This window comes from Nyctibius grandis, chromosome 2, assembly GCF_013368605.1.
Source record: "Nyctibius grandis isolate bNycGra1 chromosome 2, bNycGra1.pri, whole genome shotgun sequence".
In the NCBI taxonomy this organism is placed as follows: Eukaryota; Metazoa; Chordata; class Aves; order Nyctibiiformes; family Nyctibiidae; genus Nyctibius; species Nyctibius grandis.
The window spans coordinates 16,670,780-16,814,456 of record NC_090659.1 but is presented as its reverse complement, the minus strand read 5'-3'; the positions used below and the strand labels follow the sequence as shown (position 1 = coordinate 16,814,456).

General features: G+C 41.5%; 5 protein-coding genes across 14 annotated transcripts in view; 3 read left to right on the top strand and 2 right to left on the bottom strand.

Moving 5' to 3' along the window:
* The window catches only part of APP (amyloid beta precursor protein), a 222,271-nt gene extending 219,929 nt beyond the window's left edge, over positions 1 to 2,342 (top strand). For all 5 annotated transcript variants that reach the window (XM_068417788.1, XM_068417780.1, XM_068417764.1 and 2 more), the window contains one exon: positions 1,099 to 2,342. In XM_068417788.1, coding sequence (XP_068273889.1) covers positions 1,099 to 1,200 — 102 coding nt within the window. In that variant the 3' untranslated portion in view covers positions 1,201 to 2,342. The remainder of the gene's footprint in view (positions 1 to 1,098) is intronic.
* A 34,227-nt stretch (positions 2,343 to 36,569) lies between these two features.
* GABPA (GA binding protein transcription factor subunit alpha) lies at positions 36,570 to 67,421 on the bottom strand. 3 transcript variants are annotated; one of them, XM_068425349.1, is made up of 10 exons: positions 67,234 to 67,421; positions 63,349 to 63,446; positions 61,581 to 61,725; positions 60,629 to 60,713; positions 54,092 to 54,337; positions 46,553 to 46,747; positions 45,695 to 45,751; positions 44,546 to 44,686; positions 42,975 to 43,167; positions 36,570 to 39,332 (listed from the first exon to the last, which is right to left on the bottom strand). In XM_068425349.1, exons 2-10 carry the CDS (start codon positions 63,423 to 63,425, stop codon positions 39,104 to 39,106), a joined length of 1,368 nt encoding a protein of 455 aa, XP_068281450.1. In that variant the 5' UTR covers positions 63,426 to 63,446; positions 67,234 to 67,421; the 3' UTR covers positions 36,570 to 39,103. The 3 variants fall into 3 exon arrangements, with proteins under 3 accessions (XP_068281450.1, XP_068281451.1, XP_068281452.1); XM_068425350.1 differs by lacking the exon at positions 67,234 to 67,421 and adding an exon at positions 66,563 to 66,830; XM_068425351.1 differs by lacking the exon at positions 46,553 to 46,747.
* Positions 67,422 to 67,542: 121 nt separating this feature from the next.
* On the top strand, positions 67,543 to 72,211 carry ATP5PF (ATP synthase peripheral stalk subunit F6). 3 transcript variants are annotated; one of them, XM_068421746.1, is made up of 4 exons: positions 67,543 to 67,789; positions 68,322 to 68,510; positions 69,723 to 69,847; positions 72,088 to 72,211. In XM_068421746.1, exons 2-4 carry the CDS (start codon positions 68,341 to 68,343, stop codon positions 72,114 to 72,116), a joined length of 324 nt encoding a protein of 107 aa, XP_068277847.1. In that variant the 5' UTR covers positions 67,543 to 67,789; positions 68,322 to 68,340; the 3' UTR covers positions 72,117 to 72,211. The 3 variants fall into 3 exon arrangements, with proteins under 3 accessions (XP_068277847.1, XP_068277856.1, XP_068277864.1); XM_068421755.1 differs by lacking the exon at positions 67,543 to 67,789 and adding an exon at positions 67,798 to 67,959; XM_068421763.1 differs by lacking the exon at positions 67,543 to 67,789 and adding an exon at positions 67,798 to 67,964.
* A 395-nt stretch (positions 72,212 to 72,606) lies between these two features.
* Positions 72,607 to 110,775, bottom strand: JAM2 (junctional adhesion molecule 2). 2 transcript variants are annotated; one of them, XM_068421734.1, is made up of 10 exons: positions 110,659 to 110,775; positions 87,290 to 87,355; positions 82,780 to 82,893; positions 81,421 to 81,573; positions 79,450 to 79,655; positions 77,930 to 78,032; positions 76,126 to 76,233; positions 75,393 to 75,408; positions 74,451 to 74,484; positions 72,607 to 73,340 (listed from the first exon to the last, which is right to left on the bottom strand). In XM_068421734.1, the coding sequence occupies exons 1-10, from the start codon at positions 110,711 to 110,713 to the stop codon at positions 73,308 to 73,310; spliced, it is 888 nt and encodes a 295-aa protein (XP_068277835.1). In that variant the 5' UTR covers positions 110,714 to 110,775; the 3' UTR covers positions 72,607 to 73,307. The 2 variants fall into 2 exon arrangements, with proteins under 2 accessions (XP_068277835.1, XP_068277825.1); XM_068421724.1 differs by lacking the exon at positions 72,607 to 73,340 and having other exon boundaries at positions 74,345 to 74,484.
* Positions 110,776 to 118,214: 7,439 nt separating this feature from the next.
* MRPL39 (mitochondrial ribosomal protein L39) lies at positions 118,215 to 128,951 on the top strand. Its single transcript, XM_068425462.1, has 10 exons — positions 118,215 to 118,289; positions 118,770 to 118,976; positions 119,327 to 119,466; positions 119,959 to 120,058; positions 121,365 to 121,432; positions 122,506 to 122,618; positions 125,193 to 125,258; positions 126,477 to 126,630; positions 127,528 to 127,575; positions 128,815 to 128,951. The coding sequence occupies exons 1-10, from the start codon at positions 118,247 to 118,249 to the stop codon at positions 128,899 to 128,901; spliced, it is 1,026 nt and encodes a 341-aa protein (XP_068281563.1). The 5' UTR covers positions 118,215 to 118,246; the 3' UTR covers positions 128,902 to 128,951.
* The last annotated feature ends 14,726 nt before the right edge of the window (positions 128,952 to 143,677 follow it).

Sequence of the window (143,677 nt, the reverse complement as noted above, 5' to 3'; positions counted from 1 at the left end):
GTCTTGACTGAGCTGTCTTTATTGCCAGTCTTCCAAGTAATCAAGAGAGGTCAATTTTTGTTAAGTAGAAATGCTTAAACCAGTGCAGACACATCAAGCTTTTTGTCACTAAACTGAACCAAACTCGACCTTGGAGCCAGAGAAGTTCTGTTTCCATGCATGCAATGGGGTTTTTTGCTCACCTTGTGCCTGGCTACTCTGGCATTTCATTTTTTCCAATTAATTTTTCTTGGTCTTGAGACCGCAGCACCTGCAACAGATCTGAGAGCGTAATGTAGACAGAAGGCAGCCTCGAGCCACTTCCTTCAACTTTTTAGTGAGCTTTTTCTTTTCGAGATCCAGTTGATCCCAAATATAGATACCGATGTATATCCTAGGCAGAAAAAAAAGTAATAATGGGGGACTAGCGGGGAGATGCAAAATATATCCCCTTCTTTTGTTTGTGGAGTTGCGTGCTTCCTGAGCCAGACAACAAAAGCCAAAGCTGGTACTGCTGAGTTTGGTCAGCTGGTTTTGAAGTCCTGCAGCAAAAAAAAATGAGTTGCAGAATTGTTACTGTTGCCTCATTTTCTCCTGCGTATTACTCTGTCCAAAAAGCGAACCACGACTGTCCAAGCTGGAAGAGCCGTCTCTTGCAGATTGCTCTTGAAAGCTGTTTGCTGGCTTCTCGTGTATTGCTGAATTCAGTGCCATCTGTTGATTTTGTTCACAAGGCCACTCTCAGCCCTGCGTAACTTGAAGAGTTTTCAGAGACAGTTGTCTCTTCAAACGAAGTGAGAGCCTCCAGGTCCTAGATTTAATACTCTGTTTAGTGGAGAAGTATCCCTATCGCTTCCCAGCCACCTTTATTTTAGACTCTTACAAGATTTGGTCTGAGCTTAGGACCTAGCTTACTTTCCCCATTCTGTTAAAAAAAAAAAAAGAGAGGGGGGCAGGGAGGAACCTGCCAAACAAAGTGTCTTGTGTTTCAGAGGATGCTTTCTGCCTGAATGCACAGCAGAGGGTACAAAGTATGTTGGACGGCTGTAAAGCGGGGAAACGTGGGGTATGCTGTGAATTAAGCAAGAATCTGACCCTGGTTGTTCCTTCTCACGACAGGTGGATGCTGCAGTGACACCAGAGGAGCGCCACCTTTCCAAGATGCAGCAAAATGGCTACGAAAATCCCACCTACAAGTTCTTTGAACAGATGCAGAACTAGGACACCACAGCAGCCTCATGAGTTGGACAGCAGAATGATTGCTTCACTGCCCATCGGTGTTCAGTTATAATGTGGAAAGAAAGAAAAACACTCTGTTTTATTATTTACTCATTCTCGCCTTTTGACAGCTGTGCTGTAACACAAGTAGATGCCTGAACTTGAATTAATAAAATCAGTAATGTATTTTCTCTCTCTTTCTCTTTACATTTCAGTCTTTACACTACATTATTAATGAATGTTTTTTGTGTACTGTAAAGAGGTTAGCTGTATTTAACTAGTGCATGGATAGATTCTCTTTCCCAATTATTTATCATGTAGCTCCTTCGCCAGTTGTATATTATTCTTGTGATTTGTGACAAAAATTAAGTCCTAATTGAAATATGCTTTTAAGAATTGATGGGGGATGCTTTCTGTGTCTGTGGGGTTTAGCTGCTTCTCTTTGCTGAGCATTTTTTTCTGATCACTATGCATTTTAAAGTAAAACAACATTTTTTAAAAAGTATTCCAGATGGGTTATTAAAATTCTTTTCCTCTGCAGCTGCATTTTATTGTACAGGTTGTTGCTCCTGCTGTATTAGTGACGTAGAAATCATGGGAATACACATTCGTTTCTTTGTGCCTGTTTTATGTGCACACTTTAGGCATTGAAAGGTAAACTTTATTTTCTTTTCCATGTATCTTTTTGATCTTAAAAAATATTAAAAAGAATCCCTGTTAATTGTGAGCACTTCTGGGGGGGAAAAGTGCCTGCTGGTCGAAAATTTACAGGGATCCTCTGCAGGATGATTGTACAGAACCATTGCTTAGGAATTGATAGCTTTCTACACTGTGTTACATAAATAAATTAAGAAAAAAATGTTTGGGCAAGAGTTTTCTTTGGAGTCAGAAAACAAAGATTTCTGAAAGCCACTTAAACAGAAAACATGGCTGTTCACACTGAGGGTTGGGAAGGGATTTTACTACAAGGATCACAGCACTCGCAGTCAGACCAGAGCAGAAGGAAGGTGGCAGCGAGAGGGGGTGGGGAGTGAGGGGCGCCAACTTTAGCACACCTGCCCCTCTAAGACATCATCTTTTTTTCTTTTCCTTTCTTTCAGTTTGTATAATAGTGTTTTAATGTAAATAAATACATTCCTCGAGGAGCCCTGTTGTGGTGGTGTGTTTCTGTGCTGACCAGCTGCCCTTGCTCGGGCAGAGGAGTGCGGTGTGAATGACTACCCTCCCACCTCCCCATCTGTCCCCAGGAGTGACTTGCCAGCAAGCTCTTCTCTCGCCACCGCTGCTCCGCTGCTGTCGGCGTCCTGGCGAGATCAATGCCCCGCAACGTGCCTCATTGGTGAACGCAAGGAGGAGCCTCCCAGACTGCAACACCATCCAGCACAGTACTGTGGCATGATAGTGGGTGCCCAGGAAGGGTAAACCAGCACCACCAGTAATTTTCTCCTAAAAGCTGCAGGAAGAGGGCAAAGCCGTTGGTGAGCTTGTGGTACATAAACCCCAACCTGGCACCTTCTGCCCATTGCCGGCTGGAAGCCAGCCTGAGAGCTTCCTTCAGCTCCTGGCCCTCCCAGGGCACGCCTGTGGCATAGGGAAAGCTCAGTGACCCACGCCACAGGGCTCAGCTGCCGAGAAAGGCAAGACTGCGGTGGGTGAGTGGACCTGGTGATCTTCAAGACGGCCTCTGTACCCAGCTCACACACAGCAAGGACCCCCCAGATTAAGCCTGGAGAGCAGTTGATGGAGCTACAAGCTGGGTTATGGAGTAAAACTGGAGGTGCATGTTGCATGAAAAAGCAAGCTAGTTATTGTTTCTCCACAGCAAAGGGGTTAGATAAAGCAGCACTGAGGAAGGAGCTAGGAGTAGAATAAAGACAGCAAGATCTATCCAGGGAAAGCTGCTTGTTAACTTGGTTTGCCTGCAAGCCACGGCAACCTCTTCTCCAGCATTGCCTGCAGCTTTTGCCTGCACAGTGAGATGAAGCGTGGCTGCAGCACAGCTGCAGAGCTCCGGTGGTGGGTAAGTCACTCCGGACAAGTCACTCCAGACCTCAACTAAGAGAAGACTACAGTTTCCAGCCCTGTTGCACTGACTCGTCCTTCCCCATCCATGACCTTCCACAAAACCCACCTGCTCGTCTGATTTGCCTGCTGGCCCAGGACACAGCTGTGCTGGCCAGCTGACCAGGAGCTATGTTCATTCAGCGAGGGGACAGCTGGGGCAGGTAGTTTCACAAGCCACCTGTGAGGATGCAGGATGATGAAGAGGCACCTGCTACTCTGAACCAGTAGCAGGAAAAACTGCAGAGCTTCCTGCTGCCTGTCACCAACCAGGTGTTCATTGCCTTTGCTCTCCCATCACCACTCTATCAAGGGAATTGAGCACAAGAGATCAGAGCCCTGGAAATGGCTGGTGTTATTTGCAGGACCTGGACTGCCAGTGTTTATAAAGAACTTGCAGAATGTCCCCAGAGGATTTACCATCTCCAGTTTTAAAGCTGGACTGTTCAGGCCAGAATAATGGGTGATGGTGAGCAAAGGCCTTCAGGCCCCAAATTGCTCCAAAAAAATTTTTAGTTCTTTCTTTTACAAATATTTAGGGTTAGGCTTGTGTCTGTTTGTGTAGGTCTTGTTATATAGGTCACACATACCCCCTAGAAAGGAATACATGAGACTCTCTTCTGTGCGCATGTCCAGTATCATAGAAAAAGGTCCCACTTTGGGGGGAAGGCAGGACATAATTCAATTTAGCGCGGTCTCGTTAAAGGAGCATTATCAAAATTCCTTTTAGGAGGAGCTGGAGTAATCCGTAAGATACAGAGGGCCGCTGGCCTTTACAGCAAACCCCATTTATAATACCATAATCCCATGCAATCCCAGTTATAGAAAAATGCAATTGCTATGAACAGTAATTCCCAGACAGTCAAGCTTCCTGATGAGGGTTTATTTGTCCGGTGAGACACTGGTGCTGCTCTTGGTACTTGTGGACGAAATGTTAATCAGTCAGTTTTATGTACTGATTAAGTGATCAGTTTTTACGATTCCCTCCACGCAGGCACGCTCCTGAGAGAGAGGCAACAGATGCACACAGTGACATGCACGTAAAGCACGGGGAGAACAAAGTTCCTGATTCAAGAGGAACACTCCCACGGCTGCTGCAACCCCGAAAGCTGCCTAGCAATTTGTCACTGTTTCCAGGTAATAGCAGCAGCCTCCTGCCCATCTCTAGCCATGCAAGCTCCTTATTGTGGAAAGATTGTATTAGGAGTGAATAAAAACAGTTTGACAGGCTCATGAAGTAGAAAAGCTCACAGAGGATGGTAGCTAAGCACCCCACTTCCAAGTGCAGGATTGATTGGGCATCATCCACTTCAGCAATAAACCAAGCGGGGTGGTTGCATATAGCTATGGGCTGGAAACAAAATTCCATTCCCAGCCCCAAGGAAATTACTCTTGGGGGGTGGGAGGGAATAAATAAAATTTTAAAATCCCTGGCTCTTGAGTTGATACATTTAACGGGAAAAATTTTCTAGCTTGCGTCATTTTGACAGAATGGGGTTAGGGAGCACTTACACGGCAGGTCCATGAGCAGAGCTGGTGAGGGTGGTCCCTGGCAAGGGAGAGCGGTGCCGGGCCGGGGTGAGGGCCAGCCCCAACCTCCTCAGACGCTCACACACCTGCTAGCTTTTGAAGATGCTGGCAATCCCACTCTTGGTTAGTTTGCACAGACCCACTCAGATTAATGAGTACCAGACGCAAGGTGAAGGTTCAGATGTTATCAGGCACATACTAGAGGAGCCACCCTAAAAGACATGCATATATGTGCCATGCTCTGCATTCAGTACCTGCCTCTTGTTAATTTGTTTCTCCAGCTACGAGGTGGTCTAGCAAAGAGCAAACCGAGGCCTGGTGTTGCCCTTACAGGGAACAGCTCGCAGTGGCTGTATTTTCCATTAGATCTGTCATGATCCTCGCACAGCTCTGAAGTCTCTGTCCTCATTATATCTGCACTTACCAAAGCAACTTTAGGGCCATCGCTCTGTGGCCAAATGGCTCATTTCTATTTTTTAAACTAATGGATTTTGTGGGCAGTGGATAAGCTGCTGTTAAAATGCCTGCAAGCAGCAAGATTGAAAATATCCTAATGACATATGAGGACAGATTACAAATAATGCTATGTGCAGCGTCCTGGTTGTGTTCCTCTGCAATTTTTCCACTACTTGAAAATGAGGGACTTGATTTGATCAGGCCAGGATGGCTCTTCTCTCTTGCTGCTTCCCGATAATTCTCTCTCCCACCTTCCTAGAAGCAAGCACTAAATCTTCCCTGCAACTTTCTACAGTCCTGGGAAATTTATTTGGCTGACTATTCAGAAAAATCTTTCTAAGGTTCCAAATATAAGTACTGGGATTTATATAGAGGTAATAAAATATTCTGGCTTTAATGGGATTCTTAGTTAAAGTTGAATTTGGACACTGAATTAGAGAACGAGTCTCCCTAACTGGTGCCTCCTGTGTTTGTTTGTAACCCAGTTTCTCTAAGGTAGCTCAATGGAGAAAAGCATCCCCACTTGTTTCAGATAGGATATCACCTAGATCAAAAAGCAGACATTACTCTCTTTAAATGCTGCTAAGAAATACATTTTTTAAAAAGAGAGGGAGAAAATTAGCTGGCACAGGTTAGACACCCCTCAGCAGGGCTTACCAGCACCTGCAGGAAGCAGGTCCTTGAAATAGCTGTGACGCTGCTGCTGGTCCAAAACGGGACGTGGTAATTACGGCTATTTTGAGTCCCTGACCACCACACCGAGTCTAACTATGCCTAAGCGCTACTTCAGGCTATAGCTCTGGGGAGCATTTCAAGTGTGGGATCTTTTTTCCATTTAATTAGGATGAGGGCTGGGGAGAAACGGACAAAATCCCATTTAACCCCTATGCTGCTTCTCTAAAAAAGGGTTTATGGAAAAAGCTCTGCACCCCTCCAGCCCCTGCACCGAGACAGGAGCAAACCCGAGCTGCAGCCAGCAGTGGTCTCTGCCAGGTTGGCAGGAGGGAACCGAGCTCCAACAATGTAATTTCATTTCTAGAGCCCCTTGAAAAAAAAATTTAAAAGCCTAGAATAAATAAATACGTAAGCAGCTGGTTTTATTTTCCTCTAACAGCCTTGCCCCTCAACCTGCTTTGGAAAAAAAAAAAAGGTGGTGGGGAGGAAGAGGTCTATTTTCATGATTTCTTTATGCAAAGAAGGCGGCTGGCCCCTGGGGAGGAGGGCGGGGGCCAGACCCCTGAGGTTGGTGCAGGTCGGCCCCGGGGCAGCAGCTCCCTGAGGCCCTCGGCCTGGTGGCTCTGGCACGTGGCTGGCACAGTTGCTTGTCACCGTGTTACAGTGGCACCCGGCTAGGGTGAAGCTGCAAGGCCAGGGCACCCCTCTGAGGGCTGCCCAAGGGAGCGTGCTGCGTCTCGGCCTGCCATGCGCCTGTGCCTGCCCACACCAGCCATGGTGAGTACGCTGCTCCTTCGCCGAGTCTTAACGGCCCAGGGGCACGGCTGTGGGTGTCTGTAATACTCAGGCAACATGGGGATGCACCAACATTTTAGGCTGGGAGGGATCAGCCCGATAATGACAAGTTTGATGTTACAAAATCATATCAGCAGTAGCGAGGACTGGGAGCCTACTCCATGCCTTACACGTGTGCTGCCCAGTGACCGGCTGGAGGGACTGCGCGTATTGGCACTGCAAGGGCCGGCTCTGGGGAGCTGAACCACGGCCAGACTGGTGTTAGCGCCTGGGGAGCTATTATGAAGCCCCTGGTCTGCTGCCAGTGCTCTCTGACCCACCACTACAAAAGATGATCATCACCTGCCTTGCAGGTATGATCATTAGAAACCCCTTATTTGCAGCAGAATAACGTCTCCCCAGAGCTGAGATAAACAACGAGCAATGAAAGACTGAGCTGCAATTAGCCCAGTCTATTTAAAATATCATTTGTACCCATTATTTATACAGAGTGCTGTAATATGGTTTGTCTTGTGTTTTTCTGGCACAGAAAACCTGCATTGCCAAAGCATTTGGCTGGTTTTGGCAATAGGGCTGCTAGGAAACATTCTATGAAAATCTGTGGGCTGGCAAAATTCAGTAGCCAAGAGTTTAGCAGTCAACAGCCTGTGTTTTGCAAAGCCTGAATTTTACATGGTTGCTATAAAAAAAGTGTATAAAAACTAGATATAGAGAATGAAACTCTCTATTCAATGCCCCAGCATAGGTGTTATCCTTAAAAGCCCCCACAAATGAAGGGGAGGTCAGGAGGAGCAAGCCGATGACAGGCAGCAAAGAAGAGCTGCCTTCCCTCCAGGAGGGCTGGCCAAGCCTCCCTCTGCTGCTTGCCAAGGACAGCCCTAAAGCCGCAGTTCTGGCCTGGTCCAGAGAGGGTGTGTTGTGGTCTAACCCCAGCTGGCAACTAAGCCCCACACAGCAGCTCGCTCACTCCCCCCCACCTCCCCGCCCTGTTGGATGGGGTATGGGATGTCCGATGACAGGTAAAAGTGCAAAAACTCATGGGTTGTAATAAAGACAGTTTAATAGGTAAAGCAGAAGCCGCACGTACAAGCAAAGCAAAATAAGGAGTGCAGTCACTACTTCCCATCGGCAGGCAGGTGTTCAGCCATCTCCAGGAAAGCAGGGCTCCATCATATGTAACGGTTACTTGGGAAGACAAACGCCATCACTCTGAACGTCCTTTCCCTTCCTTCTTCTTCCCCCAGCTTTATATGCTGAGCATGACATCATATGGTATGGAATATCCCTTTGGTCAGTTGGAGTCAGCTGTCCCGGCTGTGTCCCTCCCAACTTCTTGTGTACCCCCAGCCTACTTGCTGGAGGGCTGGTGTGAGAAGCAGAAAAGGCCTTGACTCTGTGTAAGCACTGCTCAGCAATAATGAAAACATCTCTGCATTATCCACACTGTTTCCAGCACAAATCCAAAACATAGCCCCATACCAGCTACTATGAAGAGAATTAACTCTCTCCCAGCCAAAACAAGCACAGAGTGTCAGGGTATCCTCTATCAAGTCTATCGACACTGGGGCACACTAAAAGTTCATGTGCCTACAGAGAGTGGAGCAACTCTCAGCCTCTTCTGAGAGAAGAAAACACCTGGAGCCACAAAAATATTTCATCCATGATCCCAATCCCAGTTACGATCTATAGTTTATCCAGAAAACAACAAACACCCCTACCCTGACCCTCTTCAATGCATGATCAGTGCCCTAAGCAGGGACCAGAGGACACCTTCCAAAGGGTGCAGGACCCACCAATGGAGGCTCAAAGTAGAAAGAGAAAAGTCTGATTTGCACTGCATAGTACTGGCATGACCAAAGCTCTCCTAAGCCAACCCAGAGGAGAACAGAAAGAATAAGGAATAGCAGAAACATGCAAATGGATGTACAGTGTCAGAGCAAAGGTCCACCTAAGCCCAGCATCCTGCTTCCCATGGTGACCTAAAATGGAAGGCTGGGGAAGGGTGTAAGAGATTCCTGTATAACCAATGTGTTCTCCCCCAAGACATCTCACTTTGTCAGGACTCCTTGAAAGGTACTAGTGACTGAGTGTATGGTAGCTGGTGCAAACCTTGAAGAACATTTAACATCCACAACACCTGGTCCAGATAGGCACGTCTAGAACATGGGAGTGCAAGGTGGGGCTTTGATGGGATGCAGGCATATAGGCCCTCTTTATAATAGAAACACCACAGTGGAGTGTGTCTAGCCAAGATAACTGCTGCTGCCTTTGGCCTATATTGACGTTTTAATGCAGAATCACATTTGTGACACAGAATCATGAGAATAGAACCCAGTGCTTTTAGGCAAGTGACATGCCTGAGAATAAACTCTCTTTTAACTTGGCTGAACACATATCAGTCCCACCAAAGCACTGAACTGTCATTCTGAGCATGACTTTGATCAAATAATATAATGCTTAAACATAATGGTTAAACAACATAATGCAAATCAGAATGATAATGTTGCGGGTTCCTCAGAACTCCCACCTTCTTTAGCCTTCTGGCAATATTAAGGAATCAGGATTCTGTATGATTCTAGTTGAAGTTGCTACTGAGCTCATGGTTAAGCTAAACAATATAAATGCAGACTGAAGGTGGCTTCAGCTTTCAAAGCTGAACTCCAGACATAAAAGTAGTCTCAGTACTCTGGCAGGTGGGTAAATGGCATTTTGGACTTCTCTCTGTAATGCCACGTTAAAAAAGTGTGTGCAAGCAGAAATCCATTGGATGTCTGACTGTCACAGTAACAATAGACCAGCCTATATACACTGAGCCTCAGATACTGGTCGAGGGAATGGGCTCGAGTTCAGCAAGCTTCCACACCTCACTCACCCATATTGCCACCCCAAGATAAATTCTGTTGGCCTGTGAGTCCCTTCTGCCCTTGAGCAAAGCCACATGAGTCCCATTCTGGGAAGATGCCTGTGATTTCACACCACTTCTCCTGGGACAGAAGAGGTACGAGGAGGCGATGAGACCAGGCAGTGCCCACCCCTCCCCACCACACTGCAGGTAGATGTGCCAAGGAAGCCAGGGTTTTCCTTCCTGTCTTTCCTGAAGTGTGGGCTCAGCCCCATGCCCACCTACCAACTTGGGTCCATCCAATGTACTGTAATGAAGAGATACAGCTCTTCATGACTTCAGAGTATGACGAGTTAGTTTGTCTCATCATAGTTTCTATTTCCTAGTGATAAGCCCAGCAACAGGAGCCTTCCTGAGTGTATGGGACACAAGAGGGCTCAAGTCCTCAGCTGCAGAGGTTTCAAACATGCTTTTCCCATTTATCCCAACAGAGCAGCCTGCCTACTCAGTGAGATTGCTGTTCAGCACTGGGAGGAGGCTCTTCTGCTCCCCTTGTGCTATCTTATAGCATCAAGTTCACTGAGCCTGGCAGAAAAAAGAGCCTAAGGAGGTTCCTGTAAGGTAGTCATGAGGGTTTGGGTTTTTTTCATCCAGATGGGGGAAGTTGTGGAGTTCTGAGCTAAAAATCAGCTTAATATAAAATAAATGGGGCAAAAACCTCAACTGTATTTTACAAGCAGAAGATCAAACCTTGCACAGTTTCTGGAAGGAGGAGACATACAAACCTACTTTCTGGGGAGGATTTATTGCCCTACTTTAAGAGGAAGCAGAGACAAAGCTCTGAAGCCCTGAGGATATGGAATAAACAGCCACATCCTCTGTTTTTCTTACTGGTTTGCTCTAGAGGGCTTTCCAATCATTATCCTGACTGTAAGACCTCATCTGAGGCTTGGGAACCAAGCACGTTAAAAAAAAGAAAAACCCTCAGCTTTTATGTACATCAGTCTTCTATTGATCTGTCTAAAATCATGAGCCCTGGCATATGGCTTTGAGAGCCATATGTGAGATCTGTAACAGGTTTGGTTGAAAGAAGGAGCATTCTGCAGCGTTAGCAGTCCTATGCATTCAAAACGTGCTTGAGCAATGCAAGATCCTGAGACTTGAATATATTACACACTCTTAGCTGCCTCCCAATTTCAGGACCTTGAAGGTACGCTCATATCTCACTTCCAAGCGCTCAACTGCGGTCACATGGACTACAGCCTGCTTGTGATGCTGTGGTCAAAGCACGAGGTGAGATACTTGTGAGATTAGTCCAGTCCATCATCAGCCCAAATGAAATCCCTAATGCTGCTGAGACTGACACAGAGTGAAAGATCATATTGCCCTTTTGTGATTATAAAATTGCTCTTATTAAAAAAAAAAAAACCCACACATTTCCATAGCATGCTTGTGAAAGCAAGCAATTTTGTGTCAGAAATCTTACCAAGTTAGCATACCTAAAATACATGCTTGTTCAAAATGCAATGCCTGTATGCAGGCAAGACACCAAGAGTCAGGGTTTTAGACTCAGAAGTGAGCATGAAGATTCACTTTTTCCCCAGTAAACTCTCTCTCTTAGCCCAATATTATGCAAAAACACGAACACAGCTAACATCTAATCAAACAATTTCTCTTGCTGGCTGGGAAGGAAGACAGAAAAATGCTACTATTATTTCTATTTCGAAATAATTGGGAGCTCTTTGAGATCTGCAGCTCTGTAGCTTTATAAAATACACAAGATTCTCATTAACATAGACTTTTGCATTTAAAAGTTCAAATTTAAATACACAACTCAGGAAATGTTGTAAGTCAGTCAAAGGCCATGGTAAAAATAGACCTCTACCACACAGTCAGCTACATTAAGAATACACACTTCTAAATGCAGCTCTGTGAACCTACAACTATAATAAACACTAAATATTCGCACAGTGTAGGCAAGTCAGTGTTAGCTGAATGGCATTTTAAATGGCTCCATATGCTTTTGACTAAACTATTTTGTAAATGTACACAATAAAGCCCTCAACATTTTTTTACTGCATAACGTTTCCTTCAGTTTTATAGTGCTGCAGACTATTACACAACTCAAGAACAAACTCTGTCTCCATTAACACAAAACCGTGGATTTGTTTATAAGTCTGCTCTGACTATTTTCCTCCAACCTGGCTGCAGACTGCATAAACTGTAAAGCCTTCAAAAGTGTCTTTTTTTAATCTGCTTTGATGGCGTTTAGCTGAAGGAAACTCTGGTCCAAAATCCATGCATCTTCAATAATAAATAATTAGACCTCAATAAGCACTGTTAGCCTTTTCTTCTCTGTGAACAAAGGTCTTAATTAGTTTAAAAGCAGGCAAGGTATTGTCTCTGTAAACATGTAACATTTTTCACTCGGTATTGCTTCTAGCTGGGGAGCATTCAGCTCAGGAGTTCATGAACGTGGGGAGCACATAGCTCTTGATATTGCAAAAGAAATGCAAGTTCTTCCAGGGTTGAATTAGACAGAGCTGTTCAAGCAACTGGAAAAGAGAGCAGGGGAAGCATGAAATATAAAAGCTGTTCTGCAGGAAATGCATGCTGAGACACACAGGAAACTTCGTGCTGCTGCTGCTTTTGATGAAGAGAAAGCTGGTGTGACATCTGGCTCAGTCTACCTTAGCAATTAATGCAGTGTAATAAGTGTGGATCTGCTGATCAAAGCATTTGGTCCTGAGGCGTCTCACATCCCGATTACGACCCAAATTCAAGGTGCTTATTTCAGAGTATCTATAATCCAGCCTCCAGGGCTAAACAACTCGTCTGCACGTACAGTCTGGCACTTTCAGAAGCCGAGTGACCCCCACCAAACCCTGCCTCCCTCACTTGCCACCCCTCCTAGAAAGTACCACGCTGTCTTTTGGTCTGTCTCCTGTTAATGCATCACTGTACACACATCATCTCCCTTTTAAGGCTTAGTGCCAGAAAAACTCTATTCCTGTCCTTCCTAGTGCTGCTTCTGAGTGGCACCACAAAGTTGGCTTCTCTATCCACCTCCCTGCTCTTGTTTGGACAGTGTGACCTGCAAGGGTCTGCAGGCTGGGGGTGGGAGCCTAACCCTGTGGCAGTGCTGGGAGAACACCTGGTGTCTGTTGTCTTGGACTGTTTTTTCCCAAAGGATGAGGAGGGCAGGATTTCCTTTTGAGTGGCTGTCATGCTTGGACTCCCCTGCCCGAGTCTGACCAGGGTTTTGGGGACACATGGGGCCACATCACCCTTAGGGTGCCTGGCAAACATCCAGCTTCTGGATGTGAGTGGCCACAGTCAAGTCCATCAGCTGTGAGTGGATTCCACCTCACTATGCCTGGGATCAGAAGTGAAGCTACTGCCCTGGGGCATCTCACCATGCAAGTCCTGCCAGTCAGCCATTACCCAGTCTGGGATGGGCAAGACTGCCAGGGTGAGGTGGTGCTTAGGGTCTGTGAGACAGACTTTGAGCAGTGCAAGTGGGAGAGGCTGCCAAAATAATGCAACCCTCCAGGACTTCAATCCCCTTGGGAGCCAGCATTGTGGGGGTTGTTGGCTGCGCTTGCCTTCCCATCCTGAGCTTGGTTCAGGGAGACTCTGACTGCACTGACTGCCAAGGCTGCCTAGTCATACATGGATCCTTGTGGGCCCTCACAATATATTTATGGACATCTCTGCGGAAGAACTCACATCACCCATGACATCTGCTTCCAGCCTCAGATTCAGCAACTTTGCTGGTATCTTTCTTTTCAAGCCCTCACCACATCCATGGTAGAAGTCGAATGGTTGCTTCTTGCCAGAAGGAGAGCCCCATGCGACTGACGGGGTGCCAGTCCTCCCATGGCATCCAGCACATGGAGCTAATGGCTGTCATTGAGGAGGGCCACAAACACCCTGGTCACCAGGAGTGGATTGCAGGAGGAGGATGGGGAATGTGCTTCATCACTGAGGCTTTTGTCATTGCAGTAAATGCAATGTCAATACAAAAAGACTCCTAATGTTTCTCTCTGTCATTTTTCTCCATTTCCTCAGAGAAAGTTTATTCTTGCTTTCCTACATCCTCCTCTAAGATTTGCCAACTCCACTGTCTCACTCCTGAGTAACACTTCATCTACAAGCATGGGGCAAGCACAGTTACTTGGATTACCCTTTCCCTGGCCTTCTGTGATTTGGGCCCTTACATCTCCATCAGGCACTGGTGCACTTTTGAAACAGACCTTTGTACTGGTTTGGACTAGGACAGACCTTTCAGTTAAGTTTCTTTTAAGTGACTGTACTTTCTGAAGTGGACCACATGCGTCTGTTGCCATGGGAACTAGGGTCTCTGTTGGGTCTCTGTTCCACAAAGGAAAGGACTGTAATCGCACCTGCAGGTAGAAGTGGACAGGACAGGTGATCCAAACCTGACCAGTGGGGTATTCCATCCCACCCACATCATGCTCTCTTCCTCTGTGGCCGACATCCTGGGAGCACCCTGCCCGTGCTCCTGCTTTCGCTCCTGAATCCAGTTCCCGCCTGCTGCCGCATCTGGTTTGGGACCCCCCAGCGCCTGCCCTGCAGCATCAGTGGTGACGTGGTCGTCATCAGGGGAAGCTCAGTAGCAGTTTTGTGTATAGTTCATTATTTATTATGCACTTTCTTTTCATTGTTATTGTTTATTAAAACCATTTTAACTTTCCAACCCATAAGTCTCTCTCCCTTTTCTCTTTTCCTTTTCCCCTCTGGTGAAGGAGAAGGTTAATAGAGAGTGTCTGTCGTCCACTTAACAGCCTGCCCAGCCTTAAACAACGACAGCCTTCCAGGTTCATGTCCTCTGAAAGGATCTGTCCTACATACACCAAAACTCCTCTGAGAAACAAACATGCCAGTGGGGGGAATGGAGGCTCTCAGGGGGTATGTTTCAAACCCCGACATGACGGTTCTTAACTGAACCAGTAGAGTCAACACAGTTTCTCTTTTTCAGGTGTGAGACACAGTCAGTCTTTCCTGTCTTCCCCTCCTCTCCCTTGTCACCCCTTCCTTCCCACTCAGTAAGAAATGTTAGCACTACACTCAAAATGCCAAGTGATTTTTCAGCTAATTCCCATCTTGAATCTGGAACAAGCTAAAAGTAGTTGAACATAAGTCAGCTCAGCAGAAATATAGATTTGCTTTTGCCTGCAAACAATTACAGGTTTTTTTACCTTTTGGACTGCCCTGAGTTTGCTCATGATAACTCCTTTCCCCATCTAACAAGCATACGGGGCCAACCTTTGAATTCACCAGACACACCACCAAAAAGCAAAAGCTGCATTAGGTCTTTTTACTGCTATCCTGGCCATATGAGCCCAGGCTATGCAGTCTGTCAATGCTGTAATGCTTTACACTATGTATTACAGGCAGTGGAGTCAAGCAAATGACTCATCTCAACCCAAAATTTACACATTTGGTTATAGGAATTATGTGCTGAACTAGATAACCATTGAATGAAATGAGAGGAGACAGCCAGCATGGTAGGATGGGGGGTTGTAGTTGTTACAAACACCTCCCATGGCAGTGCAAATTATAAAAATCCTAGTCAAGGAACTATAACCCTGGCCTGAACTGAAGAAAATCATCTCTGTCCGGACCCTGGGTTCCTCTTGCTTCCTTTTACCATCTACAGTGTAAGCATCTGCTTCTAAGTGGCTTCTCCATTGACCATCATGGGTCTTAGGGACCCCCTTTGTAAGTGTTACCCACAGCTACGTGACAGAGATTTAAAATGAGGCAGGACAAAGTGGAGTAATTAAGGATGCTAACTGAAGGGGTCACTAGCTCTACAACAAGGACTCTGGTTCAAAACTGGGAGCAAGAGTACCAGAGTGAAGTAACTAGCAAAACCAGAAGCTGTGTAAAGCAATGATAAATGTATTATGCATTCACCGGTTGGCCAAAAAGGAACCCCAGTAGGTAAACTTACTGACAGGGGGGTCCAGTTCCAGGGTAGAAAAAAGCAGGAATTCTTACAGGCACCAGTTTAAGCCTTTTGCTCAAAAGACCTGGACAGTGAGGACATTTTTTAAAGCCTTTGATGACTGCCTCAGAAAGCTTCACTCGACAATAAATGTTTATTGGTGCAAAGCTGCAACATTTTCCTCTTCTCTATTCTGACTGTAAGACAGCACCTTCACCTCTATGCCTATGAATGATTAATTAGACAGCTGGTGTGTGGATGCTGCTTGTCACACTGGAGGAGAAACGGCAGCACACAAGGTTCGAGGTGTGAGTTAGGAGGCCAGCCGTCCTACGCTCGCTCTGTGGGCAAGGAGACAGAGCTTCTGGGGTGAGTCAGGGAAGGCAGACTCGAGTGGCCTGCCCTGTTCAGGGCTGAGTGCCACAGAGGAGGTTAGATCCGAAACTTTCCCAGGCTGGCAGAGTCTCTGTGCTGGCTATCTGAAGGCACGGTGTGTCACAGGCTCTGGCTCGCCCAGAAATAACTCGGTCATAACTGAACAGCAGCTGCATTTTAGAAACGCAGCGAGAGACGTACCAGCTTTTGCAGAATAAGTGCGAAGTGGTGTAAAGGTATAAAATGTCAAGGCAAGAGGAAGGGACAATCAAAACAAAAACTGAGGGTTCAGGCTGACTGTCAGTGTGCTGCTGGAAGTGCCAGTAAAGGTCTTCCTCCTTCCCAGGGGACCCTGATTGTAGCTTTGTAGAGAGAAACAGAAGTGAAGAAATCACGGGGACTGACTTGCGGTTCCGACAACATCCCAGTTAGCTGATGATCCACAACAATTTTGTCTTGTACTACAAAATGATTTTGCCTGCTGGTACCTGCCCTCGAATCAGCCACGAGAAAATCGTGCAACCGACAGTGTGCTGTGTAAGTGGGGAGAGAGAGATGGGGAAAAGTTTTTGTTTCATTCAAGCAGATCAAAACACAGCTGGAAAATGTCTACCTAAAACATCCACATTCTGCTGCCCAGTTCATTAGAGGAAGAGTTTCAGACTAATGCACCGTTACTCAACATTAATATGGAACTAAACTAGAAATAGTCACATGTGACAACTTATGGAAACCTCAGAAAGGAGACAGACAAAAAAAATGTGGTGATTTGCACAAATTAAGATATCAGCATTTCAGGATCCTATTTTTAACCTCTTAAAAAATGCGTTTACACATCCCACACATTAGCTACATAATCTCTTCCTAACACTAACAAGCCAACAACCTTCTCCATCATATGGAATATAAAGAGCTCATCATCTGCTTGGAAAAAGCAAAGAAAACATCATTTGGAGAGGCCTTGTTGGGGGGGGGTGACCCAAGGTTTACCAAGTCGTGATGCTGGATGCAGAACTGTTATCCACCACCTCGCGCACAGCCAGAGTTTGAGGGCACCTGCTGAACCTCAGGAGCCATCAGTCCCAGACAGGGAAAAGCGAACGCATCTTTATGCCACAGGCAGACAGCTTGCACTCACTGCCTCAGTATCTCGAGGGGGCGGACAGGATCATCAGGTCCAAAAAGAAGCTAGAAAAAATTCATCAACAAGAAGTCCATAAATAAATACCAAAGGGACTGGGTGAGGATGTACCCTCTAAAACAGCCCAAATACAGTGCCTGGAAACGTGGGGAGAGCGAGCAGGAAGGACTGCCACTGGTAGCCGGGCTCACATGCTTACCTTAAATGGCATCTCCTGCTGGCACTCTGAGAGTTAAGATGCTGGGTGGCTGAGATGGCCCATTACTCTGATTCAGGAGGGCATTTGTCATGTTACAAATAACCTCAAGGAAAAAAAAAAAAGCCCTTCCATGTGACTGCAGAAAGCGAGAGAGGCAAAGAGGGGTGTTTACACTCCTGGGAGCTTCGACAGCGCTGGCCACCTCAGGAGCTGCTTAATTACACCGTTAAGCCCGTTTACCCCTGGGGCTCTCTGCACACAGCTGGCACTGGAGGAGCACTGGGGGTAATATTTCAGATGGACTGACAGCAGAGATCACTGGCAGGGTCATTTTGCTGCTCTCTTCTCCTGCTCTATGTGCATTAGAAAATTAATACGAAAATTTAAATTATGGCAATTCTGGAGCAGGAATGGGCATTGAAACAGAGAATAACACCGCAGTGCTGACAGGGAATAAATGCTGACCAGGGAGAGGTTAGGGGTATGCATGGTCAGTGTTCCCTTCACGAATCAAATCTAAATCAAGCAGTGCGGGGAGTGAGGGCAGTACAGGAGCATACCTAACACTGCCACAGGGGAGCAATGCCTGGGACATTGCTGAGCTAACGGTTTGCTTTTCCCCTCTATGCAGATCCAGTCCATGCCACGCTGTCTTGGTCCGTCACTGCAGCAGCCAGGATGTGTATCACTGAGGACGGTGATACAGAGCCGGAGAGGAGGACTGGTGAGCTGCCGTGGCCTGGATCACCTGGCCACCACACAGTGGCAAGGACGGCTGATCTCTGTCAGCTCTGAGGTGGATGGGTGCAAGGTGAAGATCTCAGGGAGGGAGCAAGCAAGCTTGTACCACTCAGTAGCACCAAAGGTTAGGGGCCAGCTGCTGAACACAGCCACTGCAGATGCGTTTTGTGATGCTACGGCTTAGATCACAGATTAACAAACCTGTCTTCAAGTAGCCATTAGGGATATGGCAGGACAGACCTTGTTTCTTTGCTTGCACCCCTCCTGTTGAGCACCTACCTGTGTGATGTGGCCACCTATACTGTCACTTCTGATTCATGCCTGTGTTTGTGTGCGTACTTGCTCTCTCCCTACCAAAAAGTGCCTTCTCACATGTAAGGGCCTTTGAATGTGGGGTTGCCTTTTTCACAGAATCACAGAATGTTAGGGATTGGAAGGGACCTCAAAAGATCATCTAGTCCAATCCCCCTGCCGGGGCAGGATTGCCTAGACCATATCACACAGGAACGCGTCCAGGCGGGTTTTGAATGTCTCCAGAGAAGGAGACTCCACAACCTCTCTGGGCAGCCTGTTCCAGTGTTCAGTTACCCTCACTGTAAAGAAGTTTTTCCTCATATTTATGTGGAACCTCCTGTGTTCCAGCTTGCATGCGTTGCCCCTTGTCCTGTCAGTGGATGTCACTGAGAAGAGCCTGGGTCCATCCTCATGACACTTGCCCTTTATACATTTATAAACATTAATGAGATCACCCCTCAGTCTCCTCTTCTCTAAGCTAAAGAGACCCAGCTCCCTCAGCCTCTCCTCATAAGGGAGATGTTCCACTCCCTTAATCATCTTCGTGGCTCTGCGCTGGACTCTCTCTAGCAGTTCCCTGTCCTTCTTGAACTGAGGGGCCCAGAACTGGACACAATATTCCAGATGCGGCCTCACCAGGGCAGAGTAGAGGGGGAGGAGAACCTCTCTTGACCTACTAACCACGCCCCTTCTAATACATCCCATCATTTCACACCATCTTTAAAGTACTGTGGCATTCAAATCCCAGTTAGGACCTCCATGCTCTAATAGGATTTGTAGCCATCAGGACTAAGGCAGCTTTACAAAAAGAATATGAAGAGAAAAACTTGCTCTTTTTGATAGCCACAGGTCTCTGTGCTGGTGCTACCTAAAGGGAGTGGGATGCTACACCTGCAGTTACCAGGCAACAACCAGGAGTTATCTTCTCTTTTGGGCTTTAGCCAGTGGACTTGTCAGCTCAGGCTTTCTGGCTCTGAGAGGAGATGGGGAAGCTGGAAGCCTCAGGGAAGGAGCAGTAGGCTCAAGAAGCCTGCAGATGATGAATTCCTCACTAGTCTCAGATTTCTCTCACTTTCTTGACTCCACAAGAAGACATTAGCTCATCCATCATTAAGGATGCTGGAGCTGTGGGCTCAGACACCGCTGCACTAGTCAGAATTGGGCATTGAAACAGGATTGTCAGACTAGCTGAAATATTCTCTCTCTCTGGAAAAAAAACAATTAATATCTGATCATTACTGAGAAACTCACTTTGAAATCCTGTAACCAAATCCTGTGACTTAACACAATAGATTCCTTGTGAGCTTTTCTGGGAGGAAGGTGGCAGAAGCTAAGCTGAGCTGTTCTCCCCTCTCCTTCACCCTGCACTTTCTCCTCCACGCTGGGCATGCAGCCAGCACCCACTCCTACCCTGCTTACAGGGAGAGCCCAGCCTCCCCTCGGGTTTAATTTGTTTGTCTTTTGTGGCTTTTATGATGCTGAAATAAAATCCTGAAAAAAAAAGTGAAAGCTATCATTAGTGTAATGCTGGAATGAAGCAATTAAGTGTGTGCAAAAAAAAAAGGGAAGGGAAGGAAAGGAACAAAAAAGTCAACTTAGCCTTACACCCTGTCTCCGGAGAGCGTCAGTGCCTCTGCTCGCCTTGCCAGGAACAGCCCGTGCTGTGAGGACACACATCAGGGCATTTAGCAAGGTGCTGGTGCTGTACAGTCTCTCTACTTCAAACTAGGGTCCGTCCACTCCTTCTGCCCAGCCCCTGGATGTGTGAGCTTCTCCAGTGGGCAGGTGGCTGCCTGTGCATTTACAGTTCCATCTCACAGGGAGACAGAGCCCCTGCTGCGATCGTCTGGGAGAGGCAGGCGACATTCCTGCATGCCTTTTCTCTCAGCACCTTTCATAACTCTCCCTTATGAATTGCTTCATCAGCAGTGGGTAGTCAGTGTTATAAAAACCCTCCACACCTGGGGCAGGGAAGGAGGAGGCAAATGACAGAATATCGTGTCCTACGTGGGAGGTGCAGCTCTGCCATCTCTGCTTGTGCAAGAACCACGGTTTGCTATGACCAGTTAAAAACATCATGGTAGCTCCTATGCTTTTTTGAAAGAAGGTCCTCCAGAGCAGTACATAGCCTTGCAGGCTCTGCCTCAGGCTGCCCCACGGCTGCCTTCAAGCCAGCCTCTGTGGGCATGGCTCACCCAAACTCACATGCCTGGACAGCTGGGGGTTGCAGGCTCTCGTGGGCTCTGGTGATCACAACTTTGCTATGCCCGATACCTTGACAGCCAGATTGGAATAGGAGAGGCAGGCTGCTCGTTTTGGAGGGCAGTCCCCGGGCTGCCCTTAACAGAAAGAACTGGCACAGTAGGTTAGTCTTCATGTATCGTGCGGTAAGGGGAGATCTGGGGTCAGGTGAACATTACTGCCTCTGTTACAGCTCTAGGCAAGGTACCCGGGTGCACTAGCAACACCCAGGCTGCATCACACCATCTGAGCCATCCTTACAAGGAGCCTACAGGAACCTCTGCCTGCAAAAAAATGTCAAGGGGAATTTCCTCTCCACAGGGCAAGGATGTTTTCCCTCTCTTGTGTCTTCTCTGCAGGACCGCCCGTGGCAGGCGGGGTGGCTGGTGGTGTGTACCTGTCACCCTGCTACTGTCATCTGTAGGGGGGATAGTGCAGTACCCTCAAGCAAAGAGACCCCCTTAACATGGTTTAGTTACAGTTTTTAGAAAAAGGACTTGCGTAGCAATAAGCTCAGGCTGTTGCCCCAGGAGCAGCGGGTGAAGAAAGGCAGCACATCAAGGAAAACGTGTGGGTTGCAATGCATGATAACTTTCACTGATCCCAGCATCAGGATGACTCACTGTGAGGTGGTATGAGGACAGACCTGCAGAGGGCTAATAAATCTGTTAGGCAAGCAGGGAGCACCTGAAAATTGAGTTTTCACTGAACTGCTTAGGAGAGACAACATACTTCCAGGGATCGCTTGCAAAAAAACAGAGACACAGAGGAGCAACCACTGCTGGCAGCTGTTACCAGCAGAAGCTGTGTGCCCTCCCAGGCAGCCATGGCATGGGCTGCCCAGGCAGGGAGTAGCAATTTATGGGCTGGGTGAAAAGGAGCAGCGACCCTTTTGTTCCTCAAAGGCCTGTGTGTGTGCTCCTTCCTGGCAAGTGGTTGCCAAGAGTGCTACCAAACTGGCTGACCCTCCAAAGAACTGATAGGTCCACCAAAAAAAATAAGGCGGGGGGGGATGTGGTGGGTTGACCTTGGCTGTCTGTCAGACACCCACCTGGCCACTCTCTCATTCCCCTCCTCAATGGGACAGGGGGACAAAATAAGATGAAAAAGCTCATGGTACAAGATAAAGACAGGGAGATCACTTACGGTCATAGGCAAACATTAATTTAATTTATCGCCAATTAAAATACAGTTGGGTGGTGCGAAACAAAGACAAAAATTAAAACACCTTCCCCTTACCCCCTTTTCTTCCCAGGCTCAACTTCATTCCTTCAAACCGAACTCCTCTGTCTTCTCTCCCAACCCTGAGTGGTGCAGGGGGATTTTGGGGAATGGGGGTTGTGGTCAGTCCTTAACAGCTCCTCTCTGTCGCTCCTTCCTCTGCATGCTCTTCCCCTGCTCCAGCATGGGCTCTCCATGGGCTGCAGTCCTTCAGGAAATATCCACCTTCTCCAGCACAGGGTCCTCCATGGTTGCAATGTGGATATCTGCTCCATCTTGGTCTCTCCAGGGGATCCCTGCTCAGGTGCCTGAAGCACTTTCTCCCGCTCCTCCTCCTCTCACCTCAGCACTCACAGGGCTGCCCAGCTCCCTGGGCACAGCAGACACACACCCCCTCCAAGGGGTGCACCCTGGGCTCACTGGGAGAATGGCCCAAGGGGTGGTGGCACAGGCAGTGGCTTGCTTTGTTTTACATTGCACTTCCCGATTTCATCCCAATCTTCTGGGATGTTTCCCTGTGCAATACCCCCTCCTTTGTCCTGGCAGTGTTTCCTGGGGCAGTGAAAACATTTCAAAGATCAGTCCAAAACAAGTTTTTTGGGATGGCTACCAGCACCCCCACCATGGTGCAGATGCCCTCCCTATCAGCCATCTCCATCACCCTGTCCCCAGGAGTCAGCTCTTCTACAGCTACGATGCTCACACTGATGCTGGGTTTCTCCAGCTTTAGCTGATGAGCTCTGGAGTCAAATAGTATCACAAGATTTACTGAAGCAGCTGGCTTTGGCTATACCAGATTTACACCTCTCTGTCTGCTTTTTGGGGTGTAAACCAGGGTGTGTGTTTGTACCCCACAGAGCACCCCTCACCGGAGAGCCGTCAGAGAATGTGGGAGACCAGCGGGCAGGACACCCAGTACGAACCAGCGCCGGCAGCATCCGCTCTGCGTGTGTGACCGCCCATGGGGGGAGGCTTTCAGGAGCAGCAAAAATAGGCGCAGGGCGATGCTGAGGCTGAACGGCTGTGGGTTATCACCCAGCACCTAACGGAGGGGTGCGCCTTGGCGTGACATAGGCTGCTGAGCCTCCTCCAGCGTGGGGAACGGTGTTAGCGAGGGGCCCAGAGCAAAATTTGGCTTTAGTGGGATTTTATCGTTTGAGAAATGGTTGACCCCAGTGACAGCTGAAGGGACGGGCAGAGAGGAGGGTGTGCGGCTGCAAGGGCTGCTTACAGGGACGGAGCCTGAGGTACCGCCTGACTGCTGCCCCTGATACTGAGTGATGCACGTTATTTACCTGGGGTTATTTACCCCAGGGAGGTGGCAAAAGTTATAATGGAGTTGAAAATAAGGCTCAGCAGACTGAGTGAAGGCCTGGGGGAGGCAGGGAAGCTGGTTTCTAGGCCTATGTAAGTACTGTTTCTAATCTTCTTTCCATGATCATAAGACATTAAAACAACACAGAAAAAAATATTTTTTTTCTTGCCATGGCAGAATGTGGTGACATAAAATTCAGGCCCACTGGTTGTGCCTTTGCAGCCAAAGGGATGTATTTATGCAGAGTGGAAAGAAAATAAATCCCTTGAAATAAGCTTCAGAAAATGCCTCCTTGGTAATCCATCCGTCACTTCTAATAAGCTGGTGATGCAGTATCAGGTGTTGTCACCCTCTGGAAAAAAAAGTATTCCTTCAGCCAAGCGTAACACTGGGGGAGAAAGTGAATTTTCCTGAGCTGCATTGGAGAAGGAAGGCCCAGACTCCAGACCCTGCACCCCAGGACTTCCTTCTGGCTATGTTATGCATATGTTTCAAATACATCCCAACCTGCTCAGACATGGGGCAAACCTCCCCCCTGCATCATGCTGAGCTCTCATCCCATGGTCAGGTATCACATCTCTTCGTATCATCTGCTTTCTGCTTAGATCAGATACCACCGTTCCCACTGAATCTGCAAGGACCAGGATTTTCCTCTTGCCCTCTAGACAACGAGATTCAGTGTTGCCCAGGTTGTGAGAGCTTTGAGCTGCCTCTTCATTTTGCATCAGCAATGTCCTTTCCACCCTGGCTGCTGCAGAATGGGTTAAGAGACAGGAGGGATGAGCCCAAGATAGTTTCCCCTCTTTGGCAATGACTCACATGGGTGGGAGATGTCTTTTTCTCTATTGAGAAGTCTGGATGAAGGTTTTTCAGGCAAAGTATTTCCATTTTTGGAAAACAAAAAAAAAAGTCTGTCCCACAGAGATGTCAGTGGGAAAGATGGGCAAGCCCCAACCCATGTATTTTCTTCAGAGAAAAAAATTTCTGTTAGCAAAAACCTAAATCTGACAGAGAGCTCCTCCAGCGTTGATGCTGACATGGAAAAGTTTCTTCTTTCCTTTTTGGTCATGTCCTTTTATCCTCTAAATCAGAAAAATGGGGTATAGGATATCTCTTGCTCTCTAAAGGCCTGAATAAATTCAACCAGACAGATGTATAATGAGGTTTATTTAACAGACCCTTTTACACTTCAGATGTTTCCATAGACAAGCGTGCATGTGGAATCCATCCGTTTCACAGGAAGCCCATAATACCCACTTGAATTTAAAATACACACTCAAGGAAAAATTGCACCGTATCTTAATAACTGCAGGGGACTTTGGAGGTCACGGACACGGGGAGACAAGTGGATGTATTAGCATTAGGCATTAATTCCCTTTTGTAATGTCTAGCAGTGCATGGCAGTCCTTGACCTGTCACAGTGAGGCATTGATTTTCCGAACTTGAGTGGGCCTTTTCTGGCCAGGAACCAGCAGTTGTAACAAACTGTATTGCAGTTTTATTAATCATCAAACAAACACCCACTGGAAACTGCTGTTTTCACTAACAACTTGCTAATACCTTTGGTCAAATCCCATGCATAGTGCTAGCAGGGGTTTAAATGGCAATTCAAAGTTCAAGCCAAGGCTCGTTTGTGCACTACCAGGTGTAGCTGCCAAGTTTCACACCAGAGTGAGGAAAAGAGAGAAAAGAAATAGCCAGAACAAGTTAAGTCATCCATGAATTGCTTTGATTGAGAGGTTCGTGATGGCATCCCCTTATTTACAAAACCATTGATTTTATTTCTTTGATGCCAGCAATGAAAGACAGATATGAAAAAGCACTCCTGACATCTTCCATATGTCCACGTGCCTTCCAGTGTGGCTGGGTGATACGTGTGAACAATTCCTTCTAGCAGCACACAGCTTTCGCAGCGCTCCCAGTCACAAAAGCAGCATCCACATCGCCCAGATGCCTGGTGCCTCCTTGGACTGAGGGTCACGTCATCCATTTGTCTTGGTGCTGCCTGAAAACCTGCTCTGTTTGCAGCCTGTAGAAATGTTCCCCAGCCACACATTTCCAGGCTGCTGCCTGAGACCATTGCAGGGCTCTTTTATTTCAGTCGGGGGAAATGCTTTTAGGAGTAATCTATCTATCTGGCAACCTGTATTTATTGTCCTGCTTTCGCATGATTTACACAGTCTTTTCAGCATGATTCAGTTGATGCTCAGTTAATCTTGGTTACAAACCTTTATATCTAAACCATTTGCATCTTTCTTTTCAGTAATATAAACAAATTTCAAACCAGGTGTAGCAGCATAATAAGTATTATTACATGGACAGGTCGTGTGTGTAGGAGAATATTTCATTATGTCTTTAGCTTCTCTATACACTTCAGGCAAAAGATGAAAGGATCAGGCTATCCCAATGTCCTTTAAGAGGTATCAGGAGCAAAGATTTTGCTGAGCAGCCCCTAGTCAGGCACATGGCAGCAGGTTGCTAAGACAAAATATTTGGCTTTCTCTTTTTAGTATATGCAGGCAATGGTCTTGGAAGGCTCAGAAAGGCTTTGGGGGCTTGCTGACTTTTGCCCATGCATCGAGCTTGTCAGAAATAATAGACTTCTGGAAAAACAGGATAACCTTGACTGGATATTGCCTCCTATTTTAGGGTTGAGTAGAGTTGTGATTTATACCTGCACATCACCACATGCAAAAAAACACCTGAACCCGAAAGGTATCACAAGGATCTATTAGCTCCCTGTGACTACGAGCCCAGCATTTCACACTACTTTGCTGCCTTAGTGGCTGCCTCTACCCAGTCAGAGTTGAAGGGGAATAAGCTTCACCTTGACAGAAGCAGCTTGAACCTACCAATGCTGTGAGGACTTGTTCGAGTATCAGTTTTTCTGCACCATGCTGCCTTCACGCACGGCCTCAGTCTGTCAGTGTTGCTTGACATTGGAGCCTGGAGCAGACTGCTGACACGATCCGAACAGAAAGCAGCAGTGTAAGTAATGCACACAGTCATCTGCTCAGGTTTGTTGGCTTTGCTTGGCTCGAGAGAAAGGATTCTTGAAAATCCACGATGTGGTGTCTTGGGGTTCAGTGTGATTGCAGGCACCAGTAGGAAGCCTCTGAAGATTAAAAACACCATAGTTTTAACAGAATAGAAGACTAATCTGGTGGTTGAAGGAAGGGGGGGACCTTCTATATCCTTAAACTGTAATGGTTACAAAATGTGAGACTCCTGTGTCTCTAAATTACTGCTTACTGAGGCACTTCGGTGAATCAATCTCTGCAAATAGCTATCCCATTTTAACTTCTCTTTAGGCATCTACTAACCCAGCCTCCTGCTCCGACTCTGAGTACAAGAAGTGGCTGCCACTGGCTACTGAATTATAGGCTCTAGCATCATCATAGTGACATTTCATAACAACAAAAATTAGCCTGGGTTTAACATGGAAAATAAAAAGGAGAAAGCATCTGAGGGGAGAAGGATGTTTTTTCCTTCCATGCGACAGCATGGCACCCCCTAAGACAACATGAGCAGCACTCAGTGCTAACACACCCAGACGAGCCCCCTACCACTTCTCGTAAAACTAGAGGCGAGAAGGATCCCCTCTGATTGTCCAGCAATATCACTAGGCCAGCTATTGGAGCCCGAGTGTAATTTTAGCAGCTGCTGGCGTTCGGGGAGATGTGGGCAGTTGTATATCACGCATGCTAATGACAAATAACGGTGTTGGCTGACCCTTCACTTCTCTTTACAAATCACAGTTCCAGTTAACTGATAAAGGAAGGATTTAGTGATCAGGGCTAGGAGGTGAGAGCACCTCACAGCATCAGCCCTGTGCCAGCTCTTGGCAGCTGGTCCCAAGGATGTTGCTGCCAGTGGCAAACCCAGGCTGAGCAGGGCCTGGCCCTTGTCACATGCAGGTATACGCTTCTATGCCCATGCGAGCTTCTCCACTGAGTCCATACAACAGCTCATGGGGACACATCATTAACAGGACCGCAGAACTGATCCACCTGAAAAATAACCCTAAGAAAACATAGTTATTTTAAATAATGTATCTATTCTATGCAAATATCAGGTATACATAATCATACATTATGTCATATATAATTGCTCTATACATTTTCATAAATGTAAATTTAGATTATTTATGACATCTGCCCAAACATCAAAACTTGACATTTTTAAGCTGGATGAGTTTGTTGCTGTGGTTTACCTTCCTGTGAAGCATGGTGTTTTTAACAAAATCATATTTCACAAAGCCTCTGCCATGCACTGTTGCTAGTTCTGATCGGCCTCTTTTACCTTTCCATCTAGAACTCCAGGTTGGATCCTGTCGCCTCAAGATCCCACAGCCCACAGGCTGTAGCCAGGACACATCGCTTATTTAATGCAGCAAGTACAAAATCCAGGTGGCGACAAGGACGGCCACCCAAATGATTACCCATTTCAACCAGCAGTTCCTCCTCAGCAGCAACACCCCTACACACACCCCAAAAAAAAAGGCTGCCGGAGGTTGAAGGGCTGCGCCCATGTGCTTTGCAAGGGCTTCGCCTTGCCCAGGAAAAGAGGTGCAGCCAGCGGAGCTGCTGGCCAGCCAGGCCAGGGCGTCTCTTCTGCTGTGCAACCTGCAGCCCCAGAGTGACCCCCCTGCTTCCCATTCCTCGGTGCTAAACCACCAAGTTGTGCGACAGCGTAATGGAAATGATTTTTTAATAAAAAAGGCCCTGCTTTTGAAGCTGGAGTTAAAAAGATCATAAATCTTTAGAAACAGCTCATTAGGAAGCTGGAATTAAGCACAAGTGAGTAGGAATTTTAAAGATGACATTCTAATTTTTTAATTCAAATTATTGATACTGAAATCTTCTATTAATTTCCCTATAATTTGTATATGCACTTAAGGGAACATATACCCTCCATCCATCTTCTCAGGCCATCTTACCAGCAAGAGACTGAGAGAACAACCCAAGGTTAGTAGAGAGAAAGTTGCAGCAACACCCACTGTCGCAGGGAAATCTGAATGCCTCTCCAGCAAATACATCGGAGCAGAGTTTTGTACTGCAGGAGGCACGCAGACCCTATAGCTTCACACCTCCCTGCTCTCCCCACATTACTTCAGTTGAAGTGCTTCAAGCACACCACTGAAAATGTCAGAGAACAAATCAATACCATCGAGAGGAGAGTGTTGCTGATGCACCACCGCATCACGTGTGACCAGAGGGACAGCACTCCCGTCTGCAGTGGTTTTGCTGGCATGAATGTTGCTGCCTGACACTTTCGCCCTAGGGAAGAGAGAAGTGTTGGGATTTTAATCTTACTTCAGCTCACCATCCTCACTCTAATTCAGCTCCAAGATCAGAAACCAAGACAAACCATCTCCAGGGTGTGTCAGAGCAGACAACCAAACTGTTTAGAAAGGACAGGAGTAATTTTCGTATACTGGAAAAAAGCCTGAGTTGAAAATAATAATTTTCAGCTGATTCATTGCATCTGCTACCTGCTGCCCCAGAAGACGTCTTGCCTGCAGTGAGGAAGGCAAAAGCTCTCTGCCCACAGCCAGCAGCTGCAGGTGGTGAGGAGGAGGAGGAGGAGGAGGAGGAGGGACATGCATCCACCCAGGGAGGTGCAACCTAACCAGGCAGCTTCAGAATGGCTAAGGTGCAGCAGCAGCAAATGGGAAGATTTCTGATGGACTTTGTGACAAAATGCTGTGAAGCAGCATTAAAAAAAAAATCCAATAAAAACAAATGAGTGGTTTGTACCTTTCAGTGCAGTTCTGCCAGACTGCCTGCAAATTCAGACCAGGGGCCCTGAGAGTGCTTTGTCACCGTGGTCCCCACCTCCTTGATGCTTTGTAGGCACCCAGTTAAGTAATTAACCAACACAAACATCTTTCTCACAGGAAAAGAAAAAGAGGCTGTCTTCAACAGAACTTCGCTATGTGACATGGTCTTATTTTGGTAACATAAGAGAGTTTTGACAGCAGTTATGGAAGATGAAGAGGGTTTTTTTTCCCCCTTTTCTAATATCCTACTACTTGCCATTACTTGGCAATCTTCTGTTATGTTATGCTTACTTCAGGTGCTAAGCCTACCCATTTTAATGACTTCCTTGCTTTTGACTTTATAAATAATTTTCACTTGCTTTCCAGGTTTTTTTATGCTCCTTTGTGCATTTGCACGTTGTCTTCTTCGATTTTTCTAGGCTTTGTTCTGGTGTGAAATAGAACCAAGTTACACACAAAGCCTTGGAGCATAATCATCGTTACCTCTTTTCTGCGTTTAATTTTCCCCACACCCTTGACAGCATTATTCATGTGTTTCTTGGCTGGCAATGGCGTACTTGTGGTACAAACGCCTGATGACCCTACTGAGCTCTGGGGAACAAGAAACTTCTCCCACCGAGCTGCAAATACCCACAGCAATCACATGCCACCCCTTTCTATGTCTCGCAGGAAGGACATGGGCTACCAGGCTTCTGGGCGATGTCCTCCACCCAGCCCCAGCCCGTGGGGGCCAGGATGAAGCAGATGCCTCTGCCACGTGGCAGCGTGAGCCAGGGGCCAGCACTGGCAGAGCCCCGGGGGTGGCAGGTGGCCACGGTCAGTGGTCCTGTCACCTTGGAAATGCCCCACGCCATTTCTGCTGGCCCAGCCACAGCAGCCGAGCGGCACTGAGGGGCTCACTGACCGCTGGTGCCCACGCTGAGCCTTTAGCTCCGCCATACGTGTTAATACATCTCCTTCCTAAGCCCCCAGGAAGAGTGTCCTCTCTGTTCAGGATCATCATCAGGTTTTATAAAGAGTGCTGCTTTTCTGTCTGGCATGCTCGAATTCATTGTCAGAGTGACATCAGCTGGGAAAAGCTGGTACTGGAGCAGAACATTATTTTAAAGAAGTTTCTTCCCACCCAAAAGCAAGTTCCCCCCATGCTGCACAGAAGAATACCTCAGTTCTTCTGAAATCCAAAAATCCCGGGCAATTTATAACTTTCCATAATCTGAAAGCAACTAATTACCTCCCTCTTCAGGAGCATTACCCATATTAATATCAAATGAAGTTGTACTTTAATTATTCATTTTAACTGTAAATTCTTCATACATGAAATGAGCAAGAGAAAACTGGAGCGTGACAGTGCAGCCAGCCTTGTTGAAGGACAGAGTTGATTGCAGTGGGGTTTTCTCTTTCAGTCATACAGGAATGAAGCTTCAGCATCATCTTCTTCTCCAGCTCTCTTCAGCTGGAGGTGACAATTACACTGAAGGGCTGGCTGCTTGATATAACTTTTTTTTTTGGTCCTCCTGGTGGTAGTAATTGCATTTTAATGTTATATTAAGACCACAGGCTTCTCATTAAAAGGCAAGGCAGTTGCAACACAGTACTCAGTGATTCAACGCATGTTTATAATAATTTCTTCTTCTGGCTGGCAACACATATTGCACAAGAACCTAATGTGTTTCATATGATCTGGGTATAAATTAGGACTATATTTTTTTCTGAAAGTTATCAACAATTGCTGTAAAGTACCTTGGACAATTCTGGCATACACAGATGAGCAGGAAATATATCGAGATTTGTTTCTTTGGCAAGAAAGCATAGATACTTTATTTCTGAATATGTGATAGGTGAGCTTGGAGAAATCCTTCTCAAAGAGGAAGATAGGTAAGGAAATCATCAGAGACTCAGATCAGCATGGAAAAAAAGGTTTCTTTTTCTCGGGGTAGGAGACTAATGTTTATGGAATTTTTTCAGCCAAAAATCTCCGTAGGTGGGTGCAGCTGAGCTCATCTTTTGGGAAAAGAAGCTGTATGAGCTCTTACTCAGTGATAGCTGTGATGTTTGCTGCTCTCAAATCTATTATTGATTTGCTGAACCACCGCAGCCTTGACAGCAGGGCTTCTGACTAGGATTTTGTTTAGTGACTGAAGTTTTGTAGTTCCAGCAAGTGACAGGCATTTTTCACTGTCTAAGCTAAGCCTTGCAAAGGGAAATTGCCCCTTTTTAATATAGAAAACTGATTGCCCTGAAGGTCACAGGAAAAAAACCTTTCTAGACATAAACTAATTTAAGAGACAATGGAAATATCCCATGAAAACCAGTCTGCATACAGCATGTCTTTTAGGAGAGGAGGAAAAGCTGAGCTTCCCAGGAGGACATCACACCTGGGCTTGTTTTGGCACCCGTGCCCTTTGGTAAAAAGGCAAGTGCTGAGCGAGCATGCTCCCTGGGACCACTGTCAGGGGAAAGGAGTGTTTTTGCCTTTAGTTCTTCCATTTCACTGAAGAGTTTCCAAGGTGATATAAGGAAAGGGAAGGAGCAAATAGCTCCAGTAATTCCCAAATTATTATGAAATTCAGATTGAGTTGGTATGAAGTTTGCAAGTTTCTCTGCAGCGAAGCGCATCTGGCCGAAGTTTACTTTTGCTGCTGGTTGAAATAAAATTGTGATCAGTAGCTCAAGCAATAGAAAACTGCAGGAAAAGTTGAGAGCATTACAGCACGCTTCTCTCTAGCAAGAGCTCCTCTACAATCACAAGGCCAAATACAGTTTAAAAAAAATGAAACACAAGCTGCCCCGTATGTAGAGGCTTCAGGATCGAAGTCTTTAAATGGGTCATTTAAAAATGCATCCTTGAATAATGCTGTAATATAACAGTCTGTTGGAAGTTGTCTGCTCCCCAGGATCACCGCTCACTGGACATATCTGTTAGCTGGTGTTGAAAATAATTCTGCATAGGACGCCCAAAGTTTGATCAGAGCAACCCAGAAACCCAGATAACGAGAGAAGAAATGTTTCTAGGTGTACACTGTTGAAAATGAAAGAGGAAAACTGCATTTATCTGTTTACTCTTCCTGACCCAAGGGGATAATCAATGCCAGTTGCTTTGGTCAGCAGCTAGTGAGGAGATAATCAAGAACTACCTTAGCACCATCTGTTTTAGTTACAGAGGCTCTCTGAGGTACTGAGCCAACAGGAGACAGTCCCTTGGCGTACAGTACCGGGCTGCTCCCAGCCAGCAAGCAGCAGCTGCGGCTCTCACTGCGTTTTTCTGAGCTGCTTCAGCTGAGTCAAGAGTTTCTTTGCTTCCCTGCATTTTTGTTTTTCAGTGATGGCTCTTGCCCTCCCCTCTGGCTTGCCTGCACCTTCAGCCAACATCAGTGCTCTACCCACATTTATAGTCAGTCTATTAAATAGCATGTCCAGCCTCACAGCTGACATTTCTGAGCAGCTTTGCACCTCTAACGAAGAAGTTATTATTTCTTCCCTCAGTTTGTTCTTTTCAGCCAGGTCTGTCTTAAAAATAAAAAAATAGAAGTACTCATCTGTTTCAGCTTTATCTGCTGCATGGTGAAGTCCAAAGGGCGCAATACTATCTGGCCAAGCAAACCTAGGGGGATCCCCACCTAGCCTATATATATATGTTTATAAACTGGCACAGCACTTTTCTGTCAGGATGTGTTCAGTCCCTCAACACAAGCTGGTTTTCCTCCAGTCCTGAGCAAAGCCCCTTTGATTACCCCAGCAGAGTGTCCAGGCAAAGGCTGTCTGTCCTCTTTGTACCTGCCAGCCTGGTCTAGCTCACCTTCTGGTCCAGGGAAAAACTCATCTCTATTGCCACCTGTCTGGTTTTATAAACTTTTTACAACTGTTTTCAGAGAGCAGTAGTGCTGTTTTCAGTTTAGTGTCACAAATCAGCTATCGGTATGGTACTGCGCTCTAGCTGGTTACCGGCCATCCTCATAGAACCATCATCTTTTTGACAAAATATTTCAGGAGCAACAATGAAGGTAATGAAAAACTGCTGAAACCTGTTTTCCAAAGTAATAGAGTCCTTTCCATCCCAACATACACATGCCCATCGCAGCTCTCTCCTTTTTTTTTCCTGCCTCTCCAGTTGAGCAAAATTGAGCTAGCAGACAGCCCACAAAAGCATATTGTTGATTGCAAAAAGGCTGAATTATGCTTTATTTTCCTGCCCAGGCACACCAGTTTGAGCATGATCGATCGCACTTACTCAGCTCTTCAGTTTCACAGAACTCATGAACATTTATTGTTTGTAATTCCTTAGATGTAACTGGCCTGTGGGTTGAAAAGTTGGTAGAGCAGGAAAGACAGACACATCTCCATAAAAAACCCTCTACAGTAAAAGTATTCCTCAGCTGAAATTTTTTTCCTCTTCGTTCTTATAGAGCTCACTTTAGGCCTGGTGAATTATTCTCGAGGACAAGTTCAAGCTCAAGCTCCTGTTACAGCTTCTAGTTACTTGTTGGGTACAGTTCAGGTCATCTTACTAATTTATGGTTGTTAGCCAAACTGCTTCCCCATCAGAGACTCCAGTTACGCAGTGAGTTTCGCATCCTCACTGACGGTCTCTAACCTCCCTTCGCTGGCCTCAACTGGGAAATCAAAGTCCTGAGGTGGGTATTATGGATTCCTGCATGGGGCAGTTTCTGTGAAGCCCAACACGTTGGCCTGCCTTAGGAGGCAAGGGAGCACGCTTCACTTTGGGAATAATGCCACTTAGTTTCTGGACTAAAACATCGCTTTTGTGGGAGAAAAAAAGTAGTATTAATGCCTTTTCAGTCCTAACACTGAAGTTTAAAGAACTGCACCCTGCAGGTGTCTTTCCCCCAAGTTAATCTCATTAAATCTCATCTCCTGCATTCTCACTCTTCCAGACTCATTTTTTCCGTGCACGCTGTTTGCAGCTTTCACTCTTACAAGATTTTTTAAAAACATATTGGTTTCTCATTGTCTTCTGCAGATGAAGCCTTTTGCAAACGCAGTTCCTATGAAGCGGACACTCCTGCAGAGTCCTTGAAAATGAGAATATTGAAAATCCTAAACTTACTGGGATGAAGGGGGAAGCAGCTAATTAACATTTTTTCATCCCAAAATACCTTTCCCTAGGTGGAATTTCAAATACACGAATCTTCTAATTTCTAAGAAGCAGTTTGTTTAGTGCCATCCATATTTATATCCATAATTGATATAAATTATATCTATAATAATAGAATACAGATATAATTTTTATAATTTGCTTTTTGTCTACTGAGATGGGAGTATTCTACTTTGATTAGTGAATTCTGACGTGTAGCCCACATAGGACTAGAAATGCTCTATGTATCTACATCTCAAATGTAGTCCACATAGGACTTCTAAATGCTCATTTCTTCCATTTAGGTTACAAGGACAGGTTGCAAAGGCAAGAAAAAAAATGTGACTTAAGATATCGGATCTATTATGGACAACGGGGTTTTTTAATACTAAAGACCCCCAGCTCATTTAGATCATTAGTAGCAAATACCTGAAGCAATTCAACAGACAAAATTAAATGTTTCCACAAGTTTTCATACTCACCAAAGTCGTGCTACACTAAACAAGCCTTTTTCCTGCTCTTTCTGAACAACCATTTCAATGCTGGCAACTTGAAAATGACTATAATGTGAAACTTTATTACTATCTGCTGCCCAGCAGTTGTTTTATAAGTCAAGAGCTGTTGGGCAATTAAAAACTAACGCAATGCAGGTAGTTTCAGCTGTTTCTGGTAACATGAGACAACTATTTACGTGAGGATTTCTACTGTTTCTGATACAGAGTTATCTCCTATTTTAAATTGCCTTTATTTTTATTAAAGAACTGCATAAGTAAGTTGCTTACAATTATGATCAACAATTAATTACCTTTGGATCCTTTCTTTCCCATCATAGCCAGTTACAGTGACAGCACCTACAAAAAGAACCTACTTAGATGTTGTGTGTCACAAACCACAAACACAACAACCAATTCCTCTGTTTTTCCAGGTGAATGAGAACTGTTCCATAGGTTCCATATTCCACGGGTTACTGATACACCTTCTGATAGCACTGCCATTAGCACTATTTAATTTCAGTTTCCAGAAGACTAGTTCCATGAGTAAAGAACAATTTTAATTAAAGGCAGACACTCAATATTACTTTCTCCGTCCTCAGCATTTTTTAACCTTAGTTTCAAATTATTAATGGCTAAGATGTCAATATTCTAAAATTACAAGAAGATAAAATTTCAGTTTCGTGCCTGATTAGATGCTGTGGGCTCTAATCCTGAAATACTGACGCAAAATGTAATTGAGTAATAATATATCCAATGTATTGGGTGCCATGTTACAACTCCCAAAACCAGTCAGTCATTCCTCTCCTATAATTATTAAGTAGTCTTCTGTATAGTATCATCCATATTGTTTTCCAAAAGAAAAAAATTACCAATTTGATACCCATTATTTGGTATCAAACCAAATCTGGTATCAGAACTTCTACAATATACCAAAACCACAACCTTTAAGAACATATATGATTTTGAAAAACAAAAAAACCACCAGTCTAGTCAGTAAAAATACTCCCCCTAGACCCGTGTGAATGGATCTTACATCATGCTGCTTTAAAAAAAAATAAATTCCCATAAACCTATGTCGATGGACCTTCCATCATCCTTCTTTCACTATCAGGCAAAGGAGCCCCATCTCAGCTTATTTCACTTACGACTGGCAATTGAAGGCTGTTAGCTTGTAATTCCCTGTATTGTTCCAATAAAAATTTCAGTCTGAGAATGGGAATCCCAAAACAAACTCTCACTGGCATAAAGATACTCATTACTATAAACACGAACAAAAGGTCCTCAATTATACTGAACATTTATGTGTACTTTAAACGAAGGCCAACAAATTACCGAAATGTTCTAAAAAACTATTTTCAGTCCATTACACACTGTTGCTGCTGAGCTAAACATAAACATTTTGAAATCAAGTGATCTGTTAGGTTTCAAGATGACAAAATATTTCAGTCTTGAATTTAGCAGTCCAGATGGAGGAGTTCAGAAGTATAATGAGAATATTTCTATTGAGACATGATTTAAAAATAAGGTAATAACAGTATAATCAGAATTTTATCTTCTTTTTAACAAGGACAGTGCTAACAATTGAGTTAGCGGGCCACATGAAGTCAGTGGGCCTATTTGCAAGAACGAAACAAAGTCCAAAGATTACAGATCAACATGAACCCTTGCAGTTTAAACACTCCTAAAAGCATAAAACTAACTATTTTACATGGCTCCACTTTGTCCTACTGGTAAGTTTCCTTCATGATTTTTATCAAAGCACTGTTTTGAGACTTAAAATTAAGATCTTAAAGAAAGCTGTTACAGTAATGAAGGACGCCGAGTTCCAGTTTAAAAGTAGAAACACGTAACCAAATATTGAGTCAAAGATGATGAGTCTTCAGAAAATAAGACAGCCTGCCTTCTTCCTGTAACGAGCTTAAGAGTAATGAGAATAAAGTGCATGCATCCATCTTTAAACTGGTTGCACCTGAACGACTTTACAAACGGATTTCTGAAAAATTAAGAAGTCAACAGGCATTAGCTGTATAGCATTTTTATTTTACTATATCGACATTTTATGCACAAATATTTTTTCAGAGTAAAAATAGAAAATAATTGTTTCATGTAAAATTACCAAAAAAAATGCAAAACACAATAGATAATTATTAGCAGAGTATAAGTGTCTTTATTTAAAGAGTAAAAAGTATGCAAAAAAAACTTTCATTGTACAAAAAATTGGGAATATTCTTTCTATGTTTTCCTTCTGGCAGCAACAGAACAACCTTTCACAATATACTCTACATCTTTTATTTTATTGAAGACACAGGTTTCTCCCTCAACTACAGAGAATGTGACAGTGATTTTATACTGTTTGAAAGATTCCTTCTTTACTAATTACACCATGGCGGAAAAGCAGATGATCCCCCAACAAAGAACCCAAAGGACTATCAAACCTACTGAAAAGCTGCAAAATAATAGTCGGATGTATTTACAAAGCAAGTGTGATATCAGAAGTTTCCCCTAGAGGGCTTATCATATAACAAGAATACTCACGGGGATAAAGTATTGATATTACATTTCAATTTTGCTCCTCCCACAGTCCAGTTTGATCTAGAAAGCTGGTATTTTAAGCTTCTCTTCTTTTTATACCTATTTTAACTAAAAAGGCTTCTCATGAACGCTGCTAAATAAAACTAGTGACTTGTATTGGACACTTCTGTTTAGTAACTTAGTGGCGTTATACACACAGTTGCTGCCACCCAACTATCAGCTTCATCTTACTCTGCGTAAGCAAAGCCTCATCTATTTGCATGAGTCACCTCAAACACTTGCCAACTGGTGGAATCATACTACTGCAACACTAATAAATGGATTGGTGGTTGACCTCTTGTGACAGATGCATTCACGTATTTTGCTCAAGGCTTAACATTTTTTTAAAAACAAAATAAAACCAGCATGCTCAGTAGATGGAGCGCTTTAAGAGATCAAGAATGAAAACAATATTATTAAGAGTTATTGAAAGAATATGGCAAAAACCCATTATAAACCTGGTGATGATACAAAAAGTAGGCTATAATGACATGCAAGGTTTCTAGTTAAGCAAAAAACTATCTGCAGATGAACATCCACCTATAAACAAAAAGCTTTGTCCTCAACGCATCTTTAAAATAAACATGAGTCTTCTGTGTTCTTTGCCCTCTGCCTGCAAGTATGACCATTCCTTTTCAGATCAACAGGCCAGCGCTCTCACTACTCAGTATAAACATATTTTATGTTTAGAACTTTTGATTTAAGGTTTAAGCTCAATCCCTCACAGAATTAAAGGTTTTCCCTTATACATTTGTATTTTAATTGCTAAGTGTTACCAGAGGGGGTTTCTCTCATATAAAGCTGGAAAATAGGCATGGTGACATAATGTTTATACTGTTTAATAACATGAATGGGCAAAAGCAAACCCAACATCGCACCATTTTCAGTCATCAAAAGAAATAGTCTAATAGGCATCAGTACAGAAGCTCAAAAGTTGCAGCCTACTTTTTACTGCACATGTAAGTTTGCATGAAGTACTCTCCGTAGCTCAGAATTCAGGATACAATCCAACTACTTCTGTTCATCATCCAGACTTCAAATTGCACCTGGCTCTGCAGCATGCATTTGGCTTATGAAGCTTCAAAAACATCACTTGAAGTTCAGAAAGAAATTAATTTTAAATAAAAAATTACACATCTTTGTATTTTAAAACATGTCAGACTGTACAACAATTTGGAAATCAAACTTCAGTTCTCTGTAAAACTATTTTCAACTTGCATTTTGTTTCTAAACAGGGACTACTGACTGTAATTAACTTAGGTCTTCAGTCACTAAGGTTGACTACTGTGCAGGTGTAAGCACCTTGCAGATCAGAGCATTAAAATCCCCACCAAAACAAACTACGCTTTGGGTGAGGGCTATTTTTTTCAAGTTTTCAAATCACCTGATGGGGAGTGGTAGTGGGGGAAGAAGTCTGTCTTCGCTTTTTGCCAAATGGCTAGCGTTAACAATGTCTTTCAAAACAGGTAAGTACTTGCCCTCGTATATGCATATTATCTACATATTACAATGAAATACTCATAATTGGCTTTTCACCTAAGCCAGATCTAAACCTGGATCTCCTTCTTCAGCACTGATCTTCAGTTTGGTCTAGTCTTAGTTTCCTTTGCTTATAAATACAGAAGCTATTTTAAGAACCTGATGCTTTGTAACGTTTAATGTGTCTTTCGGCTCTGCTTGATTAAATGAGAATAATGAACACGTTTAATTTTGAAAGCATCAAATGCCATTTGGTAGTTCAGCAGAGAACAAAAGAATGGAAAGGATCAAGTTCAGACAACCGATCACCCTGTTTGCGCTGCAAAAATTACTTTGTACAGCTGTGGACACAGAGCACCGACCAGTTCAACCTTTCTCACCCATTTGAGATCACATACCATAGAGGCCCTGACTCAAAGCTGCAGAAGTTGTGGTGATCCCTTAACTTACACTGAAATATATGCTGTTAAAAGATCCAAATTTATGCGAGTCCCAGTTCTTTGTAGAAAATCATGCACTATATTGTACTGCCAAGAAACAAAAGCTTTCAATTCTGATAAAGGTAAGAGCAGCAACCGCTCCGGTTATAGAGGAAAGGCCTTGGGCTCCCACTTTCCGGTCCTAGCGCTTAATTATCTTTCTCTGTTTGCAGGGATGCTGTAGCTAGTGCCACTGCCGTAACTGGCTGTGCAATGCCATGGAGCTGCATCTTGGCTAGTTTCTTCTGCTCACATTCTGTGACCAACCGATTCAACTCTGCTGCACTGTATCCAATAAGAGTTTTCAAGTCGCAGACAAATTTGTACACAAACCTCTTGCCTTGCACTTTGCAGATCATGTCTCCATCATAGTAATACCTGTAAAAAGAAAAGAAAAAAAATCAATATAAGTTTTCAGCATCCATAATTTTGATACACATCAGTCATTTACTTAAGGTCACTCAGAGGCCAAAATATGACTTTTTCTCATCATGATTCTCATACAATTTCATACACCAAGGGAAGAGGGTTGAAAGTTGTCCCTGCACCTTGTTACATTAACGAGAAACAAAACACAGTAATTACTTTATAAGATGTAGGAAGCACTAGTTCAGAAATGAAGGTCTCTGAGCAGTTTAAAAACACCTTGGGGAACCGGGGGTGTAAGTTTTATGTAGTGCTTTGCCTTAATAAGAAAATGTTGTCTTCCCTTTCATTATTGCCCTTTGCTTTCTTCACTTGTCTCTGCTTCTCTGAGGGAAAAAAAATTCATGTTGGAAACAGTTTGAAAATCAGTATTGTGGTTTCTATGCCACCAAAGCAGCCATTCTCTCCCTAGTGTTTTCAAAGATGGAGGTAAAACTATAAAAACATCCTTTGTCCTTTTTTTTTTTTTGGTATAGTTCATATGCTGGCAAATCTACATCCTCTGCCTTTATTTACAGCTAAAAGCGACTTCTCTAACTATGAATACTTCACACATTGTGTCACAGAAGAGTTATCAGACTCAGCAGAAATGCAGTAAAGGTAACAAAGTCTGTATGACCTACTGTACTCCAGACACATTATAAATCTTCAGGTAAGACCAACAGAACAGAAGTCAGAATTTTACAGTTTTGTTGCTGTTCTTGTCTCATTGCAGACATTAATAGAATGCATGTTACATTTCTCACTAAGAAAACTCAAGTGGCTGGGACATAACTTGGACTTGATGAGCTTAATAAGCTTGTGATAAATTTTGAAAAAAAAAAAAAAAAAAAGAGAAAAGAAAAAAACCCAAACAAACAAAACCAAACAACCAAAAAAACCCCTAACAAAACAAAACACACCATTTTATTTTCTCCAAATCATCACCCAAATGTAGTACAAAACAGCCAGATTTCTTGACTCTCCAAAACTCAGTCCTCTGAGTGACATGCTTATAAAGCAATGATAATTCTCATTCACCAGCAAAATTAAGTCAATTAGAAGACTAACTTTTGTCTCCTAGCTCTAATGGAAAAAGTGTACAGGAAATTAACTATTTTTCTTCAAGTCTCACTCCCCTACTGGATTATTAAACAGATGCTGATTTTAGAAAATTTGCCAAGGTGTATGTAACAAAAAAAGCTGCTCTTCCCTTTTTCACCCTGTCCTAGTTTCTATACTGCCTGGTTTTCCTCCAGCTGGGTAGAAGATCTAGTGCATTTCCCAATAATATCATCATAATTTTCCATATTAATCAACAATTGACACAGTAATTTCAGTGCATTAGTAAACAAAACATATTGCCATTTTTGTTTTAATAAAACTTTAGCTTGACAACAGTGTTTATCTTGGGAGCAGTAAGAGTCATTAAATATCCCTTCAGACATTCAAGTGTCAGAAAAGATGTCAATATTGATGCAGCTGCCAAAATGGCAACATTGAGGAATGTGCTTTCTGTAATTCTGTGACTAAAATATAAATGCAAAACTTCCCTAACAGTGATTTATGCAAATTACTGTGCAGACATCTGTTTAATATCCCAGTGATAAGAACATTATTCTAAAGTTCTTCAGCTGCCTTTGAGATCTTCTGCAGAGTTTGTTGACAAAACCAAAAAAACACTAGCATCATTTACATCTTTTTGATGTTCCAGAAAGTTTTTACCTACACCTTCAGTACACAAATGCATAGATTCACAAAACAGGTTGGAAATATGGGAACAGTATTGCAACAATACAGGCTGGGGAGCAGCTCTATTGGAAAGGCCCTGCTTTGGGCAGGAGGTTGGACCAGAGACCTCCTGAGGCCCTTCCCACCTGAGGGCTTCTGTGATCCTACAAAAAAATCAGTAGCATTCTAATTTAATGTATAAATAATGCAAGAACAGCTGCACAAGACCAGACAAAAGATCTATCTAGAACAGGATACAGACTCTAGCAGACCAAAAGAGGACACACCTAAGGAAAAGCATGAAAGTAGAGCAAGCACATAACAATGCTCTTCCCTGCTTTCAGTAATCTGGGGCTCAGGAGCTTCTAGAAGTTGCACCTTTCCATACTTAATACCCTTCAAAACATTTCTTTTTTATTAATTTGTCCACTTTCCTCTCAAACTCATAAAAATAATTCTGGCATCCACAATACTGTGCCTAAAGAAGTTACAAGACAAACGAAAGGGTATAGTTAAGATGTGTATCTGCTGCCTGCCAGTTTCTTCTGATGCCTCCTGTTCGTGTAAATGAGATACTGAGCAGTCATTCTTTACTGATTCTGTGCCATTCATGGCCTTCTAGACTTTAATCTCCCCCAGTGAAAGTACTCATTCAGCATTATGCATATTGATGTTACTTCACTCCTCCCTAAAAGACTAAAGAAAGCCAGTATATGGTGACTTACCATCATTTCTCATAGAGGTACTTTTTAAATAGAATTTGACTTTTTTTTAAAACAGTGCTAGATGAGTTTACTTCCTTTTAGAAAAATAATCTAGCCAAAAGTGGAAAAGCTGAAAAGTAAATCTTAGATCTCAGACTTTGACCAATGTGCAACTTCACTTAAGAGATCTTAAAACTGCTTAAATATTTGCAGCATTAGGCAATAAACACCTTTCTTGAAAACTAATCAAAAGAAATATATTTAACCATAACAGAATAAGAAATTAGAAGTTCAGTCTTAATGATTTCAGAGAACTTGATGAATCTTCAAATGATACCAGAGGCTCAATGAATCAGGGAAAAAAGAGGTCTAAAATTCAGGTACTTGCATTCTTCCCCCTCCTCAAGCGCATCACCTACAGTGATTCAATAATACAAGTCCCTTTTACCAATGTCAAACTACAAAATCATGATGGAATGAAGACAGCCTGAAATGCTTCCACTTCTTCAGATGATAAAAGTTCACTATGTTGGAATCCCAACTGCTGAAACTCACCTGTCAACTGTATTTTTAAATTTAACATCCCTACCGTAAGAACACTGGAATGGATCAATGAATATTTGAACTTAGAAAAAGTTTTGTTACATACAGAAAAAATTGTTACATACAGAAAAGTACTAACAATTACATAACTACAGGAAAGCATCGCTTTATACCATAACAAGAGCAAGAGGAACATGAACAAGTAAACTGTAAAACAGAAAAATAAGTCAATAATTCAGAGTATTGCCATATTTCTGTATCCTTCACCAATAAGGAATATTGTTTGGCACATTACTGAAAGCATAAATGCTGAAGATACATCAAAAAGAAATATATTTCTGAAAGTGAGCTACCCAAATTAGCTATCATGCCAGGGTTCAATAATCTTGAAAAAAGAAAATATATTTTGCAATATTCAAGAAATTAGTGTACTTGTTTCTTTTTTTTTTTTTTAAAGAAAAAACCCCAACAAATACCTTACCCCTGAGACTAGTATGATCTGATGGTAAGGAGTAGCTTCAGAAGATGTTTATCTCTTTTCTAAAAAAGCTGCAAGTCTTGCATTATTATAGTCAAAAATAAAGTAGGCAAGTGAAGAAAATCACTTCATACCTGATCAGTTTCTAGAGTTTCTTACCTCAAGGCCCGACTAAGCTTCTCATAGTTCATCGTGGGCTTGTTTTTGCGCTGTCCCCATTTTTGTGCAACCAGTTCAGGTTGATTCAGTTTAAACTCTCCTTCATCACCAACCCAAGAAATACAGTCCCGAGCATCTTTGTCAGTGAGAAGTTCTAATAAAAACTGCCACAGCTGGATCTGGCCATTGTTTCCTGTTGAAATAGGGATAACAAGATCCTTTTCAAGTAGTCCTTTTTACATTCTCCTTATAGCTAAAAAATTTCAACCAACATATTAAAGCAGACCAACACAGAATATATGATGGAAGGAAAACTTGCACTTAATTAATTTATTCTAATTATCCTTGTGTAAGCATTTTCCAGTGAAGTCATCAGTATTCATCCCTTAAAAAAGAAACTCATGAATACAGAAAAAAAAAAAAAAATCACTATTTCTCATAAATCTGTCCCTAGAACTTAAGAAAAAATAATTATATGACACTACACATAGTCATTCAGACACACTATCTATCCCTGAAACAGAACAGATTTAGCAAAAGCTGCTTATTCCTCTCCAGGCACATACACATATATATTTACATATGTAACAGAAGTTGTTTTTTCAAAAAATAGCTTAGTCTCCAATTTTCAACATTAAATATTAGAAATAAAAAACAAAACACCAAACTTCAGCTAACATCAATATAATGTCTGTCATGTCCAATCATTAAGATTTCTTTTTAACTCAAGTATCTGCAGTTAAATTTGTAAATTCTTGAGGAGATACAGATAGCAGATCTAATGCCTAAAGGGAGAAACAGAGTATTCCCCACTGATGTTAGCTGATAAAATCTTGGACCAAGAACCCTGAATGACATCATAATAGACTTCTATGGAGAGTTTAAAACAAATAAAAATTCAAGGGGAGGGAGAGTAAAGGATTTAACAGAAAAATTCACAACAGTGGAGAGAACCAAAGCAAAACTGACAGCAAGAAAAAATAAGATAAAGAAATTAAGATGACTTAATAATAATCAAAGTGTAGGTACAAATAACAGTAACTCCAAAAATAAATTGCAGATTTAGTGTGCAGTTTTCCAGAAGGTGCATTCATTTAACAAAACAAGAAATTTGAAACTTACTAAATTCTAAAGTCATCAAACTCAGCGGGGAGGAGGAGGGGAACAAGTAGAGCAAGTAGTAGCTAGGCTAGGATTCTACAACATAAGAGTTTATTTTCTCCCCTTTCTACAAATGTAAAGTAGAAAGAAGTTAAAAGTTTGAATAAATGCTATGTGCAGTGGTTTGAGAGGGCAGACTGTCAAGTGATAGGAAGAGAAACAAATTTATGCATTTTATTTACTGCAGGATTCAAAAGCTGCGGCACCATGTTAACATAGTGCCTGTGTGCGCTAACCAACCTGCCAGGTCTGCATGTTCTTGTGATACATTTTGTAACTACTGTCCCTTTCATACCACGTGAACTTCCACAAACCTCATATTTAGAGTGACAAAGATGTGTTCTACAAAACTGTAATTCAAATTAATGAGTGTTTACTGCATTTGCATTTAAAAATAACAGAGACAATACCTGTTCTGTTCCCAGGGGAACTTCTATCTTCCCCAGAGATCCTTGGAGCTCTCTGTACTTTAGCTGCCTTTGCACTGCTGTTTATTACTTTAATGGTGGTTGGGGTAGCAGGCTGTACAGATGCTGGAATAATCTGCACAGCTGTAAAGCAGAAAACATTGCAGAACATCAATTATAAATTGCTGGCACAGAAATAGGCATATATTATTTATTACCTGTATTATCATAACATCTAGGAGCTAGTTTTTTCCTTTGCTAAAAAGACACACTGTATAAGTCACAGTGCTAAGAATAATGTAAAGACTTTTTACCTCTTACAGTGGAAATTGTGGTTTTAGACTCGTATTAGAGATGCCACATTACAGATAAAACATCAGCTTTAGTTTACTATCATGTGTACGTGTTTCCATAAAAAAAACAACCCCTCTCATGCCTTTGTTTTCATCTCTGTGCTGTTCCCGTATGATGTACCCCAATGCACTTTTCTCTACAGTCACTGTACAACCCTCCATACCTGCTATTCAAACAGCAATTAAATACCCTTCTATTGCAATGGTGTAAGAGGATGCAAATGCCCCACTCTAGGTGGCTTTAACTAGACACAAACCCAGGACGTAATACACGGTCTATCTATTTAACATATGAGCTGCTTATAAGTCTCATTAAAATGAATCCGTTTTCAGAATTGATGACACTGCTTCAGCTGGAAGAATGAGTTTCAAATAACTAGAAAGTTACTTCCATGTATTTTTTCTAGTATTGGTTTCTAAGCAAGTCCTCTCTTCCACATTCCCTTTCAGTTTTTAGAAATGCAATATATATGCAATATATAACCTAAAAAAACAGAACAACTCAACGCCCCAAATATGTATCCTAGACAGCTTATTTCAAGAGAGTGGAAAACCTACCATCCAAAATGAAGGTTAGGAACTTTCATAGTTCAAGTCATACACCATCTTTCAGCCAATAACAAAATACTGAGAAACCCAACATTTTGAAGTTTAAAATATGCCCTCCTCCCCTCACAGAGGAAAACTACTCTCTCAAGTGATTTTCTAAACGTTGTACTTTTATAGCACTGAACCAAAGTCCAGTGCTAAACCTGCAAACAGTTAATTGTGTGAATTAACTGCTGGCAGAAGTACTTACGCTGATCAATAGTAACAGTTGCTATTTCTCCAGAGTGTTCTTGGCTAGCCAACACATCTGCAAATTAGGAAAAAAAAAAAGTAAGTTTTTATTTAACCCACAAATTTCAAGTCACCTGAAGATCATATTTCATAGTGGAAAAAAGTCAAAATTTGGTATCAGTTTGCAAGAGACATGCATAGCTCATGGTCTTACGAGTAGAGACATTGAACATCTGTCATTCAATTTTTAGAAATAAGGATGTCCACGGTGAATGACAAGGTATCTTATGCATTCTCCATCGCTTAAAACCTTTAGCTATATCATATAAATGAAGATTGAAATGGTTTTTAGTCTGCCAAGTTACATCCAAGCAAGGTAAATCTGAAACGCATATACACATTATTGTATTATACACACACAATGCACCGCTTATTGGTTGCGTTGTGTACAATCTAAGGATTTCATTGCCTATGCTTAATAATCTTCGCTTCTATGTGACACAGAGATGTACATTAAATAACTCACAATCAATATTTAATTATAAAATGGTCAAATTCAGGAGATGTACAAGCTAAAAATCTTTATTAAAGCAAAGGAGGAATCATCATTCACTACTTCCTCCCTATTCGTTATGAAGGTTGATGAAAGACAGGCAAAGAGTGTTTAGTATGCAGACATGTTCCATAACAGCAGACACTCACTAACACCTCCTGTTATCCTGTATTGATGCCGGCATTTTTACTGCCAATATTAAATAGAGGAAAAACAACTGCTCACAATTGGCTTCATCTTTAGAGAATGGGAAAAAATAAAAACAAAAAAGAGAGAAGGGTGGAGAGGGAATAAGTAAATCAGTTACAGAAGAATCTCCCATACACTTTCGAAGAAGCTCCAAGTGGCTCCAGAGGATTTCTCCCCGCGGGACGCGCTGGAAGAAGTCTTCTTGACTGAGGCTGCAGAGCTCCCGCCCAGGAATGCTGAGAGCATTGAGGTCAATGTCAGTCATGCTGAACTCCTTCATCACCCACACCACCCAGTGGAGCACCTGGTCTGTCGACCACTGCACTGGGTCTGGGAAAAAAGAGACACAAAGCTGCAATTCATCCCATTATATACTGCCAGGTTCCTCCTCACTGATGACAGAGAATCACAGAATGGTTAAGGGTTGGAAGGGACCTCTGGAGATCATCTAGTCCAACCCCTGCCAAAGCAGGTTCCCCTAGAGCATGTTCCACAGGGTTGCGTCCAGGCGGGTTTTGAATATCTCCAGAGAAGGAGACTCTACAGCCTCCCTGGGCAGCCTGTTCCAGTGCTCTGCCACCCTCAAAGTAAAGAAGTTCCTCCTCATATTCAGATGGAACTTCCCATGTTTCAGCTTGTGCCTATTGCCTCTTGTCCTGTCACTGGGCACCACTGAGAACAGTCTGGTCCCCTCCTCTTGACACCCACCCCTAAGGTATTTGTAAGTGTTGATAAGATCCCCTCTCAGTCTTCTCTTCTCCAAGCTGAACAGACCCAGCTCTCTCAGCCTCTCCTCATAAGAGAGGTGCTCCAGTCCTCTGATCATCTTTGTAGCCCTTCACTGTACTCTCTCCAGTAATTCCTTATCTTTCTTGAACTGGGGGGCCCAGAACTGCACACAGTACTCCAGATGTGGCCTCACCAGGGCCGTGTAGAGGGGCAGGATAACCTCCGTTGACCTGTTGGCCACACTATTCCTAATGCACACCAGGATACCATTGGCCTTCCTGGCCACAAGGGCACACTGCTGGCTCATGGTGAAATTTTGTCCACCAGAACACCCAGGTCCTTCTCTGCAGAGCTGCTCTCCAGTAGATCAGCCCCCAGCCTGTACCTGTGCATGGGGTTATTCCTCCCAAGGTGCAGGACTCTACACTTGCCTTTGTTGAACTTTATGAGGTTCCTCTCCACCCAGCTCTCCAGCCTGTCCAGGTCTTGCTGAATGGCAGCACAGCCTTCTGGTGTATCAGCCACCCCTCTCAGTTTTGTGTCATCAGCAAATTTGCTGAGTGTACACTCTGTTCCTTCATCCAGGTCATTGACGAATAAGTTAAACAGGACCGGGCCCAGTACTGATGCCTGGGGAACACCACTAGCCACAGGCCTCCAACTAGACTCAGCACCACTGATCACAACCCTCTGGGCTCAGTTCAGCCAGTTCTCGATCCACCTCACTGTCCACTCATCTAAGCCACACTTCTTGAGCTTTCCTATGAGGATGTTATGGGAGACAGTGTCAAAAGCCTTGCTGAAGTCAAGGTAGACAACATCCACAGCTCTCCCCTCATCTACTCAGTTGGTCATGTCATCATAGAAGGCTATCAGATTGGTCAAGCATGATTTCACCTTGGTGAATCCATGTCGACTGCTTCTGATGACCTTCTCCACATGCTTAGAGATGGCATCCAGAATGAGCTGCTCCATCACCTTTCCAGGGATGGAGGTGAGGCTGACCGGCCTGTAGTTGCCTGGGTCCTCCTTCTTACCCTTTTTAAAGACTGGAGTGACATTGGCCTTCCTCCAGTTCAGGAACATCTCCTGTTCTTTGTGACCTTTCAAAGATGATAGAGAGTGGCTGGGCAATAATATCTGCCAGTTTCCTCAACACTCGTGGGTGCATCCCATCAGGGCCCATAGATTTGTGGGTGTCCAGTTTGTCTAAGTGATCTCTAACTTGATCCTCCTCAACCAAAGGAAAGTCTTCCTTTCTCCAGACTTTCTCTTGTACCTCCAGGGTCTGGGATTCTTGAGGGCTGGCCTTAGTAGTAAAGACTGTGGCAAAGAAGGCATTCAGTAACTCCGCCTTCTCTGCATCCTCTATCACCAGGGCACCTTCCTCATTCAGCAACAGGCCCACTTTTTCGCTGGTCTTCCTTTTGCTGCTGATGTACTTGAAGAAGCCCTTCTTGTTGTCTTTGATGTCCCTTGCCAGATTTAATTCCAAGCGGGCCTTGGCCTTGCTTGTCGCCTCCCTGCATACTCTGACAACCTTCCTGTATTCCTCCCAAGCAGCCTGTCCCTTTTTCCACATTCTGTAGATTTCCTTCTTCCATTTCAGTTTTGTCAGAAGCTCTTTGCTCATCCATGCAGGTCTCCTGCCCCCTTTGCTTGATTTCTTACTCATAGGGATGCAGCAATCTTGAGTGATGTTTGAATACTGACCAGCTCTCATGGATCCCCCTGCCCTCTAGAGCCCTAACCCATGGGATACCCCCAAGGAGGTCCTTGAAGAGGCCAAAGTCAGCTCTCCTGAAGTCCAGGGATGTGGTCCTACTTATTGCCCTGCTTCCTCCACGCAGAATCCTGAACTCCACCATCTCCTGATCGCTACAACCCAGGCTACCCCCAACTTTCACATCTCCAACCAGACCTTCGTTATTTGTTAACACAAGGTCTAGCAGAGCACCTCTCCACATTGCCTCCTCCACCACCTGTGTCAAAAAGTTATCGTCAACGCTCCATAGGAACTTCCTGGACTGTGGGTGCCTAGCTATGTTGTCTTTCCAGCAGATATTGGGGTGATTGAAGTCTCCCATGAGAACTAGGGCCTGCGATCACGAGGCTACTTCCAGCTGTCTGTAGAAGGCCTCATCTACCTTCCTCTTCCTGACCAGGTGACCTGCAGTAAACCCCCACAACAGTGTCACCCGTGTTAGCCTGCCCCTTAATTCTTACCCATAGGCTCTCTACTCGTTCTTCATCCTTCCCTAGGCTCAGCTCGAGAGCTAGTCCTTACTGTAACTGACGACAAGAATGAAATACAAGTCTCTACTGATGCACAGCATTCAAACAAGCATAACCCAGAGTTCATTTTTTTGTATGACCTTTTCTAAAGGCCTTTTAAAAAACTCTGTTTGGGGGTTTCTTGTTATCTAATTATTTATTTTTTAAAAAGGTCCTGCTTCTAGGCCAGTCAGTGCTGCTGTTCAGTTAAAGTTCAATGATGGTTATGTTTTCAATTATATAATAACTTCCATAAAAATAAATACATAACATTAAGAAGTGTAGTTACCATGACCAAATCTGACTGCATGGAAAGTTGACTCCTCTTAAAGTGCTGATGGAGTGATGTGGCTTGGTAGGGAGACAGAAAGGGCAAAAAAGGGATTTTCTTTAGCAAAAGCTTTTATATCAGAACTATGCTTGACATTTCTCAAACACAGAAAATAATTATTTTTCTTTTTCCATAGGTCTTCAGTTTCAAAAACAGAGTAGCCTCTCTCACACTAGGATGCTCTTCCTCAAATATGTTGATCTGCATGTGATTATGATGAAATATTACATTCTAAACTCATTCACATTATCCCAGTTTCTAAACTATTTAAAATCACCATCGTACTGGGTTTGGCTGAAATTGAGTTAATTTTCTTTATAGCAGCCCATATGGTCCTGTGTTTTAGGCTGGTGACCAAAACTGTTGGTAACACAATGATGTTTTTGCTACTGCTGAGCAGGGCTTGCACGGGTCAAGGTGCGACTGACTAAAGCGCTAGGAGTAGAACATGACTCCCCTACAATGGAAGAAGGCTCACAGGGGATGGACAAGGGTGACGTGCCCATGCAGCTCAGAGAGTAAGGCAAAGCAGCTTACTTTATCTCAACAAAAAGGAGGTGAAGGGAGGCCTTGGTTTTAGACAAACAGCTATCAACAGCTGAGTGGATCAACTGGTAGTGTAAACATCTCCCTGAATCAGCCAAAACAGCATGGGGGGAGTGAATACATTGCTCAGCCCAACACAGAGTACACAAACTAGACAATTAGCAAAAGAATTTCAGAGAGCAATGGGCTTGGGCTGGTTTCAACCCACGTATTCCTTCCCAGCAACCAGGGACACCCAATATCACAATGGTGAGTGTACATAGAGACTGGTAATGGGAATCACACTGGTATTGTGATTGAACAGTGTATTACAATTGCTGTATTTTTCTAAGTATAACTTACCTTTGTATTGTGTTTTTAGTATCATTTGTCTCACTCTGCTAAATCAGAAATCCCATGTAACACCAACCACCTTCAAGTAAGTTTGATATTAAACACTAAACCCTTTACGCACGGAATATCTAAAAGAACCTGGTCAGATAGTATTGGACTCCAACACAAGGCCTCCTCTGTTTCTTACTTGGCCACCCCAACGAGGAGGCTGGGGGTGCACAAGAAACTGGGAGGGGACACAGCCATGGCAGCTGACCCCAACTAACAGAAGAGATATTCCATACCATACAACACCATCATCATCAATAAAACCCAGGGACAGTTTTTCCAAAGTAGACATTGCATGGACACCGGCTGGGCATCAGTCTGCTGGAGGTGAGTGACTGCTTTTGCATCACTTTTTTTTTTTCTCCTTCCTTTCTCTCTTTTTTTTCTTTCCCTTCACTTATTAAATTGTCTTTATGTTGACCTATGATTTTTTTTTAAAAAAACTCACTCTGGCCCTTTTGATTCTTTTCCCCATGCCTCTGGAGGGGAAGTGAGCAAGTGACTGGGTGGAGGCTCACCTGCCAGCTGGGGTGTCAACCCATCACACAGGGGTGCTAATAAACATGTACTATTGTTTTAATTTTTTAATCTATATATGTATAAGTGTAATATACCACATCTAGAAAGATCACATTAAATAAACCATTAAACGAAGATTTGATACAATAGGACCCCATGCATGCCTGTATTTGAATCAAACAAGTCACAGCATCAAGGTTTGAGACACTTGTTTGACATTTCAAAAAAACATCATATGCACATAATTTAAGTGCCAGTGCCAAACACACAAAGTACAGACAACTCACACAGCAGAGTTGTGGTATAGAAATGGTAATAAATAATCAATGTCGAGTCACATATCTTGATCAATGTCACATATCTTGATATGTGCAATACATGATTTGTTGACTCGACATTTTAACATAACAAGTCTGTTGTTTCAAGCAGTATTAGGGTGAACAAGCTAGAAAGAAGACGGGTAAATCTAAGTCTCACCTTCAAAACTTTGTTAACGTTGTACGCAATATACTAAAACATGTCAACAAGTAAGAACTGGAAATGGAAACTAAAACACGGATATTTACTTTCACTGTCTCAAGGGCAAAAAACAGAAGTAGAACAATTATGTATTTTTAAATTACAATACCCCCAACAGATGTCACCTTGACAGGTTTTAAGAATTAAAGAAAGCAAAGCTTTCTAAGTCTATAAATATTATCTAGGAGCCACAAATTCCATTCTGCTTAGTAAAGGACAGTAACATTACATCATTTTTTCACTGATGCTACCTAAAACCATGCAATGTAATCCTTTGGAAAAAGCCATACCAAAAGGGTTTTGGTCTTCAGAACGTTATCAGCAGTGAATTTTCATCAAAAAGCTGGTAGTTTGTTCTCATTGACAGAACATAATCTGCAAGGTAACATGAATCATTACTTTCTCTAAGCAGTTCCATGGTTTCCATGCTTTCTGCTGCTCCCTTTTCTGGCTTTATTTCTCATAACAATTAATATTTTCCTTCTTCCTAGGGATCTTTGCAATGGTACCAAATTTTTTTATTCTATTAGCAGAAATACCTTTAACAGCTAAGAATTTGTAATCTCTAGTAAAACCCACCAAAACATAACACAAAGGGAAAGGCACAACATTTTAAATACCTGCTAAAAGCTAATTTTCCATTTGCAGCAAAACAGAGAAGCCTATAAGGACGTATGGATGAAGATACTGAACCACTGCCTTTCTGGATAATAATTATTTACTGACTGAACTTGACTTTTAATATCACCACACCCTGCCATTTGAAAAGATTCAGGGAATAATTTCAGATTAATAATTTCAGAGAACTTCACAGAACCAAGTCTCACAACTCTTTGGAGGAAACTGGCCTCTTTTTCTATTTTTTAAGACGCACATTTATTAAGGTGGGGGAGGCTTTTGGGGGGACTACATAAGAACCTTAAGAACATTCCTCATTCTCAGAAACTTCCGACTGTATCGTAACGTAGAACTTTGTGGTACCTCATTTCAATCCAAGTCCCTGCTACATTAACTCAGATAACATTTAAAATTTTACTCTTTCTAGGAAGGCAGTTTAGCACATTTTTCTGATATCAACAGAACCCTATTATTCTTAGTACAGAGATCTCTGCCATAATGAACTAGTATGATTTTCCTGGAAAATCTGCACTCCCACGACACAAAAGACATTAAAGTCACAGTTGTGGGTTATAGGACTTCCTTAAGCAGCAACACTATTAAAGTTTATTAATGACATTATTCAACATAACAACATGGTGTTAAGTAATTTTCTTCTTATATTAATGGGACAGCATTCTGAAAAATATCAGTCTGCTCCTGATAATACTTCACATTTTTTTCAAACATTCTGTGTCAAATCCCTGATTATCAACAGACATAGCATGATGACAGCTATTTTGGAAGTGCTTGCCAATGACAGCAACAAAAAGGCATGAAAAAGCCATTGATTTAGTCATCAAAAATACGTTCAAAATATCAGCAAGCTACATGTCCTGCAAAGACTGGTGACTTCACTGGAATTTTTAAACACTTCCAAATATCCCACTTGCCAAATATATTCCAGTTTTGCAAGTCTGCTTAGATAGTACAGCTTTATGTGCTGAACATGCCTTGACAGTACATTTCTGCAAGTCACAACAAGCAACTCAGCTGGATAATCTCCTGAACATGGCGTAGGTCTAAAAACCACAGTTTCAGCTCAATCCTGAGCAGGGATTCAGAGATGCTTTTTCAAAGCTAACAATAAGTTAGCAGCTTGCTAAGTATCAACGTTAATTCAAAAGAGATGATGATCTACCAGAATACTTATATTCAGTTCTGAATCATCTCGTTCCACTAGGTTGAAGACAAGTATGGCGTGCCATGTAAAATCTGATTTTACACCATATTCAATATCCCACAACCTATGAACAGAATCAACCAGGTTGGAAGAGACCTCACGGATCATCGAGTCCAATTTGTTTGAGTATCTTTAGAGGCAACCCCCACCAAGTACTGAGTCTAGTTCAAATTCAGACACACATGAACAAGAGCTTTATCACTAACATACACATTTTTAAGGAGGGGAGGAAGAAGAAAACCGCTTTCTAAAAACTGCAATGACAAGAAGATTATGGAGCAAAAAGCACTATATTAATAAAACTATTACAAGCATTGATTCTACTTCTCTTTAGCCTTCTCTTATGCAGATATTTGCATTCTACTTACCCATACCATAAGCAGACTTCTCTGAGGTACCAGAGCACTTTAATTATATAACCAAAATTAATTATCATTTATGAAAAAACACCAATCCCCCAAACGAACAAAAGAAGCCAGCCCCCCCCGAACGCACGCACACACACACACACACACACAGAATCACGTATTATTACCATAGGGTATTCCAAGGCGCTCCTGCTCCTTTCGGTAGCCTTCCAACGCTGCAGCCCATCGTGTCACTTGTTCAGAGGTTTCATCTGAAATTGTTGTAATATGCTTTGTTCCATCCAAGGTTATCACTTGAGCTTCCTCCACAAGGTGAGCTTCAGCCTCTGCATGATGAGCATCTGGATCAATAACTACCTCCACAGTCTCCACAGGCTTCACAATTTCAAGGATGTTTAACTTGGGCTCTATCCCTAGGTACAGAAAGAACAAACACAAAACTTAAAGACAGCAGCACAAATATGACAAAAACATTGTTTTAAAGCTTTCTGATTAATAGGTGTTAGCATATTTAGGAAACAAGCATGACACAAAAGCATCATCAAATTTCTGCAAGTGTCCTAAATTAGAATGACATCCTCTATTACACAGTATGTACTTTAGTAAGGTGAATACAAAGCTGTCCCTCTTTCCTCCCCCAGTATTACAGCTTCCTGTTCTATTTAGGTGATCCATTTCACATATCTTGAACGGAATGTTCAGCATGTGGGCATAAAGAACAAATATTTTGGTCTGTAAGAAATATACCAAACCAAAGGAGAAAAAAAACAACCCCCCAAAAAAACAGAACAAGCATCCACCTCTTTCCCCCAACCAAGAGGCATTTTTTTCAGCCTTCACAATATTTCCCTGATATCTCTGGGGTCTACACACAGGAATCAACATTTTCTTTCAGTACCCTGCAAGAGGTATTGTGTTCAACAGCAAGTTAAAAGAAAACTAGAAAATTCTTCATGTTTTAAGCTTCATCAGCTATTCACGTTTTGGTTTTATGTCTATCATTTAAGCTATTAGATCATGGAGTTGGAAGATATGTCTGTATCTATTCTGCAGCACTAAAGAACACATTCACTAATGCTACTAATGTTTTGTATCACCACCTTCTCTGTCGTCTTCTGAGAAGGTATTTTGTCCAACTAGTGCTTCACCAAATTTCTGACACTATATAGAGGATTTTTCTTCCCATTATAATATGCTAAACAGAAAAAAAATTCTTTCAATTTTTGTGACATATAATTTCCATTATAATAACAACTAACAACTACACTTCTTTAAGAGATTTTTATCAAACATTTGCACATTAAAAAAAAATAAATCTGTAAAATTCCATTTTATTATGACTTGGAAAACCTTGACTAGGGTTAGGTAGTTGACAGGAGGATTCACAGAACATCACGTGGCCAGAATAACTTCAGTATCTTGTGCCATAAGGTACTGCTTTGTGTCCCTCCCATCTAATGTATACTAAAGCTCAGTGTAAGATGGTAGGTTCCGCAGGTGACGGTCTTAAAAGCTAAAACTACAATCCATTCACAGTTTATAAGGGAAAACAAATGGAATACTTACCTGTAGTACAAGTAAGAACAAACCAAGTCTTTTTCAGACAAGTACTCCTCTAGACTTTAAAAGGAATTCAGCTTGAGAAGAATATTAGAAAGGGAACACTACAAAGACCGTAGTACAACATGCAGCAATATGAAATTAAGGAAGCGAAAATAGATGTAGACAACCAGTAAGAGGCTGATTAGATGAAGCAGCAAACATGAAGAAAAAGCAAACAAGTACCTTACTTAGGAGAGTGTTTTACCTAGGCCATCTAAGATTAACATGCACAGCACAGGCCTGTTTTAAAGTCAGATACAAATGTGTCTCTGTTTAGCCCGCATCTGGGGCTAAACTATAACCAGCTGTTCTATCACCCAATGACCCCTCCCCAGCCTGAAGGGGAATCTGGAAAAGGAAGGAGACCGTGGGTTTAAATGGAAACAGATTTAATAAAATAAAACCCCCCTAATATTAGTACTAATGCTGATATAGAATACACAGAGTTATACTCAGCCCATGTAGTGGTCACGAGCTGTGCACTCCCAGCAGTGAATGCCAGATGTCGAACACTGTGTGATGGTCACAACAAACGGGAGAGCCAAGCCTTGGGAGCAGAATGACAGGCGAGACCCTCCAGGGATGGTGACCATTGAGAAGAGAGGGCTGTCCCCAGAAAACTTTCCAATTTATAGTGAACGTGACGTTATGGTATGGGATACTTCCGTCGGCCAGCCTGGGTCAGCTGCCCTGGCTTTCACTCCTCATAGCTTAAGCACCTGGCTAACTCAAACTCCTAAGGGCCCTGATCACCATGGAAGCCTGCATACCATGGCTGGCCGCAAATTAAAACAAAGTGTCTTATCAACTTTGTTCCCATCACATTGGGTGCTGCAGTCCTCTCAAAAATGCAGCTTTTCTGAACAGAAAATTGATTCTATGATTCCACCCCAGGAAAACCAGGACAAAAATGTAAGGGAAAACACTAAGGGTTAAGATTCAATTTTTGATCTTCAAAAAAGAAAGTAAAGAAAAAAGCTTCTAGAGAGGAACAGTTCACTAGTGCTCAACAAAATAATTAACTGTCTGTCAAGTAACTACATGTCAAAAGAACTGTGAATTTACTGCTTTTTCCATAATGCAAACATGGAGATCAAAGTGATGAGTCTCTGTAGAGGAATCAGCTTACAATCAAAAGTACAGTCTGCCACCTAACCTATTGCAACGTCAGATCAACATTAATTCACTGGGTTTGTCTGCATCTCTTCTCACATCTCTCCCTTCACCTACTGCCTAAGAAAACAGATGTCCGGTCTTCCTTGGACAGCATGTAAGTTGTGGAACATAATGTGACAATGTCACACACCCCAGAAGTATAAACTGGTACAAAAAGTACAAAAATTCAAGGACATTAGCTATCAAGACATGTCCAGACATTGCCAGTACAAGCCCCTTCACTGCTAATTGTCTGAAGCTAGAGAATATACTAGGGTTAAGACTGACCTACAGGCAACCCGGGTTTTTTTCCTTGAAATGTCTAGTATTAACCACAGCCAGAGCAGGGCATTAGTCAAACTGCACATTTAATCTAATCAATATGTTTCATTACACTTATGAATTGTTCCTTTACATACCAAAAATAATAAAAGCCTAGTTATTGCAAAAAACAGTTTAGAAACCACAGCCAAATGAGGAGTTACACACTTAAAACAGGACTCGGACTTCAGCTACCTAAATCCAAAGAACCTTTTGTGCTTAACCACCACTTAGTCCCAAAATTTGTGTAAGTATCTACAGTACAGCTACATACACATGCTCAGAAATTCTCAAAGCAGCTAGACACTAACCTCTTACGTCAGTCAAGCATTTAAAAAGTAGGTGGAACAGCATCTGTTCGCGAAAATGTTAATCTTGCAGGTGTGCTTTGGGTGCGCATAAACAGAGAGAACTGAGCTCAACACAAACAGCAGCTACAGACACTTCCATTCACAAACACGGCCTTGACTTGTTTAAGGGGTATGTGAACGACTTGAATGGCAGGTTAACTGGACTACCTGTTCATATACTTTGCAAACAACAAGAAACAGAAAGCAAAACTACATTGTCCACCTCCATAATACAGGTTTCTCTCCTCCTATTGCTCAAACCAATGACTGTCAGAGATCGCTGCTCTCATTCTAGCCCTTTCAATCTAGTATCTCTGTCTCCCACAGTTCATCTGAAAAAGTGTGCCAAGTACTTCCATTCAAGCTTGCCTCTACTCTGTTGATTAAGGAAGTAGAAAAAGCAAGAAAAGATTCCTTCAGGTGACAGACTGCCAGCCAGATCTTCCACCTCTGAAGTTTTTCCAAAAAAGATTTCAACATATGCCATACACCCAGCACTGGAATTTACAACCTGAAAGTCCATCTTCTCTCCCTGGCTACCCGTTTCTTTTCTTTTTTAAAAAAAAAAAAAAAAGAAAAAAAATGTAAGCAACTAAAGATAGGGTCAGAATCCATTTGATCATATTTCAAGAAAAAAACCCCACATCTATCAACCTCAACAGCTTAAGGATGGCAAAATGTTAATCTGATATCTATAGTCAGACAGGCAGGAGAAAGCCTTGATCAGATAAAACTTGTGTCTGGATTAAAAAAAAGACCAAAATATTTGCTATTGAGCTCTTCAAAATTAAAGCTTTTTTTAAAATTCTCTGACATACGATGGGATCTCCACAGACTTGCAAGAGGCTTAGTTCAGAGGAGTATAGAACAGGGCTGCACTCAAAATTGCTGTCCTCACAATGGCAGGAAAACCATGTACATTTCCATCCTTCAAACCAGAAGAAAGGAGCTAAGGCAAGGTGCAGTGACAGAATGGTCTTTCTAGTAAAAAGAATAAACAGCACTGATATCTTAATATAAGTTACAGCAGATAAAATATCTTTGTATTAAATGCTGTAAAAGAACTACAATGGACTATATTTCAGCTGGTGTTTATTCCTTTGAATTTACAGATGACTAATCAAAATTTGATAGAACACCTGAACTGACATAACAGCCTGTCTCTTAAGAAATAAGAGAGCCCAGTGCATCACAAGGATTAGCATCACTGATTACAGCTACCTGAATTCTATATATTATACAAGTTGGGGAAAAAATAAAAATAATTAAATCTAGAATCTTTCTATACCTCATCCATACAAGAAAAATATGCGGATGACATAAGAAGCTGGTTTTTTCCCCTCTGTCTCAAAGGGACACTGCAGTCAGAGTAATAAGTCCATTGCCCTGTTAGTGATGCAAGTATCTTCCTTTTATTATTTATATCCATGCTGTTTATTTTCTGGTATTCTGTCCTGCCATATTTTACTTGCCTTCAACATAAAGATTTCTTATGAGTTGCTTAAGTGTCAAGTATCATGGCCTGAAAAACAACACGGAGGATTGTTCTGAAGTTATACAAAAGTACTTAATACTCAGGTGTTTCTTTTAAGGAGAGAGATAGAGAAGGAAGAAAAAAAAAAAGGCAGCTCCCCATGCTATATGGGCATGCACCTCAGTTTTACGTTAAAGAAGAAAAAAACCCAAACAACAGAGGAAGAAAATGGAAGATAATAGTGAAGATATTTATCACCTGCATCCTTTTGAAAATGGAAGTCTGAGCACTGCCTACTACAAGTTACTGGGCACGAATTAAGAGCAGTTATTCTAGTTCTGTGAAGGATATTTCTACTCTGTTTTTAAAACCAGAAAGGTAGTTCAATCCCTATTACGTGCAGGGAACTGAGGATTCAACCTAGCACTAGTCATCTGACGCTCAGCATTAAATGCAAACCATCAGTCTTACTTAACACTGTTAATACAAAACAGAAAGGCTTTCTTCTGTCTCATCTACACCCACAAGAAAACAAAACATGCTCCCCAAATTTTGCTAATCTGCTTTGCTGACTGCCACCACTCACTGAAGACAACGTCTAACATCACAACCTCATAAGATGGGTTGTTTACAACAGACATATCAAAAGGGCATCAAACCTATCAATTTTAAATGAATATTAATCACAAAAAATGGATTTCCCCTGTTATAGTCCAATTACATCATCACAATTCATCAGACAGGGTTTTCTAATTTTCTTTTATTCTTTTTTTTGTGTGTGTGTAGGTGTTACTATAAGGCAAGCCTGTCTTTTGTAAGATTAATGGAACACTAAAGAAGTTCCAGTAGCAGCAGCTGTAGCAACACCAGCACAGGCTGAAAGAACTGTGACTTACCCCAGTGTTTTTAAGTGAGCTATCAGTCAAACGTAAGACCAGTTCACTTTATCAAAACTGCAAGATCGAAATGTCTCTTGCCAGTCACCTTTTCAGAAATGCAGACAAATCAAAGACAAGCATTCTTGATCTGAAGCACACACAAACTCTGAGCCTGGAGAATACAGTGGAGTGCACTATATACCTCACAGTTTGCAAAAGGTTATGTTTAATAAATACTGACACAACTCAAAACAGATAATCGAAGATTCTCCACCACAGTAGCAACTTGTTGTCACTGCTTGTTTGAAAATATGGCAACAAACATCTGTTGCTGTTCCCACAGCCCAACATGAACGTCCACTCATCCAAAGAAAACAGACAATACATAGTGATGCCAGCCTTTCACATCAATATTCAGTTAGCTACATATACTCTCATACTCTAATTGTTCATGAAGCACACAAGTTCGCTCACCTCAAAACGATGAAACTGTCATCTACCTAGACAAAAATCTTTTGCCTGCTTAGATACTTGGTCTGGTATGAGTAACAACTCATCCTTAATGAAAGCCTCATACTGTAACTGTCACTATTTGACCCAGGCTTGTCTGGGTTTTGTGGGATTTTTTTGTGTTTTGGGGGGGTTTTTTTTGGGTTGTGTTTTGTTTTTGTTTTTTTTTTTTACTTAGAAATTGATATGAAGTTACTATAAAAAACTTTTCAAATGGCATCAGTCCATGACTTAATTTATCTTAATTACTACTACTTATAACCACAGTACACAATGAGAGAGACATTCTGAAGCTATGTGACCATTCAGTGATTTTCTCAATTTTACAGCTAGAAACAGTAGGGGATTAGGTTTGCTCATAAGCACTCCTACAATATTAATTTGTTTGTACAGCAAACAAACATAACTGCTTACCTTGCCTAGATATTACTTGCACACTGAGTTGCACTGTTCCATCTGTTTTCACTCCTTGATCAAAAAGGCTTCGATCTGGGTCCAGCTTGATAAAAGCAAAGAAAATTAAAAACATGTATTAGTCTCACAGTTATAAGAAACTGATTCTCCTTTAAACTTTAGAAACACTTAGTGTCTGCAGCAAATTTTTTGACGAAACGTGCAAATATTTTTAGTACTGTGTAGTCACAGTACATGACAGAAAGAGTTTGATCAAATTTAAAACTTGCTACTCTGTTCTGTTTAAGGTAGTTTCACTTACAGGGACATTTTTTAACCTAAGAAAAAGCAATGCAATACCTGGGAGCACCTTCACTTTATGAAAAGTATCTACAGTTGCTTTTCTTAGCTTTTAACACATAAAAATTCTTGACTTTAAAGCAGTATTCTCCCTGTTGTTTCTGGAGAAGACACAGATATCTGATTATAACTACAAATAAAACATGCAGATAAACACAATGCGAACCAGTTATACTAACATGTGGTGATGCCTGTAAAAACAGAGTGGGGGTGGAACTTCTTGAGTAATGTTTTGCTACCTATGGACCTGAATAGTATAAAAACCTTCTCGCTTTGTTCAGATTCAAAACAAGATTAGACTCACGGAAGTTCATGCAGCCACAAATGATGTGGGCTACCTCAAGGGAAGACAGTATTGTCATTGCCCTCATTCTTCTTTCACTTGCAAGGTGGTAATTTTTTGCTTTCTTACCTTCACCCCAGGAACCTCAAAAATATTTTCATTTTATTCACACTGAATTAGTGTGTGCATATTAAACGGTCTGATGATAATGAACTCGACATAAAATTAAACTCCTAATTGTAATTAATATACCACAATGGAAGAAAGGGACAAAGTATGTAAAATGCTTCTCTATTAAGAGGTTAAATCTTTCATAGCCTTTCAATTTACCTGGATATCTTGCAGGCAAATTTCATGTGCATCCAAGGAACACTGCAGTCTGGGTTCCAGCAACTTCTTAAGATTTCCAACTGGTTCATTGATGTCAATAGCTTGACTCACAAATTCTGCTGTGGTGTAGGTTTGCTCAACGATGCTTAAATACAAAATTAATACAACAAATTGTTACCTACATATTAACACAGTAGGTACAGGAAAGCTTAAAAAAAACAAGGTAGAAGTAAACTACCATAAAAGGTTAATACTGACTGCAATCTTAATACCATCCAGAAAAACTCTTAGCTTGAGTAGAAAGCGAATTACTAAATTTGGTCCCATTGATTTTACAGCTGTGTAACTCTTCTTTTATCCTGCTGCCACTAAGAAGCTAGGATAAATACCAAGATTATTTTCAGGTCACCATTTTCAAGAGATTAAGTCATGATTAGTATATCATACATTATTAACTTGCATGTAGAGTAAACTAATTCTATTTGCCTTGCCCTGACTGTATTGAGAAGATATTCAAGTTAAAAACAAACACAGAAACTTAACAGGAAAGTTAAAAGGAGAAAAAGGAGGAAAAAACATCCACTCTCATACAGAGTAATTGCCCATGTCTTTTCACCAGTCAGCACAAGGATAAGCTTAATGCACACAAGAGACAACCAGAAAGAACTACAGCAACATGAAGCCTCGAAGGAAACATTAGTCATGCGTCGTGGTTGTCCTGCACTAAAATGATGACAGTATTGGCATAAGGCATTCAGAAACATCAATGTTATGAGACTCGTGTCTTAACAACGACCTTAGACAGTTGGTCTCTCTACATTTACACAGAAGGAAATCAGAAAGTATAGTGATGTAGTCAGTTTGTAAGTAGTAAAAATATACAAGGAGCTCAGAATATGAAGAAACTAATAAGTGGTTTTGAATCGTTTCTCCAAAACAGGTCACCTACCAGACTCAGCTATTTCTATCCAACACATTAACTGCCCCTCTGTGCTTTCAAAAACAGTTGTAAAAATTAGGAGGGAAGCATTAAGAAGAAAAAAACAGGTTGCGATAATTAAGTCAAAGGATATCAGACTTCAGTATCTACCATTTCAATGGCCCTAACAACAATACAGTCAATAGATACAGAACAGCATTTCTGCTCTGTTAAAAACAAATGTATAACACTAAAGCAATGGACTGGAGAAACAGAAAGGTTCACTTCAATTACAGAAGAATACACTGAAGCTGAAACGTTTGCAGCACATACATGTAGACATATTCCTACAGACGTGAAAGTAGGTGAAGAGAATTACTAAGAACATAGCATAAGATAAACAAAATGGTTTGGGATTTAAGCAATTAAGATCAAAGAACAGGATAGCACTACACTGGCATAGCCACACTATAGTGGCTACAGTTCCACTTCAAGAAAAGCACCATTCAATTAGATAAGAAACAGAAAAACTGAAGAGAGCGCAAGCAAAACTAAGAACTTCATATCCAGCAAGAAAGTCAAACAACTGGAAACAATCAACAGCAGGATTAGGGAGATCACACTGAGCCAGTTACTTCTGCCCGTTTAAAGTTACTTCTTTCGCCTAGCTAGAAAACTCTTGTACTTATTTCATAACCATGGCCATCTCTGAAGCATTAAACAATATCTAATAATAAATCTGAATAACCAAACTTAGTGTGTGCAGCCACAGATCTGAAACCAATTAAAGAAAACAAATAAATAAATGAATTGCAGCCTAAGGACCCAGAAAGAAAAGACAATACATACCTTTCTTCAGTGCATTCTTGTTTCTCAGTTCCATCAATTTCTATTTCTATCAGCTCCTCTGCCTCTCTCTTAGTCATGGCTAAAATGTCTTAAGTGAGCTATGAACAGAAAAGAATTTTTTTGTAAGTCACAAATCAACAAAACTAGATGATGGGTTGTGTCCTATCAAACATTTTTCAAACCAAATACCAGGATAGTTTTGAAAGACAAGAATTCACCAAAAAAATAAAGTCAAAAGCTAACACAGATTTCACAAAATAGATGACAATACCTGTTCCTCAAACAAACGTTCTATGCACAAACCCAGGACTATAAATGGACATTAGCACAGAGCCCAAATCCCGATTTTCTTTGAGGCATCCAAATTTACTGAACGTTTTTTGTTACAAGCCAACTACAGCTTTTAGTGGCTGGTTGCAAAGAACTTCTGAAAATTCTTTGACAGTTATGCGTATTTTGCCATCTAGATTCAGCGACATCCTACCTTCCCAGCAAGGCTGAAAGATGCTCCTTATAAATGTAAGCAGCATCTTACATAAAATGCTGCAAGAGGAAGCTAGACAGAAGATCCATGATTTCCTCATAAGTAAATAAAGTCAAAAATAAAGCGTTTATTGACTGTCCCATCTTTCCACCCATCCCTCTCATGGGCGATCACTCGATGATATGTGCATAATGAATGCATCTTGTTAAGTCCCAAACTAATGCAGTATGTTAGCAATTAAAAGGAAAGCTATTCCGTGATGATATTCTCATTGACACTGCAGATTTTCATGCCCTGTAGAATACTAGAGTCTGTTGGAACATAAGGCGGAAAGAAAGAATTACAGCATTTGGTCTGTAAAGACATAGTTTATATAGTATTATCATGTTTCACTAACCATCCCATACATCATAAGTATGAAATACACATGATAAAGAACTGGGCCAAATTATACTAATAGTTTACAATAAATAACATCACCAACTTATAGGAAAAGGACTAGGCAATACGAATACAGAGGAAAAAAAGCACAGTAGAAAATGCAAAACATGCTAGTATTTAAATATCCACAATAGAAGAGATTAGAAAGGTTTCCATCTTGGAATCATTCTTTCCCAGGGACTAGTCTATCGCAAACCCAACTAGGAGAATCTATTAAAGACAAGTTAATAAGGGAACTTACTAAACTTTAAAACTTCTCAAAAGGAATAGTAACCAACTAAGTTGTACAGTTGTTACAGAAAAGGTTTAAAGAAATTCAAACTGTTCATCTTATTATGTCCTTCAAAAACTATTATGTAAAATTAGTTTTGATGAAATCAAGTGCTGCATGGGATATCAATCTGTAAGAAGCTACCAGGGCTAGACAGGAAGCAAACGGCACCTCATTAATATCTCACTACTTGAAGCAAACCCACGATCTGTTCTGCTCACAGATCTGACTCCGTGAAAACCCCCAAACCGCCAGGGTAAGGTCCACTGAACTGGAGTAGTAGTGTCCACTGAACAGCATCCCGAAAGTCCAGTTTCCATATCACTTAATCTTGTATATCATCTTCACGATAAACTGGGAAGAATCAAACACTACTCCTGAAGAATGCAGACAAGCTTAATTAAATATCTGAAAGAACTGACACCTGCATGATCACAGGTGATCCGGTTGACTGTTAAATTTTTCAGAATTAAGGTTTGAGCAAAGTCCCTCACAGAAAACTCCTAAAGAAGCTAACTGGCACCATAAAAAAGGGGGAAATCCTTTCCTGTATAAGCAATCAGATTAAAAACACAAAACAACAAGAATAAGTTATCACTTTTTTTTTTGTGAGGGAGCTTACCAGTAAGGTCACAAAAGGGGTTAGGCTGGGATTTATTTCCCTTGACATATTCCCAATTTATTTATTGCGAAAATTGTGCAGACCTGCGGAGAGAGCTCACCATCTTGAATGATTTCTGGCAGAAAACCTTCAATACTGGTAAATGCAAAGTGCTGCACAGTGAGTAAATATTATAACAGCACAGTAACTGTATAAAATTAGGTAAGACATGTTGAAGTCCTTATGGATTGGACTCCATATTGGCATCTGGACTATTAACTGTTCACTCACTCTTCAAAGGCTGTTTGCTGTTGCATCTCGCAGGCTCCGCTACATTTCTGGTTACCCTGGGGAGGTAGAAGAGGGGAGCACAGGCACAGGCAGCAGGTACAGAAAGAGGAAAAAAGATGGTTCCATTGAGCAGAGATGCAAGAAAGGGAGATGATGGGTGGAAAGAGGAAAAGTAACATTATGAAAACATGTTAAGTTATTAACAGTTCAGAGAAACCTAATGGGGAAAATTATTCACTTTTTCCTATGCTAGAATAGAGAGACTCTTGATGATATAAACATTTCACACCAAGTCTAGCAAAATTTGTTGCTACAGGATGATGCAGAGACTGCAAGCGTACATAGGTTCAAGATGGGACTAAGCTTCCTAAGCCTTCCCTGAAGGCTACTGAGAAACAAGAGAACTCAGCCTCGTTTGCTAGGACGGTCGATGTGGTAGGAATACCACAACAGCAGCATTTGTTTGGAGGAACATATAAAACCGCTTGATTTGTGGAAGTTACAGCCTACTGATTTCTGTTTGTTCTTGTCTTTTAACCTAAAAAGCCCTAAGACTTACTGTTATCCAAGAAGGAATCTGACCATAATGCCCAACACAGACTTCCACTAACTTAAGAGAAGGCACCTCTTAACAGAGCCTTTTTTTCCCTGTACAACAGCCCAGTGCTACATCACTATCTTTTACAGTTTGGCATTTGCAGTCAGGGCAGAAACCCCATAGTTGAGATCTATCTTTTCTTCTTCTTGGAACATAAGGAATTAAGTAACAAGCCCATCATGACAGGGGCACAAACTCACTACTAGAACGAGCATTTGTTATTGTACCATACAACTGTGAAGTGGGGGCAACTACTGGAGCCCACATGCATTATCAAGTGATACTGAAGTCCAGTCACTGGAGACATTTGTGGCTCCCGAAACGTTCCCGTGGTTCAGTTGTTGGTGGAAGAGCTGGTACTACGCATCCCTCTTATTATTAGGATTGGTAAATACCAACACAAACAGACAACCTATCCTTTACAGATCAGCTTTTCCAAGTTATCAGCCAGCTGGGATTTAAGACAAAGACAGTGGACCACTAAAAGGGACTGAGTCATGCCAGATTTCAAGTCTTTTCCTTCCTTACCGTCAGGAGTTAGAATCTAAATCCGAACTGGGAGAAGTGGTTGTGCAGCACGTACCTGGCCGAACACCAGGAAGCAAACGAAGTTAGATACCAAACACCCTCTTGCGTTTTCACCCAAAATAAGTTTTTACAAGTGCAGATAAGCTTTTACGCCCCGGTGAGGGCTCACGGACTTTGGTCCGGGCTGTCTGACTCGCTTGCTCCCAGCCCCGACAGCAGGACCTGCGGCGGGAGGGCTTCACCCTCCTCCCGCCCCCGCCGCCCCAGCTCCGCCGCGCTGCCCGAGCGGCTCTGCCCCGCACCCCGCCGCAGCCGCCAGCTCCATTTCCCGCCCGCGGCGTGCCCGGCGACCTGACCCGGAGGCGCCGAGGCCCCTCGGGACGGGGCGCCCCAGCCCGCTCCTCCGGCCACGGGGCCGCCGTCATGGGCCTCCCCGCGGCCAGGCAGGCGGCGCCGCAGCCAGGCGCACACCCGCGGCCATGCGAGGCCGCTCCTCTCCGCAGGCACCCGTTCTCCCCCCGCCACCCCGCCCGCTTCCCCCTCTCCTCCCCGCGGCGCCTCATCGTTGTTTGAACCCGAAACGGAAATGAGACTCGCGGCGCCGGGGAGAAACGGAAACAAAACACGGGTTGGGCCGCGCCGCCAGGCCGGGCCGCGCCGCGCGCTCTTACCCGCCACCGCCGCCGTCCGCAGTCCCGGCCCCCAGCGGAGCGGTCGCACGACACCTCCAGCCGGCCGCGGCCCTCGCAGCTCCAGCGCGTCCCACCGCCGCCGCCCTGAGGAAGCCGTCGCCCGCTCGGGATTGGGCAGCGCGGCCTAGCGCGGGCCCGGGCGGGCAGGGCACGCCGACACCGCCACCCCCCGCGCAGGGGCGAGAACTACAGCTCCCGGCGGCCCCCGCGCGCCGCCAATCCGCGGGCGGGGGGCGGGGCTGGTGTCGCCTGTCACCCCGAACCGTTTCCCCTCACCCGGAAGCGCATCGCTTACATCCGGCGGTAACGGGGAGCGGTGGGCTCCTCCCGTGCTCCCTCTCCTCCCCGGCTAATAGCGGGGCCGTGCGGTGCGGTGCGGTGTAGGCGGGCGCCGCCGCCTCGGGGGCCCCGTGCGCGCAGCCGCGGGGCTCAGCGCTGTGGCTGCATAGGGCCGCTGGGACGGGGCGGCTTCCCGGCGTGCATTGCGCGGGGGGCGGTGCGGACCCGGGGCGGTGGTGGCGGAGGCTCTCCCAAGGTGACTGGAGCTGGGCCGGGGCGGCCCCGCGGCGCCCCTCTGCCCTTCCTCCCGCGGCGCCGGCGGGGGCCGGGGGCCGCGGGCCGCTCCTCTTCTGTCGGCTTGCGCTTGCGGCACCCGGGGCTAAGGGCGCCTGCCGGCCCCGCCGCCTGCGGGGGGTTCCCGGGCGGGTGAGGTGGGGACAGAGATGGCGGGGAGCGCTGGAACCGGCAGCCGCTGCTGCTGGGTTAAAGTTGTTGCTTTTTTCTTTAAACAAGAGAAAACTTGAAGTTCCTTGTCTGTCTCGGTGGTGGCGCGAGCAAAGTCGGTCGGAGTGCGCGGTCGGACGGGGCGTAGCAGCGTCCTGGCTGGTGTGGTGGCTGTTTGGGTTCAGTGGCTGCTTGAGTTTTCACCCCAGATTGCGTGCTGGTTTAAATATCCTTTCTGCTTTAAAGCTCATATCTGAACTAAATCTTTTGCCCCTTTATGCATTTACATTGCAGAAAGAACTGACTAATTCTGTGTTTCTGTTTTGGCTTTTTTTTTTTTTTAGCTAATACATTAGTGCCATCATGATTCTGCATCAGATTCTGCGTCTTTCTTCCATTTTTCGTTCTGCTGTTTCCATTCACTTGCGCAGAAACATGGGGCTTTCTGCTATTGTCTTCAATAAGGCAAAAGAGCTCGACCCAGTTCAGAAGCTCTTCGTGGACAAGATCAGAGAATACAACACAAAGAGCAAGTAAGTAAAGGAAATTATTTTAAGGCTGATGGCAAAAGGGGAAAAATGTTGATTTTGACAAAAGCTAAAATATGCTAGCTTTGTAGGTTTGGTCTCTAAATACTTAAAGTGTGCTTTCCTGCAACACTTACTGATAGTGTCACAAATGAGAAGGCTTGTTCTTGCATACTTGACAGAAAATGCCCATTTTTCCCCCTTTAAAAAAAAAGTAGTAAAGCTGATGTTATTCTTCATGGGGCATTAATGTACTCACTTTTTTTGCACACTACATGAACATACTAGTATGTTAATTTTTACCCATCTATGTGCTCTGTAGAGGGGGAAAAAAAAAGCCCCCCCCCTTTTTTTTTTTATCTGGGGAAAATGGCTGTTCTTCAGTCTTGTTTCTAGAAGCTGAATGGAAATAGCCTCCAAAAGCAATTGAGAATTGATGGAACTGTGAGGCTGGTTCATTAAACATCTTAAGTTAATAAGCAGTTCATTCAAATGGAATCTTAGATTTTTAGAATGTTTGAATGAACTAACAGGAAACGAAAACTATAGTAATTCTGTGGAATTTATTCTTGGGAAGGAAATAAGCCACTTAGTTCTGCTGGAGGAAGATATGTGTTTCCACACATATGAACTAGCCTGTGTAGGGTGGCTTTACCAGTCGTAAGTGATATCTGTGTTGGTACAACTGAGCATTGGTAATCTAAAGAGATACTGTTTTAATTATTTTATATTTGTATCCCAAGAAATTCCTGTCTGAATCTGTATGAATGCAAGGTGCCCTGTCTCTTGTTTTTTTTGCTTGTTTAGTATTCAGAACGTTCTCTTTCCAAGAACAGTTAAGCTTTACTAACCAAGATCACTAATTCAGAAGTAGCAGAGGTACAAATCACAATTTTGTTAGGAAATCACACCTGGAAAAAGTGAAACTGGGCGCCCCGAAAGCCTGGATACTCAGTGTGGTTTTATGTCTCTAAAGGCTACCTCTGTAGCTTGGATTTTCCCCATTGATAGTAGAAAGCCTGTGCTGAGAACCTTGTTTTCGTGTAAGGTAAGTGGGCCTTAAGGTGTGTCATATCTTGACTTTTAGAAACATTTTAAATGGTTTGCTTTAGTTGGTTGTCAAAAAGGTTTTTAATTCATAAATGGCCATGAAAATTTAGAACTTCCACATGAAATTTTAGAACTGCACTGTTAATCAGGACTTTTAATGTTTTTTAGGCAAGCTGGAGGGCCTGTTGATGCAGGCCCTGAATTTCAGAAAGACATGAATGAATCCCTTGCTAGACTTAAACGACAGTATGGTGAAGGAGATCTAACCAAGTTTCCAGAATTTAAATTTGAAGGTGAGTTAACAACCTTATTGAATTTCTCATTGCAAGTAAGGACATGTTCACTGACCGCTTTTCTTAATTAATTCCCATTTAGTTTTCATTTGGACCATTAATTTCATGTAAGATTGCCTTGGTGAATCTCCTTACTTTAGCACAGTTCACATCTGATTCCATCTGACTCCTTTTCTTGATTATTTGCCTTTTGCAGTAGAGATGTGGACTTAGTTATACTGATGCTTAACAAAACTTGCAGTTAGATCAGGCTATTTTAATTACCCTTCACAGACCCTAAAGAAATAGCCGAAATAGAAATAACCCAGGGCCTATTGCTATGTGTTTTTCTCATCCTCCCAAAGAGGTCAGCTGACTATAATTTGAAAACCAGTTGTCTATGTCATCCAAACTGCAATTTATAAATTTTGAAAGCTGATCTGGAAAGTCGGTGATTTCAGAAAATGAACATAGAACTTAACTTTGTTACTTATGATTACTTCATGACTAAATTATATTAAATCTTCTTCTTCATTTATTTGGATATGACTTTTGTTTAACTGCTCTAAGTTTGTGCTAGCATATTTTCATATTACCTGGATTAATTATGACAAGAAGAATGCTTGTGACAATTGGTTTACCAAGAATGCAAAGAAACTGCACAGACTCTGCCTGCCTTAGGACATAAAAGCAACTTAATTTTTTTTTTACAAATAGATAGGCTCATTTCTATAGTGCTTTGTTTCTTTTGCTTGCTTATGTAATTACAGCTCAAAGTCTTCATCACTCACAAGCTGTTTTAGCTAAAGTCAGGTTTTGCGGGGGTAAGCTGTCTTTCTCAGCTGTAAGCAGCTGGTAGCTGGGATTCGGCAATCTTCTGACCGTGCCAGTGTATTTGGTGTGCGTGGCAAGGTTTTGGTAGCAGGGGGCTGCAGGCTGGTCTCTGTCAAGAAAGGCCAGAGGGTGTCCACACCTTGGACAGAGCCAGTTCTATTCAGCTCTAAAATGGACCCACTGCAGGACACAGCTGAGCCAGTCAGTGATGCTCGTGGCACCTCTGTGACAACATATTTTAAAAAGAGTGAAAAATGCTGTCTCTATTCTCAGCCCTCCTGTGGAGGGAGGGAGAGAGGGATGGAAAAAGCAAGAGAGCATGAGGCTTGGTGGGCATCTGGCATCCAGCCAAGGTCAAGCCACCCTAGTCACTGACTTGTAATTCTGATCAGACTAACTAATTTAGATTAAGAACACATCTGAAAACATTTTGGTTTTTGGTGGTATTTCAGTTGGATTAAGGAAGAATTTGGTGTCAGATGGTTATTGGTGCAAATAAAACTGAGGATCTTAAAGTAGGTGTTTCTTTTTGTCCCCCCAGTTTTAGGGATGTGGTTTCTTTATATTCAGTTTTATTTCTATGATGTAACATGTGAAACAATACATATTAAAGTTTAGGATTTTTTTGTAATGAAACAGAATTTGTGTGACTGTAGGAAGAGAACAAAGGGGGGAAACCATGTTCTTTTACCACTGTTGCCTCTCCTTAATCTGATTTCAACAACTTTTCAAAACTAAGTAGCTAGATGGGTAGAAACTTATTTTGTCGTAGTGAAGATTACTATAAGCTGAGCCTTACCTCTCAGACTCTTTGTAGCAAGGAGGAACAGGCATTAATAACCCACCTGCCAAAAGCCCTAAACCTTCTGAGTTTGTGCCTTTAACATCAAGAACTCCTTCCTCTGTTTGTATGTGGAGAATGTCTTTTGCTGAGTGGAGTTGAAATTGTGCACTCCATTCTGTTAATCAACTCCAAGACACTCATCAAGAGGAAAGAAGAGCTTGGTTACTTGATATCAGAGCTATGTTGGAAATACTAGGGTCATCTCCAGTAATGTTCTGGTTGACTTCTTCAGTTTCTCTGCTGCCTTCTCCTCTGCCCCAGGTGTTGCTAAAAGCTGTTTTGGCAGAATGTTACTAAGGTGCATGTCTGTCTTAAACCTTATGCATAACTTATCTAAGGTGGAAAAGACCTGTCTCCAGCGTAGTTTATTCTTCAGTGCTGCCCAGATCCAATAATACCCCGATATAAAGAAAGTAAGTGGTGGTGTGGACTGCAGTGTACAGGAGCTCGCTTTAGCTTGCCAACTCAATGTTTAGCTTTCTTTGAATAACAGCTGAATTGTGGTGTTCGAGGCTGGAATAAAGAGAGACTAATATGACTTTTCTCTCTCTCTCTCTCTCTCTCTCCCCCCTTCCTCCTTTAGAGCCCAACTTTGAGGAGACTCCAAAGTGATCCTGGCAGGTTGTATACCAAACAGCAGTGTACACCAATGGAGTTGCTGAACATGGCACCAGTTGTAACTTAATAAATGCAGTGTTTCAGTCTGATTTCAGAAGTGCGAATAAGTTCTTAACTGTATAGTGAGCATAGTTAGCTGTGATCATCAATTCTTTAAGTAACTGAGGCATCTGAGTAGTGTTTCTCAATATTAACTGCAAAAATCCTTTGCCAAGCTACATTTTAGTGCTGAGAAGTTGTAACACTGATAATGATGCACCAAGAAGGAGCTACTTGTTTGTCACATCCAAAAAGTTTCTGCAGAAAAATACCCATGTGGTAGTGATGGACCAGCACAACCAAAAGCACAGGCACAAATATACTAATTTTACACTGTATCAGTAAACACACAAGTGATGAAGTGTTACTCTTGTAGAAGCACCTGAAACCTGTTAATGAGGTTGTGAGATATAAATTTCAGTAACTGAACTATTGACACGAACACTTCAGGTTCTGAGGAATTATTTATTTGTGACACTTCAACAGTTAGGGTCCACCTACTACAGCTTGAGTTGTACTGGCATGGTTTTTCTTCAGCATGGAATTACATATGCGGTCTACACAGAGAGAGATACACTTCCTTGTGGAAGAGAAGCTGGAGGCATTTTATATTGGACAATAAAACACTGCTTTGAGCCTCAATTACAGGAAGCTTTGTTCTGTCAGGATATTGAGTTTAACGTCTGCACGACTACCTACGCATTTATAGATGGCTTTGGCAAATCTAATACAATGCCAAGGTACTAGTAAGTCAGAATTGCAGGAGAGTTTGAGCTCTTGGCAATGGTGGAGACCGAAGTAGTAGAAGTCATGGTAGCAAAGTCATCTATGAAAGTTACTTGAATAGATTGTTCCAAGCTGTAAGAGTGAATCCTGTATTGCTGCATGTGTACATGAACAAAATGAGAATTCTTCAAACAAATCGACTTGTGTATTCAGTTTAGTTCCATCTTTAAGTTAAAGGTGTTTTGGGTTTTGTTTTTAAAAAAAAACAATCACAGGATGACTCGATCTAAACAGTGAGAGTTTCTATTTTTAGCGTACAGTATGTGGAAACAATATTTACTGAGTAGAGGTCAAAAGATCCCTTTGATATTTTTGTATAACAAGTAGTCATTTGGTGTCCCTCACAGAGGCTGAAATCTTCTAAATAACAAAGGACTTGGTATGCTTGAAATCCTAAATGAAGCAAACAAGGTTACATAAGTAGTAGTTCAAAGATTTTAACCAGATTAACATTTAGTGTACATTTCAGAAGAAACTAAGGCATCAAGATTGAAAAGAAGCGTGCCTGAAGCACTGTTAGTTAATGTTTACTCCTTTCTGGAAAGGGCAGTCTACAGAACAGAAGTAATACCCTATTAAAAAATGCAAGTATCACAGCTTTGTTGACCATCTGATTCATAAGTGCATTAATACTGATAAAGAGATAGCACAGCTCTTCAAAGTTTGCTCCTTCCCACTCAGAGCAACCAGGTGTCTGGCCTCAGTAAGTTTTTCACATATATACTAGGTGAAGAAATAAGCTTATGCTGTTTAGTACGCTGTTTTGTAAAGAAACGGGTGGTGTTCAGCAAGCTTTAAAGGCTACTGATGTAGCCTTGACTGTAGATAGTGAAATTAAGTTACTCCTAGTTGAAGCTTTAGTTGGAGCTCCATTCTTTTCGTACCAATCTGAAAAGCTGGAGCCCTCTCAATGAGGAAGGGGGGAAAAAAAGTAAGTTTAGCTTCCATATTTAGTCAGGCCTTTTGACTCACATTAATCTTAGAGGAATTAAGGCACGGACTTTCTCTCGCTGCTGCCTTGGACTGTGTCTGAGTTAGTTTCCTTGGTTAGCTAATATGCAACAAGCAAGGCAGAGTGGAAGTCTTCACAAGAAATGGCTCCATGAAGTGGGCAGCATAGAGATGAGATTGTCAAACAGTGTAAGGGTGTTACCTTTTTAGTTTATCTGATGGAGGGAAAGCAATCCTGAGAAGGGGCAAGAAAAAGAATGCAAGAAGCTAATAGAACCAAGGAGATATAGGAAGAAGTAGGTAAAAGACAAGCAGGTAAAAGTCTGGTTAGTGTGGTAAAGAAAAAGATGGCAAAGTATGGAGCAAGGTGCTGTAGTTGTATGGCACTTGAGACATAAGTAATAGGAAGCTATAACTGCAGACAGAGAGAAGGTATCTCCAGGTATTGGTTGCATGTAAAGTTTGGGGATGTGTGCAAAAACATCACAGATCTAAAGAATTCTGAAGACATCTAAAACTTTTTAAACACACCACTGAACGCAAAATACTTACCTTTTCACTCGTAGATTGATAGTTGGTCTTCTTTCTGTTAACAGGAAAGAAACATAGGTTAAATAGTGACTTTTCTGGTGTTAGTTTTAACCCTTTAAGAACCTTATTTATGAACACATTTTTCCTGATTTCCAGCAACCCTTAGTTTTTTCCCCTCTTAGAAAGTAGTTACAATAACAAATCCATTGAATGTTTTTAGACAGCTATCACTATCTCATGAACCACTGCCAAATTACCTTCCCTGGCTTGTCTTTTCAATGCTTCCAGTTATGCTTTTTTTGTCTAGTTCGTGGCCAGTATAAACAGCACAGTATGATAAAGTAATATTTGTTTAGTACTTTTTTTTTTACCTGCTATTACCTAGATGTGCTAAGATAAACTTCTAAAAGAAAAAAAAATTGAGGGCAGCCTCCAATGGAACATACAATTTTAGCCTTGTGTGGGAGCACTAAAATAGCTTGAGGAATTCTGACTTGCTACTAAGACAGTTAAGTGCATGAAATAAATTCATATTAAAGGAGTAGACCAGACACCCTCAGAAAGTCTCCATCTGTCATATTTTTACAAAATATTTCCTGAAATGATCTGTAGACATGGATATGAGGACAGTTCAATTGTGTTCTGAGCATCTTTTGTGCAATCTGAAGAGGAGACAAATGCATGCCTGTAGTTGAGTTAGGGGGGTAAACCATAACTATGTAAAAAGACACATCTCTGCACATTTATCACTGTAATCATGCTTAATTCATTTTCTGACCAGCACACTGGTTCTAATAAGGGAACCAGCTGGTGCGCAGGATCAGGTTTATTTCAGTGTTCAAAAAAGCTGCTGTACAAGAATCACATGAGAAAGGCCTTAAACAATCATCACAGTTACTAAATCATCAGAAATGTAAATTAAGTTTGCAGTGATTTGTGTATTACTTGCATCAAGATACTTACTGGGAAGAGCTTTCCTCTGAAAAAGAAAAAAAAAAAAAATTAGTGCAAGAACACTTTCCTTAGCTGATTTAAAAAGAGTAAGTTGCATTCAAAGGTAAATGAACTTCCAAGTGATCATGAATTCTAACAGCAGCTCTGTTAGCCCTTTATTTTTAGGCACCGGACTTTCTCAGACCCCGACACCTGGCATCCCTTCTGGCTGTGCTGAACTCGGCAGGCACTAACGTAAACGCTACCGAGAGGGTTGGTGGGTGTCGAGACTTTTGCAGCAACCATTAAAAGCAAGGTTTCTCCACGTGCACTTTCGCCACGACCCACAAGAGGGAGCCAGCAATCTAGTTTGCCCTTCATCAGAGCTCGGCCACCCAGACCTTTTAGACCGCAAGTGAACTTGCACGGCCTGTTTTTATGTTGCCTTTCTTTGCCATCCCTTCCCAAAACAAGAGCAGAGAGGCTCCAGGAACCTGGGTTCAGCTCGCTGCTTTCCCTAGACTGCTGTTTGTTAGCCTTCTGCAACTGCACAAACATCTCCATGTCATTCTTAAAGTATCTTTTGCAGTAGAAGGTGGCAAATTAAAAATGTCTACACAATAAAGTTGCTATTGTAATGCTCTTTAGCTTTAGCACCATGGAGTTAGAGCCTTCATGAAAAGGAGGACGTTATGTTACAGTCAGCAGAAGTACAGACTTTTTTTTTTTTGACACAAGGAAGGAGTGATTTTAGTTTACTTACTTGTAAAGTAGCCCTTTTTTTGGGCGTAAAATACTCCAAGGCCACACAATGCCATTACCAGAGCTACACATACTACTGCAGCGATGATACCACTTACATTAAGGTCATCTGTAATTATAAAACATAAATCCAATGTTATAAGTTGTAAAAATTTCCATTGGCTGGATTTTTTCCCCCTAATTACTAGAGGCACCTTTTGTACCTATAGGTGGTCTTTGGCTCAAGCTACATAAGTTAATTAGTAACATGCAGATGTAGGTAAGCAGTCCCAATGCATTACTGCATCACAGCCACATTAACAATAATGCTTGATACCCCTCAACTCCTTAGTTCAGGTCAAAAGTAAGGAAAGAATAAGAGGGGTCAAGGGGTACATACTCCTCATTATACCTATCCCAAATAAGTATTATTCAAGTCATATGTCTCTAAGGGAAAATATCTTGAAATCTTTAAAAGCCTTAAAACAATGTTTTCATATAGTTAGTTTGCCTAAAATAACCTGAACAACTGATGACACTGTCAGGTCCCAGTCTTGAAGAACTCTTCAGGTGAGTTATTTAAAATTCAATGCTGACTTTTAACAGCAAGGCTTTTAAAATTCAACACAGTAAAGGTCAACAAGTATTTTAGCCCAAATGTCTAAAGTTAAACTCTACACTAGGCTACCAAAACATCTAGCCATTTTTATTTTGAAGGTGATGACCCATGCCCATTTTCTGATATAATCACTAAGAGCTTCAGGCAATCATCCATTTTAGAAAAAAAACAAAAACATCAACAAGCAGAAACATCTTAATAGGTTTTTGTTATATGTCCAATTACTTAGTTGCATCCTGCCTTTAAGTGTATAGTAATATATGGTTGGGAATTTTACCCCCAAACCTAAAAATTTTTGTGCATTGGTTGACAGCAATTTAGGACTTTGGTGAGTATTTCCACAACAGAGGGATTCTATCTTGGTAGCTTGTGGAGCACTTGCTCATAATCAACCAGGAATGCATTAAAAGCCATGATACGTCCTTTTCAGCTAAGTTCTAAGAAAGCACCAGACAGTTGCTTTGAATACTTGGACATGAACTTCTGTGCAGTATTTATCAGGATCTTTTAGAAACTTAAACTGTTTCTTTACCATCTGCTTTCCTATCAAATCTGCAAGAGCTAGTTTTATATTTGCAAAACATTAATGCATACTTTGCCCCTCCAGCCTTTGCTAAATTCTTGATTATCTAACCAATGCTACACTTCACCTACACTGTGCAAGTAGAAAAGAAACAGGCAGCATGAATTTTTTTTTTTTTTTTTAAGATACACTGACTTCAGCGTTCCTCTGGCAGGTATAAATGAGTCATTCAGTTAAATTTCTGATCCGTTACATTAAGATCTCACATGAATGCATCTCAAAAGGGAGGCTTTTCATAAAGAAAATAACCCAGTGGACTGGCACATTATGCTGTATAGCTTCCACAAAAGTATTCTGAAATATTAAGGATCTCATGGATAGTGCTGTTGTGTGAAGTTCAGTGTTCAGCAACCTAAAGGCTGGCTGCTGCAATAATTTTAAGGTACTACACTAGCTGCTTTTCTGTGAGATGAAGTGAGACATGTTTGCACTGTAAGAAAGGAATGCTTTAAGTAGCCACAGCAACTACATATAAGGAACTCATTATTATTATTTGTCCCCCAAAATGCCATAATCAAACAAAAAGATAGAATTCAATCTAGTCTTAGCTTCTCAGCTGCATCATGCAATAAAATAATTCCTATTGCAAGACTGTTTTCCACCCATATTTGCTTTGACACATACCAACTTGCATTCGCTTCACTGAGCATTTCTGAGATAATCCAATCCCATTGGAGGCTTCACAGAAATACTCTCCGGTGTCATTCTTTGTAACTGTATTAAACAGCTGTTAAGACAGAGTCCAAAACCATTATCAGAATGGAAAAAAAAAAATCAGAATTTCCTGTGGGATAGAAATTTTGACATGTCAACAGGGTTTGGTTGGTTGGTTTTTTAAACAAAAAACCCTGAAAGAACAGGAGAAATTCTGGTCCAGTTTGACCTCATCATTCAGCTTCCTAGTCACATCCCCTAGTCCTTAAATTCAACTTCTGGTCTAAGAGGGTCTTCTAGATGGACATTTTAACTAGATGGAGTATATCTACAAGGAGATTCTTTTCCAGTGGATCAGTACTTTCCAACAAAATGCATTTTTTAGACATGCTCTAATTTCAGAATCCCTGATACCAGAATGACCAAAAAAAAAAAAATCATGTAGTAGAAAAAGATATTTCCCATGGAAAGTTTGTGGGCTTCCCTCCCCCCCAAGAAATGCACTTTCTAGTGCTAGACTGCACTATTTATCAAATACTATTGCTGTAAAAATGAAAATAAGGAAGCAAGAGATGGACAGAGACTGACCTCATGTCAGTTCCAGTGTTTCTCTGTATTTATTATTATTTTTTTAATCATTAGACCTGTTAACTTTTTTCCCTTTAATATATCCCATACTTTAAAACTAAGATTTTCAGAAGTGACTGGTAATTTTGAGTAGTCCACCTAATGTCCACAGTGTGCTGAAAGATCCACAGCACCTCTGAATGCTTAGTCACATTTCAGTTTCCAGGTTTGATCATGCAACAACAGTAGGGTGTCCCTAGAACAATCTGTACTTCTGAAAAATCTCAGCTGACAAGGCATCATAAGTATTAAATATCAATTTTTTTAGAAAGATCAGCTAATGGGGGAGGTATGAGAAAGAGATGCCCAATTCTGAGGGGAAAAAAAACCCCACAAAACAAAAAACAACTAAATCAAAAACCACGCTAAGGTTACTTATAGCCCCAACTCATTCCCACTGACTTCAGAATTACTGGACTGGAACCTGTAAATGTCACTGGATTGCACAAATTCTGGACTGCCCTTAGCGCTGCACTCCCACTGAAGTTTATGAAGTTGCTGTTTCAGATTTTAAGGTGCTGTCAAATATAGCTCTGTCGACATACTGATAGATCATTCTCAGCTGGCACTGGTTAGTTAACTGACAAGGTGAAATTTGTCATTTATTTTCTAGATTCTGCTCATTTATCATTACTGCAGCCTTGCAACTCACCCAGTGTGTCTGTATCACTCAATGTCCGTGACTTGTCATTGGTCTGAGGCAGAAACCACCTTCTACATTTGTTAGCACATATTTCAGCATGCCATTGATCTCTGACAAAGACCTTGTGCATTCTTGGATTAAGACCCCTGTGCATCATTGTACTACATAGTAAATTTGGTCTTCTTGATACCTCGTTATTAGAGTTTGTTATTACACTTACCAGAGTACCAGACTTCTTATTCATGGTGTAAGTTATGTTTGCTGTTCTAGTACTGCCTGTTCCTGTCTTTTCCAGTAAGGCAACACCATTCTTGTACCACTGGTACTCAGATGGAGGAGACCCCTCAGTCTCCTTACAGCTCAGTTCCACTACTGTTCCCGTCATTGCAGAGCTGGGTACCTCGCACACTGGAGTAGTCGGAGCAACTGGAGAATGAAATGGCACTTGTTACACAGTCTTATCAGTATTGACTCTATGACAACAGTTTGACAGTCACTGGTGAGGAGGTGAGCACTCGTGTACATGCTTAGCAACTACCATGTTAATGAAGAGAGGTGCTGGAGAAGGGGTTGAAGGCAGAGTCCTGATACTGGAGAGCACAGTAAAATTTGTGAGTTGTTAAAAATGGAAGAAAGAGGCTTGCTCCCAGCCTCCCCCACCACATGCTGTGTCATCCTGTCTCCAATCTATACACTCTTATCCAACCCCAGAGAGTTTGTTTCACCTCATTTCTTGTGTGGGGCCTCTTGCTCACAGACAGAGGAGGGATAACTCAGGGAATCTGTAGTCCAGCAATTCCCCCCCTTCCCTGCCCCAGTATTTAAAAAAGAAGTGAGAAAGAGGAAAAAGATTTTTTATATTAAAAGATATCAACTGTTTTTGAAAAATGCTTGTCAGAAAGAATTACCAAGACTGGCCATCATCACAGCCATTGTGTAAACCCCATGTTGAGGACCAAAAACAATTGGCTACTAAATTTCAGTTTAAATTGAAAACAAACATTCCCACACAGAGATGCAGGAGAACTGACTGTTCTGCCATGAAGATGAACGTCTCTTTTCTGATTTTTATTACGTGAACAGAAAAGGAACTTAATTTTCTGTGTAGAAGAAAACTAAGGGTGAAGAGGCATGTATGGAACATTAAAAGCACAAGTGACACTAACAAGTATTCATAGTTTTTCTTGGCTGATTTTAAAATAAAAAGCAAAAATAAAACCAAGTGAAACACTAGCAACACACACACACACAATCTCTCCTTTGGGCTCTAAGATTTCAACTTTAAATTAAGAAGCTACATTTAAAAGAGGAAAGCTGTTGAGAGTGGAAGAAAGAAGGAATATGTGGGGTTACCTCATTGTTGGAGCTCATCAGAAGTTCATGAATTTATCAACCTTTATGAAGAACCTTGAGACTTTATTTATAATTTTAAAAGAGCAATTATTTTTGTATAGAAAAAAAACAATATAGAAACTACAAAAGCAAATATTTTCTTTTCTCTGAAAACAGAGAAAAGAAGAAAACTACCAACCTCTACCACTTATCCACTGGGAAAAATACCAGGAACAATGTAAGAAGAACGTGCTCAGTATTCACTTTTCCCTCCTTTCCCCAAATGGGAAAGAAAACAAACAAAAAACCACAAAGAACAACCACCCCCCCAAGCCAACACCATCTCTCCTGTAAATAAAGTCCACAGACTGTTAGCTTGCTGGCTGGCATTGTGCAGACACTGCAGCAGTCTCTCCTTCCAAAAACAGGAGGAGACTGTAGCATATTGAAATGAACTGCTGCTTAGGAATATTTCATAAGTGTTGACAGATGCTGACTTTTCAGTGCCAAATGCCATGATCAGCTTATCCAGATTCTCAGCCACTGAGTGACTTCAGTTTTAGTAGAAATGGAAGTTTCACCATCACATAAATCAGCATACTTCTTAAGTTTTGAGAACTGAAACCCACATTTATATCAACAAAACCCTAGTTGTATTCCTTTCTAATACCAAGTATGCATTTTGCAAAGCTCTTTTGTGAAGTATGTTGTAGAATGTGCACATGCATGTGTATTTATAAATCCAGCCCAAAGAAGACCCAAAAACCCAGCAGCCACACATCATATGGACAACCCTACCTTCAACACCCGTTGCCATCATTCAATTTCTTTACAAAAGCCCAAGTAATAAAATTAGTACCCAATACTGTGAGAGTAATAGTAGCCTCTCCCACTTGTTGCCTCTCTTCACTCTTTGCACTGATTTCACAGCGGTAGGTCCCAGAATCCCTTCTAGTCACATTTCTAATACGGATTCCTGTATTCAGCATCTCTGCTCGGCCTCGAAGATCACCTTTAAGGGAGAACACACAGAGAGGTTTCTGCTCTTTGCTTACAGCAAACGTCTATGTCTCATTGGCTTGATCTGAAATCACTTACAATTTACGAACTATTGCTCATTTATTCAGTGTTAGTTACCTATCACCAAGGAGCAATATGTAATCCCCTCCTCAAGACAGTAAGAAGCTTCCACAACTTGTCCATTTAGTCCAAAAAAAACCCCTCAGTTCAAAAAACTTACATCTGTCATAGATTTTCTACTTGGAAGACGGAATGCTTTTTTTCTGTAGGTATTTAAAGAAAACATGTATAGCAGTAGTCAGGTGACAAAAGAGACATCATTTTCCACTAGAGGGATGGCAATCTCTAACTTAATTACCTTACAGAAAGAATTATGAGCAAGACCACAGCAAAGTATTTGACATTTTAACTTGGCAAGAAAAACTTGATGAGTTTAGCAAAGATATTGCCATCAGGCTTCTTACAATGAGGATTTTTTCATTCTACGGCTTGTTATGAAATTAAAGTTACGTGCACACACAGAACCACGAGTTCTGGTGTTTCTCTAAATTAAATATATGCAGAAAAAAACAAGTTCACCAACAAGACCAGCACATCTTGCAAGCTCTACAAACTAACAAAATCGCTGTGCTTGTATTTTACTTCTCAACCTTCATTTATTGTGTACAAGGTACCACAGACCCATATTTTCAACACATATAGCTGAGGTAAGTCCTTTTCAGAACATAGAAATTCCACTTCTGAAAAGAATACAAATGATGTAAAATATACAGCTGAGTTTCTATTTTATGTATATAAAAATTGCTGCATTATTCATATCTAAGCCTCCCGCTCTACAGGAGGCTTCAGAAACCTTTGGAGGATAAGAGTGCAGAGCTTGCAGTAGTTTTGGGGAGTTTATATCTGAATGTAATTTAACTTTTGAAAAATGTCAAGGAATGTGCACTGCCATTTTCTTAGTCTTGAGTTTTATTATATTTAACTTCATAAAAATGGTAACTAATCATTGACCATTTTATTAAAAAATGCTTTTTTTCCCCCCTGGGGAAGAATTATTTTCCTCAAAAGGACAGCTGTTCTGTATGGAGAGTCAAGAGCATTCTCTTTCATTATCCTAATATTATTCCCCAAGAGAAAGTCAATATCTATGCCAGAGAATGACATGTTAAACCGTCAGTCTAAGTTTGTAATACTGTACCTGTAAATTCACCATTGTAGTAGACAAATGAGACTCCTTGAGGCTGGATTTTCTTCCATTCTATTCTTAAGCTCATCACTTTTGAAAATTTGTGCTTGCAACTAAGAATAGCCTCTACAGGAAAGAAAACAAAAAAAAAATGCAAAAGGGAAAATTAGAGACTTCAGCATTGTGTTTGGTACACATTCAGGCTCCATGAAATTAATATTCCTCCTTCAAAAGAACTTGAGCAGTCAGCGAGGGCCAGATCTAATTCTCAAAGTGATGCCATCAGACCGTCTGCAGATTTACACAAACACAATGGGGAAAAAGAAAGTAGTAATTTTCCCACACTTCAGTGGCCTTTGGATCAAACTTCAGATGTTGGGGACTAGATATTCCCATGTCAGACAGGCACAGATTCTGTATTACTACCCTTATTTTAGGTTTAACTATTTTCATCAGTGAGCAGACCACTGTTAAAAAAGGACTCTGACCCTGCTATAAACAATATTTTGTGAATTACCATTCTGAATTCAGTATCAGTAGTTTAACTGTTTAAATGTATAACAATGCAGATGGAAAACATACCAGTAAGATGGTTAAATACTCTCCTAAGTAACTTATGTGCTTAGTTACAATTTCACCTTGGTTCTTGTAAGGGTATGTGGAAGGTGAGAGTCTGCTTCAATAAGGCTTCCCAGTCAAGGACCTTTTCAATGCAAAAGTGATAACAAATAAAGGGGGCAGCAACAAACAAAAACAGAGACACAAACATGACAGACAGGGACTAACAGAGATGATGACGAAGACCATCAGTCTCCAAACTGATGGGACTGTGGTGTGGGCAACTGGAGCAAGTGAGGGTCTCTGCATCAGTAGTTGGAGGGACCACAGATGTTGGGAGTGTGTGTTGGTGAGTCTCAAAGCATGTGTGCCTGGAGTACTAGCTATCTGAGCAGAGAAGAGTGGCTTGAGTAAATTTAGGGCCAGCGACTGGGGTCACACTGGGGATGTAGGCACCCGTGGGCTTGTGGTGCTGGCTTCTGGAAGTGGGGGTGTGTGGTGTGTGTGCAGCATTTGTATCTTCCCTAAACCTGGTGTTCCTGGAGGTGTGTGTGTAATCCACTAGCAAACCTCAAGCTGGGTAAGCTGGTGAGTAGGGCAGGGGTAGCAGATGGGCAGAGGGACTGTGCTGGCACTCAGGGTATCCAAGAACGTGCATGTGTTTGTAAATCTAGAGTGTTGTGTGAAGGCTTTCACCACTGAACTTCAGTCTCCACCAGCCAGAGAGGAGGAAGGAGGCTCAGCTTTCTATATTTAACGCTTTATGTGAGCCCAAGCAGTGTTATACGTGGGTGCTGTTGAAGGCAGCGCCTTGTCTGTGGTGGTCTGTGTAGCTGGCAGTGACAGTGTTGTGAGTGTACGTATGGGTGTGCGCATATATGCGCATGCATCCCTGGGACACACACGCAGCCTTGCTACTGGTCAAATCTGCAAATGGGAAAGCAGCAGTTGTGTCCATAGGCCTGGGAAAAGACCCCCAGGCCTCCAGGCATGTTGGGCTGGGCTCCAGTGACCAGGCAGGAGGAACCTCCAGGCCCCCGGAGCTGCTGGCAGCAGAGGCTGCTCATAGCATCCCTTGGCGGTTACCTCTTATTTTTCTTGAGTTCTCGAGAAAAGAAGGTTCATACAATTGTTCTGCTTCTGTCTGTACACTCAAGTTTCCCTGAGTTACATCTAACCAAATTTCACAGAGAGGCTGAAGTTTCAAGAGTTACTGATTATTGCTAAAGTTGCCATAACTGTGTAGGAAACAAACCAAAATTAGTGCTTCTAATGAGGAACAAGTCATACTGGGAGCTCAACTGTTCTTTTTCCCTCCCTCACAGCAGGGCATCAGCATAAGCCATCACTAATATGTATCTTGCATCATAGTAATTGTGGTCTACATTATAGTTATTATGGGGGAACGAAAGAGGAAGAGCAGACATGGCAAACTGTCTAGGTGAGTTATCGGGACAAACTCAGGGTTTCAGTAGTTCCATTCTCTGTGTAACAGCATGCTGAAATACATATACATGTTTTTTTCCCTGTAAATAACTCTTAAGTCAACGTATTAATAAAAATAGTTGGGAGACAAAATCAGAGGAAAGAATCCAACCACACAGCTGACTGGCTCCAAATCTATTAATAATGTAAAATTTAATATCTCCCAGAAACTTCTGTAAAAGAAACAAATACAATACTGATCTTGCCACCTTTAGGCTGCTCATCTTCCAATGTAGGCCAGAGTATCAAAGATCAAACACCTTTATAGTCTTGGCCAATGCCTATCTAGCTTTCAGGAGACAAACATCCACTGCTCAAACATGTAGCCAACCTGCATTAACCAGCACCCTTGTTTCCAGTCTCAGCAAACAAGGCTGAAGGGCAATTAAGAGCTACCGACAGATCTACCCACTCACCCTTTAGAGTCTGATTTCCCAGGTCTGTTCTGTAGAGAAATAAAAAGCTTCCAAGGGGCCAGACTGTAGCCTTGGTGATGTCTCATAGGGGAAAAAAAGTCCAGACTTGAAAGAAAAATTGAGGCAGGAGGGCATTCTTTGCCAGAAACATGTTACACACGCACTGGCTGCTTCGAAAAACATGCTGTGCACTCAGGAAGCCCGAGGTTCCTGACTTCAGGTTGAGTGGATGGGTGGAGGCTTCCTGAATCTTAAGATTTGCTAAAGTTTCCTTTCCATTTTGTTTTCGTATCCTTCTAACAAAGAAAAACCATCATTCAAGTTCAACTTGCTTTTGCTACTGACCTTGTGACAGTTGGCTGGTCTCATGAGCTGGTCTATATTAGTTGACACAGACAGCTCAGCTGCAGTATTCTTAGATGAGCAAGTCACCTCCATCTTGAATGAGCTGCCTCTTTCTTGCATGCTACATTTTTTCATTTCAGAAAAAGCTACCATTGATGCTCTCCCACTAATCTTATTCAGAGTAAGGGAACAGAAAGGAAGAAAGGGAGCACACGCAGAACAGAGACAACATAATAAAACCCTCCTTAGTTATAGTTCCCCTCTCCTGCTTTTTCCCATTCTAAGGGAGTCAGTGAGAGGTATTTTCCAGAATAGGTCTACTTGACTTGCATCAAGGTAGGCCCACAGGACACCATGCATCAGCACAGGCTCTGCCAGTCCTGGAACAACCTTCTGGGATCTTGGAAACGTCTGGACAATGTTTAATTTGGATTTACGTCTGGTCTGGAGGCTATAATTTGATTATAGAATCATAGAATATCTCAAGTTGTAAGGAACCCATAAGGATCATCGAGTCCAACTCCCTGCTCCTTGCAGGACTACGTAAAACTAAACCATAAGACTAAGAGCGTCGTCCAGATGCTCCTTGAACTTTCACAGGCTTAGTGCCATGACCAACCACCAACTCCTGTCCTGTCCTCCACAGTGACAGGAGTTAGAGGAGAAAAGAAAAATGCATTTCAGATCAGCTGCGTTCAGTTGAATAGCTACGTCTACCAGCCCCTGCCATTCTCTCAGTGCTGCTACACAAAAAGAACTTGTCATGGCATCTGAGCTGTGTTAAACTGATCTCACTCTGTCATACAAATAACAAAAGAACAAAATGCAAGCCGTAGATCATATAAAAAGACAAAACCTAATCAAGCTTTAATATTACCTGAAGAGCTTCCCTCTCCTCTTGCCTGTCCTGAGCTCTAAATGTATTTTCTTCCCCATAAGTAACAAGAATACTTGACAGGAGCCCAGTTGACAGCTTTAGAGACCTCCAGAATATTTGATTATTACCTCAAACAGATGAATAAAGCCTAAAGCTCACCAAACAGTTCTTTCAATTCCCAAATTCCCATCTCTCTCCATTCCAAACAAATGCAAAAACCAAAAAGCCCCACATAACCCACAAACCTCACATACACACTACTAGGATCCCTTTCTCATCTACCCACCAAACATCAGGTTTTCCTCCCTGCCTTCTTAACTTCTCTAGCACATTATTGGAAGTCATTTGTCATTTTACATATGACATATACATATATAAATAGGTAAACAGCCATTATAGTTACTGAAAATTAAAAATAGCCATTAAATTATAGTTACTGACAATTACCTCACACCTGTTCTCCCTCTAGTCCCTCACTTCTCTATCTTGTAAGATAATCAGTGCTTCTCCTTTCTATCAGTTCCCACCATTTTGCGTGGAAGGAAATGAGGCAGAAGTTAAAGAGTGAGCTACCAGGATTGACAAACAAGTCATAGAATCACAGAACAGGTGAGGTTGAAAAGGACCTCTGGGGAGCATCTAGTCCAAACCCACATCAAGTAAGAGAAAATGGGGACAAGACCAAGATTACACAAAGAGTCAATGGAGAGAGTAGGAGCAGGACCCCTCAGGAAAGAGGAAGACAATCTTAACAGCTGCACAGCTTCTGTGTACAGTTTGTATGTATTGTTTTAATATATTGCATATATTAAAAATAATCACAGCAATGCCCATACCGTACCCTTAAACTCCTCTGCTTTTACGTTTTTGTTATCCGTTTCAATGGAAATTCCAGAGACTTTACGATCTGCAAGGGGACAGAAAAAAAAGACAATTCAGTAATAAACACTAGTAATTTTATACGTGCTTCAGCAGCTACAAGCGATATTTTTGAGACCTCTTTACACTGGACGGATTAGATATTGTCTACTAGAAAGAGCACAGGACTAAGACCTAGACCACGGCTGGCCATGTGGGTGGCCTTGAACAATTCATCTTTTTCTCTCCATGCCCTGGCACCTGTAAAAAAATAGTAATATTTCTCTTTTACAATATCATGATAATATTTACATGTGAGAAGTTCTATATAAACAGTAGGAGTTTTTTATACTGGGGTAGTGTCTCAGTCTGTTTCTAATTGGGGAGACTTGTATTAATCCATAAGTGTATTTTCCATTGTGTTCCTATTACAAGGCAGGCATGTTTACTGAAGAATGCCATGTACAGCTTCTGCAGGGTAAGAGAAGTGCATGCAGTAATTGGCAATTACCTCAAATTCTTGTTGAAATGAGAAGGAAAACATCAGTCAACATTTCTATAGTTTTATATCAGAGAGAAAACCCCCCCATACGTTCTTGGATCTCTCTTGTGTCAGGAATACTGAAATGCCAGAGAACAAGTGAAATAACCACTAGCCCTACATCTACCCCTACCCAGCTACCTCCTTCCCTACTGCACCTCACTATATGTGCTCTCTTAAGAGCTGCTCTCCTCCCAGGAAAGGAGTCCACCGTGTTCCCTTAAGATTCAGAAGCATTCCTGCAAGGCCCAATAGTCAGTCACAGTTATTCCAATTACTCCATGGCAGGCTACAAGTTTACCAAGTGCTTAAGAGCAGCTAAATACAGTTCATTACACAGGTTTACCTTAACTTTTTTCTTTCCAAAAGCATCTCAAGTTCTTTTGGGTTTAGGGCCAGTTTTGAAGACTTGAACACTCCTAATGCAGTCCATTTCCTCCATCTGCATCAGCCAGCTGAAAAATTGCTACAGAGTGTATGAACAAGAACTGAGCCCCTCTCCCCATCAACAATACTTAGAAACATGGCTTGTTTAAGAGCATAATGGTTTTTTTGACTGATAGAAACTAGTCTTGCTTTACTCCTTTTAGTCTGATCTTGCTGTTTACCTCTCCCATGCCCACAGACCTCCTTTGTTCATCCCCAAATAATTAATTTCCCTTTCCCCTGCCTAATGGGGGAAGAGTTGCACACAAACTAGCAGATGGATATCCAGTCTTGATCTGAAGACACAAACAGATCAAGAATCTTTTGCTTTTTATTGTTTTCTTTTGACAGTTGATTACTTCTGTTGAAGTGTGTGCCTCATTTCTCACTTGAGTGAGTCCATTTGAGCTTTCAGCTATGGGTTCTCACAGCTCTGAGTTAGCATGTTGTTTTCTTTGTATGAAGATACCATCATAGAACGGTTTGGGTTGGAAAGGACCTTAAAGGTCATCTAGTCCAACCCCCTCTGCAATAAGCAGGGATATCTTCAACTAGATCATGTTGCTCAGAGCCCCATCCAACCTGACCTTGAATGTTTCCAGGGATGGGGCACCTACCACCTCTCTGGGCAACCTGTTCCAGTGTCTCACCACCCTCACAGTAAAGAATTTCTTCCTTATATCTAGTCTCAATCTACCCTCTTTTAGTTTAAAACCATTACCCCTTGTCCTGTCACTATTGGCCCTGCTAAAAAGTTTGTCCTCATCTTTCTTATAAGCACCCTTTAAGTACTGAAATACTGCAATAAGGTCTCCCCAGAGCCTTCTCTTCTCCAGGCTGAACAACCTCAGCTCTCTCAGCCTGTCTTGATATGGGAGGTGCTCCATGTCTCTGATAATTTCTGTGGCCCTTCTCTGGAGCCACTCCAACAGGTCCATGTCTTTCCTGTGCTGAGGACTCCAGAGCTGGACACAGTACTCCAGGTGGGGTCTCACAAGAGTGGAGTAGGGGGCAGAGTCACCTCCCTCAATCTGCTGGCCACACTTCTTTTGATGCAGCCCAGGATATGGTTGGCCTTCTGGGCTGCGAGTGCACATTGCTGGCTCCTGTCCATCTTTTCATCCACCATCACGCCCAAGTCCTTCTCCACAGGGCTGCTCTCTATCCCTTCATCCCTCTGCCTGTATTTGTGCTTGGGATTGCCCCAACCCATGTGCAGGACCTTGCACTTGGCCTTGTTGAACCTCATGAGGTTCACATGAGTCCACTTCTCAAGCTTGTCCAGGTCCCTCTGAATGGCATCCCATCCCTCAGGCATGTCAACCGCACCACTCCACTTGGTGTCATCCGCAAACTTGCTGAAGGTACACTCAAATCCACTGTCCATGTCATTGATGAAGATATTAAACAGTACTGGTCCCATATACCATCCTGGTTTTCTTCTCAATTAAAGATCATTCCTTATTGTTCAACTCTGGCACTACAGAGAGTATTCTCCATCCAAAATGTTCCCATGGCCCTTTGCCTCCATAATTTTCTAGGTTTTTTCAGCATCCTTTAAAAATACAGAATGCTGTTCTATTGGTATCTATAACCATTGCCTCTGTGAGTCATGGAGCAACAGTTGGAATAGGTATTCGAGTCCCTGACACTGTAGCAAAAGTTCAGTTACTCATTCATTGTATCCTGTTGTAGTGGGTTGATCTTGGCCAGCTGCTAGATGCCCACCTAGCTGCTCTCTCACTTCCCCTCCTCAACATGACAGGGGACAAAATAAAATTAAAGAGCTCATGGGTCAAAAGAAAGACAGAGAGATCACTTAGCAATTACCACCAAGGCAAAACAGACTTAACTTAGGGAAAATTAAATTTATTGCCAATAAAAATAGAGTAAGTGCAGAGGTTGTGGGGAATGAGGGTTGTGGTCAGTCCATAACATCTCCTCCCTCTGCACACTTTCCCCCTCCTCCAGTGTGGGCTCCTCTCCATGGGCCGCAGTTACTGTCAGGGGTTTGTTCCAACGTGGATCCTCCATGCACTTCAGCTTCCTTCAAAACATATCCACTTGCTCTGCTGTGGGATCCTCCATGGGCTGCAGTGTGGATATCTGCTCCACCGTGGTTTCTCCATGGCCTGCAGAGGATCCTCCCGCTCTCCCCTCAGGGCTCCCAGGGCTGTTTCTCACACATTTCCCCTCACCCCTCATCGCCGGGCAGCGCTTTGCCCTTTCTCACACAGACTCTCCCCAGGCACCGCCATGGTGGCTGCGGGGCCCAGCCGTGCCCTGCGGTGGGTCGGTTGGGGCTGGCTGGAACCGGCCGTGTCCGGCACGGGGCAGCCCCGGCCGTTCCTCACAGAGGCCCATGCAGCCCCCTGCCAGCCCCTGCGCACCTGTTCAGAGTTGCTGCTTTCTAGATTTCTCACCATCCTCTTCCTCCCTCCCAACTGTATGTCCAACATTTCTTGTTTCTAAGAGAATACAGCTTCACACCTGGCAACGTAAAGTGAATTTTCGTATGTGCACATTATCAAAAGCTCCAAATTTGTGTGCAACTATCCTGTCCTTAATATGTTTTAATTTTATCACCACCTTTGCATTACCCCAAAATAGTTACAGCAAAAGTTTAGAATATGAAAACAAATAAGTAGTGAAGACGACAATTCCAGCAATGCTATTGACATACCCTTAGAATACTAAAATAGCAAAAGATATTTGGATTACAAATAGCGCTTGGAAATTTTTTCCACCCCATCAAGAAAGGAAACTTTCCTGTTGGACTTCAAAAGAAAAAAAGAAAGGAAAAAAACAAAATTACACCCATGCCCCCACCCCATTGAAATTGGAGGAGGGAACCGCTTCTCCAGCACCTTGCAAACAAACTGTTACTCCTACATATCCACACAGAGCCCATCTCCTTGTTTTTGTCCAAGCTTGGTCTAGAATAAAGTCTGAAGTCATTAAGTCATTTTCCTTTTAACCTATTAAGCCTCATGTAGATTTATGGAAAGAAAATTAGCTTTTGACTTTTACACAAACCATACCCATCCCAAGCTATATGCCAATAGATAACAAATCATGTTTATTGAAATAACATCTTCCTTCACGTGTTCATGAGGAGGAGGAGCATTTTGTTCTGAGGCTCTGACAGCAGCCTACTTGCTAACACTTAGGTAGGAAGCATTTCTAGGACTCCAGTGTGTGGGTAAAGCCATTTGTAAATTATTGGCCTATCAACCTTCTCTGGATACAAAACAGCTCAAACAGATGCAATTCACCACTGTGTTACATTCACTGTTTCATAGACCTGGAAGTTTCTCTCCTCCTCTTTAGTACAGATGTCATGCAGCTCACTGTCATGGTCTAAGTATTCATAAGCTAGAAGCCACAAAAACAAAACATGTTTTGTGACTTCTGGGGCAGGATCATGGTACTTACTTCTCACTATGAAAGTTATGACGAAATTACTTTGCATACTTTTTATTGGGAGCTTGCAACTGCACAAAGTCTCTATATCTCCCCTTGCATCAAGGGATTTATAGAACACATGAAGATCCTATTATGCAATACAATAAGTACAAAATACGTCAGAAAAAAGAAAAGTTCAGCATACACACAGGACTCCTCCTCACACACACAAAGCACACATGTACATGACACTCCTCAGGAAGCAGTAGAGTCCAAGCAGTAACTTAAGGTGGTGCAGAGATAGCCAACTGAATTAAAACCATTATATATTCTGATCAAACAGAAAGACAGGAGAGGTCTTTAAAGCTAGAGCACCTCTTCCTTAATATGTCCTTTTAGAAATGCCTCCACCAATTATTCAGAATCCAAGATTTAAGCTTTGGATTTTAATTCACCATATGAAGAGCAATAGTAAAAAGATCACATATTACTGTACCAGTAAACTTTTTGTTCATTGAACACTTTTATACAGACTGAAAAATCTATACTCTTACATGTCAGTAACTTCACTTGTTTGGAAGTAAACCCCACAAATACACACTTTTCATTTGATAATCACTCACAGAGCTGTAAACTGATACCACTAGCTGGAAGAAACATTAAGGAAAAGCATATTAGTCAAACAGAATCAAAGGAAACAGTGTTTCTGGAGGAAATCACATGAGAACAGAATCAAAACAAAGTTATAAGTACAAGAGAAAAAGCAGTCTTGTGGTATTTGTTTTGCCAAGTTCTAAATAGCAGGTGGACTAGAGCAAAGCTTAACAAAGGATTTCAGAGGATACTGTAAGTTTAGGAAGTCCAATGTCCCAAGAATAAAGCAATAATGAAGCCCATTCTCTTACTGAAATGCCCGAAAGAATAGGAAACCAGATATCTGTTTGGTGTTAGCATCCTCCAGACACGTGACCACCTCAGGATAAACCACTGGCAACATGACTAGATGCTGATGCAGACTTCTCAGCTATGTAACTACCTGCCACGAGGTACTCAAACAATACCCAGAGTTTTGCCACAGTCACATCATTTAAACACTCACACCTGTTTTGGCTCTCCTGTTGCCATATTTTTTCCTAAGAGAAGTAGTCCATAGATTACACAGTCCATAAATGGGGAAGGGACAGGAGAAGATATCTACCTTTGGACAGAAATAGTTGTGAACCACCTAAAAAAAAAAAAAAATAAGACTAACTCCCATTCTTCTTAGCAGTCTAAGTTGTGGTTGCTACAACCGAAAGACTACCAACCCTGCTCATGGTGGTCTTGGCAGGCTGGACTATGTTAACTCCAACAGTTAACAACAGGCAGCTGAGGCTCAGACCCACCACTCTTCCCAGCCACGTTGCTGTCAGCTGTCAGTGTTCAAGCTGCCTTCGTCTTCCATCAGTTCTGCTTGGTGAATGCTAACTTCCAGCAAACATGCTGGAGAGAGACTGGGAGTATTCACAGCCTCAGCAGGAGTCTCCTGTGTTGCCCAGAGTCCTTAACTGATCTCTGAAATTGGCGATTTAGGCACCAAAACGTAGCCCAAAATAACTGGAGTAAACCTAGCTTCATTAAGTAAACTTAACATAAATATGGCATTAAGACTTCAAATTTTGGACAAGGGCTAGAAGAAATTATTCCACATCATGAGAAAAAAAAAAAAAAAAAGAGAAAAAGCAGCTCAACTTCAGTCTTTCAGTTAACCCGAGTTACAAAATTTCTTGAATCTTAAAGAGTAATAATAGAACAGGATTTACTTTGGGCAGAGTTTATCCAATTCACAAAAAAACAACCCTGCATATCTCAGCCACAGAAAACAAATAAAGGTGTAGTCTGAAGCAGAGGGTCTGCAGGGTGGGAATAATAAACCCATCTAAGCCAATGTGGAGACAAAGTTTGTATTTTAATAGGCATGGTGTGACTGCATAAAGGATGGTAACCTAAGAGAGAAGGCACATTCTCTGGCTGACCAGCTAAAGGGGTCTAAAACACAAAAGGAACTTAAAGAGCTTCTCAGCCACCCCTTTCACTTACGTGGTAGCTGTCAGCAGCACTTCTGTCATGTTTTGGAAACAGCCAGTTTTAGTCATTCAGACCCCAGAGCTGCTGCAACTCTGAGACCTGGTGGTAACACATACAGCTCTTGAGAGTACCTTAACATGCTGTGAAATGAGATCAGAAGGCTGAAGCACCTCTCCTATGAAGACAGGCTGAGAGAGTTGGGGCTGTTCAGCCTGGAGAAGGCTCCAGGGAGACCTTATAACAGCCTCCTGTACCTGAAGGGGGCCTACAAGAAAGCTAGGGAGGGACTTTTTACAAGGGCATGTAGTGATAAGACAAGAAGTAATGGTTTTAAACTGAAAGAGGGTAGATTTAGAGTATATATCAGGAAGAAATTATCTCCTGTGAAGGTGGCGAGACACTGGAACAGGATGCCCAGAGAAGTTGTGGATGCCCCCACCTTGGAAGCGTTCAAGGCCAGGTTGGATGAGGCTTTGAGCAACCTGGTCTAGTGGAAAGGTGTCCCTGCCCACAGCAGAGGGGTTGAAACTAGATGATCTTTAAGGTCCCTTCCAACCCAAACCAGTCTATGATTCTATGAGCTGTGCTGATAGTGTTTCAAGTGTCAGGAAAAAAATATGGCTAGTTATTTTCATTCCTTAGACAGTACTAGAAATGCAGTATCTTGGTCTTGACTCTTGGGAATAACAGACATAGAGCAGAAGCAGCAGGTTTTTAGATACTCAGAAGGTTCAAAGAGTAAGGGGATGCAGGGAATAAAAGCTCACTGGCAGTGTAACACAGCTTAACTTCTGTGTCGTAGGCAGTGCCTTTTCCATAAGGAGATTTAGTAATGACCTAATGAAAAGCCTTGTAATGAACCGCAATTTGTGTGCATAGATGCCTGCTAGCTTTCCCTCCCTGCCTTTTATACAAGCCCTCTCCTAACATATTTTTTATTCATGGAGAAATGGACTAGGTTTTTGGAGCAAGAGAAGAGTGGGGGCAGTGGGAAGAAAACAGCTAAATCCAATATTTGGTTTGGCTTCTCTTTTGGAAGAGTAGCTATTACAGAATTAAAATTCCATCTCTACAGCTGAGTTTCTGACACACACAAAATTGACCTTCCCCCCACCCCCAGCGAAACCAAAAAAATTTCCCCAAAACCCAAAGGCATTTTCCCCTCTTCCAGCCCAGGCTCAGAGCCATGCACAATGGAGTAATCCTCCAGTCCATTTACTCTCCTGAGCAGAGCTATACCTTTGAATCTGGTAACAAGGCCAGCATCCAGATGGTAGGTCGGTTAGGTATCTAACACACATATTTGTCTTGCTGGGAAGTCAGCAGATATTCTCTTCACCTTTTTTTATTAAAAGATCTCAAATTAAAAAAAAAATCTACAGATACTCAAGTAAGACAAAGCAGTCAAGTTTTACGGTATCCTGCCTGCAGGACCTCTATTACAACAAAGCAAGATGTCACCCTGAATTGTACTTTAGGGTGGATCTTTCAAACAGAAAAACCTGAGAAGCAGTGCGTTGTTTCAGGGGAAAATAAAAAAAACAAAACCAAAACAACCCAAACAAAAACCCCACAAAAAAAAAAAACCACACACAAAAAACAAACTACACACTCCCATACAAAAAAAAAAAACCCAAACCTAGGCTAAAGTGACTGAGTTTATATGGCCAAGCTGCTCAAATTCAAATAGTTTTTCTTGGACTTACTACTTATTACCTATCCAGAGGTCTAGAGCCCAACACAAAAAAGCGCTCTTTTATTTAGATGTAGCATAGAAATAAAAACAATCCTTCATGCTCATCTCCTACAGAAAGGAGGTTTAAAATCAGCTTCAGTAACTCTGCCTTGGTAATGGAAATCACGTGAGAAACAGAATGCAGAACTGCATTTTCATCCAACCAGGTTATTTAAACAGAGGAAGAGAAGCTTTGCCAGAATGTGACTAAGAGCAGGATTTCTACCTGTATTAAAAGCTGGTACTGGATGATCTGAGGAGCTCTGAGTCTCACAGGGGAAAGAAGTTCTTGTGTTAAATGCCTCAACTATAGAGCAGACTAGCAAGAGGTTTTCATTTATAATGCCAACCTAAGAATGAGTTAATCCTCGGCTTTGTGTGTACTGCTCAGTGCAATCTGGAAGGCCAGCATGCCAGCTGATGGTGCCTTTATTGTTAACTTTTGAGTTAAGCAAAAAAAAAAAAAAAAAAATCTTGAAAGTAAAAGTAATAAGAGACTGAAGTTTTCAGAGCCAATTATCTAAAGTTATCAGTAGTAGTCCTAAGAGTTTAAGATCATGTTAATGACTCATTTCAGAGCAGAGCCCCAAGGACATTTGGCCCTGGAAACACAAAACTGGGAGTGCTTGTAGAGGAGAAAGTAGGGAATAAAAATCAAGTGGCATGGGACAAGAAAGGAAGAGATTATTTAGGTCAGCCTTTCTGAGGAAACTGAACACCAAAGCACAACAATTCCAGATAAACTGAACAGCTTCCTCAGTGCTTTCAGCAGTCCCAACACTGAAAGATTACTGCATAAGGTGGTGTGGGAAATTCTGAGAAAAAATACATTTGTAATTTATTTTTATATAATTAATAATCAAAATGTAAAATTAAATTCCCTTCTAAGTTTTTTTTTCCCCTTCTCTTTTTCTGCTCACGCAGTAGAGAGGAATGGTTTGAATTCACAGCTTGCAAAGGTTCGCTGTAGCATGGAGTTTATTCCAATAGAGAGACAATCAAGAAAGCATATGCTATTCACCAAATAAATATTTATAGCTCGCACTCTTACAAGACTCAAAACTCAGTTACTCTTCTTGTATCCATGGCAATTCAGAGGGAGCTTCTGAAAACAGGGGATAGGGTTTTAAACTAGTCAGGCTCTCACAAAAAAAGCCTATTTTCCAGCCCTCTCCCAGTCCTGCTCAACATTGGTTTCCACAGCAACTCAGCAGCGGCTCAAAGACAGCTCATAAGCGCAGCAAAAGCCTACAGCTGCTTCAGCTGCTGCTTGTTTTAAGATGCATCAGGACACTGATGACTTGTGTCTAGTACCATCATGTTTCAAAAGACCACAAGAATAGGCTATGGGAGTAGAAGCCCCTTGCCACTGCTGTCCCACCCACCTCATATCACACACTACAGCAGTGATGTGAAGAGACAGATTTCCAGTTGCATTGCCAGGTGTAACGATTCAGACAAAACACTTGCCTATGCAAATACCTAGAGAAATTGTTGTAGAATGATTATTAAATTTACAAAACAAAGTTAGGTACCTAGTGCAAACTGGCATGTTCCTCTGAAGTCAATAGTACTAGACTGATTTACATCAACTGTAAAATCAACCCTGAAACACAGGGGTTGGGAAACTAGAAGACACAAACAACCCCCTCCCCCCAGAAAACCCCACAGAACCATTCTGGCCCACAATTCAAGATAAAGATCTCTGAAATCTCCTGGAACATTTAAGTGACTTCTGCTGGAATTGCCAAGCAATTTGAAAAGGATAAACACTTTCAAGAAGTCACATCATTTATATACCTACAAATACACACATTACTTATCTGAAAAACCCTGAAAACAAATTTAGTTCACTTTCCAACTGTGCCAACCAGCATTAGTTACAATTCCAGTAAACACCATGTGAAACTGGAGTCCCTGCTCACTCAGAACCAGTGAAGCCATTCAAGCTCCCTCACTGTAGGATCACGTTTCCAGATGCTAGGAAGAACATCAAGATGCTATAATTTTAAATCGTTGTAAGTAAATACATTGTTATAGTGAAGAAATGTCTCTTCGCATAGTTAGTCTTATTCATTTAAGCTGGAACGAAACTTCCTGTGCATCCTCAGTCCCTTCTCAAGGTTATAGCAGTTTTTCCCCAGTAGGTCTTCTCAACCCCTTTTTGATTAATCTAAGCGTTTCTACAAAGCATTTTCACTGCAGAGGATGAGTACCTATGAGTATGTATTAAGTTTGGGCTTCTAAAGGTATAGGAGTAGCTAACTAACCAGAATTGTGCATTGCAAACTGATCCTAACTAGCAGGTAGGATAGCTAATTTGACCAACTGCACCCCAATGTCTTATTTTCAGCAAACTGTAATAATCAAAGCCAAGCCAGCATTACCACCTTATGTCCCCCGCTGAAGGGCACGATACGTCTGAAACACATTCATTTAAAAAAAAAAAAATTGTTCTCTCTGAAGCAAATATTGACCTAGAATATGGGTGCAATTGATATAATGCAACAGATGTAAGAATAACTCATTGTAGCAAGTTTTTTAAAAGGGCTTTACACAGGTTTTCTCCCATTCAATTTTTGCTGACTTTGGGATATACCATGACTTCATTCTAGCTAGGCATGTCCATTAATAAAAAAAAAAAAATATCAGAGTCTTTCCAAAAACAGTAGGATGTTCTTTAAATAAAAATACGCAGCGAGAGCCTTGTGCAATGCTTTGTGAGTTTGGGATTTCTGAGGAAATGTTTCCAATAACTGGGGGTGGTGGAAGTGTTTTCACTTGAGCAAATTTCACTTGAACCATGAATTTTAGGACTGCATCCCATTAGTGATAAACAGAAATAAACTCAGCTTTTAAACTTTTTTCCTTCAGACTACAGACCAGATTACTTGCTCGTATGAGCTGGGAACATGATGACCACTTCTCTCCTGGCCAAAAGAATTTGGTGAACCTTTCCTAATAATCCAAATGCAATTGCCAAATTAGCTCATCCCATTTCCATTCACACATGATCTCTTATGCTGCCAAGTTTGCTCAATAGTGTCTTCCTGCCAGAAGCAGCTAACAGTTCTGTTTGATGACTATTACTTTCAATCAACGTCGTAGTTTACAGTACGAATGCATATATTTATCCTTTAATAGATAATTTAGTTCTTTAATATAAAATTTTATAGAAGAACCTTCCGGCACATTTGAACAAGACTGAAGCCACTCCTTCAATTCAATTGAGGCTGATACGTATCAAGAGGAGCTAGAACAAACAGATGTTTTGTACGCTTAAAGAAGGGTGATTAGAAGAAATCCTCCGGAAGGTAGAGCTAGGAACAATAGGTCACAGTGTAATAGCTGTCAAGTTTTCCTTAAAGCGGATGAAGACAGTAAAAAAAACCCCAAAACCAAAGATCACCACTACAGTCTTCATCACATTAAAAGCTACACAAACAAAACAACATATGGGTATTCAGATTAGAAAACATTAGACGAACAACACTGGAAAGTTACACAGGAAACAGGAATAAACATAATAGAGTAACTTGGTGCTTTGTGTATTTATTTTTAAATCAAGCATAAATGTTAAGTCGGTGATCATCACAGCTTTTCGACAGAAGAGATGTGTTAGGAGCCACATCCTCAAGAATATTTGGGTAAGGTTCGCTAATGAAACACTCCGCTGCTTTGTGTCAGAAGGGAAAGCTCAGCATGTGAGCTAACGTTCACAATTCACTGGTTTGCTGCTTCTTTTAACAGGATTTGATGATCTTGTCTGCAGGTACTTAAACTAAGAAAGTACCAGCTGTTTCGCTCTCCCAAAAATGAAACAAAAAAAGATATCAGCAATTCTGTAATGCTGTACAACCACAACAAAAAATAATCCAGGAAACAGAATGATTTGTATGGAAGACATAATCTTGTCAGAATTAAATAGTCAATCTAGTCACAGTTCAGAAACAGAAATAGTAGCAGGAACATATAGAGCTGGCAATTTTTAAATTTTTTAAAACTCAAGAGGTTTGCTTTTTTTGGTTTTGTTTTGGTTTGGTTTTTTTTAGAATAAACCATATCTGATTAAGGATTCACCCCCTGGGTCACTACCTTCTCAAGCACAACTTAGTGCTTAAAAGTCTGGTGGTTAAAATGGCTATACCTGGAATACTCTACAGTGCACACACGATAATATCATCAAAACTCACGTTACATTTCTAGAATACTTGTTAGAGTCAATAGATAAACACATTTCATGAAACCATGACTCCCATGTAGGCATATATGCTGCTTTCAATTACTGTTTTGCCATCTGCTTTGCCTGCTTCTGCCCATATTCTCTTTATAACCAACTGCTCATTAGATATTGATACTCCAGAAACTTGTGTGACACTAATATTGCTTAAACTGAAGTTTCCTTTAGAAATAAGACTAAATAATACCACTTTGAAGGTGCTTGGGCTCCTTCAACTCAGGACAACTAATTTTGGTTTTAGGATCTCTTTTGAGAAAGGTGACTGAAGAACAGGCCAAGGACTATGCTGGCAAACAGATTATACAGACAGACACACACCAGCATAGGCACTGTGATGACATGGAACCCAAACACAAAATAAGGTCTTCGGAGTTCAGCTCTAAATTCACAGAACAATATATTTTAGTAAGAAGATGATCTTGGCATATTTACATATTTATTCCCACTGTTGTTGCAGGGCTGAGCTTCTTGCAATGAACGTGGATGGTACAGAGCTAGCATCAGCAGAGCTATAAGTGGTCAAGAAATCATGAAAGGGAACAAGATGGCTTGTTGAATAATAGATTGCTACCAGCATTTCTGTTCTAGAAGAGGAGCTCATCACCAGCTAAGTAAAAGCTCAACAGTTCTGCTGAAAGTGCCTTTGTCAAATAAACCCATAAGCTTTTATGGTTTATGTTTACAAGTGCCAGTTATTGGTTTAGGGCATATAAGGAACATGTTCCTTACAAGAAAAAATTAATTACTCTTTCACAGGAAAGAGTATCCACTTCAGAGCTTACAGATATGCAACTCTTTATAGCTAAGTCTACACATATTTTCTTAAACAGTCCGATTTCTTAACTAAGCCCCTTCCCACATTTAGCCATAGGAGCTTCCTTGGATACTGTCTGTCCACCCAGCACCCGTTTCCCATCCTAAGGCAGAGGCAGCTAAAGAACATGGACTGTCTACCCTTCAGTCACCACAACTGACAATCTAAAATAATCAGATATCATACCACATTTTTACGTACAATATTTCAGCAGGGCTCCATAATGTTATTAGGGGTTCAAATGCAGCATATAGGTGCAGGATCACAGCCTTAACAGCATCATAGTGCAGTAGATAATTTTTTCTAGTTTTCAGGTGATTAGTCCCACCCTAAAACTGAAGGTGTTTAAGTAGCTAATGTATCTATATTGGACATACTATTTTAAATAGTATGCCCGTAAACAGGGTTACTAGGACTCCAGTCAACTTTTATATGTAAATATTGGCCACATAAGCTATACTGTTAGTTCAATTCATATTCTCTCTAGTTACAATTTGTCCCTCTCCTTCTCTTTGTCTTCATGCAATGTGAGCTACTTCAGCTTCAAAGGAAGGGCAAATTCCTCCTTACTCCCTCCCAATATTTCATTAACTGCTTGTAACATCTAATTTCTGCTGGAATCCAGAGGTACAGCATCACTTCAGTAACGAACAGCAGCTCTGTTCCCTGCCGATCTTCTACCTCCAAGGTGCTCTTTTGTTTTGGGGGCAGGGAGAGTGCACACTGATGTATACAATCAAATGCTAAAGATGCCAGTAAGATCCAAGTTCGACTTTGCCCCCCTCAAAAAATTAGATGAAGTTAAAACCAGTCGTGTTCAGAGTTTATCAAATGCTAGGCTGATCCTAAATACTGACTTATTCCCAGCTTTCCAAAATGAAGTGTAAAATAATCTTTTGGGTTTAGTAGATTTTGTTATATTGATGTTCTATTCTTTTAGGTTCTATTATTTCACTAGAAGACAAAGTATCTGTCTTAAAGTTTTATGATATTTTCATAAGAAAATATAAGTTTTCTGTGACTTTTTTGTTGGACTGAAGACTAGCTTAAAAAGGTAAGAAAAAAAACTTCTGTGCAGCTTTGATGTTCTGTAGAAGACATTAAGTTTGCTTTACCTCAAGAAAAATGTCCTGCACCTGAAAGTCTGTACATATAAGAACTGGCCAACCCCCTCCTCTTTCTCTGTTTACATAGCTTTCAAAAGCTTTGAATAAACTTTAAATAAGTTTAAATGCTTATAAAGTGACATCACTTCACTTTTCTCTCACAAAAATCAGTGCATTCTCCAAACAGCTATTCATGTTAGAAAGCCGCTTCACTCTTTGGCAACTGGGCAAAACCTTTGTAACACTGTTTTCCCTCCCTTCTTCCCTGTAAAAAAAGGGGGGCTAAGAATCTGAACACAGCTGGAAAGCAAACAGCAACTGTGTGTGGATTGTCACAGTCTTGAGGACTCAGCTAGAGATACAACTGGAACATGAATGAAATAAGAAATAGAGTATGCAGTGACAGGAGAAAAGTAGAGCTGAAAACAATATTTAATTAGTCTTGCTACATACGGTGCTGATTCCCTGTTGATAAACATCTTCCCCAGATGACTTTTATCCCCTAGAACATTATTTATTGAAAGGCTCCAAAGACAAGCACTGTAAGTACATTAGCTTCTGGAAGCACCCCTGAGCCATCATTTCAACAACACTTAAACTGAAGAGAAGAAAAGAAAGAAGAATCACGTTTACTTTTTATGCCTAATACATTCAGAAAACTTCTGTATCACTTGATTCAAACAGCACTAGTTGATGTCCAGGATGTAGGTCTTATTTAAAAAAGGAAAAAAATAAATAAAGCAATCGACTTACAAATGGAATCATGTGAAGGCCTCTTAGACTGTATGGCAAGTAGCAAAACCATACACTAACACAGCCCAAAGAGTTGCTTCTTGATGTCTAAGCATACTTCCACTATGGACGCATCTGCTTACTTCTCTCTACCTCCTCTCCCAGGCACCAACTTTGATGTTAACCAGTGAATCTGTAGTGTCTCAATTTGTTTGCTTTACTAGTCACTCCAGTACTACAACAGCATCATCTTAAAAGTTTTATGAGCCCTTACTACTACCTGGCTGTCCCAACCCTCCCCCTCTTGCACATTTTCAGATGCTGCATTGCTCTATTCCAATATTGAAATATTGATTTTCCTTTCAGGAGCCTCTCAAATGATTATGACATTCTTGTGTATCAGTGAATCACATTACACCAGGGAGGACCATTATGTTGGTGAACAGAAGGCAACAGCAGCATTCATTACAAGATACAAAGAATACTCAAATAATGACTAAAAATAAAATATTTACCTTTCACATAAAGATACTTATTGACATTTAAATGGAAAGCTGCTAAGTCTTCTTGGAGCATAAAGACCTTTTCTGCACAGACTCTTCCAACACCTAAATATTGCTATTAATGATGTTTTAATTGAACTTTATGTGGACATGAGAGGAGAAAGAAAGAAAAAACATAATGGGAAAAAAAAATACACACCCCATCCCCACCTTCTAAGGACCACCCTTTGATATATGTTTGTTCTTTAAAGAAAAGCAGGGGAGATGGACCGAGACACAAGAAAGCCTCCAAGAAACCAACAACACACAACAAAAGAACTCAACCCAGCAACATTTATCATGTGTTTTTGTTTCTAAACAGTTCTAAGCAGATACCAGTGATGTCTTCCTTTGATACTCTACTACTTTGGTTTTAGAGACAATCCTCCTCTATTTAATTATTCCTACAGTTAGGCATTGCAAACATCTGAAACAAGCTGGAGTTGTTTATGTGCAGTATAAGTCACTGATGAGTTACAATCTTCTAAGTCTCAAGCAATGAAATATATGCATTTATCTGTTAGAAGTTACTGAAATATATAACTTTTTCCAAATCTTGACATATAACATCTTAACTGACAAGACATCATGTTAAAATGTGTCTAATTCAGCAGCAGCATTTAAAGAGTCTTCAGTCATGTCACATTTATTACAGAAAACATAAATGTTTTCATTTAGAATTAACTTGCACAACTTGAGTGTTAACTAACGCACACACCTTTCATATGGCATGGATCAGCTAAGTGCTTTATTCTCAGCAGGGCCTGACTTTCCCCCAATCTACATTTTAAAAGTGTTCAGGCTCTCAAGCAAGCTCAACACCTTAATACCAGTCAATTGGACCCAGCACAGCTTTGTAGCATGAAAATGGCGTCTCAGAACACCCCAGCCAACTCCACTGAGCAATGCCTCAAGCCAGAGCTGCAGGGGCTCCCAGCCAGCAGCCCTCCATGGGTCTCAGCACACCAAAGCCCATACTTCTCATCTCCAGCCACTGTGCCTTCTCAGATTTTTCTGTACATAGGCAGGGAAGCAGCCTCCCCAAATAAAGTAGTATAGCCCTTCGTTATTAAATACATGGGAAAGCTTGCTTGAATCTCAGTTTCCGAAGTGTTCACCACCACCAGGTTGAACGGTGTCAAAGCTGCATCAAAGCCCTGTCACACTCCCCAAAACTCCAGTCAATCTGGCACAAGGGGACGTAAAACAAGAGCCACAAACAAGCCAGGAGTTTTAAGAGATGATTTCTCACCTTTGTGGTTGAATAGCTTAAAGACTGGAGGAGGGGTAGAAAATCAGTTTAGATGGCCCAACAGTCAAAGGGCAAAGATCCAATATTTACTTTTTAAAACCACTTTATAGAAACAAAGGGTACTGGAGCACAGAAGCTAGCCATAATGTGCACCTAAACACACCTACGCATTCTACAGATATCATTCCAGATGATGCGCTTTTACTCATTTTTGCCAGCACAGCTACTAGAACGCTTCCGTTATGAACCAGGGCCTCTGGAGGCAAGTACTGTCTATACATTCAAGTGGTAAACTGCTGTCTAACTCACAGAATATGCATTCAAACTTTGGTTTTCTGCATCTCGTTTCCTCATATGTTTACAAGTATGCCAAGCAAACACTTCCCCAACTCTAACCCTGCTCTAGCCAACATACACAAGTCCTTAGCATACCACCCCCAAGAATTTCTCCCAATTCATACGGGGCACTTTCTGCAGGCTGACACACAATACATAATCATTTTGGTTTCTTTATTATATTAATTTGAGCAAAAGTCACCTCTCAAGAATGCATGTTCCATCATTACCTCCAAGTACTATGCTAGCAGTTTGTGAACAGCAAATATAACGTTAACAACAGGGGCTATCTGGTAGCATAACAACCCTATAATACATCACTTTCCATCCAGACAATAATATGTTTTGTTTCCCTTGAGTCTGATCCAGTGGTTTGAATGGGCTTGAGAGCATGTTCAACCCTTAAGAAGTTAATCCAAAAAAAAAAAAAAAAATAAAGCTATGTGACTATATCTATTGAAACTTCATACCTGTAGGGTCTGTTCTTTCCAGCTCAAGTCTGACTATTTCTTACTTTTTTTAAATAGCCAGGATCAGGCTAAAACTATTTCAATGCAAGTTTGATCTTCCCATCTGTTACTGAAAACTGCTAAGTTTTGAACTTGTAAAAAGCAAGCATTCAAAAAGGCTTATTACCAGATCTTGCTATCGTGTTTTCACCTGCAAATAATCTTTGAGAGAAACTGGATGCCTGCTTTAATTCCTGTTAACTGGGAGGGGTTACAGACTTACTAGTGGTTCAGTAACTACCACTGTTGTGTTACTTGCTGTTGTTCAGAAATGGCTATTTTCCCCTTCTTCCTTTTCCAAAAGCTCCTTCACCTCCCAGTGTATATTAGAAACTGACAAGTGAAAAGGACCAGATGTTCAGCTGCCAAGCTCACCTTCTGCTTGGTTTAAGAAATTTTATATAAGCACTTGAGTGCTCAATGATATGCTGTGAGCATAGAGGTGACAACCCAATGGAGCTCTCTAGAAAAGAGCGGTTTTGGAAATGCAGGTGAGCATAAATACTGGCAATCATCCAAACACTCCTCCAGCCTCATTTGCTGTCTCATTCTTTGAAATACATATTCATTTCACTAAAAAAAAAAAAACCAGTATATAGATGAAGGAAACAAATGATTTGTCTTGATTAGAAGACACCATAATATTTGCTTTAAGCTTCCTGTGGTGGAATTACAGCACAATAACGTACAACGCTTTGAGGAAGACGTGATAGGCTTTTCTGCAGAAAAGTTTTGTTAAAACTGATAGTTCTTTGAAAAATACTTGGGATGGGAAAAGGCATGCCAGCGAGTAAAACTGTAACAAAGCAAACTTTACAAAATTGGGGGGGAGGGGGAGGGAAGAGGAAAATGTGAAATAACCAAATAGAATTAATTACTGATAAATGAATTGCCTTTCAGCTTCCACATAACATTTCCCCTCAGTTTCCATTGAAGTGCTCATCCCATTGTAAATTAGCCACTAAACTAGGAAGTAAGAACTCGTAAACCATTTATCTTCCCACATATATACAATAATGCCACAAGGTTATCATGGTGGAGAAAAAAAAAACAACAGCCAAACAAGAAAAAAAAAACAGCAATAAGACAGTTCATTGTATACATCCACAGGGACACCATTTTAAGCAAATTTTTTTGTTTGATATTGTATAACTTCAAGGAAATCTTAATTTAGCCATTCCATATGGCCCTGGCAAGTAGTCTGCAATGACAAATACAAATGTCTACCTTGTGCTTCAATTGTTTGGATATACAAGATATTTATATTGCGATGTGGACATTTCTGGCTGTGTGAACATTTCTTTGTAATCTTCCTTTACGTAAGCATTTACAGCGGAGTCACCTCTAGCATTGCTAAGAGAAAGTATAACACTAAGCCTTACTTTGAGAAAATTATTCCTAAAAGGGATCGCCAGCTGCAGGGAACCAATGATAAACAGACTGTCTTCAGAAGTGCTCCAACATAAAGATGACATTTTGAGTGTTGATGGACTCTTAAGTAGATCATACCATATGCAAACTTTTAAATTCCAATTTCAGAACTAAATTACTGATTGTTCCTGCCCCTCCAAAAGCACTGACAACCCAAACCTACACCCCCCACCATCAAGGGAAACTTGCTTTCTGCAGATGATTCACATGCATGTCATTATCTTCAGTGAAGAAATATCACTATTATTTACTCATGTGAAATTATAAGAAAAATGGATTTTTTTAATATCAATTGTACAAGAAGATTCTCCCATGCTTAAGAAGAGGACTTCTTTCTTGTGACCACCAGCACTTGGGAAGAAGCTAAAGAACTTGGGACACCCTTTGAGGAATGGTAAAAGCCTTCTCTAACATTTTTGTCTCAGTTCTTTAAAAACAGGTCTGCACACACCCCCAATAACATTCAGGGTCAGTCAGTGGACACAGACAAGTTTGGTAGCTCTAGGTCTGATCCCACATGTTTTGTTAAGTCAGTCAGCTAAAGAGAAAAGGTGAAGTCAAAGTTCAACTACTTGTGAGTTCTTACCTAATAATTTGTGATGTCATCAACCAGTTTCTGCAGCAGAATCTGGCAGCTAGTGTGTTGCTGCCAAAACAGTCTGCAGTAGGAAATATAGGTGCAGGAAACAATCACAAAAACATCTTTGTGTAATTCAGTTAAATAGCCAATGAGAAGACCTCATCCAGGCTCAATTAGATCTGCTAAGCACAGTGGTAGTTTTAACTCTTATTATTAATGCCAGATGCCCTATGGTATTCACAATTAGCAGAAATAAACGTCCTGTGACATGAACGAAGAATTGTTGCAACGTTAAAGCTGAGAAAACAGGACCTCAGAGGCCAAGCAACAGCAAAAGCAAGTCCTCCCTTTGCTCCAATGCAGCAGAGTCCATGATTTTTGAAGAGATGTGCCAGTAAGTCACAGCCAAAGTTACTTCTGACCCCTGAGGATCTAACCAAGAGGGTGAAGTTGTGACAGTTATAAGGTACAGAGAGGAGCATGTCTCCCTTTAAAAGACAGGAAGGTCTTCCAACCAAGTCCTCAATTTTTATCCTTTTTAAAAGCATTCATGTATCTTGTGCAGTGTCACCACAGTCATAAATGAAAAAAATTAGGCTGAACATTAGAAACCAGTATTGCTTTTCTGTAGTTAATTTTCATTTGTTTGCTTATATTTAGGAAGCTTACTGTCATCTTGCAGTGTCTAAGAGTCTGTGCAGGTTTGTAGACCACTAGCAGTCTATAGCAAAGAAATACTGCTCCTCAACAAAACCAGCAAGAGAAGGAACCTTCCTTTGAGGTCTCTTCCCCCAACTCCCTCTCCAAAAAATAGGTAGTCTGGTTTATAGTATTATGTTGTACAGATATTACTAGAGAAGTATGCAGTTTTACAAATTTACGAGATCCCATCTCACCTGATTGTGGACTCTGATTTAGAAATCAGAGTAAGTCCCTACCAAGTTAATCCAGCAAACAAAGACGGTTCAACAGAAGACTGGGGGTTGACAATATTCGCAATTTTGAGTACATCAGCTGTACATCACATATAATCAGGAAAGCATGGCTTAAAGACTTCCATTGCCAGTTCCTACAGTCAATGCAGTCATGCTTTATGATTTCTTGTTGGGGGTGGGGGCAAAGACACAAAAGGCTTTTTTGGTCTAGAACCTCTGTATCTGGCTGAAAGATTCCTGAGCACTAAGGAGTGGTTGTTTTAAAGCCAAACAAACAAACCCTCACCTTATTTATTGCTTAAATCAAATCCCCAGTGACCTCCATCAAATGTCTATGTAAGAATACTATTTATTGCCTCTGCATTGTCCTCACACAGACACATTGTACTCGATCTGCTCCCAGCACCACCAGCTTAAGTTTAATTTCTAATGTATGCTAATGCAAGAAAAATCACACCTAGAAGCTTCACAAAAAGGCCAGTTCATCAGTACGTACTATCTCCTCCAGAGCAGCCATGATGATTAATAACAATCATTTCTGTACATTTTCTAACTGTCTTGCCAGCAGAGCTCACAAGTCTCTGTGGCACCTTTTAAAACTTGCCAGATAACATCAGTTTCATGAGCTCATGCTGACAGAGAATATGATTGAAGACCTCCAACTCCTTTACTTTCCCCTAAATTTAAGGTGAAAGAGAAGCTTTAACTCAATAGAAACCACTATTTCTGTGGGTCATTAATATTTCTTAGTAAGTTCTCACTGAAAAGCAATCCAAACCTCATCTACCTCAGCACTGTTCTTAGCTATGCTGATGTCCTTTGACCAGCTTACACAGCTCTTAATTTCTGCTGCCAAACTACCAAGCAAGTTCTCTAGACGTACTCCACAATATCATGTTCACACACTTCAGGTATCAACCACTTCTTTCTTTTCCTCATTAGTTTCTGCCCATTCCCCACTATCTCCATGGCACTTTGGGCCCCAGTCCCACAACAAGAGACCATTCACCCCATACGTCTGACCTGGATGCCAGTATTACTCAGTCTTATTGTTAATGTTGAACATACTCCAGCCACAGGAGCAGCAGCAGACTCCTGACTGCCTGGATTTCTGCCTGGATTTCCTCTGGCTCACACAAACAATCAGCAATTGCACACCCACCTACAGTCACTTTCTTCATATGACAACTTCTTATCAGCACCTTGCTGGTAAACTTTCTTCCCACCTGGTGTTTCTTGGGAATTCGGGCAGGAAGAGGAAAAAAAATGCAAGTCTCACAACAATGTAGGCACCAGACTTTGATCTACTGTACTGCTTCCAAACCACCGTCTAATACTTCCTCACTGGTCAAAGACAGCACTGCCAACAGACACAACTAACTAGAAGGCTGAGCAGCCTGAAGACACCAAAACCTGTCACCAAAAAAACCACAGCAGCCTCATCTGCTTAGATGTACTCATGCAATTAACAGCAAATGAAGAAAAAAAAAAATCAAAGAAAATAATTTTTATTGTTATTTACTATATGAAAGAGAAAGTCTGTGCTAGCTGCCCATATAACAGCCCAAAATTTCCATAAGGTCTCACAGAAGCAAAGAGAGAGAAAAGAAAAACCACCACCAAACCACAGACCTAACAGACACAGGTGACTTCAAGTCTCTCCTCCACAGGACTCATCCCTCCTGTGCAGAAAAGGAGCTTACACACACACAAGTTTCTGTTCAGTGAGGAGGAATGAAAGGTAAACTACAAAACATACCCAGCATCAGCTCCGTGGATGTCCCACATCCACAAAGGATTGAGAACCCATCCCAGGGTGGTCCCACAGGTGGTCACTTCATTGCAAGACTGCTACATAATTCTTTTCAAAACATTATTTCCACATACAGCCTCTTCCCTAAAATACCAGCAAAGCACAAGAAGCCTACAACAGGAGCACAGTAAGACGTGATCTGAAAGTGACGGCCTTATCATATGACTGGCACTGTTAACACTGTATATTAATTCACTGCTTCTTCGCAGGTATGTGGCCCCACAATGTTTGTTTTGTTTGGTTTTTTTTTTTCCGATTTCCATGTGCTTTCCGGGTGGGGCAGCTTTTGCCAACTTATTTTAACATCCCCCTCCCCTCCAATCTTATTTTTAACGAGTTAGACAATAGGACCATAAAAATACTGGAAACGTAATTCTGTTCTGGAGCTCCAGCATCCAGTGCTGGCAACAGAAAACACGTTCCCGTCACTTGTTCATTCATCTTGTAAAGGCCACCAGAGAAGCAAACTACGCAGCCTGCATCCTAAAGTTTGCATCACTGCAGAAAGCCGCTGGCTTGCGCTGAAACAGTCCCGGCTTAAACACGTTACATCGGTGTGAAAAGAAGAGACACATGGAAACCATCAGCGCGCACTCCCCCGGCTGCGGCGAAGGGCGCGTTCGCTTTTATTCCGCTGTTGGAGGCGCGACTTGGCTCCTCTCGCTCCGGGGGCGAGGGAGGGGAAGCGACACCCCGCCCGCGGCTCCCCGCGCCCTCTGCCTGCCCTGCCCGGGGGGTCCCCGGGGCGGGCGCGGCTCTCGGCGGGGTGCGGCGGGACACACAGACACACCCACACACCCACCCCCCGCCCCCCCGGGGCGCTCCCGGAGGGAGTGGTACGCGATAGCCCCCGCGCCGGCTCCGCGGGGAAGAGACGCGGCCACTTACAGCTCAGGACCCCCAAGTAACCGAGGAGCAGCAGGCGGAGGCTGCAGCTCGCCATCTTCCCAACAACGGCCGCTCCTCACCGGCGGCAGCGGTTAATAACGGCCGGGCGGCGGCGGCGGGGCGTGAGGCACGGCCGTGGGGGCGGCCCAGCCCGGCCTCGCCTCGGCCCGGGGGAACGGGGCGGCGCCTGGCGGGCCGGGGGCGCCCGCGGAGGCAGCCGTGAAGTAGGTGTGACAGCCGGGGCGCAGCGCCCGCACCCACCGGGCTCTGTCTCTGCACCGCGCCCGCCTGCCCCAAACTTTTAACGTGTCGGAGGAGGCGGCTGCCCGCCCCGCGCCGGGAGCGCGGCTGGCTGCGGGGCTGTGCTCCCGCCCGCCGCCCGCCCTCCCCTGGGGCGCCCCGGAGCGGGGTGCCGCGGCGGGCGGCAGCTCCGCGCCAGCTCCGGGCGCATCGCTCTCCTCCTCCTCCTCCTCCTCCTCCTCCTCCTCCTCGCCCTGGGGCCAGCGCGGTGCCCCCGCGCATCCCGGGGCTGGGCTGCTTTGTGTGGTGTTCAGCAGCTCTTCCCCTCGATTTATTTGTTTTTGAACTGTGAGGTCTTCATAAGCTCAAGGACATTTGTTGCAATAGAAAAAAAGTCTCATTACGAAAAGCTTGAACTACTCAAAGAAGACCGTAGTCCCTGTTGGTAGATTTCCCGAAGTCAAACCCACCCGGGGTGGAAGTAGGAATAACAGGGTGAAATCACGACACAAAAATTCGGATGTTGTGGATGAAAAGAGAGCAGATGAGGCGCTGCTGGAAGCTGCAGACTTTAACCAAAGTCACAGTGACTCCTTGTGCCTGCGCAGCTGGACTGGACAAAATCCCACCTGCCAGCAGCAGCAGATGGACTACATGGTGACCTTCAAAGCCTTTTTTATTAATAGTTTATACCAGTCTAGGAGATTCTTGATTAAATATACAGGAGGTGTAATGGCCCTTTAAATTTATGAATCAAGGAAAATTACTCATTGTAACAGTTAATAGTGCATCTGAGTAGTTTCTAATGACATCTTAAAAATATATTACCACTGATGTAACACGGTTCTATAACAAGGAAAGTATCATAAGCATTTATTTGACAATCAGAACAGCAACGCTGGCTGTATTTTGTTAAAGTGTAGCAAAATAAGGAAAGATTATTTATAAATAAAATCTCTAGCAGCTATTTTAACAGAGACCAGAGAAGTAGGACACCAGTATGCTCTTCATATCAAAATTTTCTCAGCTTATTTTTCACATGCAAAAATGTATATAGAATACCAGTAATATTTCTGCAAAAAATATGCATATATATGTGTGTCCAACATATCTTACCAGTATAATGGTGATGTGCATGTAATAAAATCAGAACTGTTCCATACGCAACAGAAAAGTTCTTTATTTTGTGTGGCCCAACACATTGTAACTTTAAGCATATACAAAGTTTCATTGATTTCAGTAGGACTGCTTTACTGTTTAAAGCCACAGGGGGATAGAAACACAGTGTTGATACAAAATTTAAATATCTCTGAGGAGCCTGGTGGAAAAGGTACAGAGGTGTGGAATGTTAAGAAATGGCAGTACAGAATTAAATTAAGGGATAGCTCATAGGATGACTACTAAAGCTGATGTAATGACAATGAATCGATGGGGGGAATGAAGAGATGAATCATGAAGAGAAGGTATCCCATTAGACGATGGGATGAAGTTTAGGCTAGTACAGTAGTCTTTCCACCACGGGAAACATTCAGTTCTAATTGTCCAAATACACAGACTCACATATAGAGTTTAATTTGGATTTCATTAACATGACTCTTATACCACCGTAAATCCACTTAAATGTGTAGGGTTTATAGAAGCATGAGGTCAAATTCCTTTTTTTCCCTCCTCACGATGTTGTTTCTGTTGCAAGTGAAGCAAATACTCAGTGTACAGGGTTGTCATCCCAGCATTTCCCTGACTTTCTAGTACAGTTTCACAGTACCTTCACTGTTTCTTTACATTCCTCTCTTTTATTTCAGCAACAACCAGATCAAGGTTTCTCTGCTTGCTTTATACAATTGCGGGAAACACCAGCAACTACATGAGAGCATTCTGAATGCATTTACAGAATTATTGGAAAATTGGTTGCAATGCATATAGTTCATTTAATGTATATACTTTTTCTGTGTGTACTTTGCTGAACAATGGTATTCTTAAAGATACTGTAAGTACTTTGTTAAAAGAGTACAAGACTGCTATCCATATTTTTAATATTTTTAAGTTAAACATAGTAAAAATATTTTAATTGAACAGCACATAGAGCCCAACATGGAAGAATTTGTTTGAGATACTCAGTTTAACCATTATTCTTGGAGAGCTTTCCATAGAGACTCCTTTTTAGAATAATAAAAATAGTCTATAATTAACAACTGCACACAGAATGCTGGTCAAGAATAGCTCTCTTATTCTGTAATAACTATTCTAGTCAAGTTCTTTGTGTAGAAAAGCCTCTAAGAATTGTGTGGAAGTGCAACGTGATTTCAAGTCTTGTCTGCTGCTTAATGATCTCAATAATGCACAGAACAAAAGATTACCCTCATTTTATTAGATGACATTTTAGATAAATCTACAGTCTCACATTGCAATGTAATTCTTTCTTCTTCTAATGAAACTTTTTATTACAAATACAGAGTGCTGATGATAATCTACTCCAACAATGCAAGTTTACCTCTTTTATTATGGTACCATCACTTGTGTCAAAGAGCTCTGTTTGAAAACAGTTTTGAAATAAAATTTGCAAAAGTTCTGTGAAACAGTACAAGCCAAAACTCCGACTCTTCACTTTCGGAACGTTTCATTTTTCTAAGCTGTAGGACGATAAAAATGAACACAGAGAAAATACTCCTTTTGGTGATTTCTCCACTCAAAATAGGTTTTGTTTTGCAGGGGGAACAAAACCAAATCACCCTAGATTTATTTTTCTGTGCCTTGCATGCTGATTTCTAGAATAACTTTGAGGTATAATAATAAAAAAATCAGTACAACAAATTAGAACTGCTAAATATGGTTACAAAAGTGTTGTGATACTCATGTTACAGATAAGAGAGGAAGATGATTATGATTCCTCTTCTCAAAAACATGCATAGGATAGAGGGAAAAGTAGTGCTCTACAAGAAGAGAACTGTCTGTTTAGTTAAGTCTTAGAAGACTAAGATGTTAATTCCTATGTAATCACTCATCTGTCATGGCTTACACATACCAAATGAGAAGACAGTCATGGGAGAGCTAATAAATGTTCATCCTTGCACTGCCATTAAAAAAAAAAAGTTTAATGAAAGGCAGTGCTTCCCTAGTATATCCCATTCAGGCATAAACTTGGCATATCTCACTTGTTGAATTTAAGTAAATCAACTAGTGCAACCCTAGTTTCATGTAAGCAAATGTGTATTTTTTGTTGGTTTGATGAGCTAGTAGTATGGATGTGTGATGATCTGTGAGTAGCTCATCTCTTTTTTTGCGGAGTGAAAGCATCAAAGATTACAGTTCTGCATCACTTTTCCATGTTCCTCCTGTGCTTTCCTAAGTTCAGTGTTCTTTAAACTTGTTAGCGTCTCTTAGCTGATCTATAATAGCAGGCAACCCAGCAAGGTTGCTGGTAACTGTACCTGGTTATAATGAGAGGAGCAGGGGGGAAGATTTAGGGTCTGGAGCCACTAGGGAAGAAAGTAAAAGACATAGGAAAAAAGCACTTCTGTTCATAAGTGTACTTATACCTTTATTTATATGCAGAGTTGGAGGGCTGATTGTTATTGGAATTTACACTGTTTAGGTTTTGATCAAGAAGACATGTTTGAATATTTTTCCATACTTAAAGAAGAAGAAACAGATATTTTCATGTTTCTAAAAGAGGAATGTTGCATTTGAGGTGGTCAGAGATGCTATTTGAGACCTAGTGCCATAGCCTGTGAGTTAAATTTCTGTACACATTTTTTTTCCAAGCACATCAAAATTTTGTCACATGTTTTTCTAGTAAGTACTGAAGATGGGAGCACATTGCTGTAGAGTGACTGTTCTGTTGTGATTCTGGGCACAGCAACAGGACAAACTGACGGAAACCTATTTTGTAAAACTGCTAAAACAGATTCCATTTAATTAACTAGGTTAATCACCAAAATACATATTTCGTGCTCCATGTCACAAACCTTGTTTATGAAACTCATTGATGAATGTGCTATGTATTTGTCTTTGTGCCCAGACTACCAGTCTGCAGTACATTGAATCTATTAGCTTGAAAGCCTCAGTCTTTAGTGTGAAGAATTATCAGTAGCCATGTGTAAGTGTGTGGAGAGGTTAGTATCTACAGTTTAAGGGATAATTTTCTTTATTCTGCTGTCACCACATCTAGCTTTTTATAACGGCTTTAATGGTGATCCACTTTTCTCGTTACAGTAGGCCTTGTCTCCTTCTAGTTCTGTGGCATCTTGCTATTTTGTTTTGCTGCTTCAAGTTAATTGCTTTAACTCCTGTCTGGAAAAAAAAAAGTCTGATTTAGCTAGCAGATTATCTGCTTGTTTTGTACTTTGAAACTGAAAACTGTGAGCAAATATAGTTTTGAGAAAAGAAGCAAAAAAAAAAAGTTCAGATATTCTTCTTTTCCACAAAGCTGCTGTTGATGGCTGTTTAAAGACAGAGTATGCCATAGATCAGTTGTCTTGCTATAACGAAAAGGATTAGAGCGCTGTGATAGAACAGTGTATCTCTATCAGACTGTTAAAATATTTCATATCTTATGTGTCAGCCAAACTTGAACGAGGAAAGCTGGAAAATGTGAGGGTAGAACAAGATAACAGTAATACAAATCACTTGTTCTCAGTAGCTTTTTTCTGTGAACACCTCCCCTCCATTTTCTGGAATGTCTTGTCAAATTTTATCATTGACTTGCAAAGTACAGTATTAATGCCATTTTTTTCAACTGAATTTGCAAGATTAGTGCCACTGAGCAGACAGCTCATTTCTGAAAAAGATCCACCAAGTTGGATGGCATTGTAGGACATTTCCTGATTCAACCTCAGCAACAGTGGACAATGCGTTAGCCACGATGCTGATGGTGGTAGATTCAGAATTATTTCACCACAGCCTGCACAGTGTGCACAGGAATGTGTTTATGAAGCTGAACTTTAAGCCAGGTCACTGAAATAATGTGAATAAAACATAATCTTTCAGCAATACTGATCCTCCAATTTGTATCACTTCAGTGATCTCATGTTCGGTGCCTTGTACAGCGCTGCCACAGTTGCCTACCTAGTGGGTAAGCCGTGAGAAATGGATGAGAATGCAAAGGGGAGGGGGGGGGCAGGAGTTTTTAAGCCAGTTTTGCTTTCGAAGCAATCTTTCTTCCGTGAGAGCCATAAAACATCATGGTTTGTCATTTACCCATTACAGTTGGGTCACATATTACGGCATAAGAGCGCTTAACGGTGTTAACTGTTGCCTCGTAGGTCAACCTTCCATTTTCTTCTGCACTTTATAAAATAACATCCACAGTTTTCCTGCAAGTCAAAGGGCTTTATGAAGTCTGATACCTTGTGATTATTCTTGTACAGTTTTTTATTTTTGTTACCAGTCTCTTCTTGGTACCACAAACATGCTCCGTGTTGTGACACACTGAAAGCCGCTGGACTTCAGCCAAACCCTTCCCAGAGTACTTCTCAGTTGGAAGGCCTTTGTCTTTGGCATTGAGGGATTGATAACTGGGGGATAGCACCGAGCCTGTATGTCACCCACAGGGTACTGACAGGGCCATGTTTGGCAGCTGCGAGTAACCCCCAGCTGGCCCTTGGCTCAGTCCATGGGGTTTGAGTGGACCCAGGGGTTTTCACCCTCTCACAGAAGCCTCAAGTAAATATATTGTAGTAAAGAGAGAAATGATATTACAGTTGTGAGCCAGCTGTGTCAGCATGAATCAAAAATAAGCTTGAATACCGAACATTTTAATTAATGCCAAATCTATGCCATTGTTGTTCCTCTTTTCTGCTTTTGTCCAGGGGCTGTAGAGATGCCAGCTGAACCGTGGGTGAAATTTCCAGCAACTTTGGATGTCTTTTGTTTTCCACTGGGAGGTAAAGCTTTGCACTGTCGCTCTATGTTGGACAGTGATTACCAAAAGGCAGAGGGCTATGACCCTCCTGTAGTTTTCAGCATGCTACAAGTCCCAGACGGTTTTTACCTGCATTGTGCTTCCAGAGTGACACCAAACAAGTGGAAGGAGGGACCAGATATTGTATCACTATTTTTCTGAAGATTAAGCTGAATAAAAAGCTGAAAATACTTGTACAAAAGAGGATTTAGCGATTATAATGTGGCAATTTAAAACAGAGAGAGAGAGAGATATAATAAAGTGTGCAGTATTAAAGAGGATTTTACTCTTGTTGTCCAAGACTTCCTCAGAGTGACAGAACAGGGTTTGTTTCTGTCTTTCGTTCTCCAAACATTTTGAATTTATCTCCTCATAGAGTAAAAATATTGTTTTTACACCCGGCACTGTGAATTTGTTTGGTTGTTGTTTTTTTTTTTTTTTTTTTTACTGTTTAAAACAAAACAATTATGTGATGTGATCATTGACCTCATATGATTCCTTAAGCCATAGAATAAAAAGTTAATAGAAGAAATGGTGTAGATGAGCTATAATGATATAAATAATAATAGCAACTTTGTGTTTTCTCAGGACCTTTCACCTCAAGGCGATGAACGGTTTTACACACGCAAGTATGTAGCCTACAATAACCCTGGTGCACTAAAAAATAACATTTAACTCATTTTAAAAAATGAGGAAGCAGGATGATTGACTTGCTGAAATTCTTAACCTACCAAATAGCGTAACGAAGGGCACCAATCGCCACCGCACTCGCACACCTGGTTTTCCGGATGAAGCCGGTGCCAGGCACCGGACCAGGAGCCCGCTGTCCCGCTGCTCCGCAGCCGTGTTTCCACAGCGGAAAATTCTCTGTCCGTTGCCGGCCCTTGCCAGTAATTAACACATTTATTTTTTTTGATGCTCAGTTTAATTACATCCTTTAGCTCTTAATGACGCTAATTCAGCGTAACTGTTTGACACCGGCACTCCCGATGGCTGTCGTTGTACCTTTGCCAGTTGGGGCCTGGGCTGGGGACAGCTGGGTGCGCACCTTCAGGCCACCCAAAAGCTGCCGGCTTCGGGGGTGGCCGCGCTGCCCGGCGGAATGAGGCCTGCTGAGGCCAAGGGAGGGCGGAGGGGCTACGCGCTACACCCACAGCGCAGCGGAACTGCCGTATACCCAACGGGGCCGCTGAAGGGAGAGCTAGAACCTGAGGGCACGACGGGCCGGCTCCCCGCTGCGCTGCGGGCAGCCGCCCCCCGGCCCGCCTGCCCCGGCCCGCCGCCGCCCCCCGAAGGCCTTGCGCTGCGTCTCGAGGCGGCCCCGGCTCGGTCCCCGCGGCGCCGCCTGGCGGCCGCTGGAGAAACACTGGACGGAACGGTGCTGCCGCTGCCGCTGTTTCCGGCGGAGCCGCGGGACGCTGCACCGCGGCGGCGGGACGCGGCCGGAGAATGGCGGCGCGCTGGGCCGCCCGCGGCGTGCGGGAGAGGCGCCGTGAGTGGCGGCGGTCGGGCGCGGGGGCAGCGGGGCGCCGGGCTGGTTGCGGGCTTGTCCTGCGCCGGTGCTTTGAGGGGGCCGGCTTGGGGCGGCTGGGCCTGGCCGTGCGGGGCGGCTCGGGCCGCCGGCCATCCGGGCTGAGGAGGCCGCTGTGGGCGCGGGCCGGGGCGCGGCGGCCGTGGGGACGAGGCTCAGAGCGGGCGCGGTGCGCAGGGGCCTGTGCGAGGGAAGAGCCTTTGCAGCCAGAGAACGTCGTTCAGCTTTCGTTGCGACAGAGTTCTCTGTTGTGAGCTCGAGCAGCACTGCAGGGACCGAGAACGGGCGGGCAGTCAGGGCTGCTGAAGCGCTCACCTTACGCATATTGAGGCAGACACAATAGCAGTGCCGTGGCCCGTCTTACTTTCTGTAGAAACGAGCATCTTATAAAGAGGCTTTAAAATCTCCTTATTGCTTATTTTAGATCGTTCCTTTTACCAGGGTTCATCTCCACGCAGACTGTTTCTCGACTGACATCAGATGAAGTGATTCAGATGCGTAATGAGCTCTTTACCAAAGAGAAAGAGAGACAGTTGTCTCTGTATCCACGGATTGAGAAAATCGAAGTAAAATACACTGGAAAATCTCATCCTGGCAGTGTGTTTGTAATGAACAAAGCTTTGTCTACTCCGTACAATTGTGCCATGCGTAAGTGAATGGACTCCTAAACTAGTGTTGTGCCACTGGTGATGAAAATTGTGCTGCACAATTGAAGTACTTGTCATCCAAATTTGAAATGTTAATATTACTGACATTTTAATCACCAAGGTAACAGACATGCATACAGGATATTTGTAGTCGGTATGTTTAAACTACATTTGTACTAAAATACACCAGCAGAAACTGAGTTAATTTTTGGAGGCTCTATTACAGCTCATCTTTCCAAGTCATTTACAAAAATGAAACTTGTAGTTTGTTGTTACAAGTGCAGGTGTCTAAACTGCTGACTCTGAGGAATATGGTTAATAACTGTGTAATACTTTTATTACTTTCTTTAGACTTAAGTGAATGGCATTGCAAGAAATCCGTTCTAGCTCTTGTGGACGGTGAAGTCTGGGATATGTATAGACCCTTGACTAAACCGTGTGAAATTCAGTTCCTTACTTTCAAAGATGAAGATCCAGAGGAAGTAAACAAGGTAAGCCTGTATCTTATCCCATTGTATGTGACCCTGATTATGACCACTTGATTTTGTATGCCCCTTTCAGTTCCATGTCTGTCTGCTTTCTTGAACTTTGTTGTTGTGAAAGTTCAGATATTTTTAATAGTTGCTTGGTGCATCATGGTTATCATTAGCTGGACCAGGGTGTGGGCTAGGGTGATGTGCGAGAATCCCTTTCAACCTATATTGTTGTATTATTCTATGATTTCAGATTTAAATATCTCCAGGGAAACATCTGGCTTGCATTTGAATTGCAGTTTTGATTTTTTTTTTTAATTGATTCAATATGGAGAATCAGCTCAAAATAGAAGTTTAAATATTAAAGAAAGTAATACTTGGGTTGACAGCTAGATTTGCGTGTCATTCAGTTAAATGTTGGTATTCTCTTGGACTAAATAGCCGATATTCATCTGGTATGGGTTGTTAGCTTCTAGGTAATAAATCTGTGTTTTGAAATTCTTTTTATAGGCCTATTGGCGTTCCTGTGCCATGATCATGGCATGTGTGTTGAAGCGAGCATTCAAAGATGAGTACTCAGTGAATCTGATTAAAGCTCCAGAGGTGCCAGGTGATATGTTTTATATTGTTTGCCTTGTTTTTTGCTGCTGCTTAAGTGAGTGTCTAATAGCGTTACCAAAAAAACCCAGGGGCTCCTTTTCCAGTGGTTGAAGGTACTTAGCATTGCTATGTGTATTACGTGCTGTTGTAGCCTTTAATTTATAGTAATCATACTGGAAACTATTTTGTTATCAAAGTACAGAAAATTGGTCTGTGTGGCAACTGGATTTCAGACTCCTTAGGATTTCATAGGTTGAGTTAGTAATTTAAGGACATAACCTTTTTATTGTGAAGTTATGTAAGGTATTTAGATGATGTGATGTATTTCTGTGAAATTTGCTCTAATAACTACATAACCTTGTGAGCACTTGAGTGACTAAAAATTATGATGTATACATAAAGTTGGAAGATTATTGAAGTACAGACAGCGTTAGTAACAACTTTTGCTCATCTGTGACCTGATTTAAGATATACAAAAGTGAGAAAATGCACAAGAAAGGTTATTTAAATAGCAAAGCCTGTGTGATTATGCATGTGATATATAAGAAGGTTGGTTGCTGGTCATGTGGAGTCCTCTTACAATTGATTTCCTTTTTAGCAATTTCAGCATTTGTCTTGATTGATGAGTGTAGAGTGGATATTTCAGTTCTACCAGGATTTGGAATAATCTTGTATATACTAAGCTATATCGTTATACTGTATGTATAGAAATAGTGTGAGCTTACTGCGTTCGTAAGCTTGATTTCTAAGATGGCAATAACTGAATAACTATACACAAAGAGCATTCTAATGACTACCACAGAAATTTGTGTTGCCTTTATCAGAAATTTGTGCCATGCTTGTGTCATGGATAAACATTTTACTTCAGCAATAATACTGTCTGATTTCTCTATGCAATAAATTCCTCTTTACAATTTAATAGTGCAAATTTACTTTTAGTATATGATGCATAGAAAGGAAAAAATGTGAAATGTTTTCAAAGTGGGTTTTTTTTCCTTTCAATGTTAGATGCAGTTTTGGAAAGCAGTATAATGTTTTTTGTTTTTCTCTCTTTAATGGGGTTGTATTATACTGACATTACATTAAAACTCATTTCAAATGGCTTTCTCATTCAGTGAAATGAAATGAAAATGATATAGGTTTAATCTACCATTTGACTGTATAATCACAGCTGAAAATTTGTATCTTATGATGGATTTCTTGAGATCATTCTGGTTTTCTTCTCATTTGTTTTGATATATTTATAAGAATATATTAAGAGAATGAAATACTTTGTTATAAACATGAATATTTTTCTCTTTGGAATTGAATTGCAGTGATCTCTGGAGCTTTCTGTTATGATGTAATTTTGGACAATAGACTGAATGACTGGAAACCGACAAATGTAAGCACAATAACTTCTTGCCCGAAAAGTTATCTCGCTTTCATCCTTGTTCAATGGTTCTTTTTTAATGGGGGAGACGGGACAGTGAGTTCTTTTTCTTTTTGTCAGGTATATCTATCTACACTAATATTTTCTTTTAGGTCAGGAGTACCCTTTGGAAACTAATCTCCGCATTTACTACATACTAGCTGTGGTTGCAGAGTGCTCTTGGAGCACACAGACTGGATTCCTTTCAGATGAAATTAAACCTTGAGCTGTCCTCCAGATGCTTTCAGGTTTTAGGTCTGTGGGGCTAGAGTAACTTCTAGTCAGGAATACAATTCCAAAAACAGTTGATGTGGCTGTTGGGACCTCAGTTCCGTCTTTGTTACTATGCAGCTCTGCTCCTACTCAGCTGCTCTTACCTGGTAATGTAGATGCAACCATAGTCTTCGTGTGAGTAGAGCCCCCTGAAAATAAAAATGTGTCTAATATTGGTACAAGGCGGAATTTTGGTTCAATATGATCTTGTGGTTGAAGTAACTTGGTTTGAAATATTTTCTATGTGACACTATAAATGTAATATCTCCTAATAACAATTTCTTATTTGTCAATAAATCTGAGTATGCAGAGCTTTGGATTCTGGACCAAAGTGATCAATTTCTATTTATTAATTATTTGGTACTTTTTTCCATTTGATTCCATCACAATAGAGGTCATTTATAAGTGGAGTCACGACTCTGGGAAACAAGATACACAGATGAATATTTAACAGCAGCAAGACTGTATGTGTATATATCATGTTGTGAAAACCTGAGGAGTTTAACTCCAATTAATATATATTGTTTCTGATGGAAAAATGCCTATTGATTTGATTGGGCATTGAATCAGTCCATTTAAACAGTGATGATCTGTAGCAATCTGCTGCTGATAAATAGTAAGAGTTACAATCCTACAGCAATATTCTTATATTTAGGGTTTATAGTAGATGATCCTTATTGTTTTGACTAATATTTACTGTTTCCTGTGCTTTGTCTGTTCACTACAGCTGTGAAACAATGGTGATGGTTTTATATGTGTCAACTGTTTTTTAGGACAACTTCCGTTCTCTTACAAGGGATGCCAGAAAGCTAATTGATAAAGACCTGCCATTTGAAAGACTGCATGTGGAAGCAAAAGTAGCACATGAAATGTTTCAGCATAACAGGTAAATGTCTGAATTTGCCCTTCTTTTAGAAAGGCAATTAGAAATTCATTTAAATCTCTGGTTGGTTTTGAGAATTTAAAATAAAATGTGACAGGTGAGGGTAAGAAGGTACTTCTCCTGCCGCTGTGAGTGAACATGCCTCCATTCTATTTGTCACTCTGTCTTATTTTGGTTTTAGCGTTCGCTCCAGGGGCCAACATCAGGCACCTTTGCTTGATGTAGTTTTGTGACAAATGACTATAGACTTCTCAGTTTAATAGTGAGCTTCAAGATTTCACTATTTTAAATTGAAGCTCTGTGATTAGACTTGGCGTGCTAGTTATTCTCAGCCTTTTCTGAAAGGCTTTCGTATTGAAAGAAATGCAGATTTTTCATACCTTGGTACCTTCAAATGAAGATTTGACGAAATGCAGTTTTTGAGCTCTGCAGGAGGAAAATTGATAAAATACTCTGGCCTGTGCTATAAAAGAAGGCTTGTTCAAAACACTCCAGTTGTCTTCGCTGAAAAAACACTTAAGCAACGTTTTGGGAAAAAAATGCTCTGGTCCACAGCTTTTTGGAAGTTAGAGAGGGGTGGAGGAAATGATAAATGATTTATCATTTTGTGAACCAAAATAAAATTATCCTAAATCTAAAGTTGCAAAAAAACCTAGTTTTTAGTGAGGATGATCTTGATGTGACATACGGACTAGCATCTCTTAGCTATGTTAGCTGGCAAGCATTGACAGCAGGTGGGAGGTGACTTTTGATAATAGTTTAGACATTGTATGTGAATTTGAGTGTGTGTAGAAAGAGCAGAGAATGCTTTGTTGTCTTGCAGATGACCAGCTGTTGAGGACCACACATTGCATAAAAATCAGTTTAGGTGATCTGATAGTGTCCTCTAGTCTTACATGTGACTTGAAAAACCTCTTATTTTTATTTCATTTTATCTTTCTGAATACAAAGTTCATTTTAGTTATTTTAGTTCATTTTATCTTTCTGAATAAAACTCTTCTGAGAGAGCGTGGCCCTCCTATAACACATACATAGAATAGACTAGGCTATTTCAGTTGGAAGGGACCTACAACGATCATCTAGTCCACCTGCCTGATCCATTCAAGGCTGACCAAAAGTTAAAGTATGTTATTAAGGACATTGTCCAAATGCCTCTTAGACACTGACAGGCTTGGTGCATTGACCACCTCTCTAGGAAGCCTGTTCCAGTGTTTGACGACCCTCTTGGTAAAGAAATGCTTCCTCATGTCTAGTTGAAACCTCCCCTGGCGCAGCTTTGAACCATTCCCACATGTTCTATTGCTGGATACCAGGGAGAAGAGTTCAGCACCTCCCTCTCCACTTCACCTCCTCAGGAAGCTGTAGAGAGCAATGAGGTCACCCCTCAGCCTCCTTTTCTCCAAACTAGACAAGCCTAAAGTCCTTAGCTGCTCCTCATGGGACATACCTTCCATCCCCTTCACCACCTTTGTTGCCCTCTTCTGGATTCATTTGAGTACCTTCATATCCTCCTTAAATGTTGGGGCTCAGAACCGCACACAGTACTTGAGGTGAGGCCACACCAACACTGAATACAGCGGGATAATCACCTCTTTTAACTGGCTGGTTATGCTGTGTTTGATGCACCCCAGGATGTGGTTTGCCCTCTTGGTTGCCAGGGCACACTGCTGACTCATACTGAGCCTGCTGCTGACCAGCACCCCCAGATCCCATTCTGCAGGGCTGCTCTCCAGCCACTCCTCTCCTAGTTTATACTTGTGCCTGATGTTACTCCCTTGCAGGTGCAGAATCTGGCATTTGGACTTGTTAAATTTCATGCCATTGATGATTGCCCAATGCTCCAATCTATTCAGATTCCTCTGCAAGGCCTCTTGTCCCTCAAGAGAGTCAACAGCACCTCCCAGTTTGGTATCATCAGCAAACTTGCTAATGGTGTATTCAACTCCTGCATCCAGATCGCTGATAAATGTATTGAACAGAACTAGCCCTAGAATTGAACCCTGAGGGACACTGCTGGTGACTGGTCGCCAGCCAGATGTAGCCCCATTCACTACAACCCTTTGAGCCCTGCTGTTCAGCCAGTTCTTCACCCAGCGCACTGTGAACCTGCCCATCCCACAGTTGGCCAACTTGTCCAGAAGGATGCTGTGAGGGACAGTGTCAAAAGCCTTACGAAAATCCAGAAAAACTGCATCTACTGCCTTCCCTTCATCCAATGGGTGGGTGACCTTATCATAGAAGGACATCAAATTAGTTAAACAGGACTTTCCCTTTGTGTACCCATGTTGACTGTGCCTGCTGATTGCATTGTTCTTTAAATGCCTTGCAGTAGTACTCAGTATAATCTCCATAATTTTTCCAGGAACTGAGGTTAGACTAACAGGTCTGTATGACGTGCTGTATGAAACATGCCAATAGGTGTTGTCGTATAAAATTAAGAATTTAAATCTGTTTCAAAGCTCACATAAATATGAGCATGATTTTTAAGAATGCTCCTAAAATTGATCTCTTAAGTATTCTTATAAGAGCTATGTGTCAAAGATGAGGATTTTTTTAATCTTTTTTTGTCTTGTTCAGATACAAAATGGAGATGATAGAACGAAAAGCTTCTCAGAATACGGAAGGAATTGTAACATTACATAGGTGAGCAAAACTGAACTCTCATTCTGTAATGATTCACTGAAAGATTTGATTATATTGCAAATACTCTCTGCAAGTGGTAAGAGTAAGTTACTTGTGATGGTTTTTCAACTTAGAAATCACTTGTATTCATTGCTGTCTGTAGTCTGTCTTAAGTTGTTGTTTGGGTGGGCTGTTTTAATACAACCATTGTTTCGTGATACTTAACACTTGGTTGATCTCACTACATTTCTACTTCTTGTTGTGTTAAAGGTGGTAAGTGACAGAGAGATCTTACTGCTTTAAATGCTTTAACATAAAATCTAAATAAATCTCTAGAGCATGACAGGTTAAATAAAATACAAACCAAATACTTGTTTGAAAACGAGTTAGCATTGTATAGTGGATTTTTCTTCCAAAGTTGTCAAGACCTTAACTGGCAAGCTACTGCCTTGTAGTGGTGGAGATGAGAATGGAGCTGGCTCCTGGCACACAGTCAGATGTAAAGTTCCTAGGCTGGAGGCAGGAAGCTTGTATTGTATCTCAGGCATATAAAAGAATTTGTGACTAGCTTAGGCTAGTGTAGGATCATCAATTTTCTAGATGTCTAAATTGTTCTGCATTTGATTTTGGAGTCCACATCTCTCTAAAGGAACAGATGTCTTTGCAGTGGTGGTTCTTGAAATTTTAGAACGATGTCTCTTATTCTCTCCTTCCTACCTCTCCTTAGTTTGCTTGATAAGAGAGAAAATGGGCTTACCTGTTGATTTCTGGGAGAGGATTGTTATAAATGTTCTTTTGCTGTACATTGTTTTTTGTCTCACTTTTCTTAATTGATTTGCAGTTTTCCAAGACCTGAAAGGGAAATACCTGTGCAGGTTGTAAACACTGTATTGTGGAAAATGTGTGGCCTTGGAAACAAATCTTTTTCTGGTGAATGACAGAGTTATCCCACTTTTAAAGCCAACATGGGTTCAAAGATTTGTTAAACCTAGGATCCTCTTTCTAGACTTGAGGTTTAAATTTCATAAGTTCATTTTAGGAAATTGTATGACCTGTACTTTTGCTTCAGGAAACCTAGAAATGCTGAACTGGGGTTTTGTTTAGATTTGGTTTGGGATTTGTGTGGATTTTCTTTCATCTGTCCTGTAGATAGGAATTTGCTAATCAAAAATAAAAACAAATAGGCTTGTATTTTTCTCTAGATATGTTTGACATAGGGGTTTTTTTTGCTCCCATCAGGTTTGGTGACTTTGTAGATGTTAGTGAAGGCCCTCATATTCCAAGGACAAGTTTCTGTTTCCAGTATGAGATAACAGCAGCCCATAATCTTCAGACTAACCAATCTGAATTGATAAGGAGGTTCCAGGGTGTGTCACTGCCAGTCCATTTGAAGGTAACTAATCCATTTTGTACTGGTTTTCATTCTTTAAGTTAGGGCATTTGTCTTACTTTCCGATCTTTATTATATGCTGTGCTGGTAACTGAATGTAATTCAGAGGTGAGAACAGTAGCAGAAAGGGAAGGCCCATGATGATGATGACTGTGTTGGATATTTGGCATTTGTTTTCCTGGAATTATGGTGGATGTGAAATCGGAACTAGAAAACTTTGCATCAGAGGGCTCTTGATGTTATTTTTCAGTACTGAAAGTGTTGTTTTGGTTGTGCAATTTCTGCATGGATATTTCATTTACCTTGCCTTAGTTGTGCATGCTAACCTTCTGAAATCGAGGCTGCTGACAGTGTTTATTCAGATTCAGGAAAGAGCAGAACTTTGAATTTATACTCGTGATAAAGGATACTATTTCAAAGTCTTTCATGACACCAAAGTAAAACTTAACAACAATAACAAAAGAAGTCCTAGCACTAATCAGTCTTAAACAAAGGTTTTGCAGAACTACAGGTGGAGGCAGGAGTCTTTCTTCCCATTCCTGTTGACTTACATGATTTTGACCTGTGGTTTAGCACATGTGCTATTGTCTCAGTTGGGGAAGTTTTCAAGGGACAAGTTCCTTACCTCATCTCTGTGTACCCTTCCCCATCATAAGATTTTAATTCCCATTTTTGCCCATGACCCCCTCAGTGATTCCACACAATGAGTGGGTGTGATCAACAGACATTTATTCAAGTCCCTCAAAGGAATATGGGCAAATTGGACACTGGTATCATAAGCTGTAACATCTGAATTAGGGTTTTGTGCCAGCATTTCTATACATTTGTCAGAATCTATTCTATGACAAGTTTTTTTTTTTTTTTACCTCCACTAACATCGTTTAATGACATTTAATGCAGGCTCACCACACCGTGTGGCACAAACTGCTGGAAAGATCAAAGAGGCTGGTAAGTCTCATTAATAGTGAAGTACAGCTTACCAAATATAAAGATGTGCTGTGATAGAGTAGAATTTGAGTAGTTAGAGATGGGTAATATATTCAAGAACATATCTTTAGGAATGGAAATGTTCACAGGTGAAGAAAAACTGAATGCACAGGAAAATGAACGGCTGTGTAGTAGAGGACGTGCTAGTATTGTTTCTGAAGTCTGGTTATTAAAATGCATTGTACCATTTAAAAAAAATGCGCTATTGATATGATTTGTACTATTAAAAAAAAGGAGCAAATTTTATCAGACTTTCCATCTATGGCTCTGAAACTGTCTGCCGAGAACCCCACATGCTTTTTATAATAATCTCTCTAAGCTGTTGTTAATTATCACTTTAAACTATATTAGTATTTTTCAAATTCATCTCTAGAATTAATGTGGTATCACATATGTGTAAAATTTAAAATTATTTTTTCTTGTTTTAATTGTGAACATGAAATAAGAAAACTAAAAATTGGAATAATGTATTTACACTTACCTAGATTTTAGGTAATAACAAGTTTTCTGCCACAGGTTGCAGAGAACATATGCAAACGTGTTTCTTATAAGTAAATGCAGGAATAAAATCTAATACCACTGGGTGAACGTAGGTGGAAGTTACTGGAGATAAAAGGGAATGCAGTTGCAGTAAACTGCATAAATACAGTAGTTTGAGTATTTTTTGCCTGTTTAAAACTTACATGGAAAATAAGAGTTTCTTGCAAACATTCTTTTAAATGAGTGTTTCAAAGTTAAAATGTACTTATCCAAGAGAAGCTTTACAATGACTGAGTAAATGCAAAAAACAAGTTTTTAAGATAAATGGAACTATAAAATATCATAAACCGCTTATGACCAGAGACTCACTGTCAAGGCATGCTTAAACGTAGGAAATTTTCATAAGAATTAAACAGCGAATGTTTTGGATCCTTCAGGTTAAATATTTTACTTATTTGTGTGGCAAGAGAGAGGAAAAAAAATGCTATATGTCTCCTGAAACTTGTTAGCCAAGGATGTGTTCAGAGCTGAACCCACGATATTTTTCTATGAAATTAGTTTGAAGATGCCTGTCATTCAGGTTGTTTAATTTTGGAGACAATAATTGTCTTTGTAGGCTGCCCTTTCTTGTTACAGTGACAGTATGAGGGGAGGATTTCCAGTATCGAGGAGAATTAAATAATTTTAAAAAAATATAACAAAATTAATATGTTTCTGCAGGTCACTGAAGAAAAGTATTTGAAAGCAGCAGCAGAACATGATGAGGCAAAAGATGGAACTGAAGAAGGAAAAACTGTGTCAGTTTAAATTAACTTAAACCTCTAAATGTACATAATAAAATGTGTATTTTTACATGACTTATTTGTGCTGCGTATAAAAATGTCTTAGGTAATTAGTTTCAATGCTGTGGACCTAAATCACGGATAGATGTAAAGCCATTGTCAGACATTTCAGGCCACATTAAAAATTTCACTTTTTTTAAAAAAAAGAGAGGGAGGAAAAGGTAATGTTTTATTTGTGGTAACTCATCCTGCAAGTTACCCTTGTCCTTATCTGGACAACAATGGTATGTGTCTGTATGTTGTCCTCTGTGATTAGTGCAGTTTGGCCTACAGACTGTAGTTGAACTGGCAGCTGGAGAGGCCATCCCCTTTATCTTGATATAATGTCAAGACTGCTTGTTTGTTGTCCGTGAAGAAAGTATTTATTTCTAATTTCTGACCTGATGTTTTTGTTTCTTGCTGGAACTTCCTGATGAAAGTCCACTGAGTTCTTTGCTTACTGCAATAGAAAGTTGAGACAAAGAGTATCTTTAAAAAAAGAAAAAAGAAAAAAGAAAAAAAGCACACTTTCAGAAGGCCATAAAGGGTTACAAAGTATTATTTTACTCATTTTGATTTCCTGTCAGAATTGAAATTAGGTACTCTATTATGTTTCCGGTTCAAAAGACTCCATTCAGTAGACAACTGTGTAATTGCCATTGCTTTACTAATGCAAAAAAGCAGAATGTAAAAGCTGAAAGGTTCTTTGAGTTTAATACTTTCTGCTGTACAAGTGCAGTTAAAGATAATTTTCCAGAACAGTACCAGGAATGTAGTCTATTACTTGCATCCCCAGTGTAGTAACATTTATTATGCATTTTCATTCTTTTATATTTAAATATGGTGACTTCAATTAAATTTCACAAGGGGCTTTTGTTAGATGATGTTTTCTGACATTTTGTATTTTCATCCCTAGCTCATTAGAGCTGTTGTCATTATCCCAGAAGAGATTTTTATTACTATTTGAACTGCAAATATTTTCTCTAAGTTTTATCCAAATTACTATTTTTACCATTAACTGCATCACTTGCTTTCTGATCAATTGACACTATAGTTTTGTAAGGGCAGGGTAGAGGTTCAGTAAAATACATTTAAGTAAGGAAATCTTACATAGCTCAATCGAACTAAATAATAAGTGAGTAAATGCTGAATGTGTCAGAACACTGAAGAAATGCAAGCGGTAAAAGTGGCTTTTGGGGAAATTGCAGAAATCTGCTTAAGGTATGTGTTAAAATATGTTTGCTCCTATTTATTTCTGTGCGTAGTGCAGTCTTTAGCTATTCAAATTTACTGGCATACAGTGAAATCTGAAGTCCGTCCATATGCTAACAGCCTATGACCTCTGGTTTAGTTTCCTGTTAAATCCAACACATCTTTAAAGTGCAGCCCATGCCTTCTCAGAATACTTGAAAAACTGATTTTCTTTTCCTCTTGATTAATGTTGCAGAGGACTTTTTATAATGGTATCGAATGCTTATTTTTTAAAATAAGGTTCCTGATTCAAGGTTTACCTTAAAAGTACACACACACATTCTATGTATTTTTTTTTAAAGACTATAAATGATCTTTGCACTGAATTTTAAATATTTGTGTTTCTTTTAAACCTAACCTTCTGGAGTATACTTTGGCTTTGGACCTGTTGCTTTGGTGTTACTGAAAAAGCAGGCATTGGTTCCTGTCTTCTGGAACACACAATTTCCTGGGTTTTTTGTTTGTTTGTTTTTTTGTTTTTTTGAGGTACCTGCCATCTCTGATTAACCCAAGACCATAGTGAAATAATGCCAGTGGGATCTGATCTAGGTGCTCTGTTTTGAATCTTAAGCCAGTTAGATCATCAACCAACACAGTCTCCTGATGTCTGCTCTGTATTTTGGGAATCCAGTTCAGAATTCCTCCTGAATTCCAGAACCTGCAGAGGAAGACGAGAATGCTGCTGCCTCTTAGGAAATTTTTTAACCTTGTCTGGAATTTCATGTTTCAGAGCTTTTCTGCTTTTTTTTTTTTTTTTTTGGAGGAGGAGGGAACCCGGCTTTTATAGTGTGCGGTGTAAGAAATGGTTTGAAAGGCATATAGCTAAGCTGAAAAGTCTGGAGAAGGAATTTCCCTTTCCTGACCTTTACTGGATCTAAGACAATTGTTGCGGGACTGGCAGGGGAATTTACAGCAGAGCCTGGGGACCCTGCGGAGCTCGCACCACTAGGTGGGAGCAGTGGCTTGGGGAGGAGAGGGGCTGCCTTACTCGCGGGAGAGCAGCCAGAGCATCGCCCTGCGGGGACATCCCCGTGGAAGGGACTTTTGCAAACGCAGAACTACGTTACTGAAAATGCTGTTGAGGGCCGCCAGCTGTAGTTTACATGAGATTAAACTTCCTCCCCCCTTCCCCGGAGGTTTATGTGTAAAAAGGTGGAAGCTCAAGCTTGGTGCCAGCTCACAGCTCGGCTTACGTGGGCTCCAGAAGGCAGGTCTTCCTTTGGGAGAGATGGAGCTGGAGGATGTCTTTGAAAAGTGCCAGGATTCTCACAGAGGACAGTAGCAGTTAAAAGAGAACTGGGTAATAGAAGGTAGTGTCCATTTCTTTCTTACCACCAATATGGTGGTGATAGCAGTTTTTGAAGTAGGAGATGTAGATTCAATTTCCTGTTCTGTGAGAGAGGGATTCAGAGTCGCACTTGCGGCTTGTGTTTTTTTTGTGGAGGATGGATCATAAGGTACTTGGAGTACTCCCTACCCAATCTGTACAAAGCGATGCCACTACTAGAAAAATGTACTCCCCGTATAACAACCAGTGCAACTAAGAAAAAGGGACGGGTGATAGTAACAGGCAACTCTCTTCCAAGAGGCACGGAGGCACCCGTTTGCTGACCCAGTGCACTCTCTAGAGAGGCGCACTGCTTAGCGGGGACTCACATCAGGGATGTCACTGAGAGAATACCGAGCCTTGTACAGTCCACAGACTATTATCCGCTGCTGTTGTTTTACATGGGCACCAGTGATACAGCCAGGAGCTGTTTCACATGGGCAAATCAACAAATGGTTGCAGGACTGGTGCCACAGCCAGGGGTTTGGCTACTTAGACCATGGGACTCACTTTGAGAAACCTGGTCTATGGGGGGCCAATGGGTCCATCTGTCAGAGAAAAGGAAGACCACCTTTGGTCATAGGCTTGCCAAGGTGGTGAAGAGGGCTTTAAACTAAAGTTGCTGGGGGAGGGGAACCTCAGTCCATCCCACTCCTGCCAGTTTGATGCCAGGGCCTGGATTCTGAGAGCCTGGAGAAGGATTGCAGGTCAGCAGGAGAGCGCCTGAAGAGCAGCGCAAAGGAATTGCAGCCTGCAAGTCAGCTTCATCTTGCCTCTATGCAAACGCACGCAACATGGAGAATAAACAAGAGGAGCTAGAGATGTCTGCATGCCTGCAGGGCTATGATCTTATTGGGATCATTGAGACATGGTGGGATGGCTCCTATGACTGGAGTGTTGGAATGGAAGGATACAGGCTCCTTAGGAAGGTCAGGCAGGGGAGACGAGGAGGGGGTGTCACCCTCTATGTCAATGACCAGCTGGAGTGCATGGAGCTCTGCCTGGGGATGGAGAAGGAGCTGACCGAGAGCTTATGGGTCAGGATTAAAGGGAGGGCAGGGACAGGAGACATTATAGTGGGGGTCTGCTACAGGCCACCCAATCAGGAAGACATAGCCGATGAGGCCCTCTACCGACAGATAGGAGTAGCCTCATGTTCACAAGCCCTGGTCCTCTTGGGGGACTTCAACCACTACTGTATATGTTGGAGGGACAACGCAGCAGGGCATAAGAAATACAGGAGATTCCTGGAATGCATTGATGATAACTTCTTCTCCAAATGATAGAGGAGCAGACAAAAGAGAGGTGTCATGCTGGACCTTGTTCTCACCAACAAGGAGGGGCTGGTGGGGAATGTGAAGCTCAAGGGCAGCCTTGGCTGCAGTGACCATGAAATGGTGGAGTTCAAGATCCTTAGGGCAGCAAGAAGGGTGCACAGCAAGGTCCCTACCCTGGACTTCAGGAGAGCAGACTTTGGCCTCTTCAGGGACCTGCTTGGTAGAGTCCCTTGGCATAAAGCCCTGGAGGGAAGAGGGGCCCAATAAAGCTGGTTAGTATTCAAGGACCACCTCCTCCAAGCTCAGGAGAGATGCATCCCAACAAAGAAGAAGTCAGACAAAAACTCCAGGCGTTCTGCATGGATGAACAAGGAGTTCCTGGACAAACTCAGACACAAAAAGGAAGCCTACAGAGGGTGGTAGCAAGGGCAGGTAGCCTGGGAGGAATACAGGGAAATTGTCTGAGCAGCCAGGGATCAGGTTAGGAAAGCTAAAGCCCTGATAGAATTAAATCTAGCCAGGGATGTCAAAGGCAACAAGAAAAGCTTCTTATAGGTATGTCAGTGATAAAAGGAAGACTAGGGAAAATGTGGGCCCTCTCCATAAGGAAACAGCGGACCAGATAACCCTGGATATGGAGAAGGCTGAGGTTCTCAACAACTTTTTTGCCTCAGTCTTCACTGGCAAGTGCTCACGCCACACTGCCCAAGTCTCAAAAGACAAAGGCAGGGACTTGAAGGATGAAGAACTGCTCACTGTAGGAGAAGATCAGGTTCAAAAGCATCTAAGGAACATGAAGGTGCACAAATCCATGGGACCTGATGAGGTGCATCTGCCGGTCCTGAGGGAACTGCCAGATGAAGTTGCTAAACTGCTATCCATCACTTTTGAGAAGTTGTGGCAGTATGGTGAAGTCCCCACTGACTGGAAAAGGGGAAACATAACCTCCATTTTTAAAAAGGGAAAAAAGGCAGACCTGGGGAACTACAGGCCAGTCAGTCTCACCTCTTGTTTGAAAGATTTGAAACTTTTCCAAATTGCAGAATTTTTGCCTGAGCTTAGGACTCTTGAGCCTTCAGTTTTATTTATTGGTTTTATCCAAAAAGGAAACTCAGTACCAAGGTTAAAGATACATCGTGTCTTTATCCTATGAGGTGGCAGTAGGAAGGTTGAGCTGAGTCAGTTCCAGCTTTGTACACACATTATCTGACCAACTGAGATTTTTTCCAAAGAAATATTCTGTTATTATGGATTTTGGAGATAAAAAAGGCAATTACAATGTAGTCTGACTACCTTCATAACAGAAGGAATTAAATGTCAAGAGAGAGTTATTTTTTTCTCACCAAGAATGTGAAAGTCTTCCCTGGGAAATTCAACACATGCAAGTGATGAAACTGCTCCTTCATCAGCAGACATCAGCAGTCAAGTCCCTTTATGACAGCAGTCAGAATGAGCTTCCCTTTCTATTTTAACCTCTGTCAAGAAGTAATCTCTTACTGCTGTTTGGTAACTTATCTAATGCTATACTACTCAGCTTATCACAATACTTTGTTATATTTGAAGCCAGTGAAATTGCTAGTGTAGCTGTATTTATTTTATTAGTTTTTTTAAGGAATCCAGACACAGGAGCTCAGTATCATAGAGGCGTTCGATGGGAAGAATTGCAGTGGATATTTATTGAAGAACACCAACCATCTGAAAATGGTAATGCTGTCATGCTGTGGTCTTTCACAAGATTTAACCCCAGTCATGGACAGCATTAACATTTTTTTCAGAGTAAAAAGAAAACCTGTTTTTTTTTTTTTAGTATCTGCTAATATAATATCTACAACTTAATATGCCTGCATTTCTAGGGAATCAGCTATACAGAAAAAAACATATAAATGGTCTAATGACCATATTTATATTTGCTATCTATTTCTTAAGTTTGCAGGTTACTCAGCTTACATTTTGAGGAGAGAAAATGTAAGGGAACATACATTTGATTTTTATAGCGTGACTACAAATCGGAATGGTGAGTGGCAAGACCCATTTTCTTCCTTAATATACCTTCTATTGGCATATGTCTATATAGGATAGAAATGGGAAGTCCAGGCTGGAGAGTGGAAAGGTGGGGTGAAGTAAGGAAGTCGCAGCTGGTCATTGTTTCAGTACCGTGTCGTTCACAAGTGCTGAGGATGGTGCTGTACTCCAGGTACACAGCTCTGATGTTGATTAAAGGCTCTGAAGAAGGGGAAAAAAGTCTCTTACTGGTTGCAGGCTTGGGGTGCTGTGCAGTAAATGAGACTTCTTTGAATGCAATGAGGATCCACGGAAAATATAATGTAATATTTTCCTTTTGTGAACACTATTGACATAATAAATGTAATCACTTGATTAATACTCCACTTTAATCTATACATCCCATGGGGGGAATTTAAGTTGTGCAGACAAGTTCAACAGCATCTCCAGATTTCTGCATGTCGCAGAAATCTTACCTTTCAAATTGTCTTTCAATGTCAGGCATGCAGCTAGGTGCTCCGTAAGTACTGCAACCACATCAGGGCAGTGCCTGGCTTGCAGCCAGTTCTCTGCTAACTGCACCACGGAGAAGACAAGCAGTAGTGACCTGTGAGCCTGTGACTCTCCTGCTCCTAGGGGCTCAGGGACCACCTTAGCTTCAGTAGGAGAACTGATACTGCCAAACCTTGCTTCAAATGGAGAGGGAAATCAAGCTGCGCTGCACTTTTTCACCCTAGTCCCAAGAAATGAGAACTTCTATCGACTGTCCTCCTGTCCTTTGCTGCAATTTCCTCCCCACTTTCAGAGCTGTTTTTCCAGCAAAATGAATGGGAATACACTTTTCTTTAACAAAATGTGCTTCACCACATTGAGAGTCCCCTTTCAGAGCTGCAGGTCCAACTTTGGAAAGATTGAAGCTGGCTTTTACTTTTTGATGGACATCGCCCCTGGCTGTGTGCATCCCCCGGCGAGCCACTGAACTTACAGCCTGATTTAGAAAACACTTACACCCTGCAGCGGTTCTGTCTGAGTAGAACTATCATACTAAGTGAGACTGATCATATGTGAGACTGTTTTGTATGTGAGGCCATTGATTCATAAGTGTCTGCGGTCTCGAGGTGCTCTGTAATCATACCTCATGCTGGTGGTTCACAGTCAAAACACTACGAACAGAAAAGGTTATGTGTATTGGTAAAGCACAAACACTAACCTTATCCCTTTTCTTAATTAACAGTGAGGACTTTTTTTTTGTTTCCCCTTCTGCTCCCCTGTCAAACTAATGTTTCATAACTAAACTATTTATTAAGCAGATTTAATTAGAGCATAAGATAGAGAGTCTTAAAGACTGGTTCTGTCACTTCGATTTGTGTGACTGTGAGTATTTATTATCTATTTTGAACTTCCGCAAAATAACTATAACAATACTTTCATATCTCTGTGGAATTTTCTGAGATTTTTTTCCTAAAAGTTTGAATACACTGGTAGTCCTAGAGTAAAATGAGTATATTTTAATTTTCTCCTAATGACCCATTGACCCAGTTCTTCTAATGAACTGACAATAAAATATCAGAGAAACATTTTCTGTTAGTTTTTCTCTTGCATATAATAAAAATCTGTAGAAATGAATAGAATGCACAGTTATACATGCCAAAAGTTTAATTAATCATTTTTCTTTCCTAAATAAAATGAAGAAATGAAATATTTTTGTGGGAAGTAAAGCCAGAAGACCTGAAAAGCAATAAAACAAAAATAAAAAACAGGATCCTGTGCTCAAAATGTTACACATTCTGCATCCTAGTAAGGACTTATTGACACATAAAGCTGCTTTTTTCCCTGCTTTTTCCAGTGCCTTTAAACCTAGCAAACATTCTCACAAGCGTGCTTGTATGCAGAACAACTAGTCTTTTTACATGTAGAACGGAGGTTTTTCCCAGCATAGCACTGACTGATTCACGATTTCTTTTCTCCTCCCACAGTAGCAGTTTGTTCCATGTGAATTCTGGTAAGAGGCATGATACAGTGTTAATGCTAACATGTAGGAGTCAGTCAGAGGTAAAAACCCCTATCACGATTAGCATTAACAACATACAGCCTACAGAAGATCTCCAGAGACTGGAGTATGAGACATAAAGAACTGAAACCACTGTTTTTTCCCCCTTGATATACCTAAAAAAAAAAAAAAAGACAGAAATGCATATAAAAAAATTCTGTCAAAGAAAGGACAAACACCAGAGGAAAAAGGATTGTAGCTAGTTAAATACACAGGCACCATCTGCTGTACATTTAAAAACAGTCAAACCTGCATTTGTTTTAGTTACTTCTGTAAGAGAACTAGAGTACATTCACTATGATTCTCTGAAGGACTTCCATCATTCTGCTTATTGTGGGTTTTTTTTGTGCTGCTTTACTTGCACTGAGCAGAAGGAATACAGATTGTAGCACAGTCTTGCCTAATTTGTATCCCTTCAGATATCAGTTAATGAAGACTTCTAATATCAGCCAAGTTCCTCAAAATGTTAAGAACCCAAGATAAACAAAAGCAAAAGTGACTTGGGTTTATTTTTACTTAAATAAGACAAAATGCTTATCAGGAGAGCGTACTGTTTAACAGGATGTAAGAAACAGAGCTAAGAAACAGTCATAGTTTCATCAGTATGCGGTGTTTGTGATTAAGCAACAAATATTCCTTTGGATTCTGGAATAAATGAGTGCTGAGCAGAGAGAAAACCTGTTGGACAGATTTAGTTGCTGGTTTAGGATCCATAAACAGGCCTCCTACACCCTTGTTCCACTAGGCTAGAATGAGATTAACGATTATAATTGTCTGTGTTGAACAGTACATTGTTTGCTAATTGCTTCTTAATATTAACCAGTAACTGATGCTTTGACCATAAAATTAATGTGCTGAATTTTTTTGATCAAAGTTGAACATTTTTTTTACTTCTTTCAGCCTGTTATGAGCTCTCTCCTGAAAACTAACAAGGAAAACATATTTCTAGAAATCAGTAATTCTATAAAATATTTCAAAAATCTGCAAAGAAATTGCATAATGAAGTAGAAATGCACTCAGTAGAAGAAAGGTTAGAGAATCCTCATTATATATCCCATTATCTGAAATTGTTTTACAATTTTCAGTTACTTACATTGGTAATAAGGATGGAATAGTTGAGACAGTCATTCCAAGCAGGTTTAAAAAGGCCTAAGTAGTGCCCAGTTAGTTCTCTGCTAAGTGTGTCTTGATTGAAATATATATTCCTTTCTCCATCCTTCTAAAATAAAGCATCGGCTCCAGGGCAGAGTTCAGAAATGGTTGAATCTTGTTTGCTTTCTGTTTGGTCTCCCAGTAACCACTTTTAAAAAAACCCCATTTACTGTTGTTTAAGAAAAAAGTAACAAGAAAAACAGTATGGGAAACAAGACGCTATATATAAGACACAATTTTGGAGATCTTTTTTGTATGTAAATTTAAAGAAACTTATGTACTTTTATAACTTCCCTACTCTTACTAACACATGTTTTAAGAGGAAGTTAAAATGTCATAGTAAGACTGTGATCTAATTTAGAGATTTTAGGGAAATTACCTTTCACTTTGTGCCACTCTAAATGAAACCAGCCAAGTACATGGTTGTGATATGTAAGTGGCAAACAAAAATTCCAAGGTGAGTATAAAATTTTGGTAGGCAGAAAAAAGTGGTTTAGAAATTTCCAAACCTCAAATTCAAAATGATGATTCAGAGCTCTGTCGAGTGTTCAGGCTAAACTCCTACTCAAGTCAGACACTGAGACCTGTGGTGTAACATTTGCATTTGTGGGCAATGAAGTGAACAGTTTCTAAATGTATGCATCAATACTCCTAAACGTTTTGTGTGCATATGTAGTATCTGAGTGGAGGGTGAGGGGTGCAGGTCAGGGGAGGAGGATGAGATGAAGGTTAAGGTATTCATTTCCTTTTTTTTTAGGAAAAAAAGCAAGCAAACTAATGCTGTCAATAAAAGGCTATTGTCTTATCTGAATTTATTGTGGATTAAACCTGATTTGAGCGGGGATTTGCATTTGATGACCTTCAGAGATTCCTTCCAATCTAAATTTTTCTCTGATTCAATTATTGTGCTTTTAATGTCTCTAAGTCCCTGACTCCTTGTTCACTCGCTGTCACCCAGTGGGCATTCATCTTTATGAAAGGCTTGATGCAAAATGTCTGTTCTTCTTGTGGGAACACTAAATTTGGCTTCATTAAGCTTTGGATAAGGATCGCACTAGGCAGTAGGACAAGAGCTTTGCTGCGCTCTCTTAAATGTGCAGCAAAAGTTTGCACTCTCTTAAATGTATTCTGGGTTGCCATTCCTTACACCATGCTTCCCAAACTCTAATTCTTTCAAATGTTTTTAGGGTTTGCCAAAGACTCCTATGGGTTTTGCTAAAAAAGAGAATATTTTTATCTGTGGTTTGCAGCAGCCATTTGTGGTTGACAGCACTTTCCTCTTCAGTTTGCCTTCTCCTGCAAACTGTCTTGGAGAAGGGATGTTTCTGAAATTGATCACTTGAATAGATCTAATAATTGTTTCTCTAAAGAAGCTGAATGAGTGCTGTACTTGCACATGCCTACTTCCAACATTACTGTTGAGTAGTGAGGGAAGCAAGAGACTTCAGGCAGCATTTGCTCTCTGCAGCTTTACTCCAGAGTCAGCCCTTCTAGGCAGAAGTGGGTAAGCGGACAGCCATAACCACAGACAAGCCTTTGTCTTTGGTGCTTTTCTACTCCCATGATCTCGGATTTATGTAATGGAATAGTTTTGCCTAGGCTGGCACCCTAGCATTTTAATTTTGGGTTTAAAAACTGTGTAGCATCTCCAGTGCTGCAAACTGTTTTGCTTCTGTGTGCTAAAGGCAAAAAAAAGAATCATGCTTTATCAGGAAGTGGTGAGAAATGACATGTGTTTCCTCTTGCTGAACCTTTGTAACAGCCTTTTGTACAGCTGTCAGATTTCCATTACATGAACAAATACATATATTGCTGCCTGTCTTCTCACACAGCTCTAAAAAGGTGGTCTTGCCATCAATGGAAATGATGACCATCTACTCATGCTTAAATATAACAAAATAAAATCCCGTATTATTTCCCTTGCAACATTAAAAAAGAAAAAGCTTGTAAGATCTGGTGTGATTTCCCTCTTCCTCTTTCCAGCACTCTCTTCATTCAGTCACTAACATCAGAATAACACATTTATTCTTCCTACCTTATCTGTTGATCTCTGGTCATCAGGTACCATCCACTCATCTGCTTTTCTGTTCCTCTCTCTGTTGTAGTGACCTCAGATAGGCATGTGTTTTAATTTCATTTTCAAACTTCGTATCTGCTTTCATTGCTATTGCCTCCACAGAAACTCTCCGTATCAGAATGGATCTCTCAGACTAGATGCTCTACCCTTTGGTTATTTTATGCCTGTTTGACAGTCAGACGTACATGAAAATGTTGTCCCACCTTGCCTTTTTGTGACTGTTTTTTCTTGATTCTCCTCCCACCTCTGTGGCCACAGACCTGTCTCTGTATTTTTAGCCTTCATTGAATCATTGACTTTGCTGATTCCTCTGAGATGTCCCTCTAGATTTCTTAGTAACAACATTTGAATTAAGACATATAAACTGCAACACACAGTTTTTCCGCCAGTGTCATCTCTGCTTCAGTTATTCTCCATTCACATTCAATTTTTACCTCTGCCTTTTCTGTCAATACTATGCAGAAGTGATCTGTTCCACCAGCCGTGTTCCTTACTGTACTTCATCGACTTGGAAAAGGCTTCCTAGAGAGGTGGTGGATGCCCCAAGCCTATCAGTGTTTAAGTGGCATTTGGACAATGCCCTTAATAACATGCTTTAACTTTTGGTCACTATTTTTGTATTTCATATATTTAAAAAAAAGTCTATGAGTTATTGAGGCACTTATAAAGTCTGCTCAAGTCTAGGTAGCTAACTGTTCTCTAACCTAGGATTTTCTTTGGTCAGTGAAATATCAATGGTTAATCTGTTCCTCCATATCATAGTCAGAAGGAGTACCACAAGTACAGTTCAAACTACTTAGTTTAAATGCAGCAAGTGCTCATTTCCCCACCTTTACATTTGTACATCATTGTACAGTACCTCAAGGGTCTGAGTGGACTTACGCTGTTCCACTGATGGACTAGAATCATCCAGCTTATTAGTCTAGTTATGTGATTAATAGCCAGTTTTGCCTCTCCAGTCCAAATGACCAAATTCTTATTTACCTATTGGTCAAATAGAGGGGATCCTTTGTCATAAATCTAGAGCAAAACTCAACCTTTTGTCTTTGGATTGGTAGCAAGAGGACATACCAGCTTTGATAGTACTTCCCAATATAATTTATTTGTGAAAACGACATACAGGTTAGGAAAGTAATTCCAACTCTGCAAAATTTTGTAGCCAACTTAGAAAAGCTAAAAGATGTTCTCCAAACAGCAAAAAAAATTTAGAACTTTGCCTTTTGGGGAGCATCATCTGAAGGTGCTTAGGGTTGTGAATCACCTCTGTTACAAAGCCCCTTTTCAGTGGGAGGGTGTGAGGGAGAAAAGGCAATTCACCAAGGCCAGAAATCTGCAGTGCTCATGCACGTGCATACATACACCCACAATCATGTTGGAGGAATCACACTGTGATAGACCCCAAGCCTGATGTTTTGAAGTTAAAAGAACAGAGACCCACACTGACCACAATAGGCTTTGAAACAGACCTAGTGAGCCCCAGCCTTTTATCTCCATTTGCCTGCATATAAACGAGACATACCTCAAAAGCACAATGTCAGATTACCTGGTAAAAATAGACTAAAGGCCTGATTCTGGGAGAAAAAACTTGAAGGAGCCTCAGGGTCTTGAAAGAGATGTGTCAGCAAGCAGGTTGTGTGAATAGCTTTCTAGGGGACATGAGATGGGACTCACGTCACCCAGCTGAAGCTATAGAAAAACTAGGTCTTCAATCTATGCTGTCTCTCTGTGTATCCTCCCTTATCATTCACCAGAGAGAGAGTGAAGTGGGCGCTGGCCAAAGGGTAACATGCTTCACCTGTTTTATATCTTTCTTAGAATATTGCAAATTGCCCTCTGGATATGCCTATTTCCTTTTATATGTCAAAACTAAAATTTGGTATCGTATATGAGAGTGGCTTTTGAATGTCTTCCTCTGCAATCATGAAAAAATCCTTTTTGTAAAAAATAAGACCAAAATGAAATGTAACAGTTTCAGAGATGTTTCTCCCCTTGAATAGCAGAAATCTAATTTTGACTGAAAAAGTGTTAGTTAATATAATTAGCACATTCTGTAATTCTTTTAATCACCTACAAAAGGCTGTTACACATAAACAGTATACCAGATACCCATTTTCACATACCCTATTTACATTTCCAGGAGGACTTTAAGTCCTCTATTGTCCTCTAATTTCTCAGAAAGTAAAGGCATTCTTTTTAAAACACTTAGAAAAAGATTAAATTCAAGTCTCTTAAGATACTGGAAGAGCTCCAAAGATGTGCATGTAGATAGAAGAGGCTATTCTCTGCTGAAAACTTCCCTCTGAAATAAAATACACCTCTATTTTACTTTGTTGCTCAAGTAGCTGGATTTTTAAAATTTTAAATGCTTTTTTGCTTGTTCCTTTGTAAATTAAAACCCGCCATATTGAAAAGTTAATAAAAGAAATTATTGATCTTAGATATTGGCTGCCAAATTTGAGTTCAGAGCAAATTTTTATGACCAAATTAAACCTTAGGTTTTTCACCAGACAAGGATTAATGCTGAGCATGGAGCTCCTGTTTTGTCAGTATGGATATGCATTTCAAGGAAGTTATATAAAGTTCTTATATGGGCATTTTAAACACCTTCATTTTAAAAAGAATTAAAACAAACCATAAATAAATGATGCAAGTCTAATGGGTATACTTTAAAGAAGGCATTTCTCTGTTGCTTATTTATGAAATGAGGACCAGAACTTGTCCCATGTGCAAAACTACCTGTATGGCCAAAATTATATAGGTCAAACTAGTCTGTGCAGTTACTTTCCCCCCACCTCAAAATGTCTCTGGCAAGCTGTAGGCAAGAGAATAACTGTAGATTAGTCAGTCATAAACCTCTTCCAAATAGATAACTGAAACACTGTACAAATTATATTCCATATTGCATGGCCTTCTAAACCATTCATCTCAAAACAAAAAAAGGAGGGGTGCAGGAGCTAAAAAGCAGCATGCATCCCCCATGTCCTCTTAGTTGTCTGCAGACACCTTTCTCGTGTGCTTTTGCATCACTTATGTGAGGTGTAGCCTCACACCAAAATGAATGCAAAGACAGCAAGGGGACTGGGTTTGTATTAACTCGAGACTGGCTGCCTGTGTGTGATTCTGGATGGCTGAAGGCATATTTCCATAAGGATGCCTGCCTGAGTATTTCTGCATGTGTGCAAATGTTTGAAGTTTGGCCTCTCTGACTCTTGAGGCTTCTAACCCTGCCCTAAGGCCCCTTCCCTTGGTCTGCTCCCATCTCCTGTAACATACGAGCTTCTCATTTAAAAAAAAAAGATCACACGCAAAAATAAACAAAAAAGCCAAAGAACCAAACTGAAAAACCTACCTGCTATGAGGCAGTTTCTTTACACAGAGATGCAAGCAAAACCAATGCAGCAAGAAGGCCACAGGCTTCCTTTGTTCCATCTCACAGGTTAACCATGATCACTGAGCTTGGGTTGTGTTTTCTTTTCTTCTAAAGAGAGAGAGAAAGGGAGAGAGAGGGGGGAGAGAGGGAGAGAGAAACAAGGCAAATGAAAAATGAAAAAAGCAACTGAGGCAGGAACAGTTGCCGTAGAGGTCTGTTGGTCTGGCTGGTCGCCTGATATCCCTGCAGCACGTTAG

Excerpts from the sequence above, each read along its gene's own strand:
- GABPA (XM_068425349.1), bottom strand. The coding sequence starts at position 63,425 with ATGACTAAGAGAGAGGCAGAGGAGCTGATAGAAATAGAAATTGATGGA. Across the intron at positions 61,726-63,348 it reads CAAGAATGCACTGAAGAAAG|CATCGTTGAGCAAACCTACA; the intron begins GTATGTATTGTC and ends TTTGTATTTAAG. Across the intron at positions 45,752-46,552 it reads CTTGGAGCTTCTTCGAAAGT|ATGTGTTGGCTAGCCAAGAA; the intron begins GTATGGGAGATT and ends CCTAATTTGCAG.
- ATP5PF (XM_068421746.1), top strand. The coding sequence starts at position 68,341 with ATGATTCTGCATCAGATTCTGCGTCTTTCTTCCATTTTTCGTTCTGCT. Across the intron at positions 68,511-69,722 it reads GAATACAACACAAAGAGCAA|GCAAGCTGGAGGGCCTGTTG; the intron begins GTAAGTAAAGGA and ends AATGTTTTTTAG. Across the intron at positions 69,848-72,087 it reads TCCAGAATTTAAATTTGAAG|AGCCCAACTTTGAGGAGACT; the intron begins GTGAGTTAACAA and ends TTCCTCCTTTAG.
- JAM2 (XM_068421724.1), bottom strand. The coding sequence starts at position 110,713 with ATGGCGAGCTGCAGCCTCCGCCTGCTGCTCCTCGGTTACTTGGGGGTC. Across the intron at positions 82,894-87,289 it reads AAAAGCAGAGGAGTTTAAGG|AGGCTATTCTTAGTTGCAAG; the intron begins GTACGGTATGGG and ends TCTTTCCTGTAG. Across the intron at positions 79,656-81,420 it reads TATTACTCTCACAGTATTGG|TTGCTCCGACTACTCCAGTG; the intron begins GTACTAATTTTA and ends TTCATTCTCCAG.
- MRPL39 (XM_068425462.1), top strand. The coding sequence starts at position 118,247 with ATGGCGGCGCGCTGGGCCGCCCGCGGCGTGCGGGAGAGGCGCC. Across the intron at positions 120,059-121,364 it reads TAAAGCTCCAGAGGTGCCAG|TGATCTCTGGAGCTTTCTGT; the intron begins GTGATATGTTTT and ends ATTGAATTGCAG. Across the intron at positions 125,259-126,476 it reads GGAATTGTAACATTACATAG|GTTTGGTGACTTTGTAGATG; the intron begins GTGAGCAAAACT and ends TGCTCCCATCAG.